The sequence below is a fragment of the Brienomyrus brachyistius genome, unplaced genomic scaffold (genome assembly GCF_023856365.1).
Source record: "Brienomyrus brachyistius isolate T26 unplaced genomic scaffold, BBRACH_0.4 scaffold35, whole genome shotgun sequence".
NCBI classification, from domain to species: domain Eukaryota; kingdom Metazoa; phylum Chordata; class Actinopteri; order Osteoglossiformes; family Mormyridae; genus Brienomyrus; species Brienomyrus brachyistius.
The window spans coordinates 73,460-185,881 of NW_026042310.1; the positions used below are offsets into that span (position 1 = coordinate 73,460).

The 112,422-nt window shown below is 50.0% G+C and overlaps 6 protein-coding genes across 9 annotated transcripts in view; 4 read left to right on the top strand and 2 right to left on the bottom strand.

Annotated features, from left to right (window-relative positions):
- Nucleotides 1-16,046: 16,046 nt before the first annotated feature.
- psmb6 (proteasome 20S subunit beta 6) lies at nt 16,047-19,834 on the top strand. Its single transcript, XM_048997786.1, has 6 exons — nt 16,047-16,200; nt 16,783-16,850; nt 17,499-17,630; nt 18,722-18,851; nt 18,941-19,085; nt 19,589-19,834. The coding sequence occupies exons 1-6, from the start codon at nt 16,072-16,074 to the stop codon at nt 19,714-19,716; spliced, it is 732 nt and encodes a 243-aa protein (XP_048853743.1). The 5' UTR covers nt 16,047-16,071; the 3' UTR covers nt 19,717-19,834.
- Nucleotides 19,835-20,618: 784 nt separating this feature from the next.
- On the bottom strand, nt 20,619-48,761 carry kif1c (kinesin family member 1C). Its single transcript, XM_048997785.1, is given in 24 exon segments — nt 20,619-25,033; nt 25,035-25,820; nt 26,348-26,878; nt 27,417-27,515; nt 27,723-27,795; nt 28,600-28,780; nt 29,303-29,386; nt 29,727-29,821; nt 29,910-29,989; nt 30,071-30,146; nt 30,237-30,316; nt 30,411-30,613; nt 30,706-30,857; nt 30,973-31,051; nt 31,738-31,816; nt 32,103-32,168; nt 32,481-32,558; nt 32,644-32,755; nt 33,004-33,182; nt 33,263-33,328; nt 33,474-33,653; nt 34,199-34,275; nt 38,646-38,785; nt 48,097-48,761. Coding segments are annotated over 23 exon segments (3,792 nt in total). The 5' UTR covers nt 38,761-38,785; nt 48,097-48,761; the 3' UTR covers nt 20,619-24,712.
- An 888-nt stretch (nt 48,762-49,649) lies between these two features.
- On the top strand, nt 49,650-56,304 carry LOC125721664 (uncharacterized). The gene is made up of 7 exons (XM_048997601.1): nt 49,650-49,779; nt 51,156-51,287; nt 51,919-52,020; nt 52,742-52,817; nt 53,696-53,913; nt 54,637-54,802; nt 55,013-56,304. The coding sequence occupies exons 2-7, from the start codon at nt 51,181-51,183 to the stop codon at nt 55,169-55,171; spliced, it is 828 nt and encodes a 275-aa protein (XP_048853558.1). The 5' UTR covers nt 49,650-49,779; nt 51,156-51,180; the 3' UTR covers nt 55,172-56,304.
- A 393-nt stretch (nt 56,305-56,697) lies between these two features.
- Nucleotides 56,698-80,902, top strand: LOC125721780 (calmodulin-binding transcription activator 2-like). 4 transcript variants are annotated; one of them, XM_048997844.1, is made up of 23 exons: nt 56,698-56,771; nt 60,648-60,765; nt 61,360-61,463; nt 62,744-62,811; nt 63,087-63,222; nt 63,351-63,422; nt 63,514-63,664; nt 64,225-64,371; nt 64,628-66,966; nt 67,790-67,916; nt 68,341-68,475; nt 69,459-69,601; nt 71,050-71,246; nt 71,967-72,045; nt 72,491-72,743; nt 72,879-73,249; nt 74,410-74,594; nt 74,700-74,949; nt 75,308-75,379; nt 76,651-76,671; nt 76,965-77,158; nt 77,621-77,695; nt 77,791-80,902. In XM_048997844.1, exons 2-23 carry the CDS (start codon nt 60,735-60,737, stop codon nt 77,852-77,854), a joined length of 5,214 nt encoding a protein of 1,737 aa, XP_048853801.1. In that variant the 5' UTR covers nt 56,698-56,771; nt 60,648-60,734; the 3' UTR covers nt 77,855-80,902. The 4 variants fall into 4 exon arrangements, with proteins under 4 accessions (XP_048853801.1, XP_048853803.1, XP_048853802.1 ...); XM_048997846.1 differs by having other exon boundaries at nt 76,965-77,101; XM_048997845.1 differs by lacking the exon at nt 76,651-76,671.
- Nucleotides 80,903-81,190: 288 nt separating this feature from the next.
- On the top strand, nt 81,191-84,200 carry tnfsf13 (TNF superfamily member 13). The gene is made up of 6 exons (XM_048997848.1): nt 81,191-81,626; nt 82,230-82,331; nt 82,615-82,662; nt 83,025-83,143; nt 83,355-83,493; nt 83,665-84,200. Exons 1-6 carry the CDS (start codon nt 81,212-81,214, stop codon nt 83,772-83,774), a joined length of 933 nt encoding a protein of 310 aa, XP_048853805.1. The 5' UTR covers nt 81,191-81,211; the 3' UTR covers nt 83,775-84,200.
- Nucleotides 84,201-101,495: 17,295 nt separating this feature from the next.
- Nucleotides 101,496-112,422, bottom strand: part of LOC125721665 (ephrin type-B receptor 4a-like) — a 37,045-nt gene continuing 26,118 nt past the window's right edge. Inside the window, 1 exon segment of the mRNA XM_048997602.1 lies at nt 101,496-101,951. Coding sequence (XP_048853559.1) covers nt 101,496-101,951 — 456 coding nt within the window.

Sequence of the window (112,422 nt, forward strand, 5' to 3'; positions counted from 1 at the left end):
CTGCCAGTTATACGCAGAGGTGTGTGTGTGGGGGGGGGGGCGGCTGAGCAAAATATGTGAGAGTTGGTGAGGGGGGTTTTGTTCAAATTTCTAGGGAATTTTGGATCCTGCGGAGCGGGAAATATCACATATGTAGCTGAATACAATCTCTTTTTGTTTCAAAGCCTCAGTTTTTTAGTATCTGTGCTTTCACTGAACGCATCTCCTGGGAGATTTTTATTTTTTTTTGGGGGGGGGGTGAGAAGGGGGGGATTTGACTGCGGCACACACGCAGAGCTGCCACAGCAAGCCCTGACATGCGCAATACTTGCACGGAGCGCTGGCACCAGAAACTCTACCCAGCGCGCGCACACACACGGCCCCCAGCGTCATGGTACGATCTGAAAGAATAGAGTGAGAAATAAGACAGAACCCCCCCCCCCCCCGCCCCCCCCAACCACCACCATCAGCCCCACAAAATTGGAATGTCACCTGAGACGGACAGGCAGGCATGGTGAGAACCTGCGGGAGGCATTACCATTACGGGGCATCAGTGCGCTCAGCTGATGACCGGCATATTCTTGGCATAAAGATCGCCTCCTAGCTGTCACTGTTGCCCATAATCGACACAGCCTGAGAATGTGAGCACAGTGTCAACCGCAAAGTAAAATTCCTCAGACCAATTAACCTCCAATAATCTAAGTGGGGACAGAGGGCACTGATGCTGTCCTTGGTTCGGGTGGCCTTGCCCGTTACCACAGCTACAGCCCTGGAGATGACTGGGCCTTGGCAGAGAGGGGCCAATAGGGGGCGCTGTTCTCCGATCCAGGGCATGTAGGAAACCTGCCAGCTTCGCTGTCTATCCCAGTCGATCATCATGGCCCATAATAATATACCCCCCCCCCCTCAGCTCCCCCCTCTCTGCGTCAGTGTGAGGCAGACATTAGGGAGACCGGACAGGATGGTGATGTGTACGGTGTCGACACCCCACAGAGCCTCTGCTTGTTCAGCTGTCCTGGGACCAGGTGGCGAACGACGTGGGGTGGGATGGGGTGAGAGACAGACAGGAACCGTATGTGTGTGTGGTCATGTATATATTACATTGTCGGGACCAGATGTCCTCACAATGTAACAAAAACCTGTTGTCTTGTGTTTTGTTTGGTTAAGGTTAGGGTTGGGTGAGGGTTAAGGGTGTCATAGTTAGCATTAGCATTTTTCCCACAGAAATGAATGGACAGTCCTCACAAAGACTTGATTGCAGTTCTGTGTATGTGTGAACAGAATGAAAGGGTGTTTTATTGATACTGTTATCTGCCTGACTCCTGTTACAGACATGGTCGCCTGGTATGTGTGTTTGAACGGGTGCCAACAGGTGGTGTAGTTCACTACCAGCTTCAGATCTCCAGAAGGTATAGTGTCTGGTGGACCCTTGAGAGCCCTCCCCCACGGATGGAGCGCTACATCCATGCAGCCCCTGTTTCCGGCCACCTTCCCCGGCCTCCCTCATACCTGAGCGCCGCCGTTCACAAGACGTTCTGACTGCCGCACGACCGGATGCTCCAAGCCGCTTATAATCTGCCGAAGTGAACACTAACGTTCTGTGCATTTAATCAGCATCCTGGTCGGTACCTTGAGTTAAAAACATGGTGGGATCAGGGTGACGGTTGTCCGGTTGAGCTCACGCACTCACCGCCGGCTCACACCGTGGTGTGACACCTCTGCTCCCCTGAGCTGACATCACAAAAACTGCTTTTCACTCCCCAGTGAAAACGTGTATATGTGAGCAATTAATAATGACACATGTCTGTAAAGACACTGGTGCTGTCCCTGTTTGGTAAATCTGTAAGAGCCCTACCTACAGAGAGGCACGCGAATGGGCGTTCGGCACGTGCCACACAACGCACGCGACAGGAGAATAAATATCTGCCCAGCAACACGAACACAGCCCGCAGGACGGAGCCTCCGGACGCTGTGTCCTTTACTACCCTCTGGTGGGGAACGGCTGTAACTGCAGGCCGATCACGGGCTCTGAGTGTGTGCGTGTGTGTGTGTGTGTGTGTGTGTGTGTGTGTGTGTGTGTGGGGGGGGGGGGGGGGGGGGGATGGCTCTTCGGCATAGAAAAACCCACAACTTCCTGACTGCACAAACGAGTGTAATGCAGCATCACAGAGACACGCTGGAGACTGTGTGGCTTTTGTACACTGCTGATCTTTCCTGTGTGGAGATTAGAAGGGCTTTTTTATATATATAGAATGTGCATTCTGACACACACACACATTCACACACATACCCGCACACACAGAATGTAAGTATTTACTAAAGGAGAAGAAAAGCATTGTGGGATGCCTCCAGAAAGATGCGGGCAGGCATCACCGCGGCCAGGCAGTACGTCTCCCCTGCACTGATTGATTCCGCCAGCCTCTCAGTCTCATTCCCTTTCTCTCTTGCTCTCCTTGTATTTAATCTGCTCCTTTCTGATTTAATCTGCCACTGCTCCCTCCAACAAGGCAGGCTGCCTCGCGCCATCGCCTCCCATCACCCCCCACTCTGCCATACTGGCTCCCCCCTGTCCATTCAGCCTCTGACAGCTGGCAGATGGATGCTCGTTAGCACATGTAGTCTCGGCCCTTGCTGTTGCGGCAGAGAGGTGGTGTGTAATGATCACTAAACTGAAAAATGGCCCCTGAACCCACACACATATCCATCTATCAGAACATCCCTTATACTCCCTGTAATTAATGATCCCAGATCGCACAGAACTAAAGCTTCAAATGATTAACTGGAAGCTTCTTATATTCACGCTCTTTTTTCAGTAGATACTCTTACCCAAGGAGGTTTTTATTTTGAGAAAGTGGGGCCAGTCAGTCCCTGGAGCAACTGGAGGTTAAGGTCTGTGCTTCAGGGACCGAAGGTGAAATTACTCCACCAAGACTGGGATTTGAACTGGCGACCTTCTGATTACACAGACAGCATACTAATCCTCTGAGCCGTACAATACTTGCTGTGCTTGTCTAATAACCATCCATTTTCTGAAGAATGGACCCATAGGTTAGTTCACAAACATGCACACCAACACACAGTGTGTGTATAAACATCGCACTGATGGGAATTTCTGTTACAGTGGTAAACGGAACCATTCCCCTCTTAACCCATTTTTTAACTGTACTCTTTTCTGCCAACATTGTTACACAAAGGACCCCCACCATCTGCATCCTTTGTTGTCTTACTGGAGCATTTGTGTTTAAATACCTCGTTTGAGGGTTACCATAGCAGCACCCTCTTGAAACTGGAGCCAACGACCTTCAGGGTTCTAAGTTTGAGTCGTGAGCCACTACAGCACCGACCTCCACAACCTCAACATGTGGAGCGCGATGCCAAGATAGCCGACCACCAGCCCTATCGCGATCCATCAGACCTTCCCCGCCCCCCCCATTACGGATTGACGTGTCACTCCCCCCCTCGCTGACCCACATCACCGTTATTTATCTGCTCCTTCTTTGATAAATGTCACCCCTCGCACTTCCCCGGCCGATCAGGTTTACGAGGACAGCAGATGTCCTACGTCTTGAGTGATTCTCTCCATTCCCTATTTGCCAGGATCTGGAGCAAATTAGCTCATTCTTCTCGCCAGTGGCAGCGGAGCATATTTGAATATGAATCTGATTTAGTCTCATCGCTGTCTCTGCAACACAAACAGAGTGGATGGTGTGAATGTGTGAGTCAAGCTTTACTTGGCTTTATCTATTTTCCCACCACCGCTAAATGTCCGCCATTTTCCCTCCTTTTTTTACAGGTTTTTTTTTTTTAGGTTAATCTGGGAGATTTCTGTCCTTGTGCAACAGCCAGCGTTGGCCAATCAGCAACCTGTTGCATGACCTTTGACCCTGTCCCCAGTATAATGTCGTTGCCATGGACCTTGTTTGGTTCTTGGGGAACCCCAGTGCAGTTATCCTGAGTGTGATCCAATGTATCAGTGTAATCCACCTGCCCCCTCTTGGGTGCATGAACTTTTCATATTGACACCCTGTCGAGAGGATTAGCGACCGCACCGCAACATTCAGGCATGATTCCGCCCACAGACTCCAATCTACTGACCGAAATATGCATCAAAGTAGGGACAATCATCAGCATCGTCTGGAAAGTTGACACACACTAAAACACTCCCTAAAACTCCTATGGTCAGTACATACAAGCAGACAGGACCCCGGAAACGTGACATTGTGCAGTTGTATGTATGAGGGAGGGGTTACAGGGACACTGGCCCCAGCTGAAAGCTGATTGGCCACCGCCCCTGTCACTCACCGAATAAAATCATATCATTGGCTAATGATAAGGTTGGCCCCTCTGTAAGCATAATGGTCCTTCTTATGGGACCATCCTTAGGGGCCATTTTGCTACACTTCAGCATAGGCAGGGACCAAGAAGTTTGCATCCCAAAGAGGCCAGTTTGTAAACTCAGATGTCTCCCGCCTGAGAGCTTTGACAGATACGGTTTTCATGAATAGTGACGTGCTATACTGTGTACCCCATTCCTCTGAGACGGGAAGAGCCCCACGATTTGCTGGGGCGGAGCCAAGACGGGACGTCATTAATATTCATGAGCACAGCTGATACTTCCAAAACAAGCTGCTGACAGAATCGCGAAGCATTGTGGGACGGGGTCTCGAGTTCGTCGCTCACCTGTAGGGCATGGCAGTGCGTTCGGCCGCGCAGTCGGCCAGCGAGAGGCAACATTCGCGCAGAAAGGCCTCCAGCCGACGTCGTTCCACGAGCCACAGCGCCCCCTCCAGGAGGGGAGGGGCCAGCACCGGCGACTTATCCCTCGAACCTGGGTTCTGGCAGCTCCGCCCAGTCCTGCCCATCCCTAGGGGAGGCTTGGGCTTCCTGCTGATGCCGTACAGATCCTCCACGGTGAACCTGCCCCCCCTTCCCCCGCCGCCTGCTGCTGCCGCCCGCCCAGCAAACATCACGAAGGACCTTTCTGAAGCCGGAGGGTCCCGATCTCCGGAACTCGGTCGACCTTCTAAGCCCCTCCCACGAAAAAAGGAGGAGGGCTCTGTAATCCGTAATCACCGAATGCTCCCCCAGCGCTTAATCCGCCAAATCACCGGGCCGGATCTGCGTGCTCAAATTTCACGAGAAATCGCCACATTCTGGATTTTCTCTAGAGATGCCACTGAACAGCCTGTTGTTGAGGCCCTCAGAACAAAAATCCATTGACAAGCAACGTTTAACATGCTTGTAATTTCTACTACACAGACATTTTCTATTCATTAAGCATCATCAATTTTTTGATTGACTCATTCAGATCATGAGTTCATGAGCGCCATCTTTAAGGAACTGACAATTTGTTACATGCGAGAATGTGAAAATATTTCCCAACGATACCTCTAATGACCTGAAAAATCAAACAGGGAGACATTTGAGTAAAAAGCTTGTTTTTAGTTTTTAGGTGGAATGTCGATCTTTCCCCAGGACACAAACCAATTAGCGCCAGTCAGGATTTCATCTAAATGGTGTTAGCTTGCTTTCCACTTTTAGACCCCTTTGCAGGGGCCGTGTCTGAGTTCTGGTTCGCTCTGGTTCGCTCTGGTTTGCTCTGGTTTACTCTGGTTCTCTCTGGTTTATTCCAGTTTTTTCTGGTTTGGGACTAGGGCGCTCAGGTGTGCCCTGTGACTGGACTCGGACAGGAGACCTCTGTGAAGCCCCCCCCCCGCCTTGCATCATCCCCACACCACATCCTTCTGTTTCACATCCTCTCCCTCTGTCTGTGTCCCGAAAGCTGCCCCCCCCCCATCCTCCCTGGTCCTGGTTCCAAGGGCCGGGTGCAGCGGACTCTGTGAGCTGTCCTGGTTCCTGCGACTCCCTCCCCCAAATTCTGCCCTGCAACCTCTGAGTGGAATCCATGCAGATTCATTTCAGGGAGAACAAAAAAAAGGCCCGTTGCAGTGGAGGAAGGGGGGCAGGATTCTGGACTGCGACACGGTACCCCCCCCCCCCTCCCAGCCCCTGCAGTGCAGCGGACAAACAGGCTTCCTTACAGCGGCGTGGAGGTTCACAGATGGGAGCTGAGACCCAGATTCAGCAGCAACTGAGAGAGGAAATGAAAGCCTTAAAGGTCACCTCAGAGTTCCAAGGGACTCTCTGCATCTCCAGACACGGTCGCGGTGGGGGCCAGGCCATGTGCGTAACGAGGGTGCGTGACAGGGGTGCGTGACGCTGCTGTGCCATATTCAGGCCTGTGCGCACCACACAGGTGCAAAGCCATTCCCCAAATCCCAGTCCAGTACTGGGTAATAACTGGATTCTCCCAGAATACACAGGGGTGGGCGGCAGGTGTGCTCAGAGCTCTTTTGTGTGTGTGTGTGTATGTGTGTGTGTGTGTGTGTGTGTGTGCAAATGCGTTGACACCTGTTATGAAACGTTTCATTTTGACTCCCACTGGAAATTGCTATTGGACAGCGGAGGAGGCAGTTTGCTTTATAGATGGTTAAAGAGCTCATCTCACGTTTGGCTGCGCAGACGCACAGACGGGGGCCAATCGCTGGGGTGCTCATCGCTCTTTCAAGAGACCTTCAGGTCCGCCTGCATCAGCAAATCTGAACACCAAACTGTAGCGAGACAAAGTATTAAGTGCAAATCGAGAGAAGCAACTTGTGAGAGCGGATTCTCTCATCCGGGACAGTGTGACTGTGCTCATCTTCGGTTTATAAAAGTCACTCTCCAGGTGCAGCACACGTAGCGACAGCTGGGCTAGCGCAGTGTGGGGTCTGCGTTTTCACCGCGGTCAGCCATTTTGGTTAAAAGTCTCTCTTTAGCAGCCAAGTGACTGTAGCTGCCCTCAGAGGTGCCTGCATATGCAGGAAACTCCTGAGGACAGTTACCACTCAGCAGGCTGTTAATGACTTAAATACCTACCCTGTCCCTGTGGCACACTGACTGACCTCGATTCGGGCAGCTTGATGGACGCCTATGCTGCCTCGGAAAGGTCCTCAGAGCCTCATGGCCTGAACAGCTGAGGCTGGGCAATCCTGCAGCTTTCACTTAAATTATATGTATGAATATCCATGTCTAATACATCTGATAAAAACACCAACACTTACGTTTTTTTTAAACCAGCACTAAGCCATTCTGTGTGATTGTATTAATATTTCATCATGACATTACATCATTTGAGTATCTGGTTTTTAAAATTGCTGGAAAGGCTTCTCGAATCTTTATTATATTAATCTACAGACCTCCTAACCCTAACCCTAATTTTTTTTCTCTTAAAGAGATACTTACGCTTGTTTGTGGCAGGTCTACCGCTGTTATTTTGGTTGGTGATTTATATTGAATATATGAATATATATGAATATTGGCTTAGTGCTGCTTTAGCCCCTCATTATCTGTCTGAGCTACCCCTGTGCATCAAGGTCATCCGATGCAGACTTACTCACTGTACCCAAGCAGAGGTTATCGACTATGGGTGGCAGAGCATTTAGTGTAACAGCTCGTAAACTTCGGAAAGCTCTTCCTCCTGGTCTCCGTAAGGAAAAATCTGTTATCCATTTTAAGCTTGTTAAAAACACGTCTGTTCAATGAATAGTATTTATCTTGTTTGTAACTTGCCTGCCTTGTTAAATGTGTTTTTCGTAAAGTGTCCTTGAGTGTATGAAAGGCACTATATAAATAAAACTTATTATTATTATTAATATTATTATTATTATTATTATTATTAATAATAATAATAATGAACACAGGGGTTAGTTGGTAGTTAGCTCATTACATCTATTACCAGCCCATTAGTTACAACATGACACTTAGTAATCCAATTATAATCCAGACAAGATTGCAGTTGAGTCTAATGCAAGAACATTCAGTAAGTGGAAGGATTTTATTTTCTAGGTTTCACTTATTCTTTAGGATGCCAACGATAGCGGAACATTATAAATGACCCGTGACATTACTAATGAACGAAGAGAAAGAAAAATCGATTTGCTTCTCAGCAGAACATTTCCTCCGACTGATCTAACCATGCACACATACGGGGGTCACAGGAAGTCTTGGAACCAAGGACATAACTTTGGGTTGACTATTGGGGAGGGGGATTAAGCTCTCCCCCCATTTAAGGGATATATGATCTGATTTTGGTTGTGAGGCTATAAGTCCCCTTACCATCCATCCATTATCCAACCTGTGTATCGTTCTGGGTCATGGGGGGGGGGGGGGGGGCAGGGGTCCAGAGCCTATCCTGGAAGATAGGGGCTTCCCTACTCACACATGCTATTGGCAATTTTAGCAACTCCAATTAGCCTCAGTATGTTTTTTGTATTGTGGGGGGGGAAACTGGAGTTTCCTGCTTACCTGGAAAATGGCGAAATTACTTTGCCAACCAGGGAATTTGAACCAACAACATGCACACACACATGTAACCCAGGTGGAGACTGGATCCTGGAACCTGGGTCCCAGGGGTGGGAGGCAACAGTGCTAACCACTGCACCACCCTGCTGCCTGCCCCCCCCACCCACTCTACGATTTATGCCCTTGCTTGGGACGCTCGCAAAATTCTGTAAAAATGTTGCAGATTTATTGGTTTCATAACAAAAGTCCACTGACAAGCAGCATTGAACAGCTCTGCACATCTTTTGCACTCATATTGCACAGAAAAATACCGCTTACCTATCACTTATGTATAGATTATGTACAACTGAATATTTCATATATTTTTTCATCTTATTATTTTTCCTTATTTTTTTCTCTATATTTTGTTATCATGCTCAGAGTGACCAGGGTTTCATTCCACTACATGTTGTATGTGTGCAACTGTGTATGTGACGAATTAACCCCTTGAATCTTAAATTTTATTGTCATAATATTTTTTGACTGACTCATTCAGTTCAGTTCTTGTCATTCTGCGATTAATTGCAACTGTAGTCACTGGCTCCTAAAGGGATACCAAACACAAATGTTTGGTGTTTTATGTTGTTGCAAAGCTGTTACTGATTAAAAAGCACCCAAAGGGACTGCTTGTCAACAAAATTTTTAGAAGTACTTGATATTAATGTGAAACTTCAAAAGCTCTGTTTGTTTCTAATGCGATATGTATGAACAAACAAAGTAATTATAAAAAAATGTACACCCAATTTATTTACGTCCTGCTAACCTACATCCTTAACATACAAACAAAAAAATATACAAACAAACAAACATACAAACAAACAAATATACAAACAAACAAATACACAAACAAACATACAAACAAACAAACATACAAACAAACAAACATACATACAAACAAACAAATATACAAACAAACAAACAAACTGGTAGCTGATGCAGTGGGTATGTTGCTTTCACAGGGATGCTGACAGGACCCGAAAGTTCGTTTGTGCTCCTCAAAGCCCTCATGGGGGAAGCTGATATATGGACATTTGTCAGAGCGTGACAGATGCCCCTGATCGATTCCGGACCGTAGCTTCCAAGTCGTGATGAATTTACGGTCTGCTGTCCCTTTAAGATTCCACAAGATTCAAATCAAACTGCGGTTTGTAGCAGTGAATCAGAATAGGCCTAAATAAAACTGGAGCAGAGGCCAAGAATCGGAGGGGTTTAAACGGATGAACCTTCATGATTCTGCCACTGGACTTTGCCAGCATTTAGTGAGAACCAGCTTTGTTTTGTGTCACTTTCTGTCACACCCACCCGATGGAGGGAGTGCTGTGACTCTGGATAACGCTGTGACTCGCCTGCCTTCTGCTGCTGCTGGCGCAGTGACTCAGACATTTACACACACATTTGTTCAGTGGACACTTATATCCAAATAAACAGACTGTCTGACCCTGTTTTGAGAAATTGATTGGGGGTTAAGGGTCTTGATCAAGGGCCTAATGGTGAAATTACTTTGCCAACCAAGGGATTTGAACCAACAACCTTCTAATCACAGGACGCCCATTTCCTTCTAACAGCTGAAGGAAGGAGCGATGACTCTTCCTTGGGATCAGTGACTATCTTACAACAGCAGTAAATCCTAGTAGTGAACCTGCTTCCGGCTCCCCATCCGGTTTTCCAGAAAGAGGGATTAGATCCTGGGGTATTTTTAGCCGATGTTTTGTTTGGGCCGATGAAAGCCAAGGGAGGGTCACAGGATGCAGCAGGAGCTTAGAGGCCTTGATCCAGGATTAAACTGCTTCCCAAACGCAGGCTTTTAATCGACTGCCGTGTCAGTCAGAGATGGAGCATAGCGATCTCGTGTACGACTCCAGCCAGGCGAGTCCATCCTGAGCCTTAATAACACCCAATAGGCTGATAGGACGGTAACGTCAGAGCTGAATGGACACCGAGGCCAAGGATACAGAGTCTGGGATGGTGAATTGCCAAAACACCACATCGAACGTCGTTTGAAATCACGATGCCAGCTATGACGACGCTATATGGCTTCAAGAAGTGCACACATCAGTGGGACTCTCTGCATACATCCAGCCATCCATCCATCCATACAGCCATCCATCCATCCATCCATCCAGCCATCCTTTCTCCAAACCGCTTATCCTACTGGGTCGCGGGGTCTCTGTATACATTTCCCGGGAAATTATATGTCATTTTCAGAATATTTCATTTGCCGCAGTTAAAAAGTCAGTTCGTTTGTTACTGGTTCAGTTAGCATGTCAGTTAGCATGTCAGTTAGTATGTAAGTTAATATGTCATTTAGCGTGTCAGTTAGTATGTAAGTTAATATGTCATTTAGTGTATCAGTTAGTATGTAAGTTAATATGTCATTTAGTGTATCAGTTAGTATGTAAGTTAATATGTCATTTAGTGTGTCAGTTAGTATATAAGTTAATATGTCACTTAGTGTGTCAGTTAACATGTCAGTTAGCATTTTAGCGTCAGTTAGTATGTCAGTTAGCATGTTAGTAAGCATGTAAGTTAGTATGGCACTTAGGGTGTCAGTTAGCATTTTAGTGTGTCAGTTAGTATATTAGTTAGAATGTCAGTTAGCGTGTCAGTTAGTGTGAATTTAGGAGCGCGACAACAATACAGAATTCTAATTCAGATTCTGATACATCCAGCAGCGACTCTGAATGAGTCTGTAGTTCTGCTGGTGTCTGTTCTGAAGTAACCAGCCACAGACAGCAGCCTAACCGGTGGGAAACAGGTCAAAGTGCTGGACCCAGGAACTTTCTTATTTCTAGAGCCCCACTGAGAAAGTTACATTGCAGCTCCTCTACTGCTCTGCTTTAATGACTCTTTGTGATCAAGAAGGGCCCCCCCAGGAAAAGCGCATTGTTTGATCAGCTCCAGGTCTGTAGGTGGCGATGTCCACCATCCTACCTCCGAAGGCCGCAAAAATGACCGGAGGAACGTGATAGAGACTGCGAACCCTCCGCTAACTCCCATCTTCGGGAATCCCTCGTCAGGAGCTGTTAATTAGCGCTGTCGTCTCCCGGAGCTTCCCATAATTAAGCCGGCAGATCCATGTCGTCAAGCCGCGGGATCCCAGCCGGGCGAGGGCAGAGTGATCTGCTGTGTGACATGGAATGTGACATAATAATCGGCTCACCCATCCCAGCTGTCCCATTAGTGCTGAATATCACACACTGGACAAGAACACAGGTGCAGTGCAGATTTCAGGTAATCAAGCCCCCGCACCTTAAAGAATGGGGGCGGGGTGATTCTATAACACCAGGGTTGCGGGTTCGAATCCTGCATCTGTTGTGTGTGTGGAGATTGCATGTCTATATGGGGTTCTCTTTACAATCCAAAAACACCCATAAATTGTGTCCCCTGCCTGATGCTCTGTGATAGAGGTGACAGGCTCACGGGGACCCTGTAGTGGGAAATAGACGAAAAAGGTGATGTAAGGTTTTTGGTGATAAATCATTGTTGAGACACCACAACAAAAGGTGTTCTCTGCATTTAACCCACATGTGACATAGCAGTGGGTAGCTATTATTTAGCACCCAAGGGACATTGTTGGGGGGCGGGTAGCTCGCGTAGGGTACCTCAGCAGCACCTTGCTGGTCAAGGATTCAAACCCGCAACCATTCAATTACAAGCACTGTGCTGATGATGGATGGATGGATGGATGGATGGAGGTTAGTTTTCAATCCTGAAGGAGAACGCACGTTGTGTAACATTGCCCATGCCCGTCTCTCTGTCCTATCAGACGGTCCCGGCTGATGGTCACATGACAGGGCCTCCTCTGGCACGACTCGTAGTTTTAAACCTCACTAACGCTTGCTAGCACTTTAGCACTGTGGTGTGACATCCTCCGTCTTTAAGGCAGAATGTGTCATCGCGACGTGGGAGGGCTCCGTGGCGGGCGGCCTGGCGCTCTCGGCACGCGTGCGGCGCTGCTGCCCACACTGGCGGCCATTCCTGCACGCTGGGGCTTCCGTACGCCTGCCTGGGGGGGGGGGGGGAGAGGGCAGGGCATCACACATGTTTCCAGTTCAGATTTAACCCTGCTGGGATTTACTGCTCAATGACCCCCTCAGCCGCTAATTATCCCCAGCAGAGGATCGCAGACCCCCAACCTCCCAGCACCATGATTTTGCATTTGGGGGAGGGGGGGGCCCTGTTGGCCACAAGCAGTCACTACACTTGGAGGAACCCGAACGAAGCAAATTCTTTTAGTGGAGAGCCAGAAACAGCAAACCCTTTCTTGTGGCCCCCACACCGCTAGGATCGGGCGGCTGACCCCTGTTGATGTTCCTCTGCCCACTGACAGCTGATGCCTGTTAGCGCTGTGAGAAGCCCCACCCACTCGCATGCCGGAGCTTCCTGTGGTGGCTGTGCACTGGTCACACCCAGACGCCTGTCCCCATCCACAGGGCCATTTCTGCATATTTCCACATCCGCATCTATGACAGTCTCTCCATCCGCCTCAGCCACTACACCCATAGTAGAGCTCCTCTCCCAGGTTTTCGCCATGTGCCCCAGCTGGTCGGCGGTTTGAGTCCCGGCCTTGGCAGAACGGCCACGTCAGTGGGCCCTTGAGAAGGGCCCTTAACCCCCAGCTGCATAGGTGCTGCTGTAGGGGGCTGCCCTTCACTGCCAAGCTTGCTCTCACCTACATGTGTGTGTCATGCAGATACGATGGGACAGGAGGAAAGAGAATTAGGTGCTTTGATCAATAAAGCATCATGATTATCTCCAGAGAACATTTTAGTCAAAATGACCTAATAGATTATCTAATTGTCTACTACATCATTAACATTTAATTGCTCAATAATTGTTACAAGTTAGCAGTAAAGGTTTGTATCCAAATCTCTATTTTTGCATTTTCATGTGGCCCCCAGAATATGGCCCAGTAGGGGGGTGGGAGTGCTTTGACATATTTGGAATGGCAGATAAAGACTATTCTGGAAAGCTGGAAAACACACAAGTTGGTCTTCCTATATAAATTGGGACCTTCCCCTCATTTCTATGGGAAAAACCCTAATCCCAATCACGACACCCTTAACCCCCCCACCCAGCCCTAACCTCAACCATACAGTAAGTAACCAAGCAAAAGACTTTTTTAAGTTTCTTGATTGCATTCATAGATCTTTGTGGGACCTGAAAAATGGTCCCCACAATGTCAAAATAACAGGTTTTCATTACATTGTGGGGAATATTTGGCCCCTACAATGTAATATAAATATAATACACACACACACACACACGCCACAAATTCACCAGCAGTCCACCTGATATCTGTTTATCTGGAACAACGATAAATCATTAAAAAAAAGCAACGACATGGCATGATTAAAAATAAATCTGGCACAAGAAGAGCCAGCTAAGGACCTCTTTCAGGAAAACGAGGTGGGGTCCTCAGTGCTGATGGCGAATGCACTGTGACTGCGGGGAATAATTAACATGCACCCTGTATGCTCGACGGGCATTGTCACACACAAGATGATAATACATTGGGAAGGATCATTGTTCTTCCACTGCTGTGATGCTGGAAAAGAACCAGATTTTCTTTTGGCTCAGGGAAACAGCACAGAACAGGTGCTAGAACATTCCACACTGCAGTGGCAACAAAATAGCGCGCTTTGTGCCAGTCGCTAGGCCAGCGGTCCAGTTTGCTGCTGCCCCGCCTCTCCTCCACATCCACGTCGCCGGTGACGCCCTCTTCCTGTGGGCTGGCTAACGTGTGATGAGGCAGTCGGCCAATCGAATTACTGCCAGGTTGTTTCTAGAACTTTCTATAAGCGGCGGGTCAATACAGCAGGTAGCAGAACGGCACGGAAGGCATCCGGCTGCCACGTAAAGCAATACAAGTTTCATTAACAAAGAAAGTTTTAATACGTTGAGCCAGGGCTTTAGAAATGACCCACTTAAGTTTGAGTGGCAGAGCACAGCAAGAGGGAAACTGCAGACTCACACGAATGCACACAGCGCGTAGAATGATGATGGCATTCATGTAAATGTCATCGTGTGACAAACATTTTTCCTGGATGAGTCCACAGGGGGAATGTGGCGTGCTGAAGTGCATAACTCTACTGAAAAGTCCTCGGATGTCTCAGACCGTTCCGGCAAGAAAATCAATTTTTACTGTCCCTCTACTCACCGGGCCCCCGGAGTGGTTATCGACCGGTGGCGGCTGGTGGGATTGCGGCCCAAATTACATTTATATGAACTGTTTGAGGGGGCGGCACGGTGGTGCGGTGGATAGTACTGTTGCCTCTCACCTCCGGCATGCTCCTTTGTGTGTGGAGTAGCCTGTTCCAAACGCATGCTGAGGTTCATTGGCGTTCTCATATTGCCCGTAGGTGTGAGTTTGTGAGTAAATGGTGTGTCTAAGGTCCTGTGATGGGTTGGTGCCCCATCCTGGGTTCTTCCCTGCCTGTAGCCTCGTGGATAGGGTTCAGATCCCTTACAACCCTGAATCGGATAAGTGGTTACAGAAAAGGGATGGATGCATGCATTGTTTGAAAACAGAGCCGGCTGGAGTCTCTATTGTCTTGCATGTACTTCTAAGGTTGTGGGTTTGATTCCCACCCCTTTTGCCTCTTCCTGTGTTTGTGTGAGTCTCCTCCAGTTCGTCTAGTTTCCCAACGCGGAGAGAAAACATGCCGTTTAGCTGAATCAGTGTCCTAAAGTTGCTTTGGTGTGTGTATATGCCCTGTGTTGGACTGGTATCCAGTCCAAAGCGTACCCTGACTCATGCCCTGCATTTTCTGGGACAGTCTCCAAACTCACTATGACTCTTCGCTGGATAAGCAGTTCTGAGAAAACAGATGAATGGAATGGTACTTTCCTACACTCATCTCATGCCCCAGCGAATGCCTAGAATACTTGCGGGTCAAACGCAGAATTAACCCAACATAATACCGTAGGCAAGACTACAGTCGCACCACTGTGACAGCAGCATGTGATGTTTTTATGAGATTTGAGAAGAAAAAAAAAATCAACACTGCGAGTAATAAACTGAGATATTGTTCTTACCGAGCTTGACGATTCTGTTATGTCCAAAAAATACCTTTTACGTTGGGTTTATACCCTTCTAGATAAGGCAGCAAATTACGGCCAAAGAAAAACACAGATTCACTAGAACTTAATATAACTAATATAAAATAACTTCAAAGAATCAAGATCGTGTAAGACATATGAACAGCGGTAACCGTTTCGGCTACAAGAACCGCCGACGTTTTATATAGTTATGCACCGTTAAATACAGCGGAATTCTCACACACGAGGGAGTTACCTACGGAGAGGCCGTTAAATGCGATTACTGTATTGGGATTGGAGCAACAGCAGAAATAATTGTGTTTGTTTAATTCGTAGAAATAAATCATCTCTGTGCCAGGGAACTGTAGTATTTTATTATTTATTATTATTACGTGCAATTTATTTGTTTATTGTTACTATTTATTGGCCAGAAGGGTAAACCTGTCGATTTACTATGCTCTCCATTTGGACCAGTTCACTCTGTACACAGTGTGCTATTAGTTATGCTAATAGTAATGAAGCTTCATTTGAAAATCCCCCTGTATCTCCAAGGGGCTCATCCTTACGCAAGTGCCAGCGTGTGGAATTTTCCTGTCCTTGTGCTCATTTGGCCTCCGTACCTCTAGGGGGCACCATCGAAAAAACATTGAGCCATATAGATACTTCGATATGAAAAAACTGACTCTACTAGCCCAGTCAGACAAGATGGCGGCGTCTATGACAGTTATGAGAGCTCAGCATCTTTCTTCTGTTAATGATTTGGTACCGGACTGGGTCCATCAGGAAGTCAGCACCGGGGTGAGATTATAACTCGTCAGTCCACCAGTGGTTTTTGTTTTAGTTTGGCGAGAAAGCGTTTTGTGGTTCGTGTTTTTCTGCGCTTTTCCTCACGGCCGCCGTTAAATGAGACAGCAGATATTCTAGCTTGAAAGCTAGTCTGCCGCGTAACACTTGCAATCAAATCTCATTCAGAAGCTTAAACTAACGTAGTGTACAATAGCTGTGTAATTCACCTACAAATTATTCGATTGCTAGTGTAAGGTTTTAATACTAGTATCTGTGATTGAATAACTCTATGGCTCTAGGAGAGAAATACTGCCCGGGACATTTAAAGTCTCTGCAAACGATGTTGATTAGTGGCGGGTTACATAGTATTAATAAATGTAGTATTATGATATCGCACTTTATTTTACGAGATGACTGACATTGAGATGCATTCTCTAAATCTGTGCAACTTGTTGTCGTAGTTGGCGAATATTCCATAATATAGTCGCTATATCAATGTAATTGTTTTACCAGATGCTGTCAATATCATAATTTATTTTCGAAGACTTGCCTTATGTCTAAATTGTACTGTTTAAATAACTTTGCTTTGCCTAGACCACAATCATGGCAGTCGAATTTGACGGAGGGGTGGTGATCGGCGCCGACTCCCGAACGACCACCGGGTAAGGGATCTGAATAACACGAACTTCCATGTCCATCAGGGGCTGAATCCCCGACAGCTCCTATGTTTGTAATTGCTATTTGCCTCACGTTTACGTGGCACTGGACAAATGCATCTGTTAAATATGTACATGTAACATCAATGACCTGTGCCGCTTTTACAGACGCTAATTCATTTTATTATTCTGGAAAATGATGTGTGCAAACGATGTACCATCCTGCCCAGATCACCCCGTCAATGCCAAACTTTACAAACACATTAAGGTGGTTACTCAGTGCGTTATTGCTATATGCTGATGCAAGTGCTTAAAATTCCCCAAATGAATTCAATATACTGCTTTAATGGAAATGTGTCCAAACACATCACGCAGTGTTTCGATTGGTCGAGCCTTTCAGAAGCTGATCATTTGTCTGAAGCACGTGCGATGGGCAGTATTGCAGTGCTCTGTAACGTTCCATCCGGGCTGTAGCCCAGCTTTGTGCCCCGTGCTGCGTGGCATGGTCTCCAGGTCTCCCCGTAACCCTGACCTGAAGGAGTTTGTTTCGTAACTTTGTATGTCATGTGATTTTTCCAGCCCAGATGTAATGTGTTTGAACGGGCAGCCCTCACGTGTGGGTTTACGGAGTGTTTTGTGCATCTGCCCCCCCAGAGCTTACATCGCTAACAGAGTGACGGACAAACTCACGCCCATCCATGAGCGCATTTACTGCTGCCGCTCCGGATCCGCCGCTGACACCCAGGCCATCGCCGATGCCGTCACCTACCAGCTGGGCTTCCACAGGTGTGCAACCACAAACCCCCCCCCCCCTCTTATATACACTGTAAAGAACTTCATCTCGATAGTTTGTAGTTTCATTCCATGTTCCTCAGGCTTAGTGCAGCGGGTTGCGGAACCTTACAACTTGCACAACGGACATAAATTAGGCAGATGTGGGAAATTAAATATAGATACTCCTCACTTATCGACCTACCTGTTTAATGACGGCTTGGACTTATGAGCAGCTCTCTGACCAGTCGGCATCCTATGATGTACAAAAACTTTGGGTTCTGTTCTGTTTGTTCTGCTCTATAATTTATTTGGGTCAGCGAAGGATGGGTATATATTCTTTGCCAAAATTGACCTTTATTTTGATATGCCATATCAGTTTGCACTAAACTTACAATCAACTTTTATTTTGATACGATGCATATGCTTTGTATTGTGAGATAGGGAGTCACCATTAGCGCGTGAACTCGCACGTGCGCAAGTTTTCCTGTATCTTGTACTTTTCTCACGTCTTCAAATAGCGACGGCTGTAATCTTTTTACTTGTTCTGTATCTCAGTTAATATGTACAAGTGACTTATTTTCTAGATGCCGTTTCGGCTCAGAAACGTGCAAAAAGACGTTAAGTGTTTCACTGGATGGCAGTGATGCTAATTTGCGATACAGGCTTATATATGTTGAACGTATTTTTTTATTTGTGATTCCGTTGATGGTTAACGTTAGCACTTGCTTGGTTTAGTAGTTTCACTAATTAATTTTCACCTGTGAAATATGTGGAAAACGCGTAGTAGGAACAGCGCACTGTTTAATACAGTGTACAGTACACTGCTGCATAAACATTTATAAATATACTGAAAATACCAGTACAGTATGTTTGAAATATTGGTAAGCGGCGGCTACTCACTTGTCAACCAATTCACTTAACGACCTAATTATCTACGACCTAATTATTAACGACCGAATAATCGGAACTAGGTCGTTAAGTGAGGAGTATTTGTAGATCCAGCTTTGGATTGGACTGCGGTAGCCGATTCTGATTGGTTAAAAAAATGCCTGGATCAGCCGTCATTCTGACCTTTGACCCCTCTCGGCCTTCCTCCCCACCAGTATTGAGCTGGATGAGCCCCCGTTGGTGCAGACGGCTGCCAACTTGTTCAAGGAGATGTGTTATAGGTACAGGGAGGAGCTGATGGCTGGGATCATCGTGGCCGGCTGGGACAAGCGGTGGGGCGGACAGGTGGGTGCCACTGATTTTCTTTTCGATCTGATTTAATCCCAATACGATATATCCGATATGAATGAGCAGTCTCTCTCTCCCTCCCCCAGGTATATACGGTGCCCATGGGGGGCATGCTGGTGAGGCAGCCAGTCTCGGTGGGCGGCTCTGGCAGCTCCTACATCTACGGCTTTGTGGACTCCAACTACAAGTCCAACATGAGTAAGGAGGAGTGCCTGAAGTTTGTGACACAGGGTAAGTGGCAGCCGGCACGTCACTCTAGAGCCTAGAACTAGAACGAAACTAGAGCCGCATTGCGTAGTTTGACAAATGGAGGCCTTTCTGTAGCGCGTGTACAAATGGATGCAGGGGTGTGGCCACCGGGCACTGAAAGATGATTGGCCCTCAGGCTGCTCCTTCCCCTGTCACTCAATGATTCAAAAACACATCATTGGGTAATGATGGTTGGCCCCTCCTTATGAAATATGGTTCCTCTTATGCCCCCTCCCAAACTTAGAAATCCTAGAATTGCCCCTAGTGGAACGACACCCTCCCGATGGTTTTTCATATACAAGAAGATATATCGCCAGCAGTAGCGATACCAGGGGATTAACCTGAAATTTTGTTGACTACTGCGTGTACCTTGGCCTTCGACCAGACTGCCTTGCGATCACATGTTCGCTCTGGCTCCGCCCCCTGCCTGCCAGACCACCTACCTTGTGCATGACTGTTCTGATATTCCCGCCTTCCTCTGACAGCCCTGACCCTGGCTATGGAGAGGGACGGCTCCAGCGGGGGAGTCGTACGCCTGGCCACCATCACCGAGACGGGCGTGGAGCGACAGGTCATTCTGGGGAACCAGCTGCCGAAGTTATTCAGCGGCTGACCTAGAGGTGGCGCCAGTGCCCGGCCACCTGCACCCGAGTCCTGTGTCGTTGTTTAAAAGCCTTTTTTTGCTTAGCGTTTCTTTGGCACGATCCGTCGAATAAAACACATTCACACTACTAATTTTGTTGAGTCTTTGTGAAGATGTTTGTGGTGGCAACCGTGGAATTAGACTGAGATTGTAGTCATTAGACGACCCCACCCAGCACTTAAACCTAAACACATTTTGTCTTTTCCCAATTATACAGCTGGCTAAGTGTTTTTTTTTTTCCCTCGCTTTCTTGAGTAAGGCGCATTCCCGTCCCGGCGGTGCTGCATGCTCTGGCTGAGGGCCGCCCGCTCACACATGTTCCCGTCTTCGCCTCTGGAGAAATGCCGGCGTCCCTAGTAATGAAATGTGCTTTTGATAGCTGTGTGAATGGCAGGACCAAAGTACGGCCATAACTTCGCTTAGTGGACAGCTGCATGAAAGTACCGAGTAATTACGCTCCTTTTTGCGTATGGAGCCCGTCACGGTCGAGTTGGGTAGCCTTGGTTACGGGGCTGTTTCATGCAATTCAGCTGTGTTTTAGTCAGTCACATTACTGGGGTATAACCCTAGACCTTTCAGTTCCATGGCGGATTAACTTTATGGTACTTCATAGAGTTTAAAGAAAAAGGGAAAACCGGATTAGCTCAGTTAAAATATGCCCAGGTCAGTTAAATGACAGTAGTGAGCCCCCTCCGTAATGGGCATGGAGAAGAGACCCCGATCCCTGTCAGGTCTGTAGATAACCGGCAATGACTGATCTTGAAGATGCTTCTCCATACCTAGTGTAACTGAACAGGGAGAGTACCAGGTGCAGACGCACAGCTGTAAGGGTAAACGTACGTTCTTGCACGAACAAGCAGGCGGTCCACACATTTTCCCAGGCCGTCCCGTTCACGTCTTCCTTTATTTATGCATTGTCACAAGCTCAAACGGCCGCAAGCTTTACAACAGCCCTGCCTCCTTTCAGACAACTGATAAAATCAATGGGAGGAAAAAAAAAAAACATTTAAATGAAGGATTCAAGTAACAAAAAGAAAATGAACATCAGCTCATGTGGCACTGAGACGGGGGGGTGGGGGGGGGGGGGACTTGCGGCTCGCCTCACACTCTCTCTCAGACGGATGTAAAATCCACTCGGAAGATAATTCATATTGCCGCCCGTTTTGCTTTGCGAAGGAGCCCTTAGATGGCAAGGACCCTTTTAGGGACAGGAGGCCTTAATTGCCAGGCCTCCCCGGCCCAGACACACTGAGCAGCATCAGCAGAGTATGTTAGCTCGTTAGCATAATTAAAAAGACGAGCGAGATCAAAGAATTACAGAAGAGTGGAGAACGAATGCAGTGAAACTATTTAAAAACGACTCCCATTAAAAGCCAGAGAAGCCTGTTTTGTATAATATCAGAAAGAAAACAACAGGAAAAAAGTAGAAATGTCAGAAACACACTAACAGATTGTCCTAATACAATTACAGCAACAAAAAAAAAAAATCAACAATGAAAACGGTAATATTTATTTAACGATTAATTTATAACATCTGTATAATGGGGAAGGGGATGGAGCAGCTGAATTTATTACGGCGAGTCTGTCTCCCCCCCCCATGTCCCTCTCATCGTCATCCTGCTTCCACACCTCCATCCTACCGTGCATGTACAGTACTCGTCAAGTCAGTGGGGGTGTTCCCATTTAGAAAAGGTCTGCTCGTCACTCGCCCTCAGGTGTGCGTTCATGATGCGCACATTCCTACGCTAATCCCGGGAAAAAAAAGCCCACTTCAGTCGATGCAAGAGTCTTAGCCAAGAAGACAGAGACAAACCATTTTTATGCCCTGGGGGGGTAATTCTCCTGCTGTCCGCAAACCCATTTTGATAGGTCTGAATCGTGGGACACTGGGGGGGAGGGGGGGGGGTTTCACATTGTCACAACACTTGTGTTTCAACAGTCTCACTCGAGCCTTTTCGCCTCTCCTTGCCTTATAGTTGTGTCAGGCACAAGTCCTGCAGTAAAGTCCTCCACGCAGAGGGGGGCGCACTACTATTTCCAGAAACCAGCACTTTTTAACAAAAACGGGTAACCTGAGGTGAAGTCAACCTTTGGCAGATAACGTTGACTACCCTAAAGATCACAAACCCCTTTAAAACCCCCTACTCTTGCCTAGCACTAGTATTTATACTAAACATTCACAGACCAGCAATAACTAACCCATATCTCATCCTCTGACCAATTACAACTGACCTTTAACACTGATAACTCTGAACAGCATATAGCCACTAATATATCATCAGCCCATGACATTTGGCACCATTTCCACTGGTTGATTATATTCCCTCAGTCACATTCTGCGTGCTCTTCTGCCTTAAATGACAGCATTATTCAAACCCACATTATCACCCTCTCCCTCTCTTTCCCCTGGCTAACTCCCCCCTCTCCCAGCCTGCCTTCGCGCCTCAGGCATGCAAAACACGGTATACAGCCGTAAAAAAAAAATTTTAAAAAAATCACCACTATATTTTTAAACAAATCTGCATTTGTTAATCCTGGTTTAATCCTGGTTCTGCTGGCAGAAGGTTACGCCGAGCAACGAGTTGCTTCCAGTTTCAACATTTGTAAGACGGCAGGACAAGAACAATGTGGAGACACTGGGAATGACCAGAAAGCAGGTCAGACAGAGGGGCGGAAATGACTTTCTGCCAGAGAAGACAACTTATACGAATCGTAGGACATCATGTGAGAGGAATGGGAAGCATTAAGTGCAGGTGTGACGTGCACTGTTAGGACAGTTCGTATCAGGCTCCTAGAAGCAGGACTGAAGACCCATAAAGCAAAGAAGAAGCCCTTCATCAGCGAGTAAAAGAGCCACCAGACTGCAGTTTGCAAAAATATATATATTATTCACAGACGCACACCAATAAATTGAGAAATGAGTGCTGTGGTCTCAATCCTTCTCTGCGGCTGTATATACGCAAGTGCAAATTGCGGTTTCAGTTCCGAATAGACTTTCGGTAAAGGGAATGACCCCGAACGGCACAGAGACCTACTGAGTGCGAGGAACCTCTATACCTGGCAGCCCACGCCATTGGCCCCGGGTGATGATGTCACCTCAAGGGGACAGTGTGGAGAGGTAGGGCGCGATTGCTTGCATTGCGCTGCACGTGCGAGTGCGTTGGGAACCTTGTGCGTCTTAGTGTCCCAGGATGCGTACATCACCGTTTCCCGAGGTCTCGTTTACAGAAGAGGTTCATCCCATCTCTGTTCTGCACCCCCCCCCCCCTCGTGTTTTATGCTAACCAGACCCAGACAATCCCCCAGGGCGCAGAGCACATCAATCAAAACCCCCATCTGGTATGATGATTTACAACCTAGTGTTTTTTCTTTTTGCCCCTATGGACAGATCAGTGAGATTACCCTATTCATGTCCTAATCGTTTGAGGGTTTTATCCCTAAACTCTCCAGACTGTCTGAAATATTTCTACAACTCTGATGTCTCCACCCAGAGGCACAAAAACCCAGCATTGTGCAAGGGGCAGCGTGACGGGATACAGCAGGTTCTCCTCCCGGGCACCAAGCCCCCCAGTCGTCTCCTACAGAACCAGCTCGCAAGTCAGACGCTTCGCCGGCTGCTCTCTCCCGCGGATGGAAGCGCACTCTGCACTCTGGCACCTGATTGGCCGCCACACACTGAAGGCCTGCACCCTGCTGCCGTCCGAGTGGCCAAGGGACCGGCTCCAGGGCAGTCAGAGAACATCTCAAATTAAAAAAAAAAACACCCTTCCAAGTAATATACATACTAAAAAGATTCAAACAAAAAGCTAAATGGCAGTGACTACTACTGCTTCGAGATAAAATTTCACCGTCCTTCCCCTCTCCTACATGCGAACCAGTCCCAGGGACACTAGCTTCAATGATTATATTGTTAATACGAGGATTATAAGGTGCGTCAAGGAGCTGAGGTCTTTACTTTTTTTTTTTTTTTTAACCTGACCCATCCAACTGCAACCTGAAGGGGGCAGCATTTAAAAAAAAAAAAAAAAAAAACACATTAAAAAAAAAAACACAATTAAAAAAAGGTTAACATTTTACACAGATGACATGCAGTTTGGTGGCGAAGGGCTGGTTACAAACCGGAGTCCTCTGACACCCCAAGACTGCTTTCTTTGGGTGCTTCAGTAGCTAACACTTCAGCAACGGTTTTAACACTCCCCCGAGTGTCCGCCTCGGATACTTGCGTCTATATAAAACACGTATACAGACCGACACGGAGAGAGCTCTCCAGACACACACACACGCACACACACACACAGAATCTGAGTGAGGCAGCAAAGTCGCATCACACAGCGACGCTTCTACCTCCCAGACACAGAAACCACAGCGTCCAATCAGTTACAGTGTGCAGAGGTCATGTGTCTGAGGTCGAAGTTCGCAGCCCACAGGCCGGCACGCTCCGGGTGCAAGCGTCTGGTGGTGTAAAGCCGGGAAGCGTAAGTACTGTTAATATTGAAGAGACACTGAGTGGGCCGTCAATGTCCCACCCCCGAGAGAGCCAGGGCCCCCCACCAGGACGCGACAGCGTCAAGTGGAACTACAGCCATAGAACTCATTTAAAAACCGCATTAAAGTCCCCGTTATTTACAAATGCATTCTGCCTTGTTGGTTTAACAGTGAATGGACACAATGCTGTGTGACACGTCGCCCCCTCATGGCCAATGCGAGTGCTGCCCAGGTAATTTAAGTGCTTGGTTTAGATGTGTGGTGAGATCGCTCAAACCTATCCCCCCCCCCCCCAAATTTATGACATCATGTAGAGAGAAAAGGGGAAGGGATAATAAGCAGTGTATATCAAAGGGGCAGACCTGCCTACAAATTTGGAGGGGCAGGATGGGGACTGATGATTGCTGTCCGGTGCAGGAGGTCATGACATTGGGGCAGGATGGGGAGTGATGGATGCTGGGTGGAGGTGTGGGTGGCACCCTCAGACTGGAGTCTCCCTGTTCTTCAGATCCGGGGCACTAAACTGCCTCCGCATCCGCGGGGGGGTGGTATAACCCGGGAAATTCTGGAGCTCGCCTTTGCCAGGGTGCTCTTGGGGGGTGTAATTCTTGGGTGGGGGTATGTCCCCATCGGGGAAGCGAGTGCCCCCCCTGTGAAGGTGGTGCTGCTGGTGGTTGTGGTACGGGTGGTGGTGATGGTTGTGCATGCCAGGCTTGCGTGGGTTCTGGAAGGATCCATCCTGGAGGAACGGGAGCGAGTCCTGCTCCTGTGGTCTGGGCCCGGGCCCGGGGGACTGGCGGCGGGTAGCGAGGGCGCCCCTGGTGGCCATGGCTGAAGTTGCCGTTGTAGTTGTGGCTGTTCGGAGAAGACGAGCTGTCCAAGGAGTTCCGGCGGTACTGCCGCGGCTGCTGCTGAGGAGGGAACGGTGGGTTGCCATGGTGGTTGTTGCCATAATTACGCTGCTGCCACGCCCGATGGGGGCTAGGTGTGCGGATACGGTGTTGGCCCCCGCCCCCCGGCATGGCATTGGGCAGAGGTATGGGTAGCTGGAAGGGGGGAGGGAGGAGGGGCATGACAGGGCCTCCAGGGGGGATGGAGACAGGCGGCGGGGGTGAAGGGGCGTGTGGGGCCTCCATTCCCCCAGCCTGGCCCTGCAGCTCCTCTCCGGCCTCCCCCTGACCATCCCCACCGCCCCCCAGGCCCAGCATGAATGCAGCAGCCGGGCCCCAGGAGTAGCGGTGCTGTGGGTTGCTCTTAAAGGGGAAGCGCAGCTTGCACTCCTGCGGCGGGATGAAGCGGCCCATTCCTGGCAGGAAGGGCCCCTGCCCCGCCACCCCCACCCCCACCACCACGGGCCCTGCCCCCCCGCCGCGCCGTAGCCGCTTGGTGATCTGCTGCTGCTGCAGGTTCTGCAGCCGGATCTGTTCCTGCCGCAGCCAGCGCATGCGGCCGCGCCGGAACGCAGGGTCCTCCTCCATCAGCTTGGTGATGCGCTCCTCCTTCGGGAGCTCTCCCATGGAGCAGTCATGCTCCTCCAGCTCTCCGAGCTCCTGCTGGGACTCCTCTTCCTCCTCAGCACTGCCATCATCCTGCCGCAGAATGGACCAATCACTTACTACCAGAAATCACACCTTTGCACTGTTAGACACCCGAACAGGTCAAAATGCATGCATTTAGTAATTTATTTAATGTAATTTAGGACTAAAGGTTGCACTGTCACACACTTCAAGAGAGAGATCTGCAGTTCAGTGAATTGGTGTCTCTAAATTGAGTGTGTGTGTGTGTGTGTGTGATGTGCCCTGCAATGGACTGGTATCCATATGAGAGTGTCTGCCAACCCTGTTCTCTCTGTGACCTGGGCTAGGCTCCAGGCCCGCCCCCACAACATATTATAGCAGCGTTTTTCAACCCAGTCCTCAAGGACCCTCAGTCAGTCCACATTTTTTTTCCCTCCCAACTCCCAGCACACCTGAACCGAATGATCGAGAACAAAGCGAACGATCGAGACTGAACTAAACACTGAATGCCTGATATAGGTGTGCTGGGACTAGGTGTGCACGTGGACTGTCTGAGGGATCCTGAGAGAATGTGCGTGTGCGCGAGTCCCTGCAATCACCTGAGTCCCGATGGCGGGGATGATGCTCTCCATCTTGACCATACGGTCCCTCAGGGCTCGGATCTCCTCGTCCTTCATGTTGTTCTGCAGCTTGACCTCCTGCAGGATGTCGGTCAGCTTGTCGATGTGTGCCTTCAGATCCCCCACGCCGGCCTTGCCGCCCTCGCCGTTACCCTCGCTCCCGCCATCCAGGCCTCCGCCCTGCTCGTCCCCGATGCCCACGGTCTCGCAGACGTCCCGCGCCACCAAGCGCCAGCTGTCGCGCTCGCCGGGGTCCCGCTTGCCGTACATGCGGCAGAGCTCCTTCATCTTCACGATGGCCAGCGCCTCGATCTCCTGCCGCGAGTGCCGAAAGTCGCCCAGCGCCACCTCGTAGCAGATCTCCTTCACGGCCTGCAGTTTCAGGTCGGCCATGGTGAGGCGCTGCGGGTCCTTGCTGATGCGCCGCCGCTGGGGGATCTGGTACACCCGGATGGGTTCCCGCTTCTTTCCACTGCTGGGGAGGCCACAGCGTTTCACTATCGTCTGCACCTGGGGGGAGGGGACAGGGGAACAGTCAGTACACCCATACCCAGAACATGGAACCCTGCTGTAGCCCCCTAGTACCCCCCCCCCAAGCAAAAGGTCCTGTATAGGCAGCTTAAACCTAAACCACTCTGCCAGCAACATACACACTTTAAATAGCCCTGGCTTGAAAATCAAGGGCATTTCTCGCTTAAGTCCTTCCTCATAGTTCATCTCTGTTATTGTTTGACCCCGGCCTCAGGGGCCATCCTGGGGCTGGCTGGGGACTCCTTACACCTCCCCTATTCCAAATCCAGGCCTCGTTTTCAGTTCTCCCAGACAGCTAGGTTAATAATTACTGATTCTGATTGGCCAGAGGCTTCACACCTGGTTCCCAGGTAAAGGAAGGCTGGAAGACCAGCAGATCATGGTTGGAGGTCATTGGCATTTATGTTTTTCTGCCCGCCCCGGCCCCCTGCTGCCCGCCCCGGCCCCCTGCTGCCCGCCCCGGCCCCCTGCTGCCCGCCCCGGCCCCCTGCTGGCCGCTCCGCCTCCTGCCACTTGCCTTGTTGGCCGGCAGTTTCTCCCTCAGGGAGGAGATGAGTCTCCAGCTCTCCTCGCAGGAGCGCTTGTCCGAGTCGTCCCCGCTGTCGGAGTCAGCATACTGTCCGGGGGGGGGAAGCCGAAGGAAGAAACGGGGGCTTTAATTTTGTTTCTCAAAGATCCAGAAATACCATCAACGGAAGAATGAAAAACTGATGTCATCAACTATATTCAGCATATAGTCCACTATCAACAGACAGGCTGTGTGTGTGTGTGTGTGTGTGTGTGTGTGTGTGTGTGTGTGTGTGTGTGTGTGTCCTCTTCTCACCAGTCTCTGCTGCTCCAGCAGCAGGTCCGCCTCTTCCTTCTCCCTCCGGTACTGACTCTCCAGGTCCTGCAGCCTGCAACACGGAGAGTCCCTGGTCAGTTTGGGGGTCTGTCGATCCACCACGGCCTTTTCTCTGCCATGGCTGCTTCTCTCACTTACACTCTTAAAGTGCACCGACAGCTCCCCCATTAGAGTACAACAGCAGCTCCTGCACCCTTCCCAAATCCATCACGGGGGGGGGGGGGGGGGGGCGTGACAGCTTTGGGGAAACCCCCACTTCCCTCTCTGCCTCAGAGGCTGGTATCTGATGTTATCCATTGATTTTCCCATTCATTCAACCATCCATCCATCCATCCATTTTTTCATACATTCATTTCCCCATTCATGCATGCATCCATCCCTCCTCATCCATCAATCTGTCATTTTTCATATATTAATTTCCCCATCCATTCATTCACTCACTCACTCATCCATCCATCCATCCATCCATCCATCCCTTCCTCCAATCACTCCTGCCTCACACCTAATCAGACACGAAGCTCATCACAGCCCAGAACCGAGCTTACGCAAAGAATTCCCTCCCGTTATAAATCAGCCATAATATTCCCGTTTCGAAGCCAAAGACTGCGCTTTCTGCAGCTTGGATTAACGTGCGCAGATGCAGGAAAGGGAACCCGGACGGCTGCATTTTCAGCTTCTGGGTTTCAGTCCAGAGGAGCAACACGCAAACTGGACCGGACAGTCAAAAAAAAAACCCCGAACTCCCTTTTCTCAGTTTGTGTGATTATTGCATTTTGCCTTTGTGGGGGAGTATTCACGCGTGTCCCCAGTCTCTTTCACACATCACACCTGAGGCGGAGGGCGGCACAACACCAACCTCTTCTCCATCTCAAACTTGATGTCGATGCCCTGCTTCTCCAGCAGCTCCCGCTGAGCGTAGTTCCAGTCCACTGGCTCCCCCTGCTGCTCAACGCAGGCGTTGCGCTCCCGCTCCAACCGCGCCTGGTCCGGGTGGTTGAAGCGGAACACATGGTTCTTTCCCATCACAATGCGGTTGCCTGAAGGAAAAGAAAAGAAGGTATGTTCAAGGGTTTTTTTTTTTATTCTGGATTAAGAAGCAAGCGGGTTAGGGCCCTGTGCCTGGCATCGGAAGGTTGCCAGCTCGAATCCCACGGCACACAGAAGTTCCAGGGGCGTTACACACTGGCTAACCCTGTGTTGTGACCCAAAGTTTGCTGGGGTAGCAAGATGGGGGAGGCAAAAAAAAGAGAATTTCCCCAAGGGGTTGACCAAAGAATCATTATTCTATTCTAAATTAATACAAGACTGTGTGAGCAGACAACAAAGCTGACCTTTTTATTGTAAAAAGTGGTCAGTCTGGCGGAGATATAGCCCTTACGAGGGCAGTAGATCCTCTAAACGTCCTCCTGAATGTGCGTTTGCTTTTCCTGTCATGTGACTTTTGAGATTATCCACCCGACTCCCACCCCCAAGAGCACCAGCACTCATTAGCGTGAAAAGGTGGTCACACTCCCAACCGTGCCGCCACTCTGGCCCCCCAGGGGGCGCCGTCGTCGCACCTTGTTTCAGCACCAGGGGCTCCGTGATCTGCTTCCCATTGACGTAGGTTTCCGCCCCGTCCAACGGTTCCAGGGTCACGTCCACTGAAACGATGGTGGGGAAGGGGGGGCAGAGGGTGGTTAGCGAAAGGCTGGCAGACAAAGCCAGACAATCATCGCATCCTGGGTGGAGTCCGAGGACAGGAACTTTGAAAGGATGAGGAGGGACAGGAAATAGGATGGTGGGGGTATGGCTGATGTCAGCATTTTTGAAAGCAAAACAATACCTGACAGATCCCCAGTGCGCTTTAACGGGAGAAACAGAGAGATGGCGCGTTACAGCGGAGTGTGTGGCACCCCTACTAAACACCCAGAATACTACAGCCCTGCCACACATATCTGGGTGGTACAGTTCTCGGCAGGTGGTGGGAGAGGAGGGGCTCACCTCCTCCGCTCTCATTAACGCGGCTGTAGAAGATGCAGTGCTGCTCTTGAATGAACTGTCCGCTCAGGCGGATGTCCACTTCCTTGCGGCCCACTCTGGAGGGGGATGGGGGGGGGGTCAAACCTGGCCAAGGACCATACAGACCACACAAAACTCAGCATGCACATGCACTCGCCCCCGGACCTTGTGATGCCGTCTTTGATGTAATACAGCAGGCATTCTGACATCAGCGGGTCCTCGTTCAGATTCACCAGGTGTGGAGTCTGTGGTAAACAGGGACACGTGGGGTAAGCTGGGGAACGGGGGGGGGGGGTTCTGACCCCGGCAACGTGCCAGTCACTCACCCCTTTGGGGGAGAAGACCCCCACAGTGCCGCCGTCCTCCCTGATGGACACGCCCATCTCCGCCAGCAGGGCCTCCCTAAGATGGGGTGAGGCGAGAGTGAGACCCCGGCAGGAGGGCAACGTGGGGGAAGTGAGGGCAGGATTGGGGGGGGAGGGGTGTGTTTACCTCTCCAGGCGGATGGACTCCGTCTTCCTCAGCTTCTCCTCCCAGGTCTCGTTCAGCTCGGCGATGATTTTTTCGGTTTCCTTTTAAAAAAAAAAAAGGAAAATAATGAAAATGAAGAAAAAAACGTTTCGGGTTCAAAGTGACCCGGGGCACCGAGGCGACGTCGCGTCGTACCGCCAGCCGCTCGACGGCCTCCTCCTTGCTGATGACCACCTGACTTCCCTGGAAGTCGTCGGAGGAGGTGGGAACCTCGCCGTCGGTGATGGGTTCGGACCCGGTGGCAGGGGGGGGCTGCGAGTGCGGCGCCTTGTTTGCGAGGGCGGGGGCCGCGCTGGCAAGTACTGCACTTGTGGCCTGGTTGTTGTTCATCTCGTAACCTGATTGGAAGGGGGGAGTGTTCACATGCCGCCGTGAATGTGTCTGTGTGTGTGTCTGTGTGTGTGTCTGTGTGTGGTGTGTTTACACGCACCAGCAGCGGTGAGGAGCTCGGAGCTCAGGCCCTGAGAGAACAGCAGCTGTCGCAGACGGCTGACTTCCTCCTTGAGCTCGCGGATGAGGCGCGCGTTGGGGTCCTCGTTGATGACGGCGTTGCATCGTATCTGTTTGGCCCGGTCTGCGTATCTATGGTGGGGGGGGGGGGGGGGGGGGGGGGGTGTAATAGGAGCTGGTAATATAGGGTTTACATATAAAACTTAAAATGAACACATCAGCATAAGAGATGGAGGGAGTGCTGTACCGGAGGGTACTGAGGGTCTCCTCGTAGTTGATGTCCGCTGGGCTGAGGGCAGCAATCATGGCAGTGCGAGAGTTACCACCTGACAGAGAGGAAGAGAGTCAGGCCTGGGGGAGAGAGCCTCAGAGGCGGAGGGGCGAGAGAGAGCCTCAGAGGCGGAGGGGCGAGAGAGAGCCTCAGAGGCGGAGGGGCGAGAGAGAGCCTCAGAGGCGGAGGGGCGAGAGAGAGCCTCAGAGGCGCGAGAGAGAGCCTCAGAGGCGCGAGAGAGAGCCTCAGAGGGGCGAGACTGAGCCTCAGAGGGGCGAGACTGAGCCTCAGAGGGGCGAGACTGAGCCTCAGAGGGGCGAGAGAGAGTCAGAGGCGCGAGAGAGAGTCAGAGGCGCGAGAGAGAGTCAGAGGCGCGAGAGAGAGTCAGAGGCGCGAGAGAGAGGCAGAGGCGCGAGAGAGAGGCAGAGGCGCGAGAGAGAGGCAGAGGCGCGAGAGAGAGGCAGAGGCGCGAGAGAGAGGCGGAGGCGGAGAGGCGAGAGAGAGTCAGAGGCGGAGAGGCGAGAGAGAGTCAGAGGCGGAGAGGCGAGAGAGAGTCAGAGGCGGAGAGGCGAGAGAGAGTCAGAGGCGGAGAGGCGAGAGAGAGTCAGAGGCGGAGAGGCGAGAGAGAGTCAGAGGCGGAGAGGCGAGAGAGAGTCAGAGGCGGAGAGGCGAGAGAGAGTCAGAGGCGGAGGTGCGAGAGAGAGTCAGAGGCAGAGAGGCGAGAGGGGATTTGTTTCCTACCAAGGTTTTCTTTGAGGAGCCAGGTTAGTACAGAGTCTCTGTACGGTATGAAATCTGATTTCTTTTTTTTGCTACTTTGCTGAAAAAGAAAAAAAAGAAAAAGGTCTTTAAGAGCGACCGCAAGAGGAAGAGCTAACATGTTATCACTGCTTGCACTGATAACCTGAGAACCGAATGTATTTCACTGCATTCAATGCAGCAGTCAAATCCAGGGTGTACAAAAGCATCTCGACTTTTCAGGACGGACGTTGCTGTGTGGCTCGTTACTCAGAAATTAAACCACTGCATCGGGCATCCTCCCAGACATCCAGGGACAACGGGCTGCCCAGATCGATCCATCCATCCACTACCCAGGCCACACTCACCATTTCAGCCAGGGCAGAGATAACCTTCCCCAGGGTTGTGAGGGACTTGTTAATGTTGGCTCCTTCCTGCAGGGGGAGTGTCAATAAATACCTTAAACACCATAATCTGACATCAGAATGTATGTAATGTGGGAAAAATATGTATTATCTAGGTTCATGCTAAATTTCACGCAACAAAACAACATTTTCTTCCAAGATCAAACCATCTTGATCTGTAGACCGACAAGCAAGATGAAGTCACCCCGTAGCTTCTGTGTTAACTTTTTTTATAGAGAAGAACCGGTCAATTAGCTGCCTTAATCTAATCAGAGCTTGGGTATTACGCCATGGCATGCATTGGTTTGAGATACCTATGGTGGACACAGAGCAGGATCTCACCTTTAATCTCATGCCTTTCGCTCCAGAAGAGTCGGCACGCTCACTTCCTGCCAGATCGACCAGGCTTATCTTACTGACCTGAGAGAAGCAAGGGAGAGAGGCTGTGAGCACAAGGGGTGTGACACCTCAAACACACACAGACACACACACACGAATGGACAACCTTCTCCGTGTCCAGGTTGGTCATCTGGTCGTGGCGTCTCTGGGTGAAGACGATGGTGAAGACGGCGTGTGAGCGGCTGCTCGTCTCATTCATGTTGGTAGCAGCCACTGTCCTGGAGGGGCGGGAGTGGCTCAGAGTCATTCTAGGGTGATCAAAGATGTCCCCCCCCCCCACTGCACAGCAGGCAATCATCTTGAGGAATTGTACCTGCCCTCATTAATTCTAGACACCGTATGTGGTCTTTGTGAACTTCACTGGCCACTCCCTTAACCCCTCCCACTTCCCCCACCAGGCCACACCCCATTCCCCTTCCCACATCCTCCTTGATTTAGTCCCGCCCCCCCCCCTTCCGTGTCACACCTGGCCTTGTTCCCGCTGTCCATGAGGTCGGCGATGTCGTCGAAGTTGGTGACGGCCAGCTTGGAGAGGTCCTCCACATAGGGGCCCATGATGGGGTGCTCCCTCACCCGCAGGTTGCCCTTACTCTTGGGGTTCAGCAGGTCCCGGACGCGCTCGCAGTAGATCTCCATGTAGGACACCTGCCGACACCGAGCCACCGTCACCAACTGTCACTTACACGCGGCTCGGTAAGTCGCGGCCATGTGACGGCGGGTCTGACCTCCACAGAGAAGGAGAGATCGGGGTTGGCGTTGTCCACGGTGCGCTTGAAGAGGTCCTCACAGAGCTGGAACATGACGAGGACAAAGGCACCGACCGTTTCAGAGGATGGGCTCACTGACAGCTAACATACACAGGCTGGACTTGACCCAGAGGAACACAGGTGTCCCCCCACCCCTCACGAGGAGCTTCACGTCAGTTCCGATCCCTACCTGTGGTATGATTCCCTGCTGGCCGGGCTCCTGCTTGCCCATCATGGTGTAGGACTTGCCGGCGCCCGTCTGGCCGTAGGCAAAGATGCAGACGTTGTAGCCCTCGAAGGCGTGCAGCAGCATCTCCTCGCCGATGTCCAGGTAAACCTGCCGCTGGGAGGCGAAGCCCGGCTCCTCGGCCTGTGGTGGGTGAGCGGCCCCCGTGTCTCAGAGCTGGAAGAGCCCCAGAGTGCCTCTGTATCCGCCCCGCTATCTGCTCACCTATACACTCATCCATCCATTCATCCAACCATTCATTATCCACCCATTCATCAAACCACACATCTCTCCTTTCATACACCACCACCCACCCATTCTGCCCATCCATCCACTCACCTGCCCATGCATCTCTCCGTTCATACCCCTACCCCTCCATCCACTAATCCATCTACTCCCTCAGCCACCCATCACAAGTTAAGTGGGACTTCCTTCATCGCAGTGGTGTATACATCCAGGTAAACATACAATGGCTAAACTCCAAGTCTCACAGAGACCCACTCGTCACCTCATGTGACGCGGTCTCCTAGCAACACCGGTCTGCGGCTTCCCTCATCTCGATTCATTTGAATCCACTAGAGAGTCAACGATGACGTTCATTTGCCTGAATCCTAAGCTGGACAAAATCGGCACCTGCCGGTGACAAACCCACCACCCCATCAGCCCCGCGGCACAGGCACGCAGCTCACCGAGGTGTGAGACCAGTAAGAGTAGTCAAAGGTGAAGGTCTTGGGCGTATCCTTGGGCTGCTTGGGGTTGGAGATGCCTGTAGCCAGAAAGAGGACAGCAGGTCTGTGGTCAGAAGTATTGCACGCTGGACGGATCATGCAAATGAGCACAGGAGCACCTGGGTACAATGTTCTCTCTCACATCAAAATGCCAACAGATCATGGGTCTTGGAAGCTGCAGCTCTTGAGCCCGGTCTATGAACTAAACAACCAGCCACATCCCTGAAGGAATATCGTATGGAATGATGGAAAGCACATCTACATTTATCTTTATACTTCTATCCAAAGCGACTTACAGTAGAGGCAAGGGTCATGATTTTGAGTGTGCCTCCTGGGATCTGAACCCATGACCCTCGTTTTGTTAGCACAATGCTCTCCTTGTTGAGTCACAAGAGCTGTAATCAATGGTTCTCAACATTTTTAAAACACACATGCCATTTTAATATTGGAACCCAAACCAACCAATGGCAGGAAAAGGAGCAGAACTCAAATGGCTTATTTATACTGATGAGAAAAAAAATGAAAAGATACATCCCAGAGAATCTGCAGATTCAAGGCTTATTTGGACAGCAAGGGAACACACATCTGCAAGAAACGTGGGGCTTAAACTGCTGCACCAGATCCCGGGGGGGCAGCTGCGATTAAGGCACTTAACCTGAGGCATGCCGGTGAAACACAGCTGCACAAAAATAGGCATTGAAAAGATAAATAAAATGAATAAATAATAAAAATGATACCTAGTCTTTCTCCTGTAGCTAAACAACTAGAGCACTGCGCTAAGAACACAAAAAGATCAAGGGTTCAAATCCCGGGGAGTGCTCGCAAATTATAACCCTCTCCTGTATGTCACCTCGCATAAAAACATCACATAAATGATTAAAAAGTGCTAGCTGAGGTGCTGAATGTTAACTGGTCCACATCTCAACGGTCAGAGCCCCGAGGCTGCGTTTCCCACAGCCAATGGAGATGCACCAGTAGGTAGGCACAGTTATGGATACCAGGGAGAAACTGTTGCGCGCAAGAGGCCTTGTTTTACATCACGGGAGGCCGTCTGGTTACAGTCCGACCCTTTCATCCATAAATAAATAGCATATAAACAGAAGCAGCCTCCCCTGGGTAGGAGCAGACTTTCTGGGTCACAAGCTCCTGGACGTGGCGGTCCTGAAGAACCTCAACAGTGAGTGCATGTCCATTCAGGTCCAAGAGAAGAATTCTAAATAAGGATTTGGCTGGAGTCTTTAGGAGAGGCCCTGGAAAGCGTTTCCAGCCAATAGAATGACTGGGTGTGGCGCAGCGAGGCATGCTGGGAGATTTAGCTGGAAGCTCAAGGAAGAAGGTAGGTGGGAGGGGGTTTACAGACGTACGCAGGACATGAGGCCACTGGAGGGGGTGGCACTCGCAGTGGCATGCTTCCCAGAATACACGTTTGCTATGTTGAAGCCTGTTTTCATGGAGACGGGACAGCAGAGAGTTCTGGGTTATTTTTAGGTTAGGGGGCACAACTGGCCCTCCTTCCTCTCACTCTGGGGCAGTGAAACAACACGGTCTAGCAGACAGACCCCTTCCCCACACACACACACACACACACACACACACACCCAGAAGTATGTGGGAAATGGATCGTCGACTCGGACCAGCCACAGAGGGCGCAGTTTGAGCCACACTGGTTCCTCACACATGCTCGCCAAACGGAGGGAAGGACGTGGGCCAGGGCGTCACACTCGCCCGCCTCCCTGCATTCCTCTCCGCGCCGCGCCCAGCGAGCCACCCCTCCCCCTGCACACTCCCCTCTCGGCCTACATCCCCGGCATGCCTGCACTTGCTGGAGAACTCGGCCTTCTGCGAAGCAAAACGTCCCGTCCCGTGAACGACACATCACAAAGGAATTCGGGGGTTCGCTTCTCGGACCCGTCCGTCGGGCAGCCGGGCCGCAGGTGTTACGGATTGTCTCCATGGCGGCATGTTTTCGCCCAGGCATTTTTTGTCAACATTTCCGATACTTGCTAAAATGAACTTCAGACGTGATGTAGCGTCTGAATCACTCATCCCTCCATCCTGGCCTTTCTCCAGATCACCCCGAGTCACCGTGAGACATCCAAGATCTCCCAGGGCACCATGCATGTAACAGACACATGCACCACCAGCCCCGCACACTCCTGCCTGCTAATCTGCATCATCGTTTTACACAAACGCTATCCCTGCTCTGTACGACAAAGCCAACTTCCCCTTCACTGTAAACATGACTGCAGCTATTGTTCTTACTGCTCTGCTTGAGACGCCCAAGAAAAAAAAGCACCCAACCCACAACGCCAGGGACCTGGAAACGCCAGACAGGAGCGACAGCCCCAGATGCACTGACCTCACCAGCAAACTACTGAATTACTACCAGGCTTTGACCGGATGCGATGCTCGCTTTTGTGACGTGTAGACTCCGAGTTAATGGGTCGAGCGGCTTTGTCCTTCGAGGTGTTTCATCATGTGTGCAGTGTTGGCCACTGGAATAGCCCAAGGTCACACGTTTGAGCTGCTTTTCTCGCAGAGGACACTGGCCTCTGTCTGGTCACAAGCGCTTTTGGTCCATGTTTTTGTTTCAAAAAGGGGTTTTAAGACACTTTCCCTCAAGACATTTTCTTGGGGCTTCCCTGGAACCCCTTCATGACCCAGGTATCAACAAGCCACTTCTTTGCACAGAGAAGTCTCAGATTGAAACAGATTTAAGTTTTTGGTAAGATCACAAAAAAAAAAAACTGCTGGGACACCAATATCCTGTCAAACGTGATTTGGGAAGATTTTTTATTTATTTTTTTATTAAAACAGACTTCAAAATACAGGCCTCGGGGGTGGGGTTCTCCTTTGAGCTTTTACGTCGTATTGTCTCGAACGTGAGAAAAGGCCACGTCTGAGACCATGGGGAGGGCTAAAGCCAAGGCCTTTTCTTTCTGAAGAAATGCCTGGATCAAATAGCAGGGCTTCCCCCTGCCCCCTGGACGCAGCAAATCAGTCACAAAGGGAGAAACTGAGAGGGGGGGGAGGTTTCAGAAGCAGAAGCCTGAGAACCGTGGTTTAGAAACAAACAGTCAACTGGATAAAGGCGTGTGTGTGGGAGCAGTGCCTACATCCTACCTACACCCTCCCCACGCCTGTAAGAGGCGGGGCGCCCCCATAAACGCTCTGTCCAGGTCCTGCAACTCGCGCCACCTTCAGTCACTAGGGCACTGGCTCCATGCCAAGTGGTCAGCTGGTACCCATGAGCTTGTGGGCACGCTTCAGCATATGGGGGAGGCAGGGGCTGTCAGGAGGACTGCAGCTGCCAGGGTCAGCCACAGTCTGTTCTGGGTGAATGTGCTCTGGGCCATAAGTCTGGGATGCCTAGGAGTGCTACCCCCACTTTGCCCGCCCCCTACATGACCCCTGGCTGAACTGTACTAAGCCAAATGGGTGGGTGGGTGGGTGGTGTGTCACTGACGCTCTTTAGGGAAAAACCAAGCCAAAAAAAAAGTACAACTTCGGCATTATTCGGACAGCAAGGCGTGAGCGGGCTGGGCGAGGCAGCCACCACATCTCGCCTTCAGCCACTCGCAAAGAGCACAGACAGCTGCCGCTCGAGTACCGAAATGCTTCTCCCGCAGCAAGGTTCTCGGATGTGCTCGGACGTTGACGCAAGCCTCGGACAGGAGCCAGCCTTTCGACATGGTGGTGAATCAGCCAATTAGGACACAACTCCCATGATGCACTGCGAGGTGCCTCACCCTGGGCCCTCACCCTCCCACGAACAGGTCAGAGTAAGGGTGCGTGCAGGATGACCTACACCAAGAGGGCCCCACCCTCCTAAAAACAGGTCAGAGTAAGGGTGCGTGCGGGAACCAGAAGACGGTAGGTTCTGTGGTAATAACACAACCTCCACGGTTGTGTAAATGGTTAAAAAGAAATCATACAAGAGCATTTGACAACTTTCTCCATGGAGGAAATAAAATTTGTCAAGGCATGGCATAAGATGAAAGACTAATATGGGCTGTCGCCAAACTACCAATCACAGGACTCATGAGAAATTCACTTATAATTAACAACATCCAACTGGCAATCAAAGGGCTTGTTACTTAAAGAAGACTGACCACTTCTAAATTGCCAGTGAGAACCCTTGTTATTTGCAGAAGCGCTCCACCAGTTCCAGACAGCCAATGGGAGAACTGGATTGCTTACAGAAGCTTTCTTGTCCTGGTTACAAACAGCAGGGTTCAGATATGGAAGGCTCAGGTTCAGAAAGTAGAAATCCAGACCAGGGTTCTCTTTCAACCAACCAGTTCAGTATAGAGTCTGGCTGGTTGAAATAAAAACCTGGTCTGGATTTGTATTTTCTGGACCAGAACTTTCCACCTCTGGCGAGGTTATAGAGACCTGCTTTACTTACAGGTTGAATTGTCCTGCATCTGGATGACACACTTGGCGCTGCGACTGGTCTCGCGGGAGTTGAAGGGCCGCACCCTCACCGCCACCTTCACAGATGAGGCCGCCATCTTCCTCATTAAGGGATGGGGGAGGGAGTCAGACCTGAGTGAGGAAAAGAAAACAGTAGACTTACCATCTCCATTATAAGAGTGGACGTGCCTACAGGGATTTCAGAAGCTCTGGGACGGTGTAAGTCACCACCAGACGCTCAGTCGAGCCTCTCTCCGGGATGTAACCGTTTTAAGGTCTGCTACATTTATTCATTCAACAGGACACGGTTCTGACCCAAATGGCTAATAGCAGGTGATGTAGTTCGACAGCTGGTGTCTGACGAGAGCCTCATCTCTGCCTGAACTTTACAGCGGCATTTCATGTATAGCCGGCCTTCATAGCTTTCAGTTCTATTACTGCAATGAAAGCAGGGAGAACTGCACTCTTAATGGCCGCAGTAACTGCCAGAACACTTTCTGAAAAGCCAGTGAGTGACGATTAGGTCCATCGACTCGGAGCAGGGGATCTGACTTTCAGTGGAAAGAGAACTTGGTGTTTTGTTGCTCCACCCCCTACATTTCCTACAGAATAAAGGGCACCTTGGAAACTGGAAGGCGACCCAAGTGACCTTTGACCTCAACTACACCAGCCCCACGAGTGATTGATTCACATTTCTGTCTGGCGGAATACCCACAATGCAAAGTGTCGCCACGCTCCCCCCCCCCCTCCTCCCCCACCAGCTTGTTCATCTCTGGCTACAGCAGAGCTTTGCCTTGCAAGACGACAACAGGAGGATTGTGTGTCTACAGGGCCACAATTCAGGGAGGAGGATTAAACGAGATATTAAAGCAAATTCCCCATTGCCATGGTAACACGGGAGGTACTCCAGGAGTTTGCTGCTCATGGCTGGCACCTTGCACCAATGCAGTTTGCCGTTGAAGCCAAACAGCTTTGCGGGTCACACTCTCCCAGGTAAAGCCAAACCGAGGAAGAAAGCCAGCTAACCCCAGCTTTAATGCAAAGATGCAGGGGTAAAGCGACCACTGACTCAAATAACTCACCAGTTGTTTGGAAGGTGCTAATTATTCTATTAGACAGCAGGACCTGTGAAACCCTAGGGACCCTTTGAAGCAGCATCATGGCATTTGTTACAAAGTCCTACGGAAGCAACAACAAAAGGATGGAGAACTGAGACTTTCCTTAAGAAAGTGACTGTGGTACCCAGAGGTCTCTGCCGACAGGACGTGTTTTGAGATGTAGCAGTGTTAACACTGCAGCATGAACTCCGCAAAACCCCATACACACACCAAACCGGTCTAATCGGGTTTGGTGAAATGGAAGAGCTCCGGTTTCAGGATACTGGAAGAACCCTGTCTCCAGCTGTGCCTTGGGGGCCCGATTCCATGGAGTGGTGAAGCTAACTTTCGTCAGGAACAAAGAAAGTTGCTGTTGGCTGGCAGTATTCTGTGTGAGCTCTTCCGTAATAGCTAGGGACCACTCCCCAACCCCGACACAGAGGGACAGAGGCTGTACGAACGAAGATGGGGCAAAATGATAATGGTCTGGAGTAACACATCTGCCCCATATGTAGCAAGTACTTTCCACACCAAACTGCTAATGGCAGGAGATTCCACAGAAGTCATCAGGGAAATGGTGCTTAGAGTACAGTCCAGACTCAGAGATTACAGACACGGACAATTTTAAGGGGACCCCTGCAAATCCCCATACCACAAGTGACATACAGGGATTAGGTTCATTTGGAACCCAAGCAGAATAAAAGGCAAGGTTTGCGATCCTCTACCGCGATTCAAAAGCAAGCGGCCCCTTTAAACCCGAGAGCACAGGTGCACCTGTGAGAAACAGGTACCTCCAACATGCGAGGCGTACAGGTGGAGAAGCTGGCAGGCAGCCAGCGCGGCGGAGACAGGGCACCACAGGATACATGGATAATCCCTGATGAACGAGAGCCAGACTGTGCAAGTATGCACACGAGTGGTCCCTGCTGATCAGACGCCGAGGGGTGCAGAGTCAGAGGAGTGCTCACACATGCCCCGATAGATGCCATTCATCAGTCAACACACACTAAACACAGAGTATTGCCACTTAGTCACCTCTAATCAGACAAGTCCAAGGCGGTCATTTCGCACACATCAAAAAGTAGAACGCGCAACTGCTGATGTGCACAGACACTAAACTGACACAGCACGACGAACACCAAACCACCAACAGATTCCTCGTACACTACCCTCAAAGGATCTCAGTCATTGCATTCCATGCCAGCACTGAGAACTGCAAGCAGTACAAGCCATCCAAATCGCGTGGCTCAGTGGGCTAATCCTCCGTGCCTGTGATTAGAAGGTTGCTGGTTTGAGCTCAGCCTTGGCACATCTGCGACTCCTTGAGCAAGACCCTTAAACTGGGCGCTGCTATGGGTGGCACCTACAGAGGGCAAGCTGGGGGGGGGGGCGTAAAGAGAATATCCCCATGGGGATCAATAAAGTATCAAGTACTGGGGAAATGGTACAAAGCAACACCATCGCACTCGCGGTTCAAGCAAGCCTGTGAAACCAAACCTAGATGGACAACTTTAGCATTTATCTAGGCAACATGAAAACACAGAGAAATCACTTGCATAAATGATAAATCCTTGGCCATTTGCACAAATACAGGCCAGCCAGTGTGCGGGTTAAGGGCCTTACTCAAGGCCCATAGACGTGTGCCTGTTTTACCGAAGCCAGGACTCGAACCCGCAATCTTCCAATTAAGGGCACAGGGACTGGGCCACTCACCGCATCTGGTCTTGGAAACAAAGGAAGCTGTTCGCTAAACCCTTTTTGCTGCGTGTCTCGGCTCAAGCTAAAGCAATGTGGTAAATGTCTAACATGGCCATTTAAGTGCATAGCACACACCCCAGTAATCATCCTCATGCAAAAAAAAAGAAAATAAATAAATAAAATCAGGCACAACCGGCTGTAAACCTGGAAAGCTGCTGGCCGTTTCACCCCAAGCCATCGCGAACTGCATTCCACCCAAAAGTGCAGCTGACGGAACACAAGTGCGCCAACCTGCCCCTTTTCCTTCGTACAGAGGTGTCTAAAAATTGCTCCCCATTTGTGCCGAACAACGCCAGCGTCCTGTTGTCGCAGGCCGCGGCACCTGAGCTTCGGCGCGATGTTCCTGCATAGCTGCGATTCCTCGGCAGTGACGTAATGACTCCTGGACGCCAGCCGAGACTCCTGCTTCCCCACCTCGGAGCCCCACTTCCCCGAAATGCCGCTTTTCCTCAGCCCATTCTGCGAATCACAAGAGGCATGTCCTGTTTGAAGCCGGAGATGGCACTGAACAAAGGAACACAGACCGGTCTGGTTCCCCTTCTGTAGCCCCTAGCCCTCATTTTTATTGGGTTGCTCAGTACCGATTACTGAGGCACCAGATACACTTTTAAGACAAAAGGGGGCCCAAAAAAATGCTAACAAACAATAAAGGCTCATAGTCACGTTAAAAGAACTACCAAAGAGAGAGAGATGATCCGAATAACAGCTATGACGACACGAGGCCGAAAACGGCAGGCAGACAACTCGATGGATATCCAGTGACCCTGGTTGCTCACGAGGGCACACGGAACCATAACCCGACAAAGTTGGGTGCCGAGAGATTCTGCGAACGAGCTGGACCCTCGGGAAGGTTGCTTGAGACAAATTGTCATCTAGACCTACACCTTGACAACGCAGCCAGATTAAGCACCAGCTCTTCTTTCCACCATGCGAGTGGTCGATTACTACATTTTCAATAAACTCCCCAGGGCATGGCAGGCTAGCTTACAATGGACTTCAGACTGCCCCCCCCCACCCCACCCCCACAGCCCACTAAAGTAAGGTGTCAGGCTGTGCAAGGCGATGGGCCTGCCGGAGAACAGTGACATCTGACACCAAAGGAACACCCAATGAGACTCACATAAAGGCAGATAAATGTATGGCAGATACCTGTATTGTGTGCAGCGGCGCTGGAAAGAGGCGAAAAATGATTTCAGGGACCTGAGTGACAAGGGCCTTAAAAAAAATTGGATTGGTCTGGGTTGAGGGTCCAACATGATACGTTTTCATAGAGTCCAAAAATCACTAATGGCGCTCCTGTGCGTGCGCGTGTGTAAGTAAAACGCAAGTCCCTAGCCATGTGTATATGTGCTACTGGAGACCAGGCCGGTTAGAACCAAATTACACCTTTACATGGGTTCAACAGGCCCCAGGCAAAAGTAATTTGCCAAGCCTTGTGAGATTCCTGTAACCAATGTGCCAAATTCCCCGGCATTAGCTGCATATAACCATCACCTCCCAACAGAGAGGATTGGGCCGTTTCCTACTTTATCGGCCATTTTTTTGAAGCAGTGCTTTCTCCCGCATAACAAATCGCGTATAGTAAAGCGAGTGTAGTGCATAAGGTCACTCTGTGTCACGCCCGTCTCACGCCAGGCAGACAGAGGGGTTCTGGAGCTGATGCGTCGGGCAAGGCTGAAGTCGACTTTGATGAGATGGGACGGCTGGCAGGCCATCACCCAGAGAGAGAGAGAGAGAGAGCAAGCACGCACGCTGGCATTTCGGCTGGAGCGGGAGGCATGAAGTCATGTGCGGTGCGTGTTCCATGTTGAACCGTAAACAAAGTGCCGAGAAGGGGGGCGAGAAGGGGGGGGTACGAAGGCTAAAGCAGCACAGCAGTCTTTTTACCCAGCTTCGCCTCTTCTGTTATGTGCGAAACCCCCTCCTTACCCCCCTCCACCAGCTGCCATTCCTCAGTGTGAAATGGAACGAGTACCATCAGATTAATCAATGCAGTAACTGATCAAAGTATGGACAGGAGGCAGGCTTGCTGAACGCTAGAGAAGACAGCTACGGTTTCCGTCATTTCGGCCCCAGCCATCGCATTGCGCTTTGTTTTTTAAAGATTAAGGCTCACGCAGAGATTTAAAGATTTCGGCCTCGAATGCGAGTATTAGCTTGGAATGCAGACGGTATGACTGTACCTCCCAGACACTGGTTAAACGTCCAACCCCTGGCATGTGGCCTAACGAAAGAGAACAAACATCACCTGATCATGTCTGTTTGGTCCACGTCGCCGTGATCCACCCCAGCCAAGTATGGCAGCTAAAATGGCTGTCCGGCACGAACCCTCCCCGACACCAGGAGGCGCTGCAGATCCACAAACACGGCAGGAAGGCGATATAAACCCCTCGTCACTCAGACCACTGACTCGGCAGAAGACGACCTGGTGTTAGCTGATGACATCACTGCTCCCCCTTAGGGCTAAGGGGGAGGCTTGATGGGAACAGGACAGGAATGGGGCACGAGCTTGTAATGTAAACCCCAGCTTGAATATAAACCCCCTCCCACAGACAGACCCACACACACCAACCCAAACTGTCATTTCCTCATGCAGGTCCTCCAGGTGTGGAGCACACGAAAGGTTTCAGAGGGTGTAATTTTCTCTCATCTCTGCCATCCGATCAGGGCTTGGCCAGCCCACAAACGCTCTGCACAGACGCTAATCACACGCTCGGCACACCTGACCATACTCCTGTTGACACCTTCTCTAAAGATCTCCCTCACTTTTCCCAGCATTCGCTGATGCTTCCTGCGTAATTGGCAATGGAGTAAATATTGAGAGATGCCGCGGGTTCACAACGCCATCCGCAGACCATTTCGGCAGAGAGGTCAGACATCCATAAGCGCAGACGAGACTGTGAGGCTCCCGGGGTCACTTAGCTGTCCACCGTCACAGCCGAGTTCTACCCATCGACCAAAGAATAAAACTATCATGCTGTCGGTGCACGACCTGTGAAAATGCTCAGGCTGAAATGGTAATGCTTACAGTATGACATCATCACGTCCTTCAGGTGAATACGCAACACGTGCAAATAACACCAGCGCCATGCGACTTACAGCCCATAACAGAAAATTCCTGACAAACTAAACGGAGCCCCAGTTAAGGTTTAGCGTGCAGAGGAAAAGGAGATTACCCATATGTTTGTGTGGAAGAACAGTAGCTGTTTGTTACAGTGACACGTGATGACCAAGTCATTCTTACTCTGGAAGACCAGATAAAACAAAGACAAGAGCCAACTCAGACCTTACAAATGCTTACTGAGAACCTGGTTTAACCCCCAGTTAACCAACAGTACAAGGTTCTAATGCGAAACAAGTTTGTAACCCCCTATGGGTGTCATAGCCAGACTTGCCCCATCCCTCAGCATAATGCAACTTCACAGACCTTTTCCCATGCGAGTTCAAAGAAGCCAAAGCAAAACGCCCGTGACTCAAGAACTGGCTCTCTTCGTCAGCCCTGAGCATCCATAAAACCGACTGAAAACTTAAAGGGAACGTTTTTGCCATCTCGGCTCCTGCCGGCATTAAAAGCAGAATATGAAATGCTACCACATTCCAGAAATACGCTGCAGCCCACAGGCGGAAGACTTCATTAAGTAGCAAATAAGACATTAGGAAGGCTGCCATGCGACGAAAGGAGGTGACCACAATCCCCAAAGCCAGAAAGCTATAGAGACAAAACAAATGATTTTACCGAGCTCTATGCTGTAACTCGTGTTGAAGCATTCCAGTGTGGCCATTTCAGAAACCAAGAACTTGGATGTTTAGCTCCAAAGAGCCCTGGAGTACATGAAGAGCCATCAAAAAGATCTAAAGATATTAGAAGTTAGTCAGTCCATCCAAAAAAAAAAAGAGAGGCCACGTTTTGTTTAGTATCATGATGCTGAAAAAGGATTATTCACAGAGTGCCAGAGTACTGGAGATGTCACCAAACTCGAGCTACATATTCAACAAGAAAGACCATCACATGATTCTCATTTCCAACAATCTCCACATGGCCTGTCTGCAGTTACCGAGAGACAAAAGGACACAACATAATTTTCTATTACTGTGGAATTTCCCTCCAGTCACAGATGAGGAGCTTAAATATTTAGCAATAACATCAGCACAGTGAGAGCTGATGCAGGAACCTATTAAACAAGAATGAAGGCCAAGAGTTACCACCAGGACCGCTGCACGGCCCCCCCTTCCTGTCAGAGGCCTTGCTTGCTTTGACTACATGCTGGGGGTCAGCTCACAAAGCAACTCTGGGGCGTTTTGACGGTGCACGTTTGCAAGGGTATGGGCTATATGCGCCAAGGAGGTCAATGCCAAAGCCAGGTTGCTTGGCTGCTGATAAGCAACCAGGAAGAAGAGATGGAGTTTGAGCAACACACACACACACACACACACGGCCCAGACACAGTCAATAAAAAAAAAATGCATACACGGAAATATTATGATTATTCTGCCGATGCATAAACTGAAAAAGGTGCCAAGACTACTGGAAGGTGTCATTTGGAAGCCATGGAATAATGTTCCATTAAATTTGTTTAGCAGACGCTTCTGTCCAGAGCACTGTACTATTGAAAAAGCAGGGTTAGCTATCCCTGGAGCAACTGGGGTTATGAGTCTTGCTCAAAGGCCCCAAAAGCGAAACTCTGCCAACCCTGGAATTTGAACCAGCGTCCTTTCGATCACAGGCACAATGTTTGAGGGGGGGGGGGGGGGGCACAATCTGTATCCATGGGAATCTGAAAAGGCCTCCTAATCACCCAGAATGCATCAGCCGGTCACTCTGCAGAAAGGAAACCATCAAATAAACAACCACATATGTAAAAACACCCCCTAAGAAAGCAGCCTACGGGGGGAGCTGAGGGCCTTTAGTTATATGGCGCTGGTTTCTAACCAGACTAGCCGTTTCGTGACACCTGACAGCAAGCCAAAGAGCCGCCACGCATCTGTCTCCGAGTTCACACATGTGCCGTCCGGAGGGACAACTCGCCACCGCAACGCCAACATGCCAAGCAGGCCAAGGGTCTTTCTTCAAAACAATAACCCCCCCGCCCGCCCGCCCCAAACACTGACTGCACAATTTCCAATTTCGCACAGCTGGTACAAGATTTCACAGATTTAATCTAGTCTCTGCATTACATTAACTGTGCAATACCTGCGATACCTGTGCAAAAAAGGGGAAAAAAAACTGCTTGTATCACCCCCCCCCCCAACCAAACACGTACACTTTCATCAGGCTGGGTGTTTCCAGCCTCACTGTACTCAGCTGCCAGGTCGTCGAGAGGCCACTCATTGTGTGGTAACTTTTTACCTTCACAAAAGATGCATCTCCCTATTCCTCCTCGCGCCCACCCCCCACCCCCAACCGAGACTGTCGGGAGACTTTGTGGAATGCTGTTTAATTTTCTGAATTATGCATTGTGACACCACCGAGGTTATTAAAACAAAACACTAACTACTATTATGTGTGCAGCACCCAGCCGGGTGTAAGTGTCAGTCTCTCTGACAAAAGACCAAACTGAGGAGAGTAAACAGGCTGCCAATTCATTCCTCAATAAATAAAACCATATTTTTACTGCACGATAGCAGCTCAGGTGTGGAAAAACTGGCCGACTTGTATTTAAGTCGGAAAAACTGATATCGTTCAACACACACCACCCCAGCCAAAGCCAATTTTGGGTTTCCCCTAATTTAACACACCTGATTCGATTTCTCTGCTATTTACATCCATTTCTTGAGTTGAATCTGGTGTGGTGGGGAAGGGAGAGAACTAAGCTATCCAGGACTTGAGTTGGAGACCCATGTAGTACCGCATCCTGCCAAAAAAGAGGGAACGCACCAGGCAGAATTCTGTTTACATGAGGGCAGTTTTAAGGTACTAGTTCTGTGCTCTTTTCTAAGTCGTCCATCTGTCAGTATCCTGGCGGCAGGGGCTGCTGTTGGCCTCCCGTCTGGACGTCCTGCGTCCCACGTACAATTGGAAAGTCATCACGCTGCATACCTACACCCTCGGCCTCTGCTAAAGATAGCACCAGCGCCCCCCTCCCCCTGCTGTTCAGCGTAATCCGCAAAACACAGAGAAATTCCACGGCCGTCCCTAAACTCTGTCCCGGAACTTTCCCCTTTTCTTTTTTGTGGTTTTTTTCCTGCAGCAAAATCATAACGGTGTCAGAAAAACAGAGGGATTTCATTAAAGGAAACGGGGCCCATAAAGGGAGGGGGTGTCACTTTCTCATCTGTGTCTCTTGACTGATGATCAATACAAGGGGGGGAGGCGAGGCCGGCCGGCCGGTCGGCTCTGCGGACCCTAATCATACCATCGCGAAACCGGCTGGGGTTGGGGGGGGGACCGGCGGCCAACCCGTCTGGATCACACCTCCCCCCACATCATAACAGCGGAAAGTTTTAAACTCTAAACCTGCTTAAAGAAACTCATGAGTCTTTACTCAATACTATAGAAAATTAAGTCTGCCTTATATGTAATTACATTACACAAAAAGTACACACAAATAAAAATCAGGTACTTAAATAAAATCAGCTAAAACCACTCACCGCTTTTTTGGACGAGTTTCCTTCCTCTCAGTGCGGTTTAACAGTCCGCATTGTTGCTCAGGGAATCACTCGCCGAAATGTCCTTATGTTATAATAAAAGTTTAACCCGCTGCTCCTCCGATCGAGCCCAACACCGGTCCGTCTCTTTTTTGGGCCGGAAAAAATGCCTGGGACCACAGCTATCTGTCTGGGGGGGTGGAAAAAAGTTTCATGGGGGCGCTGGCTGTGTCGTTTTTTTTATTTTTTTTAAATATAGGTAAAATAAGGAATTAGAAACTAAAACCTGATCTGGCAGAAAACTTTGAAACGGATACTTTTGTTAACGCGCACAATTTAAAACAACATCAGAGCCGGAACCGATGAAAAGTTGACCGACGGCCCAGAAAAGGATTCGGGCCGGGCGGAGGAGAACCCAAACTTCAATCCCCTTTCCGGACAGGCAGCGCAGGTGACCTTTACTCCTCCGCAAGACTGGGGGAAAAGTACGTTCCGGCAGACGACGGCGATGTCTCGCTGTTTCTTTTGTTTTTAAAAAGGGGAGAAAAAGTAAAAAAATAAAAATAAAAGAAGAGTTAGCAGCAGCGGCGGCCGCGGTCTCTGCGTGCGGCCCGTCGCTCTCCCTCGCGCCCCCCCTATACGGTCCCAGCGGCTCGAGCCGGTCGCCATCTCCCGCCTGACGTCACGGCAGCCGGCCCAGACGGGAGGATTTTAAAGGGCCAATGTCGCTTCCTTTGGGAAAAACTTCAGGGACAACTGGGGAGGGGGGATCGATCCTATTTCATTGCCCCCAGTCAAAACACACACAACACACAGAAAAAAATAGCATAATATCACAACTCTGATTCTGTAACGGTTTTTGCCAAATGATGGTGTAGAACAGGTCAGCGCAAGTCTTGTTCAGTACTGAATGTGTTAGAATTAAAGGTCTCACTTTGAAGCTGTTCAGGTGCAATTCTTGCCTGCTTTTCTGAGCAATCCCATGATATTTCTGTAGGAATTATATTGGATCACTGAGCTATGATTTTAACAATGCACTAAAACACTAAAATGAAACCGAGATCTACATCATAACCTGTTATAGGACTTCATGCTGTATATTTTGACAGAATGGTGAGGAGTCCTACAAGGCTATAACACCTATAATCATCTATGACTATACTGCGCTTGTTCTTTTTGTCCTGTAGGAGTATATTTACAGTGGGCATTGGGATATACCAGGCTCGGTGTGTTAGATGCATTACATTTATTTACAAAATTTAGAACGAAATGGAAGGTTCGACATCTGATCATATGTCTTACACCGTCACCCATGGCATACGTATGCGTGGAATCTTTATTATACTGTATGTACATGTACTATTCAAGGGACAAAGTAAATTTCGTTGTACATCTGTGCAATGACAGTTAAAGATATTCAGTTGTATTGTGATGTATTCTATGTGTGAATGGTACGTTAACTGCACGTCTTAGAGCAAATGCATGGCCAGGCAGAGCATGCAGAGGAAGCAGGGCGCTTCCTGATCCTGCCCTTAGCTCGCCTTTTCTCCGAGGCAGGGTAACAGTGCATATCCCAGAAATACAGGACTAATTACAGTAATCCTAACCCTAACCCCACCCAGACACAGACCAACCTCGATACCTGGACTGCGTTTTTACTTTCATGGACAAACATCACCGACTGCTGTCAGTTTCGTATTGGACTCCTTTTCAGAAAACAGCTCCTCGTATATTACGTGTGACAGACAGTCATTGATTTGAGATACTGTTACTTCGCATCGATTTTCTGGTTCGTTATGACAGGAAAACAAATCAGTGGGTTTTTTTTCTCGTTGTTTGACACCAAAATATCAAGACTACTGTAACGCCTTTGTTTTTGACAGGTAGTATTAACTTGTCATTGAGCTAAATTTAAGTTAAGTCCTTTTAATCACTCCGTTGAAATGAGTAACGCGTATACATCTAAAATAAATTCATTATTATATTCAGGTGTATTTAGCAGTAATGCGCTAAAATATTGTTGAATAAAAACTGGCCCGGGAACAATTATTTGTCAATCGTCGTAGCGATATTATAGCTTCACAGCTACTTTTTAAAATAATTTGTATGTATGAATTTGAACTGACGTTCGTGTAAATGTATAATGTACGCGTATCCTTTTCCCTGGTTCAATATATTGGTGTAATAGCTCGAAAAAAGTGGTTAACTTGGTTATACACAGTAAGTCATTGCTTTTGTAGCAAGCTAGCTAAAACTAGCCGCCTATGCAGAAAATAACAGTCACGGTGTCAATGTAGGAATCAGCCAGGGAAATCAATTAGATTGAAAAAATAATTAGATTGCAACTTACTTAATTAGCTTCTTTATTGGTTGTAAGTATAAATAATTTTAAAGTAAGCAGACCGTTTTCTGAATACTGACGGGCTAACCGCGACTACTAATCGGGCCTAGGCCACGGAAGACATATTGATGTCTCCATTCAACTCATTTATCTATCATTTATCTATCTATCATTTATCTCTCCATCTCTAAACTGCTTATCCTGACCAGAGGTGAATAGTTCAGATCTGGAAAGAGAAAATCCAGGCTAAGTTTTTGTTTCAACCAACTAGTTGAGCATGCCAGCTGAGTACTCTCTGACTGTGACTCTCCAAGCTCAACTGGTTGGTTTAAACAAAATCGCGGTCTGGATTTTTACTTTCTGGACCTGGACTCTCCACCTTTGATCCTGACCAGGGCCTGGAGCTCGTCTCAGGCAGCCCAGTACACAAAGTTGGGGTCCATCATAGGGCACATCACACACACATACGGTCACACACTTTTATAGACCCATTCCATCTACACCCTTACATCATGTGCCCTGCGTTTGAGAGCCACTGGAGCTGAAATCAAATTTTTTTTCCTGGTTTAATCATCTCCAGGACTGATAACAATAATTCTGTAATGAATTTCTGAAACACAGTTTACCAAGAATCCTGAGGGATTTATGTACGTACGTTAGTCAATTAGCTAATGTATTATTATTTTTCTCTACTCTGGGATCTTGTATCTTATCATTTCAGGACTGGCACGCACAAATAAAAGGCTATGAACCCAAGTCATTTGGCCAAACTGAGAATGTTACCTCTTATAACCCCAGGAGCACGGATGACCAACGATGATACCGACAGTGACCAGTTTCTTTCATTTGCAAAGTGAGTAACAAAATATATTTTATCTTAAGCTGCTGTTAGCAAAACATGCACACAGAGGCACTGTGACATATATACAATTGACTAGACTTGGGGGGGTTGGGAATTCCCTCAATCCAGTGGCAGGCATACAGATATAAAGAGAATAAGAAAAATATAGTTACAGTAAGGAAAAGGGTATAAAAAATATATTTAAAAAAAGAGTACAGAGTAGATCACAAATCATAGTAGACATTATGTTATGCATCCATATTAGACAGTGAAACATTATGAAAATTCAATCAAATACATTATGTACATATACCAGGAGTACAACTGAATTTGTGCAGAGTTCACTAAATGCAAGCAACGTATTGGAGATGATACCACAAAAAAATGTTTGAGATTACTGACTGTTGTTGGGCCTCGGATTTGAGATGTTAAACAGGTGAATTATATTAATATTCTGTATATCCTGAATGATTTCTTTAGAAATATTCAGCTTTATGAATTGGTATATAGTAGCTAAAATAGCAAAACTGTCGTATTATGACAGGCAAAAGGGCTAATGACGTTAGCAGCTAGTTGTCAGATGCAACCTTTCCGTAAAAAATTATGGTGATCTTTTTGCTGGGGTTCTTGGCTTTCCCTTCAGAAGGTCCCGTACAGTATGGCGGAGCTATGAGATGGAGACAGCCTTCACGCCGGCTCCATGCTGGAGGCGTTATGCCCCGGTCCATGATCTGTCGGACCTGAGGTTTTCCGTTCCTCTCAGCGACAGGATAATCTGAACTCACTGCCAGCACATCTTACAGCCAGAGACGAACTGGGAGACATGGGTGGCAGTTTGAGGCTGTGGTGACACTTGTGGAATGTTCTCGCACTTGGCGATCACCCTGTAGCACTCTAGTGATCGTAGTAACTAGCGTATAATTCCACCGTCACACCTAGGGGGGCTGAGTTGGACACGGGCTAAAATCACCACAGTGAAATATGAGCTTGCATAACAAACCATCGCAATCGCAGTGCGAGATTTCCTTAACGCCGACACTGACTTACAGTAACCCGACACAAACTTGCATGTTAATATGAGGCCTTTGGTGCTTTTGTTAAAAACAGCAGGATTTCTGAAGCTGAGTAATATGAATGAGAGCCCTTTTATAACCAATCCGGTGCTGTAATTGCAAAAAATGGCACGCTGAATTCTCAGAATGAATTATTCCAAAAGTCATAACAGTGGTCGTTACAAGAATGTCAGTAAAATTAAAAATCTATAAGTATTGTTGTGGGAATGTTATTTTCCTTTTCCCCCTCAGAGTTCCTTTGCTGTTGCCATTGGTTACTGAAGGCTGCTTTCGCTGTTGCTGGGATAGCAGAATCTAACTGACAAATACACTTTCCTTTTTACTGTTTGCATGTCTGTCATTGCACACATGCATTCACATGTACACATAACCTCTGCCCTCATCATTCCACAGCCAACGGCCTGGCGTACAGCACTTCCCTCATAATTTTCTCGTGACAGAGAACTACATGGATGCATCTGCAGGAATGGTAGGTACCGCGCTGGACGGTAGACCCACGGACCTTGACGTTATGCTAAACGCCACCGGCATTTAGGTAGCATGCGAGAATCCTCGTCTTAAAAGACGATTTTCAAGTTCTGACCGCGGGGAATGTCGTGTACTTTTCACATTGCTCATCACAGCATCTAAAGAGCAGTACTGGAAATAGGAGATTGACACTTTTATATTTTCAGTACTTATTCTTGCCTGAGGTCCTTATAAGTGCTGAGGCATTACAGAACAGACCAGGATGAACTCCTACTCAAAATTACTCAACTTGCGTTCTTCCTGCAATGATACTGCATATGAATGTCAGAGACTTCAAGATGAATCTAATAATAGCCGTGCAACGTTTAATTCTTTTGGTATTTCACACTTAATATACTTTGCATGATGCGTTTGTCATTTTTTTTCCTTCTTTTTTTCATTTTCCTTTTTGAAGTTGTACTCCGACACCCATACAAGACCAGTAGGATTAGGGAAACACAAGCTCCACACTCATTTAACGGAGAACGGATCAATGTAGTAATAACGGTTTCCGTGAAAGTTTAGCTTAATTGTCCAATGGAAGCCTTCACTTGAATTGCACACCTGCGTAGAGAGATCAGTTAAAAATCCATTAAGGTCCAGGAATAAAATATTCATTTCGATTTCTATTAGGGATTCTTGAACATCACAGGAGTCCTTTATATAACTTATAATCTCGTACGTTGTTTATGGTTTTTAGTTTTAGTCATAGTCGGCCACTCCAAATTGTCATTTTGTGTAGTTGGTGTCTTCATCTACTCCATAGAAGTAACATGAGAGCGCCCCCCCCCCCCCCCCCAATGGGCACGCAGTAACATCATGCCGTCTTTTGTCGTGAAGGCAGGGTGCGCTGTGTCCTCAAAGCCCCTCTCGGGACAGAGGCTGCCTCAGGCTCCGGAAAAACTGCCCACGCCCAGGGAGCTGATGGGCCAGCGGAGGAGGGGCGGGAGGCGGGAAGGGGTGGGGGGGTCGACGGCAGGCGACGTCGCACAGCACAAGGCCGAAGCAGTGCTGCAGCACATCAGGGACTTGAAGAAGCGGCAGAGCGCCATCGACAAGTAAGCTGGGGGAGGACGAGGGCGCCCCCTTTAGGAGGGGCAGAGTATGACAGGCCACAGGTACCTAAAAGGCAGCAGTGATGATGCGGCTACCAGGAAACACTGCCAAGGCACCATGGCACACAGGGCAGCAGAAAACGAATTTAGTCAATTGAATTATATTAAAAACATTAAGGTAGCACAGCGAATCTACCTGCTAACTAACTAGCTGGTGTCCATTTCAGAAGAAAAGCAGTGAAATGATCAAACTGATGTAAATATCTGTCACAGAATGTAAGCAGAGGTATTTCTTCTGTTTTTTTTTTTTAATCATTCTTTTGCGCCCCCTAATCGCCGATGTCGCCTGTAGGGCGGACCGGTCCTGCACGGCGCATTGATATTATGTTCAGCATTGATATTATGTTGCATCTCTCTGACTAAACATAAAAACACTAAAACGATTTTCATAGAGTATAATTAATCCTCTGAATGATATCAGATGTTAGATTCAGGTCAGCACATGTGCTGGGATGTGTCAGTGAGAACATTCACTTCATCACATGGGCAGTTAGGGAGAATCGTGTCATACATGGGTGGATGAGTTTTCACCCATAATTGTCCTGTCAGAAAAACAAACGGCACTGGAGATGAGTCGCCTCTTATATGTGGCACGGTGTGACCTTTTCTATCCCGCAGTTCGGCATGTTCGTAACCCGTCAGCCGAAACCAGTGCTTCTCCCGCAGGCTGAAGACGGAGAAGTGGTGGAGCTCAACAAGCTGCCAGGACAGCCAGGAGGACTCGTGGGGGGCGGTGGAGGGCTGTCCACTGTCACCGATGACCAAATCAGCACTGCAGGCTGGGGGCACAGCCCCACCCCATTCCGATTCCCATGGGTCATGTGACCAAGAGGTGGGCATTGACTCACCAAACACACGGCGTGACCCACTGATAGGACGCTCTGAAAGAGCACACATGTATATAGATTGGAACTTTTCTTTTGTGTTTCCGAATATTGTTAGTGTCATTTAATAAATGTATTATTATTGTTATTGACTGTGCTTTGAGGCTGTCCTGCTGCTCTCTAGGAACCCTTAGAGTCCCTCTGTGATACCCCTGCAGGTGACGTTTGGCACACAGTTAGAGAAGCAGGATCTTGCTCCAGGAGGAAACCCGATGATGTCGTTCGTCATGACAACTGCAGATAAACAGGACCACCACAGTCGGAATATCCCATTTTGGCGTCGGTTTGGAGGAACTTCGTACAACATAGAGCAATAACTCTAAAAAAACAGCTTTGTTCAAAAGCGAAGCTACCTGTCATGTATGCTTTCTGTGAAAAAAAAATTGTCTTAGATTTTGTCAGTTAGAGGGGAGGGACTGGTGCTATGGCAAAACTAATATCCGTAAAGCAATTCAGAGATAGAATTTAAATTTAACGCAATTGTAATGCTTTGGACCGTAGAAGCGATGTAAACACACGCTAGTCAATCTGAAGGCTAAACCTTTAGCCTAATTTGGGAGCAAGAAAACCGAACTGAGGAAGGCTGTTTATAAAGAGCATTTCCGTGTTACTCCTGTCACACCTATCTTACCATTATAAACAGCAATATATACCTACCTACCACTACAAAACTGACAATATTTAATTAAAGCCTCATTAAACATGTTCGGCGCGCTTAAGCTGCATGACCTTAATTAAAGCTACGGTTCTGATGGTGATACAAAAGCATTGCGGTTTTCAAGGGAAAACTGAGCATGCAGCATTGTTTTCGTACCGTCAGGATCTCGAATGAAAGAAGATATTGGTTCGCGTTCATCTCCTTTTACGGAAGTTTCGAATTAAAAAAAAAAGGTTTGATAGAGTATTTCCTTGTATTTCCTCTGACACGCCTGACACCTCCTGGCAGGACGAGGCAACACATTAAAAGTAATTATTTATCGTCGGGAATGGCTCCGCTGCTGCGGTTTGGTTTGGTAACACCTGGAAGTCTCAGCTGTCAGACACACATTAACGTTTATTCCACCTGTGACATAGAGTTCATTTATTGATTAAGGTCCTGGCCCTTTCTTAATGCCGCAGTGTCAAAGTTGTGTTGCTTTTTGCGATAAAATGACGCGAAGTCTGTTCGCTTTTTTCTGCTGTAAAAAGGATTCACTTGTTGTATAACACCCAGTTTCGCATTACATTAACATATTCAGATTAAGCTATTTGGTTTTTATTGGTTTGTTCTAATTGTATAACCTGTTACTCCATGTTTCTTTAATTTTAACCAGTTCGGGTGTATTTCACGGGAAATTGAGTTCAACTTAGCTAAAGATAAGCTATATTGCATTTGTCCAGCAGCGGAAACGGGTACTGGAAAAAAAGCGTTTAAATCTTTTAATAATGAATAAAGAGGTTTCCGGATAAAGGCCTGAGACTTTTCTTGTGCGTTTATATTTGTATTCAGCCTGCGTTAATGACTCATGAACTCCATGAACATAGCATGTATGCATCCAGACAAATATATTAAAGTTATTTTTTTTTTTGTAATCATATAGGCCTGTCCGTCTGTTAGGAAAGTCTGAACAAAGTGCAATTTGCGAACATGTGAATGGATATTCCAAGATGAAAGCTTTTATTTCAATCTTCTGTCAAAAATTAAATGCATTATTATTATCATTATTATTATTGCTGTTGTTTTTAATAATAATAATAATAATAATAATAATAAATGTCGGAAGGGTTAGAAATATATGTCTATTGACATGCAGTCACCCCAGCCTAGAGCAGTAAGGAGTCCGTTTCACCGCGCGCTCTCTCTCTCTCTCGCTGTCACTTTGCGCGATGACGTCAGTCTCAGAAAGAAGATGGCGGCGCTTAAGAAGAGGGCGGAAGGTGAGGGCAGATTCGCTGGCTTTTTCTTACTGTCTTGCGATGTTTCATATTTCGAAAAAAAAAATTATTAACCGGCCGCTACGTCCATCCTCTCCGACAGACCCGCTCGCTCTTTGCCGCTTCTTGACAGACCCCCGTCGCCGTTCTTGTGCTGCGCTGGGGGGGGGGGACGGTACACATTTGACTGGTTTGCGCTGTCGGCTTCACCAGCGTTAGCCAGCCGAGCACTAAGTCCGTATGACTGAAATCTGCACGCCAGTGAGCCCGGGCTGCGCACCGGCTGCCAGTGGATGGTGTGTTCGCATACCCCTGACTGCACACCTAGCCGCGCCCGCGGCTCTCTCTGCACGTCCGACCTGTTCCCTGCGCACACTAAGCCGCGATGGGCTGCCGCCTGTCCGTGTCTAGCTTTGCTAAAATGGTCTCTCCCGGTTCGCTGCAAATGGGTAGATGGACCCCAGCTCTCGGTCGGCTGTGGGCTTTGGGGGGGCGTGCACTTGGGCCGACATCCCGGGCGTAATTTAAGGCTAGCAGTGGGGGTACGTTGGTTTAACACGCTCAGCTGTCTAGCTGGTTGCATATTCACTTTTCACGCCCCCCCTCCCCGCCCCCATGATGGCAAATCTCATGGCAACAGCTGGATGTTTACGTGCAAAACACTAGCAAGTTCCGCTCCGAGGCGCAAGCAGTGCCCACCCGGCTTAGGTGAAGCTGACGGGGGGGCGCGATCGCGCAACACCGGGGGTGGGGGCAGGGTGTCGCGCGCCGCAGGACCCGTACAGTCGCCCATGAGCTGCGGTGCGGTTTCGCCACCGGACCACCGTTTCCTCTTTGCCATGCAACAATGAAAGAGGTGCAGAAGTGTACAGTAGAGGCATCCCCTCCACCTCCAACATGCGTGTGTGCTCCGTGGCCCGGACGGACGGTTTCATTAGTCCGGAGTGCCTCCGTGTGCCTTGTCGGTGTCATCGTCTCTCCCGCTGAATTGAGCTAATTCGCCGGGGCCTCCGGATACCGTTTCAGCCCTGTCACACGAACCGCGCCGAACCTTCTGTACCCCTTGGCCACCATCGATTATTCATTGAAACACATCGGGAGAAGTCCGTATCGAAAGTATATGCCAAGGCGCATCCCCCCCCCCCATCCCTACAAGCTGTAAGTCATTCAGGAGAGAGGTGATTCTGTGGCTGTTGCGTTACCAATGAGATCATGCCTGCGGATGCAATGGGGGATGAATCACAGAAATACAGGCTGAAGTAGATCACAGGGATCCACCTGCGTTTGGCCAGTGGACACGACGCTGGTGACCGTCAGTGGCATTTGGCATTTGGGTGAAAGGTCTCGTGATGATCTCTGTCCCCTGTGTTCCGATGACCGTACTTCGTTATTAAATGTTGTATGGGTTTTACGGTCGGGTTCCTGTCGGAAGGGTTTACCGTGAAAGGCTTAACGTGAGACTGGGGTTAGGTGTCCGGGAGTGATTAGAGAATACAGAAGTGGAAGTCAAAGCTACGATCGCTTGTCAAAGTGCAACTGTGATAAGAAGATGTAGGCTGGTGGGCAAAGGTCTGTTAATGAGTCACTCTGCACCGGCAGGTTATCGGGTCCAGTCCCTGGTGGGTATGACCAGATCAAGGACTGTTTATAATCAGGTTATGTAATAACAGATTGACACATTTGAGTGCGTGTTGGGGTGCCTTGTGTCTGCTTGTATGTGAGCGTGTGTCAGCACTGCCACTTATTAAGTTATTCCCTCCAGATCCCTTCATTCTCCACATGTACTTGCATCTGCATTTCCTCTCCGGGAAGCGGAGATTTCAACACGCAGCCATTTGTTCTTAAGCCGGAACGGAGCGCACCTCGCGCCCGGCACACCGCTCACCACTTGTACTTTCCGAGACCTGTCTCTCCTGTACCGTTGTGTAAACACCGGGGAAAAACAGAGACTTATTATGGAAAAAAAGCAAGAGTCCATCTGGGCTGCATGAGTGCCGTGGGTTGAGTGATGTGTGTGCCGGCGGTGCGTAAATTGGGCCTCGAACCCGTCCCATCCCGGGCAAAGCAAACAAAACATACATGGCTGAGATGATGTTTCCCGCTGCCCTGTTCAATTGGGCAGTTCAGCGTTGCCCCCGGTGTGGGTTCTGTACCCACAGCGTGTCCAGTTACACTCCAGTAACCTTATTCCTAGAGAACCGGGCCTCCTGCTCACATCCCACACATCCCTCGGGGCCTCAGGGCCCCTAGCGTCTCTCGAGGGCTCGACTCATGATTGATTTAACGCACTAATGACAGTCAAATTACGCCTGCTCCACTTTTTTAAAGATGGTAGTCGTGGCGGACGCTCTCTCCCGGCGCTGAGGTAATTACACTTTGGATTAGGGATGTGTCTCGTATCCGGGACTCCCGCGATGGCCTCCGTGTCACCGTTCGGCATAAACCGAATTAAGGATCGTTTTTGATACGCACGGAAAACATTGAAGCCCGGAATGTATAATTAAGTGTAATTACACACTGATTTTCCATTAGTTAGTTATTAAAAGACATGGGATGTGTAAGCGGCTGTTTTCCATCTTACGAGACGTGCCGAGTGTCCCAGTCGGAATGTCGCGTTCCCATTATTTATCTATGAATAGGAGTGTGTTGATTCTGGAGAATCATTCTGGGTCTTCTCACCCATGCCGACATCCATCTTGATTCCTCCTGCGCTGTCGCTTGGTGAGCTGGTGTGATTCTTGGCGAGTTTGGGTCGCCTTAACAGGCCGCCAGTCGAACCCTTAATGGTTTAATCATTATTTTTGGCCAGCCAGGTCCCACACCAGTATCTGTATGGAGGGTTAACCAAAATGACCGCAGAATGTTCCGCCATCGTTCCGCGCCGCTCGGAACCCTAGCGCCATTTATACGTTGCAGTCTCACGGTTACGTCTCTCCCTGCTGGTCGCCGATCCGCTGTGGAGCCCCCCATCCCTGCATTGTTATTCTGCGTGGGTATAAGCAACCCCCCCCCCACACCACCCCGAGCTGGTGGTATCTAGGCAACAGGAAGAGGAGAAGAGGAGGAGGAGATTCACTTGGAAGAGGAGCGAGGAGGGATATCGGCACTAGGGGGATGTGAGAGTCATCCGAACAAGAAGTGGGTCCTCGCAAACAAGCAAGCAAATAAGGAAATATAGACGTTTTGAACATGGGGGGAGTTCGTCTTGCCCCCCCCGTCCAGGTGAAGCCCAAGGGTGATTCCTAGATGGTATAGGAGGGTCCATAATTCATACAGGAGGGGTCAGCCTTATCATTAGCTAATGATACGCATGGAATCGATGAATGACAGGAGGGCGGCATTCCAGGGACCAATCAGCTTTTAGCGGGGGGCCAGTGCCCCTTTGAAGCCCCGTCGGAAGTAGCCCTGGCTGCTGGTTTGGATGTCTCCATGCCTGGGGGGGGGGTGGTCCTTACAAAGTTCAGTGTATTTCAAAGACCCCCTTTCTCGAGATTCACAAGCAGACCCGTCTGTCCGAATGGGGTCGTTTGTGCAGGGAATGTACTCTCACACGGGGTCCCGGCCGCCCCGGTCTGCTCTGCAAATAGCTACGGGTTATGTAAGGTGCGGGCTCGCGGTCGGTACCGATCCACGTGGTCCGCACGACCTCTCGAGCCTCCCACGAGAACCATATACATCTCTGTTTACAGCGTGGGCGATTTGGGGGGGGGGGATTCTGCCACAGACATTTCTGTTTTGTAACAGACGTGCTTCTCTCTTCTAAGAGCTCAGAACCTTCACACGAGACCTTAAGCACGTATAATGTACATTCGGGTGTGTGTGACCTGTTTGGCATGATTCACACGCGCCCTCTTATCCCTCCTTCTTTCTTTATGGCAGTGACAGCGGCTGGGTGCCGGTGGCGCCAGAGCGCGTGAGTGCCCCCTGCTGGTTGGAGGAGCCCTTTGTCGCTGGGGTCGCTTCACCATGAACAACAAGGAGAGCACTACTGAGTCTGGTGAGGCTGGGAGAGGGTGCTGGTTTTCGGTGGGGGTCAGGCGTGTTTTCACTTTCGAGCGCCGGGCTCCTGGTGAAGTTGGGAGTCGAGCGAACGCCTCCGCACTGAGTGAGAGGGGGAGAGAGCTCACAGCTCCACACCGCCACCGTCAGTCCCTCTCTTTCCATCTCTCCTTCTATCTTTCTCTCTCTCTCTTCCTGTCTTGTCATCTCTCTCCTCCTATCCTTTGCTCCTGTCCCCGCTCTGTAACTTTGTTACTCTATTGTCTCCCTCATCTGCTCTCTTCTCCCCTCTTTCTGTATTCTTCTCTTACTACCTTCCTTTCCTACTTTACTGCCTGCTCTCCACCCACCTCTCTCTCTTTCTCTCTCCTCCTGTTCTCTCTTTCTCTCCCCCTCCTATCCTCTCTCACTCTCTCCTTCTGTTCTTTCTCTCTCCTCCTATTCTCTCTCTTTCTCTCACCCTCTCATCCTCTCCCTCACTCTATCCTTCTACCCTCTCTTTTTCTCATCCTATCCTCTTTCTCCTGTCCTTCCCTCCCTCCACCCATCCTGTCATCTCTCACCCCCCCCCCCCCCCCCCCCGTTCCCACAGATAATAGCAAGCAGATGAAGGTGTTTCTGCCCAACAAGTTGCTGGAGTGTTTGCCTCGCACCTCCACCCTGCCCAAGGAGAGACTACGCTGGAACACCAATGAGGTCAGCAGGCTGGGGGGGGGCGGGCGGGCATTGCTGGACTCGGCGTGATGTGAGGTCACTGTCGGTGGGGAGCATAGATGTCCCCCGGTCGGATAGAGTTTGAGACAGCGGATTGGAACCTGGGAGAGGCAGAGCGCCCCCAACATGTCATCGCCTGACATTGCAGGGCTTGAGTCGCATAGCAGATTACACTGTATTGGTGGATATCAGATTAAAGTGTATTTGTGGATAGATCAACAGATCGTTTTATTAGGTAGATGTCGTTGTAATTCATTTTAATTAACCATCAAGACTAATTATGCAGCTGGTATCCCGTCCAGTGTGTAACCCAGTGCCCTGTGCTGCTTGCGATAAGCCCCAGATCTCACTGTAATCCTGCCCGAATAGCTGCTTAGGAGATGAATACCTGGGGTCTTACATCTGATGGGTAGATGTTATAAATTCCATGCATCTCTTTTGTTGGTGCGCTACCGCAGTTTCAATAAAGAATGCAAGAATGCGACTGGCGCGGCGAGTCGTCACACATGCGCCTTTGCCGGCGCCTCGGAACCCCCCCCCCCCCCCCCCCCCCGGAGCGGCAGTGCAGCTGTGAGGTCTCGCTTTGCTGCGAATTCCTGCCGCGCGATGAGACGGCCAGAACAGAGCAAAGAAACAAGCGAGCTGATGGATAAAACATGCAGCGTGTCTGCGAGCATCCTCAGCTGTCATGCCGATCGCATTAAATGCGTCGTGATTGCGACATTTCACTCTTTTTTTTTTTTTTTTAAACCTGGTATTTTAATGCGACCTCTTCAGGTGTGTTTTACATGTTGACCAGGTGCTGATAGGATCAGGGGAACGGCACAGGAAAATGGTTCTGAAATTTAGTATTTTGATGCCGTTTAATTTGTTGATCACATGATTTTACTTGTTTATTTTTTTTTCTCTTCATATTTCGTCGGTAACATTGAGTGTCTGAGTCACGGTGATCTTCACTGCTGTTGGTCCCGAAACAGCAGAAATATTCATGTGATTATTGGTGTTTAAAATCGCACTGTGACACGATACGGCTGGTGGTGCTCCTCAGATAATCAGCAAGTGCTGCGTTTGTGCTTAATTGCGTTCTACTGTCAGGACTGGTTGGCTGCATTTGAGCTTGTGTTTGATGGGACGTCCGGGGGTCGTGGTTTTAGATGTGATTCACATCTTGGGGGGGTGCAAAGAGGTGGGAGGAGCTTAGTGTAAAGGGGCGGGACACAAGTGGGTGAAGGACCTGGCATTGAACCTGTGTACCGTTGCAGGAGATCGCGTCCTACTTGATCTCGTTCGACAGACATGAAGAGTGGCTCTCCTGCACCCTGAAGACCAGGTATGCCCCCCCCCACACCTTGGGGACAGGATTACACACCACCAGGCAGCTAACATTTGTCTGTGATTGATTTTAACCAGTAACCCCCCCCCCCCGAATGGGGCTAATGTTTAAGAAAATAATCAATTAAATTAGATTTTTTTCCCCCCTCCTAATTCACTTATTAAATAGATCTCTGAAAACGATATTATTGTAATTTAAAAATGACAGAGAAATGCTGTTAACGTCACACTCATCAGCTCTGATATCTGCTGTCCCACCCTGCCCCCCCCCAGGCCCCTCAATGGATCCATCATACTCTACAACAGGAAGAAAGTGAAGTACCGGAAAGATGGCTACTGTTGGAAAAAGAGGAAAGATGGGAAGACGACAAGAGAGGATCACATGAAGCTAAAAGTGCAGGGCATGGAGGTGCGCGCCCCCTACATGTGTGGATGAGAAATGACAGCTTGTCTGTCTGGTGTATGATTACTGAACCCTGGAAAAAGACAGAATATCGCTCTTATAAAGTGTAACTTTACTCTCCGTTGTCCCTGCAGTGTCTGTATGGCTGCTATGTCCATTCCTCCATCGTCCCAACATTCCATAGGAGGTGCTACTGGCTGCTGCAGGTACGGGTGTCTGTCGCTCTGCTTTGGTTTGGGCGCGCTCTGTTTTGATCAGTGTAGAGTAATGCTGAGAGGGCACCCGGCCTCCCCGCAGAACCCGGACATCGTACTGGTGCACTACCTAAACGTGCCGTCCCTGGAGGACTGCGGGAAGGTGAGCCGGCCGCTCCTGTGCGCCGTGGCCGAGCGCCGCGACAGCCTGCGCTGGAGCCGCGAAGAGCTGCTGTCCCAGCTCAAGCCCATGTGTGAGTGCCGGCCAGCCCCGGGCCTGTCCCTGCGTGTCACTCTGTGTCACTGTCCCTGTGTGTCACTGTCACTGTGTGTCACTGTCCCTGTGTGTCACTCTGTGTCACTGTCCCTGTGTGTCACTGTGTGTCACTGTGTGTCACTGTCCCTGTGTGTCACTGTGTGTCACTGTGTGTCACTGTCACTGCGTGCCACTCTGTGTCACTGTCCCTGTGTGTCACTCTGTGTCACTGTCACTGTGTGTCACTGTCCCTGTGTGTCACTGCCCCCGTGTGTCACTGTGTGTCACTGCCCCTGTGTGTCACTGTGTGTCACTGTCACTGTGTGTCACTGTCCCTGTGTGTCACTGTGTGTCACTGTCACTCTCTGTCATTGTGTCACTGTCACTCTGTGTCACTGTCCCTGTGTGTATGTCTGTCTCACTCTGTGTGTGTGTGTGTGTTTTTAGCTGTCTTTGTGAGTGTGTTTGAGTGTGTGTGTGTGTGTGTGCGCATGCGTGTGTATGCACACACTCCTCAGTGCCTCGCTATGCGTTCTGAGCCCCCTCATCCCGGCCCAGTCCACAGCATCAAGTGGTCCTGCGGGAACGGCAGCAGCAATGGCTCCTCGGATCTCTCCATCGAGCAGCTGGTGCAACACATCATGGAGTCGCAGCAGACCAAGCCACAGCCCCGCACGCACGCCTGCCTCTGCAGCACGGCCCTGGGTACGCGGGCGGGTCGGGGGGGGCACCCTTATGGGTATGATGATGAGTCAGACGCATGGGGCCTTATTGCACTCATTCATGCATTTATTCATTTGTTCATTTATTTTTGAGGTGCTCCTTTATTAGATGAAGGATGGTATTTTAAACTTGCATGAATCCAGAGCAGAGTGACGTATCCATGCTCATCCCCACCCCCCCCTCCCCGCGCCCCGCCCCGTTCTGCCACCCAGCCCTCATTCTCCCGTTTCTCTTACAGCCTCCCCAGGGGCCAACATTCCCCACCGGTGCAATAGCACCAAGCACCGGATCATCTCCCCCAAACTGCCCCCCCACCACGCCGATGTGCAGGGCCTGGCCTCCGGCAGCGAGGGAGGAGGCTGCCGCGAGGCGGAGGGGAGCGAGGCGCCGGCGGGGGTGGGAGGCGCAGCGGGTGGGGCCGTGCCGGGAAAGGCCCAGACGCCGGTGACAGCGGTGCGGAGGTTGGGCGTGCGGAGCCCGGCGGCCCCCCAGGACGGCGCAGGGGCCTCCCCCTGTTCTGGCGCCGACTCCTCCTCCTCCTCCTCTTCATCCTCCTCTTTATCCTCCTCCAGTCCCCCGAAGCCGCACCAGGCCTCCTCTCTCACCCTTGGCAGCAACGGCGCTGCCTGCAATGGTTTCTATAGCAACCAGCAGAGCCTGGCAACCGTCACCTTGCCCCAGAATGCTGTCATCGTCATGACAACCGCCATCAGCCGAGCCAAGGACGGCGAGGACGCCAAAGGGGAGCGGGCGACCCCGGCGTCGCCCTGCCTGTCGGTGGCGCAGTCTAGCTGCCTGGTGCTGTCCCCCGTCCCCCCGAATCCCGACACGCCCCCACCCCCCTCTGCCTCCGCACCTCACACCCCCGTCTCGGCCGCAGCGGCCGCCAGTTCCTGCCCCACCTCCGGGGGGCCCCCCACACCCCGTACCGCCTGCCCCACCCCAGGCGTGGCCACTCTCAGCCTCACCTTGCTGTCCAGCCCTGTCATTGGTGGCCTCCTCCTGACGGACCGCCTCCTTCCCGGGGCCGACCCCCCTGCTTCCCTGTCCCTCCTCTCCCCACACCCTCCTTCTCCATCCCCGTCTCCCCTCCCGGTGACATCTGGGCTCTCCCCGTCTCTCTCTGCCCACTCCCCCCACACCCTGCCTCCGTCGTCCCCTCCCTCGGGCCTGCCCTCCTCTGACACCCCCGTGGCTTTCGATCCGGACTCTTTCCTGAACAGCCCCAAGCAGGGTCAGACCTACGGAGGCCCCTCCCACCCGCGATCGCACCCCAGTCCCTCCCCCACCCTGTCCCCGTCCTCGCAGGCCCCCTCGCTCGCCCTCTCCCTCTCACCTGCCTCCCCGCCCTCATCCTCCCCACCTTCCTCACTCTCCTCCTTCTCCTCGGAGGCAGAGCGTGGGAGAGACATGGACCGGGAGTCCGCCCCCCTCATCCCCACCTCACCACACCTCTCCTTCCCCCTCTCCCCCTCCCAGCCCCCCTCCCCCATGCCCCCCCTCTGCCTGGAGTCCTCCTTAAACCTGGACACCCTAAATACGCTGGAGCCAGTGGACCCGGCCAGGGGGGGCAGCGTGCAGCTGGCGAGGGCTGGAGATGAGGATGGGGGGCGATGCCTGGAGGGACAGCCAATTCTGGGCCAAATGCTGTCCCTGAATCCATCAGAGGTGGCCCGAGATCCGGATCTTTCCGAGACAGACCTCAGCGGGCCTAAACGGACTCGGGAGCAGTGGCCAGACGATCAGCTCCTGCCAGGTCTGAAGGAGGAGGATCAGGAGCAGCGGCAGCTATACCTCCTACAGTACAAGCCGCAGGAGGTGCTGAAAAGGGAGGTCCGGCAGGAGGAGTCTGCGCAGGCGGATGGGCCGCAGCGGCCGACCAATCAGGGCCTGAAGAGGGAGGACCCTGGGCCCCAGCCACCTGTGCTCCCCAAGAAGCAAATACTGCCGACAGGGGATGGGCGGGGTCTCGGGAGCTTGGTGGTGAGCTTCAGGAGCAGCTGCCCGGGGGCGGTCAGGCCCTGGGTTCAGATGAAGGAGGAGTCGGCCTTCTCCTCATCCTCCTCTTTGTCCACCTCCTCCTCATCTTCTTCCCGCTTGAGCGGTTACGAGGCCGAGGAGACTCCCATGGACACCAACCACAGCGGGGACGATGTGGAAAGCGAGCAGGAGGCGGCAGTCCGGCAGTCCCACTCCGTGCCCCAAGGAGGCGACGGCGGGCCGCTGGAGGCCGGGGCGGCGGCCGGAGATGCCTTCGTCATCTCTTTCGACAGCCCCTTCCCGGACCTCATCTCTGAGCTCATGGCCGAGGACGGCCGGCCGGCCCAGAGCGGTCGAGCCGCTTCCCCCTCACCCCAGACCCAGCCCCTGTCCTTCTGCTTTTCCTCCCCGGCTCAGGCCGTCTCTCTGCCCACGGCCACCGGGGGGCGCTATGTGGTGGAGTCGCAGGCCTTGCCTGCACCATCCTCGCTGCCTTTTCCCTCGTTGTCCCCCTCGGCACCGGCTGGCGACCCTGACACTGACCTCCATGCCCTGGCCACCATCACAGACTTCTCCCCAGAGTGGTCCTACCCGGAGGTGAGGGATGGGCGGGGCTTATGCCTGAATGCATAAATTAAAAGCGCATGCAAGAATTACGATACATAGTGTACATAAAGACAATGCGCATGTATATTTAGACAAGGGTAAAACGGTGTTATGTACAGTACCAGTCAAAAGTCTGGACACACCTGCTTTTAATGCATTTGTCTCTGTTTTCAAGTGAAGTGGGTCTTTATTGTCATACGATTTATATACAATCCGCAGCACACAATGGCTTGAAGTAACGTTTGCACTCTTCAAATTAGCCCCTTCTGCTCTGATGGCCGCACTGCAGACTCTCGGCATTCATTCACCCAGCTTCCAGATGTAGCCAGCTGGGATGCTTCTCCAACAGGCCTGGAGGACTCTTCACAAGTTCAGATCAATTCGGTTTATTTCTGTATAGCGCCTTTCACCCTTTCGCCCCGAGGCATTTTACATGGTATGTTGTGATACATTCCTGTATCATTTATACAGAATAATAAAAAAATTGCATGTTGACATTATAGAAAATATTATAGAAATAGTTCTGGACACAAGTCGGCTGTCTTGTCGATCCAACTCATCCCAAACCAGCTCTATAGGGTTCAGGTCGGGGGGGCCTGATCATCTGTCACAGCACTGCGTCTCTGTCCTTGTTCACAAGATAATAACGTGCTTACATATCCTCCAGGTGTACTTAGGGACGGTATCTTGTTGAAAAGCAAATGATTTTCAGTGTGTGTGTCCAGGTTTTTGATTGGTACTGATCAAATCGTCTGATAGGAGAATCAGCTTTTATAGCATGGCAGTTGAAATGCTTTTCCGTTCTTTGCCACAGGGTGGCGTGAAGGTGCTGATCACGGGGCCCTGGACAGAGGCGATGCACCGCTATACCTGCATGTTCGACCACAGCACCGTGCCAGCCTCCCTCATCCAGCCGGGGGTGCTGCGTTGCTACTGTCCTGGTGAGGCTGTACTCGAAACTCCCACCAGATGCAGACAAAGTGTGTTGCTTTCATTAGGGAGCAGTGTTGCGTAGCTATATGTCAGACGCAATACATCCCGCTCACACTAGGTGGCAGTGCTGCACCGAAATTGCACCCCCGTGTGTCATAATAGCACTTCGATTGTGGCATCAGCGTTCCATGTTAAGATGCAGCGAGGGCGGACAGTTCCTGCTCTTTAGGTTATGAGAACACGCTGGTTTCCCTCCAAAATGCATCGCTCAGTATTTCTGCAGTCCTTATTAGGGCCTTGCCCTGTCTTACCTGGTGTGAAACTGCTGGAATTTCTGTCCCACATTTTAGCAGCAGCTCGGTCATCCCGTAACGGCAGCGGTTATTGCGGATATTTCCGGGGTTCTAAATGACCTTCGCTGTTTCCTCACAGCCCATGGAGCCGGCCTGGTGTCCCTGCAGGTTCTGGAGGACACGGTCAGGGTGTCATCCTCCGTGCTGTTTGAGTACCGCCCACGCAGCGCCTCCTCCCTGCCTTCCTCCCAGCTCGACTGGCTCTCCCTGGACGGTGAGTTCGCACCTCCTCATCCTCCTCTTGCCCCCTTGCTCTCCTGCTCCGCACATGCACGCCCGGATTTTGGGGCCTCGTTTGTGGGAGGTGGGAGTGTGAGCTCTTGGCAGGAACGGGTCAGAGCGAGGAGGTGTGGCGGATCGGAGGTGTAGGGGGAGGCCGATCCGGGAATTCGAGGAGGGCAGGAGGAGGTGTCGCGAATGCCGCCAACCTCCCAGCGACAACAAACCTAGTCACAAGGTTTCCTGCCTGCTCGCTTTTCTCTGGGAAGAGCTTTAAATGGGAATATCACCCTGAGACTGACACAGTGCCTCCGCTGGCTCAGCATGCGAGGAAATTAATTACCAGGGCAGAGCTGGGCCGAGGCGTTACAGTGAATGTGTGTGTGTGTGTCTGTTTGCCTGTATGTATGTGTGTTTCCAGATTTCCCCACAATGTGGATAAAAACCTGTGTAGATCATGTTGGGACCATTTTTCAAACTCAGTTTTATAAAAATTGGTGACTGCAATCAGAAAACTAAAAATGCCAGAAGTTGTTGCAGTTTGTTTGGTTACTTCTGGTTAAGGTTAGGGCTGGATGGGGGTTACGGTCGTCATTGCCGGGATTAAGGTTCTGCCCATAGAAATGAACGGACAGTCTCCACAAAGACATGAATAAAAGTGTGTGTGTGTGTGTGTGTGTGAGCGGGGGTAGTGATGGCAGATTGTCTGGAGAAGGACACCAGTCACTGTCCCCAGATGGAGGCCGCTGGCCAGTCAGGGGTGTGTAGTGTCCTCAGCGCAGGGGGGAGAGTAACAGTCATCAGGCCCATTTATAGCGAGCGGCTCGTTCAGCCTGGGTGGGGGCAGTCGGGTCCCGTGGATCACAGGTAGATATGGACCACGCCGCCCGCCTTTTGTACCAGTGGCAGGTTACAGCTGTTCCTTTTGGGTATCTGCCCCCCCCCGCCTCTCCCCCAATCCCCCCTGTCCCGCCACAGACAGCCAGTTCCGCATGTTCATCCTGGAGAGGCTAGAGCAGATGGAGAGGCGCATGGCGGAGATGGCGGCTGGCAGCGACCAGCGGCAGCAGGCGAGTCAGCGGCCCACCACGGACACGGAGGAGAAGGCACCTGCCCCCCAGGTAACCCCCCCCACAAGGCCACCAGCTTAATCCAGACCCTCATGATACACGTACAGGAGAGCTTAAGAGGATCAAGGTGGAGTTTCCAGTTCTGGGTTCCAGAACCAGCAGTGCCAGATGAGGGAGACGAATCAGCCCATAACATCCCCCCGGGGGGGGGCCCTGTGCCTGAGGAAAAGGGAAGTTTATTACAGGCCTGGGTGCCTGGTGTCAAACAGGAAGTTGCTTGTTTTGAAATAGCGAAGTCTCTATTATAAGTGAAACTAAACACATCAGATCAGAGGTGTGATGAATCAAGCTGCGTCTTCCTTTTATTTAGAGTGCATATACCTCTGAGAGGGCGGGGTTTATCTCTAGGATCGTGCTATTGGATGAAAGTAGGTCGCCCCTGATTGGTTGAGCCGATGTTGAAACTGATAGGAACGGACATGGGTAAATAGGGAGGCCGATTCATCTAAACTTCTATTCGAAATGACAAAAAGTAGTAGAGCAGGTAGGGGGAGCTCACTTCGCAGTCGAACCCGTGACCCTGGGGGGGGGCGCGAGCCCGCAGCACAGGCCGTTGAGCTGACCCCAAAGGCACGCTGACAACACGATGAGGCTAAACTTCGGTGGGGCTGAAGAGGTGACATCAGTATGAAAATCAGGTGTTCAATTTCCCGGCTGGCCCCCAAGGGGGCCAAATTCACGGGAAATGACAGCGCGGTGCATTAACTGACGCCATGCGCTGGTTCCCGGGAAGCATACCAAAAAAACGTCCAAAGCTCGCCTGGCTCAGGGCCCAGTACTTTCTGGAAATTCATCCATTCTGGCACATTAATGAGATTATCTAGTTAAATATGTGGATAGGCGGCGGAGCTGTTAGCCAGCCAGTAGCACTGCTGTGCTGTTCGCTACAGCTTTGGCCCGCGACAGCTAGCTGCGATATGCACTGTTTTCTGCCACCTGGCAGACTTCCCTGCATTTTTTTCAGCTGTGGGTGGTTGTATCTCATGAATTCACTTTTTTTTTTTTGCATGGCTTGTACCGTATTTCCATGTATATGACAGCACGGTGAATCACTGTAGCGCTGACGCAATTGTAAGCGAAGACCTGTAAGGTTACGGGTTCGAAATGAGCTCAGTCTGGGGGGAGTTTGCGCTTAGTTTTGGGGTTTACGGCAGTCTAAGAACATGCAGTTCGGAGAAACGCCGCAGAAATCGCAGCGCAAATTTCCCTTTGGGTGTATGTGTGTGTGTGACATAAAGTGTATGTGCACTGCAAGTGATGGCTGTCCCATCCAGGGTGACTTCTAACCTGTGCCCAGTGCATTCTGGGATAGGTTTCAGACTCACACTACCTTGCACTCGTTAAGTATTTAATAGAAATGAATAGATGCATATTTGAATGATGTTGCAAAGCTCGTGGAGTCTAATCTTATGTCTGTCTGGGACCCCCCCCCCCCCCAGTCTGGCCCCTGGTTCGAGCAGAGGATAGTGGCTGTGTGCGAGAGCATGATGGCCAGAGGATGCTGGACCGGCGGGCGCGGCGATGGTGATGGCGGTGACAGGCTGCTGCACTCCGCCTGTTACCGAGGGATGACCCTCTTGCACCTGGCAGCCGCCCAGGGCTACGTGCAGCTCATCCACACGCTAATGCGCTGGAGGTGCGTAAGCCGCGGCATGGCGACGCGCCGCTGCTCGTCCCGGCTGACGCCCCGCCTGCACTGCGAAGCCCGCCACTTCATCACTGGAAGTGCAGCAGCTGTGCGACAGCCGCTCTCAGTCAAAGAACGTTGCGTTTAAATTATCTCGAAGTTGGTGTAAAACTATTTCACATTCCTGTGAAAGTGAATCAGCGTAACCATTTCAAAACCTCTCTTGAAGTCAGCCCAGTATTTGCAGCAGCCGTCCAATAAACCAGTGTATTTTTTTTTTTAAACTGGACCGCTACCCCAATACCTCGTTGAGTTATTTAACTAATTAAATTAATTAATGGAGCCGGTGGGGAAATTGAGTCAATGCTTGTAATGGTTGGGGTGCCCCTGAGGAGAGGTTTTGGGAAATGAAACGGTGTTCATCTGGCCGTGTAAGGTGATCTCGGTAACGTTTTCGGAGGACGGGAGAAATTCGTGCTGGTTTTCATTGCGTGACTGTTAATTTGCATGCATTGTGGAGTAGATTTTCTGAGCAAATATATACTTGCTACCCAGATAAACAGCTTTAAATAGCTTGTTTGACTGCCTAAGACCGCTGTACACATCGAGAGATTAAAGACACTACCACTAGTGAGAAGCCGAGCTTATGTCACTTCTGCCTTTTGTTAATGCATTTAATCAACCTGCTTTTACTTTTTCTGCTCCCTGCCGACCTCCCCCACCCTCCAGGAACGTGAACTCAGACAGTCTGGACCTGGAGCAGGAGGTGGACCCCCTGAACGTGGATCACTTCTCCTGCACGCCTCTGGTAGGTCTGGACCCCAGCTGGACCCCTAGGGCTCTGCTAATGTGGTCCTCCTGTATTCAGGCCCTGAAAGTGGCAGTGGGGGAGGGGTTTAAAATCCAGCTGGGTTCAGTGCCCCTGACTGTCAGGTCCCTGGGAGGACTGAGCCTGGGTGGGCATGAGGAGTCAACTGCAGAGGATGAGGTGCTGTCCAGTCAGCTTGGAGTCGGGCTCCCAGCCCAACTAGCTAGCAAACATGACTCAGAGTCCATAAAAGTAAGAGCAATAAAAAAACAGAAATTAAAAAAGAAATGCAGTTTATTTCTCGGTATAACTTCCCTGTCACGCAAAGCCAGCTGGACGGGCTTCCTCTTTTTCAACCCCTCATGTAGGATGTGTAAGCAGGATGTTAGCACAAAGGCCTCCATAGCCACCTAAGCTGAGAGCTAGCTGACGTCGTCTTTTGCAGATGTGGGCGTGCGCCCTCGGCCACCAGGGGGCAGCAGTGCTACTGTATCACTGGAACAGTCTGGCTGTGGACATCCCGGACTCCCTGGGGCGGTTGCCCCTGGCCGTGGCTCGCTCCCGGGGCCACACCCGGCTGGCCGACTGCCTGGAAGAGCTCATCGCCCAGTGGGGGGCCGCAGGTGAAGGGGCTGACCTGGGCCAGACCACGCCACTGCCGCCCCCACCCTCACCGCTCTCCAGCAGCCCTGACACAGGTCATTGTTCTCTCTTTTCCTGCAGACCATAATATTCCATTTATATTTAGATTTACATTATTCATCTCCATGGTAACCATAAATTACAAGTCATCTGAAGGTTCTTCTCCTCTCTCTGTGGCTTCTCCCACCCAGGTCTGAGCTCCTGCAGCAGTCTCGCTTCCCCTGGCGACCCTCCATCGCGATCTCCTAGCTCCGCTTACTCCAGTGGCTCCGCCCCCCCCAGCTCACCCCTCCACAGTCCCGCTGACGCCATGGACACCACAGGACCCTCACCCTCTGGGTCTTCACCACCGTCTTCACCGCCTGGTACCTCACCTCACCTCCGGCTGCCCCTGCCTCCCTGGGAGCCCACCCAGGAGCCATCCTTCCTCATGGAGTATGAGTCAGCCGGCAGCCCCCCTGGAACGCCTCATTCCAAGCATACCGACTTTGAGGCCGAGCTGCTTGGTTTAGGCGAGGATGCTGAGAATGAGGACTACCTGCCAGCTGTGGAAGACCTTCAGGTGACACCTGTGCTTCCAAATACCTGCACACAGGCTTTATAAACACTTGCCTGTACTGCCCAAAGACTTGCACACGGGTTTTATAAACACTTGCCTATACTGCCCAAAGACCTGCACACAGGCTTTATAAACACTTGCCTGTACTGCCCAAAGACCTGCACACAGGCTTTATAAAGACTTGCCTGCACTGCCCAAAGACCTGCACACAGGCTTTATAAACACTTGCCTGTATTGCCAAAAGACCTGCACACAGGCTTTATAAACACTTGCCTGTACTTCCAAAAGACCTGCAAACACGCTTTATAAATACTTGCCTGTACTACCCAAAGACCTCCACACAATCTTTATAAACACTTGCCTGTACTGCCCAAAGACCTGCACACAGGCTTTATAAACACTTGCCTGTACTGCCCAAAGACCTGGACACAGGCTTTATAAACACTTGTCTGTACTGCCAAAAGACCTACACACAGGCTTTATAAAGGCTTTCCTGTATTGCCAAAAGACCTGCACACAGGCTTTATAAACACTTGCCTTGTACTGCCCAAAGACCTGCACACAGGTTTTATAAACACTTGCCTGTACTGCCAAAAGACCTACACACAGGCTTTATAAAGGCTTTCCTGTATTGCCAAAAGACCTGCACACAGGCTTTATAAACACTTGCCTGTACTTCCAAAAGACCTGCACACAGGCTTTATAAACACTTGCCTGTACTGCCAAAAGACCTACACACATGCTTTATAAAGGCTTTCCTGTATTGCCAAAAGACCTGCACACAGGCTTTATAAACACTTGCCTGTACTTCCAAAAGACCTGCAAACACGCTTTATAAATACTTGCCTGTACTACCCAAAGACCTCCACACAATCTTTATAAACACTTGCCTGTACTGCCCAAAGACCTGCACACAGGCTTTATAAACACTTGCCTGTACTGCCCAAAGACCTGCACACAGGCTTTATAAACACTTGCCTGTACTGCCCAAAGACCTGCACACAGGCTTTATAAACACTTGCCTGTACTGCCCAAAGACCTGCACACAAGCTTTGTAAACACATACCTGCGCTGTCCAAACAAACGTACACAGGCTGCATAGACAAACAAAGCTGTCCCAAAATTAACTCCTCTGGTTCTCCTCCACTGGTCTCCTTGTCCAGGTGGACATGGTGACTCTTGCAGAACAGATCATTGAGGCCACGCCAGACCACATAAAGCAGGATGAGCTTCCCCGGGAGTCACCACTCCGGGAGAGGCAGGATAATGCCACCATCCCCGACACCATGCCTTGGCTGGCCACCTACCTGGACACGGCAGACACTCTGCCGACACCATCGGCACCTAGGTTCTGCTTCCCTGTCACTCATGCTTAGCATCTTCTAGGCAGTGATTCTGCTGTGGACGCTCACCATCTGCTGTCCTCTGTTCTTCCTGTTCCGGGCGGGAGCAGGTGTGTCCGATCCTCGCCGCTCCCGCTCTCTTCCAGGTCTCCCCGCTCCCCACAGCCCCCGTCTCCCCTTGGTGCCCTGGCACTCCAGCGGCTGCGTCCACCCAACAGCGCCGCCTGGGCCGAGTTCCTGGGTGCCTCGGCCAACAGGCGCATGGAGCACGACTTCGCCCTGCTGACTCTGAGTGACAGCGAACAGCGGGAGCTCTACGAGGCCGCCCGCGTCATCCAGAACGCCTTCCGCAGATACAAGGTGTGTGCCCATTACCCAGCATGCCTTGCGGTTAAAGCTGCGAGCCGCTGATCTTCAGATACCCCCTGGGTTTCTCGTCACACGCTGCTGATTACCCAGCATACCCTGGGGCTAAAGATAAATGCTGCTGATTTCCAGGCGTCCTTTGGGTTCTGTGTCATGTGCTGCAGATTACCCAGCATACCCTGGGGCTAAAGCTAAATGTTGCTGATTTTCAGGTGTCCCCTGGGTGTCGTGTCGCCTGCTGCTGATTACCCAGCATGCCGTGTGTTATGCCCTGTCCACGAACCTCTCCCATGCCGCCCCCTCCCCCCCCTCCCAAGGCAGCTCTCTCACCACTCTTTGGCCTCTCTCTCAGGGTCGCAGGCTGAAGGAGCAGCAGGACATGGCGGCCGCCATCATCCAGAGGTGCTACAGGAAGTATAAGCAGGTACTGCTCTTCGTCAGTAGGGGGCGCCAGCGAGCCATACCAAGCCGCGCCTCCATCCTGCGGTGGCACTTTTCCAGACATCCACACACCTGCTGGGGACTCATTCCATGGCGCCACGAAGAAAGGGCTTGTAATTGTGTATGGTTGAAATCTAAGGAGATTTCAGCAGTTAGTTCCTCCGGGCACCTAACTTGAATTGCTATGTTAATCATATTAAGTCTGTGCACACATACAAGCCCTGCCAGTTGCTCTGAATGAAAGTGTCAGATACGTAATTTAATACAGCAAGGTGGCCCTAACCCTGCTCATACCTCAGGGACATTGTCCCTGTTTGCTTCATTAGATCCGATTTTCCTGTGTAAGCCGCACTAAGGCCTCAGTTCCTGGACGTGGCCTCAGTGGGTTCCTGGGCCCTCACAGCCAGCCCTGTTGCGCTACAGACTGTGCTTTCGCTTAGAGTTCAGCTCCTGTCCCAGTCGCACGTCGCTACTCTGCGGCTCAGATCTCCAGACCTGTTTTGGGGACTAAATTTGTTTATTGTTGTTTCTGTGTTTTTGATTTGCTGGCCGACGTCCGAAATTGTGACTGTCGCTTCGCTTGGACGTCGATCAGAGCTAGCTTTCTGCACACGCGTGTGTGTGTGTGTGTGTGTGTGTCTCTGTCTATGTGTTTGCACAGATCACATTTGGAGACCCCAAAGTGCGGTAAAACCTGAACCTTCCTTACTTTTGGGGACAAAATATGTGCAATAGAATCCATAATATAATCAAAATAGTAAAAATGCCGAAAGTCTCGTATTTTGTTTGGTTACTTATGGCTAAGGTTAGGGCTGGTTGGGGGTTAAGGGTGTCGTGATTGGGATTTAGGGCTATTCCCCTAGAAATGAGGGGAAGGTCCCCATTTAGATGGGTACGCCAACATGTGCGTGTCTCTTTGTCTGTGTGTGTGTGTCAGTGTGTTCTGTGCTCTTTCTGGTCGGCACATAAAGAGGTTCCCGTCTTGTCTGACGTGATTGTTAAACCAAAGGCACCGATGAGTGGATGTTCCTTTATCTTGTCTTTTGCTGGTCAGCAGCCTCAGTGGCGTAACAGCTCTTCTCTCTTTGTGTAAACAACCAGGCAGTTCACTTTGAACCTCCGTCCGGTTAAACAGACCCCCCTTTGTTTCTGTGCGTGACTAACTCAGACTAACGCTTCCTGTATCTCTCCCCCTCTCTCTCTCCCTCCCTCTCTCTCTCTCTCCCCTTCTCCGCTTTTCATTAATCTTGCTAGCTTACATGGATAGCCCTCAAGGTAATGACTCCAGTGGATTTTTTTTTTTTTTGTCTCTAAACCCCCCACCCGCAGAAATGTGTAAATTTGCAGAAAGTCTCAGTTGTGTTGTACAGAGTAGGAGATCAGCATGCCGGGAGATGTACACGGGATCTCCTGCCTCGACGCTAAAAAGAACATAAAACTGTGTCATGTGTGGATATTTCTGTCTACCCCCCCCCCCTTATGAGTGTGTGCATGTAATTTTGTGGTACTCTCTGTGAGGTCTATGAGTACTCTAACAAACACAACCACCGCCCACTGCTTCCCTCCAGTACGCCCTCTACAAGAAGATGACGCAGGCGGCCATCTTGATTCAGAGCAAATTCCGCAGCTACTACGAGCAGAAGAAGTTCCAGCAGTCGCGGCGGGCGGCCGTGCTCATCCAGCAGTACTACCGCAGCTACAAGGGGTACGAGCGGCTCAAGCAGGCCCACCGGGGGGCCGGCCCACTGAACGCCAAGATCAGGTACCTCGGTGACCCCGCTTCCTCAGCATACAGCTCGCAGCCCCACATGGGAGCTGTCGCCCCCTAGGGGCAGATTAATGCATAGGCCATCCAAGGCTGTAGCCCAGAGCCCTACCTTCAGAAAATTGGCTACAAAACAAACCCGAGTCTCCATGCCGATGTCAGCCTAGGGAACCTGGATAGGTCAATCCGACCACGATCACCCAGCACCCCAGGGTGTCTGAACCTAAACCATTTCCAGAAAATTTCAGTTATTTTATGGGGAACCTTTTCTGGAAAATGACCCATCGCAACCATTTTCACAATGGGGTCCATTAACGGAAAAGTGTGTATAATCGGGTGTGCTGTCTGCACCTGAGGTCAGACTAGCGTGACACCCCCGTCTCCCCTCGCTGTGCATGAGAGGTACGCCCCCCCACCACCATCAAACCAGAGACAGACCTTTGATTCTTACAACCACAGGGGGTCTTTCCTGACAAAGAAGCAGGACCAGGCCGCCCGCAAGATCATGAGGTTTCTCCGCCGCTGCCGGCACAGGTAACCCCTCCCTTCCCCATTCCAGCCATCCTAGCTACCCCCCCCCAACATTTCTGGTAATTTGTCACCCCCCCCCCCAAAAAAAATACATGCAGGATCAAGGAGCTGAAGCAGAACAGAGAGCTGGAGAGGCTGCAGAAGCGAGGCCTGGCCTCCTGATGGCGCTGTTTCACACCTCTGCGGTCGCTCCTCGTGTATTTTCATACGGACGTTTTGCTTCTTGGGCAAACACTCCCACGCAGGAGTCGCACAAATTCCCTCCCGTGACACTTATGCTCCCTCCTTCCCGTACGACCCCCCCCCCCCCCCCCCATCCCCGCCCACATGATTCGCCGGGACGGCCGCCACCATCCCGTCCCTCTCGCTTCCCTCTTTCTCTTCCCCTTTGTCATCCTCTGCCCTTTCATCTCTTGAGAAAGAGAAAGGAGGAGGAGGCCAAACGGGGGGGAGGATGGGCGGGGGGGGGGGGGGGCGCATCTGCCTTATTTTCTTTTAATCTTTCTGCCCCGAACAGAAGGAGTTTACGCGACTGGGTCATTTCTCCACTTCAGGCGATTATTCTTTTTAAATGTTTTATCTTTCCTTTCGCACAGCAAGAAAAATGCTTTTTTTTCAGAATGTATTGTACTGTTGTGGTATTCTTACAGACTATATATACAAAAATATATTACATTGTTAATGTCTAACATTCTTATTTATTGGATATATACCTTTTTTGAGGCATGTTTTTATATTACTGTACCTTCAGATGGGGAAAAAATAACTTTATGAAATGGCTGAAGAATCGACTCTCTTAACTTGAACCTGTGACGCACCGACAGATATTACAAGTCATAAAGTCTTAATCCAGAGAGGTTTTCAATGTTTACTCTGCTTTTTTTGTGCACCCCCCCAAAAGTTACAAACTAGCGCGTTCGTTTTTTAGACTTGGACCAATGCCAGACTTAGCAGAAGACTGTACCATTTGAGGCTGGGGGGGCAGGTTGATGGGAGCTGAAATGAACGGATGAGGTCCCGAGGGTCTGCCAGTGACGTCAGTATGCGGGACAGCAGAGCCATTACCGTCACGCCAGTTGTATTTTTACTTTTTTTTATTTCGATTTCCGAAGCGTAATCGACTGTCATGTGTGAAGGCCAAACGTGGAGATCCGAGGGACACTCATACAGGCGTCATGAGACGTGATCTTTGTGTGGCTAAGTGCTGGATTTGTGCATCAGCTGCCGCTGGTCTGATTGGTCCAAAAAAGCGTCGGTTCCTCGCTCACCCGCTCGTTTTGGTTTGGACCTGCTTTTCGCTCTGCAGTCGTTTCTAACAGATGACTGCACGATAGCGACACAGGCTACCTGTACTTATTCCTCAATGTGCTATTTTTTATTTATTATTATTTTTTAATTCATTAAGTGCTCGGTTATGGAAGTTGCAGGCGAACGTGCAACCTTGGCTCAGTATGAGAAGGACATGAGATTGCACATGCAGCGCTGTTTTGGTATGTGTGTGTGTGTGTGTGCGTGTTTGCGTGTCTGCGTGGTTACCCGTGCATGTGCCTGTTTCCGACGACTTGTAGGTTGACTCTTCCGTCAGGTTGCAGTTTGTGTTCAGGTATTGGTGATGGATATGGATAGTGGGGGGGGGGGTCAGGCTGGCAAACGTGACAATCCACATAGGCCTGGTTTTGGGAAGAAGGGGAGATCAGCGTGAACGGATGAACGGAATCCGATAATCTCTGCTCTGAACCCCGGAGAGACGATTCGGTTGAATTTCCAAGGCAGGGTTAAAAGGGGAATGTAGATCGTCAAGTTTGTGCACCTGAGAAAATTACAGTAACGTGCCTTTATGCTACGGGAAGAAGCAATGTCAAGTCAGATCTAGAACAGGAAAGGGTTTGGATTCCCCTAAACACGAAGCCTACAAATATACGCAGATGTGGCCGGTGGTCTTACCTACGTTTATAGAATATATTCAGCGATTGGTTCTGACTGGGGATGTCGCATATCAGTTTGTAATTGTGTTGACCAGGAAGGGTCTCCTTTCTCCATCCCAGTCCGCCCAGTAGTCCACTATAGGAGAACTGGTGAGGTAATCTTGAGCAGCAGATATGTTAATGACAGACACTAACACAATGTCCTTAATTTCATTGTTTGTTTTTATTATTTTTTAACCGCTAGCTTATTTCACGGAGCTAGTTATAAGTTGTATTGCTGAAAAAGTTTCAGGTAAAAACAAAGAACTTGTATATGTGATGTATGTACAAAATGATATTTTACTCATTTTAAATGTGCAGTGCCTTAAATTCTTATTTTGGTAGCTGCAGAATCTTACTCGGTAGAAATGTCAAACATATGTGAGCGTATGATGCAATGTTTTTACGTGTCAAACCAGAACACCGCGTGCAGGACAGTTCGTATACAGTATATTCCTGTTTTAAAGGGAATTCGGATCCAGCATCGTAAAGACTTACGCGTGTTTTGTGCCGGTCCTTCAGACGCTGTGGGAAAGCTGATAGCTGACGGTGAGTCGAGTAATTGCGATGATTTTCCTCCAGGGGAATCCATTTAATGCACATTCGGTTTGCGTCAGGGTTCCAGTGTGGTCTTGAACTAGTTTAAAAGTTTACGCTGCGAGAGTTCGCTGGGCACTGCACTTTTAAAAGAAGCCAATAAAATCAACGGAACAAATATTTCTCAAAAACAATGACTTTTTTTAACACTAACAATCAGTCTAGGACTTAGCTCGAGGAGGACTGAATTTAATAATTATGCATTAGTCTGTAAATAATGTAAAATACGAGACAGTTGAGAATATATTTAAAAAAAAAAACAACGAGCTTTCTGGATTAATGTGGAGAAAATATTATTCCGCATTTTAAATATACTGGTGTCTATGATGAAATTGCATGTTCATATCCAATTTTATTTTGAAGTCTATTTTTTCTGTACCCCCCCCCCCTGTTTTTAAAGACCGTGTGATCAGTGGCTACGGCTTTGTTATTTAAATTGCTCTGCATGAGTTTCAATCTTTTGCGTCACTTACAAAATATTACGTATGTCACGTGTCCACGTCATTCACTACTGGTGTTTAAACGCTTATTTATATATAAAGTCATTTAAGATTTTTTTTTCCTCCTGTGCTGTAAATGTTTTTATTTTCCTTGATTTTCGGATCTGTTAATATTTCTTAAGAATGAAAATAAACTGAATATTGAAACACCCCATGAGTCGCGATTTGTAATTTGTTAATTATTGGTTGCTTGTTATATAGATATTTTCCCCCAGGACTGTCTAGACATTCCTGCTTTAATGCTCAAGGAAACCGAGTTTAAACGTCAGTTAATGTAGTTCATGAATATTGCAAATTAGGCGGTTGCAGCGTGCTGTCCTCACTACAAATACAAATGCTGAGATTTGATTTCTACTGGTGCTTCATATATACCCTGAATGTATTAATTCTGGGCAGTTTTCCGCCGGCCTTTCCGCACAGCTGACATTTAAGCGTAGCCAGCTGGTTCCAGTCACTGAATGACAGTAGTTTCTCTCCAAAAGAAACGCTTCATAGGCAAAACGTTTCAGCCACCCCCCGCTTCCCTATGCGATCTTACAAAAAAAATTGCGACAGTTAAATGTAGGGCCATTCGTTTAAGGGGCGACGGATGGCAAAATAAAAGTCCCAGGATCGCCGTTTCTGTTTGTGCTCTCCCGTATCCCGTTATGTCCGGTCCGAGGAAAGGGGCCATGGCGCCCCCTGATTCGCCACGTTTACCGGGCACCTTTACGCCATGGGCCGCCTGGGTGGTCGCCACCTGCACCTGCCTGGGTCTGCTTCTCTTACAATACGCCCACATCCGGGAGCTTCGGCTGGAGCTGTGGGAGCTGCAGCACCGCGTAGGGGCTCTGTGTGGCGAGGATGCGGGCGCGCCGCCGCACTGCGCTCTAGGTGAGTGCCCGGGCTCGGCGGCGCCGTGCGCCCGCAGCATGCCGCCGCGCCTCCCCGCCGTTTCGCTTCCGATCTCTATTATTGAAAATAACATTTCCCTTTGAATAACAATACTTACCTCTTTTAGAAATTAGCCGATGCTGCAGTTCACGCGCTACTCGCCATATCTATAATGCGCGCAGATTTTTCAACAAAATGCCCAGACAGCGTATTTTATAGGGATAAACCACGTTTTACAATAGATGGAAAATACCACGTGTACAGTGCATGTAAGCCTATGCAGGTAATGCATTATATCGGTAATGTCAAGAATAGGCCTACGTTTCCTTTATTCGCCTCTGTTTTGAAAAATACAAATAGTATCGACAAATGGGGATATTAAGATTAGTTACATGCCTATACAATATTACAATGAACATTATACGGCATATGACAGGATCGATTCGTTACTGTGTATCTATTTTGTATATCAGATTTTTTTTAAGTCTTAATGTGAGATATTGTTACTCCTTCCCAATTCATCAAAGTTGCAAGTCATTTATAAGTTGTGAGGTGAGTCTATTGGACGAATCCTGATTTGCCTCTTAAATGCCCGCGGGACAGACCCGAGCAAATGCCAGGGCCCAGTGCTTGGCCAGGATGCCGGCCGGACTAAGAGAGACCTTACTTCTAAAACACCACACAAGCAGCGGCAGGTGGGACAAAGTAAGTGACCCCCTTCCACGCACCTGCTGTTTCGCTGCTATGACATAAACCATTGTTACCAAAATGTGTCGGGAATGCACATACGAACGCATTACGATTACACTCATATCCAGCTGCGGCCGGGATCATTATTAATGGCATTAGAGTGAAGCTTCAAGACTGATATGTCAGTGGTAAATCTTCACTGCTAAACCAGACACGATAACATTGTTTTTTTTTGTAACTGATGAAGTCCTCGTCCTGAGAAAATCACTAGTTTGTCGACATTGCGTTTTGTTTTAAGGGCGGCGTGCTTTTCTGCACCTTCACCCTGTCTCGACCCATTCCTATGGTAAGTCTGAATCCAAATATTCTCTTTAGGTTTTATTTTCCTCGCTACAGCTCATTTAAACCTCTCCTTCTTGGAATGCCTGACAATGCTGTCCTATTTTAGACTTCCCGTTAAATGCACGTTTCCTCCCTCCCTCCCCAGTGTCCTATCGGATTTCTCTCCTAACGTAATTTCTTCTGTATTTTTTCCCTTGTATGGTGCTGCTTCACCCAGGCCACTCGTATTCGTTTCTTAAGATTTAAGAAATGGTGGCTATTTGGAGCTGAGACTAGCCGAACCGCACGTGGGTGTTAGTGATTGACGTGGCCGCCACTCGTCCGTGCCCATCTCGCTGTCCTCTTCTCTTACCTTTTCTCTATCAGACGAAGATGACAAGACGCTGGTGAAATGGATTGTGGGACAGAGTCAAGGTGAGGGACTGCAGGTATCTGGGGAAACCGTTACCGTGACGAGAGGAGGGCTTTACTTCATCTACAGTCAGGTAGATAAACAGAAAAAGTTGACGGATTAAAATAAAATGCATAATTCATTTCTGGAGTTTCGTTTTGAATTATGATTGTTCTCTTACGGGAGGGAAAAAAAACAAGCAACAAAACAAACAAAAAAAAGTACAAGAAATGTAAATATCTCGCGCGTCCTCGTTGAGGATTATTTGTTGTTGTACGAAGGTGAAAATGTTACTCGGATGGTAGGTCTTGTATGAGGACCCCACGTTCGTTATGGGCCACGTGATCAAGAAGTACCTGGAAAACAAGGAGAGCAGCTTGATGAAGTGCGTTAAGTGGATGCCCCGGAACCACAGCGAAGCGCTCAATACCTGCTACACTGCTGGTCAGTCCCAGCCAAGCTGCCCACCTTATATACAAGCATGCTTTATTACCACTCAATTGTGATTGGTGGCCACATTATTTATTTATTATTTTTGATTGGGTCATTATTGATGGAGCACTCTGAACCCGCCCACCATTTCACCCACTCTCCTATTTACCCTCTCCACTACAGGTGGCCACAATCTAGAGTCGGGCTCAGTCCTGGAGCTCTCAGTTCCCCGAAAGAATGCAGGTATTGGCCTTCTTCCCCACGCCACCTTCCTGGGCATCTACAAGATCTGATCTGTGCGTGAAGCATAAGTGGCCTGTGGGGGGCGCCACTTGGACCCCCCCCCCCACTTAGACCTATGGGACAAAGCCATAAGCTAAACCAAAAAAAATAAATAACCAAAGAGCCAGCAGAAATTCTTTTTTTTTTTTGTCACATGAAGACAAAGTTGTTTTCTGATGTGAAAAATGTTTGATGCGTGCAGATGACAGTGTTTTTTTTCTGGCTGCACACGTTCGGCACAAACCTCTTCTCTCTTTAAGAAACCGAGCAAGTTAGGCTCAAATTCAACACACCTGCTGAAACTGCCAAATGTACCACTGATGCCTGGTGCGGTGGGATTTTTGGGGGGAAATGAGGGACCTTCATATGAGAGAATTTATTTGGTGATGTTTTTCACACCCTTAGTGAATGCATATTAAAATCATTATTCATGCTGAGCGCCGTCATACTTACTAAGTGCTATAAAACCCATCAAAATTCATCCGCGCGGCACCCATTTATACATTTTTATTACTTTAGGTCTGTCCTTTATTTATGAAACAATATCCATAATAAAGTTTCCTCTCATCGTGCGAAAAAACGTAACTTTCTCTTTTTATGTTATTTTACACACTGAGATGTGGATTTTTTCTGGTTCCCAACAGATAGCTGGCTGAGTCTGATTTAAATATATGTGGAAGATGTGGATCGCGGTGCATCAGTCATTACTGACAAAAAGGAGAACTTTGAAAGTTAAAATGCCACCGACAAGCAAAATGCGCCCTCTAGTGTGGGGAAGAAGCAGATTTTTATATCCGAGTTTTATCACGTGGCCTCTGGTAGTGCTTAGCTGCGGGTAAAATTCTTTCGATTGCTTTGACCTTGCTTTTAGTGTAGAGATGGGTGTTAAATGAAAATTGCCTCAAACCCATTGTGAACAACTAATTTACGCGAACTTGGTGTCACTAAAAATATATGAGCTCCGCTTTTCATCATTTTCAACCCGCCGCCCGAAAAATCCTGATTAATTCCTGTTACGGAAGTTGGTCTATCTGACTTTCAGAAGCACTCCTGTATGGCGATATTTACATTTTAAAACAGCGTTTTTATGTATTCCGCTTTCCATTACCCGTTTTCCCTCGAAACCCCGGTCCCATGAAATGTTTGCTCTGCTTCCTGTGGAGATATCCAATAAACACTCAGAGGAACTATAATTAAATGAAATAAGAGTTATTTATTGTCAGTTCATACAAAGTTATTTGGGCAGGACGTTATCGGGCCAAATCAAGTAAGTGAATAAAGAACAAACGCAATACTTCATAGGGACCTATGCGATAGTTACGCCCATACACTAATTACGATTGCGAAACGTTTTATTCATCTGAAAGTTAATTTTATTTCTATGCCATTAAAAACATCCTTATCTGCTAAAATGTGAACAATTTAATCCTGGTTATTAGCTGTGTCTATTTAAAGGCCCGCCAACGCAATTTTCTACATTACCCTCTGGTTAATCCAACGGGACAAACATTTACAAATGATGGTGCATTTATTTTTGTAAAAAATGGACAGCGTTTGTTTAAATTACCGTTTATTTATTTATTTGCCTTAACAACTGGTAGAGAAAATCAGAACCAAACACTGCCCAGAAGCATGGATGATGGAAATGACGAGGACGAAGCCTAAATGTTTCCCGGGGATGATCCAGCATGATAATAAACCTTTCCAGCTTTAAGTTTTTCGGGCTCCATTATCTACATGTTATTACTCACTTTGTAGGCTACTAGGTGAAATGTAATTGCAAACTTCACGGCAGAATGAAAGAATTTAACTGGAAGTGATTAAAAGCAAGAGGCATTTAAGAACTGCCAAATAGTAAATATAAGAAGTCATATTTTTAAAATATAGACGTACGGTAAATTGAAGCGCCAGATTAATTTCTTTTTAAATTAACTTATTTGTCATTGCGGGTCATAAATCAGATGTGTGACAGATCATTGTTCTCATAAGTAAAGCAAGAGGACAACAGGCGCGAGCCCCGGGCCTTCAAATGGAGTTCCTCTCTCACTCCACCCACCTTCGTCGCTTTCTTGTGGGAAAGCGACTTTCCTTTCCCAGTGTCCTGCTAATGATGGCCATATCTTGCAGTTCCCAGTTTCTTGAGCATCACGAGTGTTATTCCGCAGCGTTGGTATCATCGCAGTAACTAACACGTGTGCCGCAATCATACAAACGAGATGCTAAAATAAATCACAAAGTTTTCCTTCACACTAAGCAGTCCTATCACCATCATCTTTAACGCTTTCTGCCTGTAAGGGGTCCGGAATATAATGTACTTTGTACATCTCCTAAATAATTACACCCGTGGCTTCTGGGATCTCATGGGATTTCCAAGCTGGCGCATGCTGACTCCGTTCAGCAGCAGTGATTTCCGTTACACTGTATGCTGCGTTGAATTCAATATATTTTTGGTCACGCTTCTTGATTTCCGTGTGATGTTCGCTTTTCTGGACGTCCGTCTCCCTACGTGCTGCCGCCGCGGTTTTTGAGATCTGGGGGGGGGGGGGTCGCACGAATAGCCTCTTCCGTCAGTTATACGTAACCTTTATTGTGAGGTGGGTCGCGGCTGTTTGTAGGGCGCCGAGATAAGGATCGCGATGCCGAGGGACATGCCGGGTGGGGTTTCCACGGTGGTCCTCGCTCTCCTTTGTCCTGCGTGGGGGAAGGGATGGGGGGGGGGGGGGAAGTAGGCCATAGGCCATCCTGCTTCGCTTCAACTCATTATTTTGGAGAGCAGGACAGGCGTGGGGTGGGAGAGGGCAGGCAAGAGCAGATATCGAAGGAGATCGAGCGAGGGAGAACTCTGCTTACAGCCTGTAACAGATGTTCTCGTTCAGAGTGTTGCACACTGTCAGACGTGTCCGTGAAAATGACATTGGAAGGTATTCAGGTCGACTGGTAACAAATATGAGTAATTGGAGCCTCTGTAGTGATCGGATAAAAACGCAAAGATATATCGGCGGAGGGGCTACGTCTCGGTTCTGCGCTGAGGGGCCTTTACGCCTCCGTTTTTCCGTCTTAGAAGACGTTATTATGGGCTGAGACGCACAAGCCAGGTGGAGCTCGGAGAGACCTAAACGAGAGAGGCAGGGGAGATGGCGGGGGAGTGGGGGGGGGGTGGTGATGGGACCGGATCTGAGCGGCAGAATCTAGCTGTGAGTGACATTTACATCCGTCCACACCGAGATGTGTAGCTGTTGCAGATTTACATTTGGTAAATGTCACGCGTTTTTACCGAAATAACTAAAGCCGAGTACCCCGCAACAGGGCACCCCCCTCCCCCTCCCGCGCCAAATAAAAAAGCTCTTGAACTGCTAGGCTGCTCGCACCTTTCAATCTTGAGTGCTAAGTGGAAATAGAAATGAAGAGGAGTGAGATTGTGTGTTTGGGGGGGGGTGTCCATGCATTGTCTTAGGGGTGCCCAGGCAGCACCTGTGACGCAATGCAACAGTCGTGGACAGGAACACACGGATACAGCGCAGCTCCAGGTCCTGACCCCTGCCCGCTTTCCCACCAGAGCTGACGCTGTTGCCAGGGTCGTTCATGACCGATGACTCAGCAGAACGGCAGACAAATTGGGGGGGTCCGTGCACTAAGCACATTCATCATTCTTAACAGTCAAACAGCTCTGTGTCCACACAGAGACATTCAGCCACAACCGCGTTCATACAAAAGCCACTGCCGGAGTAAGCTTTTTCTTTGTGATTTAGAAAAAGATTTTTCCACCGCGTGACACGGGTGAACTATCGAAGTTAATCTTGGGGAACAAGTAACGCAAGCGCAGATAAAGCGGCACTAAAAGTAAATACAAATCAATCCATCATAATGTAACTGCGAGTTACTGGGCCTTGTCCATGAAAAGCTCAATGCAGTAAGAAGGATAAACCATTACGCAAGCACCCTGTCCGAAACGTTTTTTTTTTTTTTTTTTACCTGGGTGTGAAAATAAGACGACAAGAGTTATATGTTTATGTAAGGCTTAATATTTTCGACTCTGTTGAAATAGTAAATGTGACTGAACAGACCTATTACAGATAATTAATGCACAGATCGGCACCACCGCGTGATGTTTTGACTGCGGCTGTCTGAACGTTTGTGAGCCGCAAAATTATCGGACTAATTACAGCCTATCACGCGCTTAATATGCATTATGTGGCGCTCGTAGGAATGAAGCAATTCCACTGTTTGAACACTAGAGTGTGCTGCAGATTCAGGTCTGCATTACCGGGCGAATCCATTCTCAGCCTATCCATTCTCTATCACTGACTTGACCGAAAAATATTATTTTTTCCATCTGGAAAAAAGGCTATATACCTTGTGCTCAAGGGCAAGGAAAGGTGAACCAGTGGTTTTGGGTACTAATCCAGCTCATTCTGCACCACACTGCTTGCTGCCCATGGATGCATTTTATTTATGGTTCAGTGCTCGTGGTAGGAGTGTGGAGAGGTCACACGACGCCCCCCCCGTGCCCTGTGGAGACTGCGAGGGCTGCCGTTGAAATGAAGTGGTCGCCACTCGTGCTTCTGAAGAACCCAAATCAGTTTGATTTTCTATGCTGTCTCTTTGACAGATGACGAACTGCCTCTGTTCCCTAAGCAATAACGAGGAGATAAACTAGGTTTCCAATCCCATTGTGGTAGCCACCACTGGGCGCCATTAGTACCTGTTTGGTTTAACCGAATGAGAACGAGTGGTAACTGGGCCAATCCAGGCGTAGCGGAGAGTGGTTGGAGTCTGACCCAGAATTGGTTTGAAGCATTTCCCTCGTTACGTCGCATCATTACCTTAACTGGAGTAATCACTGTGTTCTGGACGGATTATACAGTTACTCGCTCGTTATTTTAATGGATTATGTCCGTCGTTTCTGAATGATTGAATGACCGTCCGTGAGCCACAGGTGGTCCGTAATACTCGCGCAAAAAAACGGGCGATCGCGGGTTCCCTCCGAGCGCGGCGGGTCCGCGGATGACGCAGTCCCCGAGGGGCGCGTGCCGTGGCTCGCCTTTGATCTTTATTGACACCAGTGCTACATTTATTATGCTTACGTATTTTTCCTTGGAGGGGTGCGTTAATGTGCACCTCCACCCCCAAAAAAGAAAAGAAAACAAGGGAATTTTTCTTTTTGACTTTCTGTCGGCTTAGACCAGTCCCGAGAGGTGGGTCTCTGAGTGCGTTATGCGCGTGTGGGTGGGATACATGGCGTTTCTGCACGTGTGGCCTTTTTCCAGGCCAGCACGGTTCATGCTTAGAGCACATTAAAGAAAAAATACGTTGATTTGCTGTTGACAAGAACAGGCATCTCCGGTAACGGACAATAGTAGTAATTACTGTCCGTGGTAATACAATGCGAAGCCGTGCCTCTGAAATTTTGCTCCCTATTTCCTATGACTGCCCCCCCCCCCCCCCATTCCTTCATTCCTTCTCTGTTTTCATTCACTCCTGCCCCCACTTGTTCCTTCTCCCTTGGGTAATTTTCAGGGTCTAGTACAGCCAGCCGTACATAATAACCCCCCCCATCCCCCTCCCCACATTCTCCCTCCCACCGCCAATTACAGTCAATTAAAGGCACTCGGTGGTGAGGTGTAGAGAGGCACAAAGAGGCAGTGGAATTTGTACATTGTGTGTGTGTGTGTGTGTGTATTTTTGAGGGGGGGCGCAGGAGACGGGGTGTTGAATGAAGGCTATGGAAAGTGCGGGTGAGAGGCAAGGTGTGCCTCATGAAAAGATGGAGACCGAGAGGGTACAAAGGAGGGAGATGTAAAAAGACGACAAGAGTCTTTAAAGGGGAGGCAATGATGAAAGGATGAAAGAGAGGTATGCGAACCCCCACTCCCGCCTCGTTTCTGACCAGCCTCTTATTCCATCTCCCCACCGCCTTCGCAAGTGTCCCTTCCCTCGGTCACGTGACTCCGCTGGCTAATTGGTCCGGTGAATTAGTGACTCCTGTGAACTTAAGAAGGTCCGCATCGATCGGATGAGGTAGGATCTGCGCGTCATGCATATGCAGTCAATATCGTAATGAAAAATCCCAGCTGCTATAACGACCGTGGGAAGGCCGCGGCAGATGTGGAGGATTTGTGAACCGCACCCCCCCCCCCCCCCTCCACCTCACGGCAAATTCCCGGGTAGAGCTGTCATGTTTGGTAGGGAATATTTTTCTTCTGAAATTAGCACGCCAGATCAACTAGTATGACGGTTCATTAAACCTAGAGGTATCGACCAAGTCCCTTTTTATAATCACCAGTATATTGGCGATGTCGTTTCTTGTAAGGGGTGATTCTTGTGACCATTATCTCCGTCGCCATAATGATATTGAAATTACTGGGAGGACGGCATAGCAATCAATGTGTGGAAATCCCGACAGCAGAGCTGTCATCTGCTTATATTAGTCGCGGTCCTCCAATATTACTGGCTTTTATCCTGATAACCGCATACAGATGTTCCCCATCAGCATGACATACAGCGAGAGAGATGTCTTCCTCCCACTGTGAAACTCTACGACATTAAAGTGTTTCAGTCGGGGAGTACGGGTGCCGCTATCCGCTTTCTTCATACGAACATAGATCTTTACAGATAGACATGAGGAGGAGAACCTCTCTCGTATCAACAAACTCGATGTTCGAATTTGCATGAAGCAAAAAGCCCCTGTACGCGATAAACCTAGAACAGCGTCTCTGTTACTGAAGATTAAAGTCTGTCAACGTTATCTCCATTTCATTCCCACAGAGAAAACAAATTAGCTTTCAACATGACGTGTATCTCATTTTCTCTACGTTGTACCCTTTTGTTAAATGATTAATTAAAGCAAATGCACGTTCGCCGCATACAGAACAGCGTAAGAACCCAAGTCACCCTCACATCACACTTACGAAGTGTTGTTTGGGAAAACTCATCGCACCCCAGTATATTTGCAGTTCGTATTCGGTGTCCAAAAGCTGCAGTTACCAAAATCTTTTCCTCCTATTTAAAAAGCAGAATCCTGCTAATATATATTTATAGTGAAAATAGGCCCGCGCTTTATTGTAAGACCAGCACGATCATCGCATTTGGTTCCTGAATAGCTCGCTGTTATTTTGACATTACGATAATATCAAATGCAATCCCCCCCAAAACCAGTATATATAAAATCGTTGTTATTTGCATCTTTTTCACCATCGTCTTAAATCACCCCCGTAGCTTGTGTAGAGGTTTTCCGTCCGGTCTAATTTTAATGCATAATAACGTAGAGGAAAATACCAAACACGCTTCTCTGACCTCTAAGAATAATTGCGCAACGATACCTCCCCCGGTTTCTGCCAGCTTTGATAAATCTCATTAGATCTTTCCCATGAAGTCATTTGCATTAATCCCGTCCTATATATCTTCGCGTTCGCATTTATTTAACCAATTTATAACATCCAGCATTACGCATTAAATTAAATTCTGTTTAATTTGACGCGGCGCTCGGCGAAACACGGTGCTGCAAGAGGTTTTACAAGTTTCAGATATTTCAGATGTGATTGAATTAGTTGAGTCACTTTGATCGCCATCGCTCTCATTAAATCACGCACCATTTCAGGAAATGTGCCCGGCTAGATGCGGCCCACGTCGGCCGGAGAGGCGCGCCGGTGACCGCTAGTCAAGCGCCGACGAACTCATGTTAATGTTAATTTTCTATTCCGTTTTTCCTGCAATATTAAATAAACGGCCTTTCCTGGAGCCAAGGAATCGTTTAACCTTTCCGACCGTGTTTTTTTTCGGTGTATTTGCTATCCTGAATACATTCCACCATGATGTTTAATTGCAATAGACTTGGAGGAACGTGCTTCAGCTAATAACCTTAGATGGATTTATTAAATATTATAAAATGCTGCTAGATGGGACTCATTTTAAGCAATTTTTGTACGAAAATTTATGGGTATGTCTGAAAAATGATGAAATCGATTCGTTTTGGTGTATTAAAGTGACTCTGGTATAATTTCCAACACAAATTTGATAAATTATATATGCTAATTGCATAAAGTGACCATATCTACAGTTTAGAATCGGGGGAGAGGGTCTGTAGTTTAGTTTAAGGGGGGACATCAGCATTTGAAGGTACAGCATGAAGTGACCCTAGAGTAATTTTGAGTCTCTTATAATGAACTGTGCTCCTCCTCATTAAGGGTTAACATGTCAAACGGCCTTTCTTGTATTTTTAATACTGAAGTGCTGAGATGTTTGAATTATGAGGAATATTAAAAACCACCTAAAGTTTGAAAGCATTAAGTTGGCTATTTTGCCCATAGGCGGGGCTCTGATCCACAAATAACGGCCTTGAGTTTAGTGGGTTCTCCGCGGAAGGTCGTTAGATCTAATGGCGCTCTGGCATGGTTATTGTTTTGCTTGCTCTGCCACCGGCTGCTTGCGCCTGTGTGTGTTTCGGGCAGGTTTGTGTGCTGAAGGTTTTTCTTATGGCTATATTTAACTCGAGGTCAGTCTCCCTGGTTTCTCCGGTGGGGATTCCGGTAGACAGCGCGAACGCCACCGGATGGGTATTTAGCGGTGCGCGAGTGTGTGTCAGTGCTGTGAGAGCAGCAGGTCCGCACCCTCTGAACAAGCACTTAAATCTGGTTTCCATCATGACTCTGCTCACTCCCCCCCCCTCCCATTCCACATCACATTCTCATTGTTCTGTGGAACAAGATCTTGCACAGGGTATCCTGTCAGTAAACTCTTGTCCTCTGTCCAACACACACAGCTCTTTATTCTCTCTCTCTCCATATATATATAATTCTTTCCATTTTCTATCCCAGTGATAATGTCTTCCAGATGTTGCAGAGGGAGTCGGTGTTTTTGCATGTATGTTTACCGTGCTCCTGCATCTAGCATTGACCCGCAGTATAGATCCCTCAGGTGGGTACTATGCAGTACGGAGCAGGTCTGTGGACTCAAGAGGGTCGTTCTGTCGTACCTTTAGTGAAATCGGGCCATTAAATGCACAGCTGTGCAAATGCTGTAACATGCATTGAACGCAGGTGGCTTGGTGTCTTAGTGCTGATTGGAAGAGTCGGGCTTTAAAATCCGGAGTGGGTGGGGCTGTTGTGCTCTGCCAATAACAAACAGGCTTAAGCTTCACCTAGTTTTTTGTTTGCTCGCCTCTCAGCTAAGCTGAATGGTGACTGACTGTACAGTAAATCCTGCTCACCGGGTGCGGGGGGGGGGGGGGGAGGGGTCTTGATGCCTCATCGCTGGTTCTGAGCATCTGAATATCATAAGAACATGGAACTGGATAAAGTTGATGTGCTCCTCAGGGACTGTTCCTGAGCAGAGGGTTCTGTGAACTGGTCAGGTCAGTCAGCCTGCTGGATGGCGGGGTGGGGGGGGGGGGGGGGGGCTGTGATGATCTATAGCCCCCTTTGGCAGCATGGGGGGGGCGAGACAAAGCAGAATGAAAGATGAGTGCTTCTTCCTCCCACTTGGACTGCACACGTTGTTGTTGGATCGGGGCTGTACCCACATCATGCCTCACCGTGAACCCCGACCCGGCCAGGCTCGATAAGCCCCGCCCCACGACAGCTTCGGGCCGAGCTTAGGCGGGCAGACTCATTATAGCAGGGGTCGGCCGTAACGGCCAGGCTCTGCCCAGAACAGCGAGGGTCGTATTTTATTCACAACCTCTCGCGTTTGCTGACTCGCAAACTCGTAACCTTCTCCCGCTTATTTCGCTGGAAATTTCCCCGATTCGGTCAGCTTTCAGCTCCTCACTTAAAGGCACAGGAGTGGTCGCCTGGCTGGACCTGACGGCCAGCTGCTAATGTCTTGTGCGTTTACCTGCTACACCTCCTGCAGGTCATATATGTTGAGAGAGAAGGAGAGCAACAGATGTGGACAAAACATGACAGTCTATAAGGCCCCGGGGGGGGGCGCACATGGATTCGCTTTCTGGAACTTTAATGGCAACAGGAAGTGAGGAACAGGAAGTTACAGGCTCATTAACAAGCGCTTCAGAGTCTTCCTCCTTTTGTGGCCGTAAAGAGCGTGTCGCTGTTAGCTTCCCTTGTAACGAGTTTCCGAAAGTGTATGTATTTGTTTGTGCATGTGTGTAATTATTTGCAATAAAACAGTCCAGACAGTGTTAGTGTAACAGACGTGGAGTTTGAGCCGTTAGCCCGATACTTGGCAGCCATTTCTCACGTCCACGCTAACCCTTTGTAGAGGAACTCACGGGGCCTGGTAGCGTTTCGGTTTCTTAGCTCTCTCTCGTTCTCCGCGTCCCTCCCTCCCTCCTAAACACACGGACGCACTACAACTCTGCGCCTATCAGCGATGTGGGGGACCGGCCGTACTGGCCAGAAGACGGCTCCCTCTGGAGGACGGCGCTGGAACTCGCTCGCCCATCCCTCGCGCCCATGTGCCTCCCAGGGTCTCTCTCTCTTGTGTTCCTGATGAATACCCGTACCGTCAGCAGATGTCGGCTTGCCGTAGGTTGTGACAAACCCCCGCGCGCCTCTTTCATTCGCTCATTCGCTTTGTTCAATTTTTCTAAACGCGCCCCCATGCTTTCCAGCGAAATTGGGTCAAAATGTGTATTTTGTCAGTGTGACCCCCTCCCCCCCCCCCCAAACACAGGGCAGGTCCCTCAGGATGTTCCCCGGCCGTGTTGACAGTTCGTTTTACACACCCCAGGCCATCCAGTTTGGGCAGGGAAGGCAGTGCCAGTCACGGGGGGGGCTCCTGCCCTTTGTTCAGCTGCCAGCTCGTAAGCGCCTACTCCCCCCCCCCCACCACCAATAATGACGTCACCCGTGTCATCGTAGTCGAGCCTTTCTGTCATTCCCTCGTCTCTCCTTTGCGTTAATCCCGATTTTTTTGGGGGATTATCGGTCGAAGACATACCCATAATGATCCCACAGTGCCTCTCAGTAATTCCTGCTGTTTTCCTGGCCTTTCTTCTCCTCCGATGCACCTCCTGCATACCCACCGTGCTGCGAATACAGCCCGTCAAACCGAGGGTTAACAATCACTTTTAAAGTTTCATGGCTGACACTCGTGAACGCGCCCAGTCTGTCGGAGCTGCGATATGCCGCAGAGAGCTGGGAAATTATATTCCTGACAAAACGGCACTTTAACTGAAGGGAGGGAGTTTAGACTCTAGGGGGGAGTTGGGGGGGGGGGCTTCTTTGGTGTTTAATGTTGGTCGTTCTGGATTAGAGAGGCTTTTGTGATTCGCCCTTAAAATGTGAGTAAATGAACGAAAAACAGAATTTATTTTTTCGGCCCGAGATATAAATTGACTCGTCAGTGGAAATTGTTGGCGAAATTAGTTTTTTTTTCTCCCACCCCCATCGCCTTTGCCTGGCTTTTGTGTTGTAAATTGTTGCCTGGTTGTTTGCTGTAACTGGTCGAACGTTAAACAAAAGTAATCCGGCTGTTGTTTTTTTCCAGAAGGTTTCGCTGGTAAGCAGGAGCGCGTGATTTTTGTTTTGCTCGTGATTTGAGTGCTTAATTGGATGCTTGTGCTTGCAGCTTTGATTTATTGTTTTTGCAAATCTTACCAAAGTTTGCAGAAGGTGAAGAGATTAACTGCCTCAGTTTTCGTTTTGGCCCGAAACGCTGCCATGGTCCTTTGTAACCCCTTCATTAGTTTGTTACTTCACTTGACTGATGTTGGGTATGATGGACAAAACGTAGATCGCAGCTGTTTTAATTCGTTTTACTTGTGTGGCTCTGATTGATTTCGATTGGCTAGATTAGTTCTGATTGGCTAGTTTAAGTGTGAGACTCTGGTTCTGAATGGCCAGTTTGTTTCGTTTTGGCCAGTTTATGCGTGTGGTCCTGATTGGCCAGCGGCTTTTGCCTATGGGTACCGGTGCTGAAACCAGAATTACAAGGCTTCGTGCTGTCGGATAATAAGACGAGGTCATGGTTAACGGGAGAGAGGGCGGGATGGCGAGAAGCGTGGTCGGAGTAATTAAGGTGGAGTGAGGGCGGGCGGCTCCCGTCGTCCTCAGCGCCGTCCGGACGGCGAGTGGGAGATGGATTACTTTCCTCGCTGACCCCAGATCAGGTTGTGCTGCACTTGATTTACCGGATGAGTGGCTGATCGTTAGAAATAAAAGCACCCCCCCTGTTCCTCATGTTCAGGATGTTGTCTTACACGTGGGGCCTTTTCCTTCTGGTTGTTTTTAAAGCCCTCCTCACACCAGCTGGGCCTTGGCAACTCCTGTCCCTCCCAAAGACGACCCCCCCACCCCCCAGCACATTCTCCCACCTTCCTTTGCTCTATTGCGGCTTCCCGCACTGCTGCCGTAACGGGCCGAACTGGCGCTACGTACCCGGACATATGCTCACGCGGGAGCACATCCGGAAGTGCGCACCCGCCCCCCCACTCCCAGGGGTGGCCTGACGCACTTCTCACGTGTGTACTTACTGAGCCGACCCGACGCTAAATAGCTCCCAGAGAGACCTAATGAGCGCAGATGAGGGGCAGGCGGCAGCGGCGAGCGTGTTGGGGAATTGTTCTGATGCAGATCCATTCATAATTAATCAGCTCAGATTGGACGGCCTCCGCTTAATAGGGGAACGCTAATTAAATATTAACCAGCCTGACACACATACGTAGGACTCGCCGGTTCTGATCCGAAGTTCCAGTCTTGGCGTCCGGCTGTGGCGATGAACCCGGTGTGAGTGTCTGTGCCTGTCTTCCCGTCTTGTCCGGTATCATCCGGGAAACAGGTTCACATCCAGCGCCCGTCCTCGGAAACTGGGCCGGATTGGGCTTTACGTAATGCCGCAGTGCGGGGGGGGGGGGACGCGGTGTTTGGCTAATTAAATGAGTCGGTATGTTAATGTCTTTCATATTGTAACTGTGAAGATGGTGAGAATGTGTGTCAGGTAGAGGGGGAGGGAAACTAGGGGGGGGGGGGGGGGTGTAGACAGATGGAGGGAACAGAATACACAAAATCCCCCTGGTGTAACTGAAATTGCTGAAATATTTGCCGAGGCTTCATGTCAGACCCGGGAGCTGTGAAGAGTGGTACCAGACATAATTACCCCCCCACCCCGCTGCCCCCCTACCTCTCTGACCCCACATTCTCTTTCCCAAACTGTTGCCCCCTCTGAGCTCCCCCACCCCCGTAGAGGAGGCAAATGAGTGCAGATCGATGATCTGTGCGTGCCCCCCCCCCTTCCTCCGGCGTCGTCCATATGGACCCAGGTGCCGCGACTCGGGCCGGTCCAGCTGCCGGACAGATGTTGCCGCATGGCTGGTGGAGGGGGGGGGAAGGCAGACTAAACGAGGCCCGCATGAGCTCCTCGGCCTTCCAGAGACCCCCCCCCCAGGGAGAGTGCATCCTGTTTGGCCCCCGGAATCCGGCTCAGAATGCAGTGCCAGTGCAGCCGGATCGAGCCCCCTAAACCGTCTCCTCACAGAAGGCTGCCGAACCCCTCCCTAACCGGAGGGTAACAGCCAGAAGCCGCCATCTTGTGTTAGATACTTTGGGGAACGTTTCGGCCGCCACCTTCTAGAGGGATCGGACTCTCGCGGTCCTTCACATCGCCCCCTGCAGCATGGGGATGCGGTTTTCTCTCAACGTGGTCGCAGGAACACACTGAAACGTTTAGCTAGATGTTTACATTGCCCCCTCGATTTGGTTAGAGATTTTTGGAGGTCTGGGGGGACGGCGGGGAGAGGTTATACCGCATGCCAGCGTGACCACAAAAAGTGTTTTCTTGTGTTTGTGCCTTCGTGTCAGCGTGGGTCATGGTGAGCACGACTGGCCGCATTCACTTTTTCAATCATCCTCCCCCGTTCCTGTCCGTGCCCCCCCCCCCCATATTGCCTCTCCACCAAGATCTGAGTTTATTTGGGAATCGTCTGATTTTTTCCCCATCTTGCCATCATGTAATATTCAGCATGCGCCGCATGCTCCCATGCCGCCTGCGCCCATGCCGCATGCTCCCATGCCACATGCTCCCATGCCGCATGCTCCCATGTCGCCTGCTCCCATGCCGCCTGCTCCCATGCCGCCTGCGCCCATGCCGCCTGCGCCCATGCCGTCTGCTCCCATGCCGCCTGCTCCCATGCCGCCTGCTTCCATGCCGCATGCTCCCATGTCGCCTGCTCCCATGCCGCCTGCTCCCATGCCGCCTGCGCCCATGCCGCCTGCGCCCATGCCGCCTGCTCCCATGCCGCCTGCTCCCATGCCGCCTGCTCCCATGCCGCCTGCGCCCATGCCGCCTGCTCCCATGCCGCCTGCTCCCATGCATACATCCGCTGGCGTCACACCGACCGGCAGCCAGGGCGCTCTGCACTGTAACGAGTCCATTTTTATAACCGCATAATTATCAGCATGCTAATCAGATCTATCGGCTTCTGCGCCATCTGAATTTCAGCTTTGGAGTTTCTAATCTTAGCCTGAGATCCTAGCTCCCGCCTACATTTGGGCCGAGATCGGGACGGCCCGCGGTCGGTCTCCGGGAGCCAGCGCCGCCTCCTGGCCGCCGCCCGGTCTGGCACGGACGCCGCCCGCCAAACACCTTTTCGCATCGCATTGTGATTCGCCATGTTTGTTTGAAGCTGGGAGCTAGACGGAGTGGGGTGTCCCTGCTGATGAGAAGTCATGTTGACACGATAGAGAAGGGAGAGTGTCCGGCAAGGGGGGGGGGTGCTGGCATTTGTATCATAGACACGTGTGAGAGCAGGACCTTGCCTGTATATCTGAGCTTAATCATTCTGTAGTTGGAAATGTGGATTCAGGCCAAAAGTTTGCTGGTTCGAGATCAAAAAGAAAAGATGTGTGTCTGTGTGTGTGTGTGTGTATGTGCTTGCGTGTTCAGTTTGGTACGACTGGGAGCTGTGTACATTTTATTTAGGTCAGATTCATCAGCTGAGGGGGGAAACAATACAACACACCTTGTAAACGGAGCAGATTTTTTGGAATTTCATTCCTCTCTTCATTGATTTTGCCTCCATTTGATTAATTGGGAAGTTCCGCCGGTCTTGGATTGGTTCGGAAGCCTGGCGGTTTCTTGTGTTGAAGCGCGTCCATTTTGCTAAGCAAAACAATATCCTGGATGAGACAAACATGGAGCCCCGTGACGCCCGTTTTTAGATGATTACACTTTTGCTGTTCATTACTTTTGTGATGCTCCCCCCAGGTATCTGCTCCCCCCAATCCTCACTACATGTCACCCTCTCTTGTGTTTCTCGTGATTTAAGCATTCTGGCCTGTAAACACATGATTGGCTGCATTTCTGCCTTTGCTCAGGGGTCCAAAAGCAACCTCCCCCCCGGTGGTCCTTTTTTGGTACAGGCCTTGTGGACAGGTAGGTGTATATGTAAGCAGAGAGGCCTCAGGCCTGTCCTGTCTGCCGGACTGCGCCATTATAAGTATCAGGCCGGGGGGGGGGGGGGATTTCAGCAAGCTCCTGTCATAGCACTGCGGTCTCAGTGTTTGAATGCAAAATCCACGTCGACCATCAAGTTTAAAAAAACTCACATCACTCACTCCAGCTTCAGACGGAGGGTCTGTTCGGATCTGAATTTGACGTGGCCAAGAAGCAGGAAGACTTGTTATATTCACGCTATGTATTATGAGTTTGGAATTATGCGGGACTCTCGGCCAAATGGTGACAGAACAGGGGAAGCGGGGGGTGGATGGGGGGGGGGGGGGGGTGACGGACGCATATCCAGTTACAGCATAAAACTGCAATCCTGGCACCAAACATACAGCATGAAACATTAATGCAGACAGCGGGGGTAGGGGGGTAATAATTCTCTTGAGTTACGAGGTGCGTTTTTGCTTCAAGAGGCGGCTTAGAATCTTAGAATCCATCCCCCCCCCCCCTACCTTCCCCGAAGGTTTGAGCCTATCCAGTTTGCCGCGTCTGCCCCATTCCCGATTAAATGGAAGCCGACTTTTCCGCGACCGGCGGTATTGGTGACAAATGGTTAAATCATGGGAGATAGCTGAGCGCGATGGAAAGCGTCCATTTCCGAAAGACGGGGGTCTCGCGGATTAGGTCAGATCCCGTAAATGAGGCTTGAAGTCCCACATCAGGACGGAGAAAATGAACGTATTCATTCTTAGATGGCCGATATTTTCATTAACTTTTTTTTTTTTGCATTGGACTTCTGACTGAAAAAATGTTTGTTCCCAGCAAGGGAGGCTGTAATTTTTCACCACAGAGGATGTAGTTTAGTCTGATCGCCTCAGGAAATGTGTCGTGATACAAATGGACAGAGACACCAGTGTTAGTTATGTAAATTGATTAGGCTGACAGCACTTTGGTGAGCAAATGAACAGGAGGGTATAGAAGGGGACCTTAACTTGATAACTGGTAATTAGTCGCTTCTGCCACTGAATAAACAAGTTTTTTTAATGATATAAAAGTGTGTTAGAGAGAGAGCTGGCGTGCCCGATAGATGGACCAGGGCCTTAATGGGAATGCAGCGGTTTGGCTGTCGCCCAGGAACGGCCCAAGTCCTTTTGTCAAAAAAAGTGGTGGAACTGGAAGACACATGCGCGAGGGAATCTGAGACCGTCTCAAAACAAATCGTAGATCTGAGCTTCGCCGGAAATGTTTGCATGTCGCTAGATCGCTTTCTCTTAATAATGGTGCGAAAGTTCGGGCGTAACTGTCAAGAGGGGCTGGGATTCAGATGTGGGTCCTTCTCTGCACCCGCCCCTCACCCCCCCACCCAAAAAACGTAGACACAGGTTTCACTGTTTTTGTGAAAAACTGAGATTATTGGAACATCGCCACAGAATTAAGCCATCATCATTATTACTGACGTCGGTTTCATCTTTTTGCAAGACAGAAATGCAAATCGGGGGGGGGGGCTGTCTTGTGTACATAAATCTGTCGTTACTTCAGCTTTTTTTTTCCCCACTGGAAAAAGGAGAACTTTCCAACTTCTCGATCTGTTTTTCACCTGCTCCTGAGCTTCGGTGGTCTGTGCGGTTGTGGATAGTTAATTGTGTAATAATGAGAGTCATTGTGAAAGTGCCACCCCCCCCCCCCTGGCCCTCCAGAAATACAGCAGTGTGTGTATGTGCACCGGTCTGTTCATTCAGGGAATCACAACAGGAGGCCGTACGGCAAGTAAAGACGACTAATGCAAATTCTCCTGAAGATTTATGGTGTGTGACCCATTCAGGATGGGGCTCAGAGGCAAGGCCTATTTGAGGAGGGAGGGGGGGGTTAGGGACATTGCCTAGGGTGGAGGGGGGGGCAGCACAGACAAAACAATGGCGCGCTTGGGAGCTCCAGCAATCTGGCACTGCAAGTGCCCCCAGGAGGGATTGTGGGTAATTGTGTGGATGATGTGTCAGTCGCCGGGGGAAAACGGACTCTGGCAGTAATCAGGCAAAAAGAGAAGTTCTCCGGTTCCCTGGATCGGGAAAAGGAGCCCGACACGCAGCTCCTGTCAGCATGGCGCCGGGCAGAACAGCCGGGTGCGGATCGTGGCGGGAATGGGGAAGGAGCGGGGGAGAACACGGGGGACGAAGGCAAACAGGGGAACACTTTCGTGGGGAGGGTGTCTCGCTCCTTTGTTCTTTAGAAGGGAAAGAGATGGAGACAATGGAAGAGTGAAAGGGAGGGAGGGCCAATCGCTGGCATTTCTGTCAGGTGTCTGCATCCTGCGTGTCTGAGGATGGTCTCGTCGGCGATGGTCGCAGATGTGTGTAGTGTGAGATTCGGAAGGGGGGCGTGGGGGGTTTCGAGTCTCACGGAAAGGAGGCTTTAAGAAGGACGTACTGGGCCCGGTGCGGGTGGGGTAGGGGCTCCCATATGTAGATAATGCACCACGCCGGGCCCGGTGCCACGTCCGACATCCCCCAGAGCGGCAGGCCCAAGTCAAGCGCAGCAGGACGCTGAGATGATGGCGTGGCCTTCAGTGCCTCAGTACGGCCGGGAGAGCACCTCCGAGCGCCGGGGGCGGTGTTTGCGTTGGCGAAGGGCGTTGGCCAGGCGGGCGATGCCAGGCGGGCGGGGGAGGGGGGGTTGGGCGAGTCAGTGGATTGGCAGCCCCTGGGCGGCGTGCCAGCGGCTCCCAGCGACAGAGCGGCGGTGGCAGCTGCGTGGCCAGCTGGGCGGCGTCTCCTGCCATCTCCACTCTCCTTTGTGTCACAAGCCCCTCCTCCCCGCAGCTCCTGCCACTCCAGCGAGGGGTCGGGGGGCCGCTTGGAGACACAGCTGAACCGTGTGGTGTGGGGGTGTTAAAGCCGATCCTGTTACCAGAGTGCCGGTGGAGATATATCTGCTATGGGTTACACATGTGAAAGGGAGCAACGTAATTTATCATGGGGGGGTGGGGGTAGGGGGTGGGCATGAAGAAGAGGGAAAGAGGGACCAAAGGGCAGGTCTGGAATGTGAAAGAGGAGGGATGGGCATGATAAGGAGGAGTCCGGTTATGAAGGGGGTCATTCTGAGAGTGCATCTGCTGCCATGGGGGTGGAGGGGGAGCTCGGATGCACAAAGAGACTAGAGGGGGGGCTCTGCCGATGGTCGCCGGGGCAGTGGTCCTATTAGGAGGTCAGGCCCCTTCGCTGTTTGCTGTCCTCGTCTGCAGGACCCCTACGACCCGGATTCCATTCCAGTTCAGGGTGGGTTATGGAGCTGTGGAATGCAGTAACGAGCTGTCACCTTCCCACAATCCTCCGCTTTCACGTGTGGGAGTACAGTCAGATTTTTGCCCATTTCGCGCCTCAAAACAATAGTTATATGGTTCTTATTTTAACAGTTGGCCCAATCTCTTTACCGTGTTAGAAAATTTATACACTATGTGTGTGAAAAAGGTGCTATTTTTGCCTATTTGGGTAATTCTTACAACAAGGATGTGTCTGATAGTTTGTGTTCCATTAGTGTCAGTCGTTGTCGCTTTTGTTGCCGAATTGTGAATCTCAAGTGGCTTTTTTTTTTGTTCCCTCTGAAGTCTACGGGCTCCTGTGAAGTAGGACCGACGAACCAAAATGTTCTATAAAGAGCCGGTAGCCAGAACGCAGTAGGACGGAATCATGTTCTCATCCCAGGAAAACTGCGGCGATCCTGTAATCTGGCGCGGAGAAGGCGGCGGATGCGAGCGGGAAGTAAACTCCGACATGAAAACGAGTGGGACGGGGGGGGCGAGGGGGGTCTCGCTCAGCACACGGTGTGGTTTTAAGGCGTCGGAGCGTCCTGGACTCCGGCGAACCGAAATCCAGCTGGGAGGCATCGCTCGTTATCCGCCTTCCCGCTACGTCTGCTCATAATTCCGCGGAAAGTCGGCGCGATTTAAGGGCTGTTCTAAAAATAGAGGATAAAGTCTATAAACCTGTCCTGGGCTGAAGCGAGACGTGTGCGGTCCTGTCAGCCTCCGTAACTAATTCGCACACACTCCCCCAGTTAACGTAAGCGTCCCAACACCAAGTGTAAATATTCTCAAATTTGTCAGCCTCCCTGGTTCTTAAGATGACTTGCCCAGCTCACAATTCCTTGGTTGGACACATTAAAGGTCTCCTTCCACTTCCTGTCCTCCTCCTGGGATATAAACCTGAAACCTTTTGGGGCCACGAACGCTCTCCGCTAACTAGCGTGGTATCTGCTAACTCGTAGGTGTATTTTGCGGTACGATAAATCTTAATCTTGACCTTCCTAATAGTTGCTGATAAGTATCGATTGAGCGGTAAATGCATTACGTCCGAAATGGCCCGAGATAATTGCGCGCGTTTGTCTTGTATGGGCTGTCGTACGGGATAAGGCCTGGGGTGTTTCAGCGGCTGCGGTGTCGGCTGAAATTTCCCAGCGCGTTTGTCTTTTCGTCGTGTGCCGGTTTTTGTTTTCCAGAGGTACTATTTCTCAGTGTCTGTGGTGTTTTTTTGCCTCTGCCGGGTCTCACAGCTCAAGGTTTTCCAGGAGGGTTAGGGATGCGCGATGATTTCCACAAAAGCCGAATTTCACGAAGCAGGATTTCTCATTTGGCGGGGTTAACTTAAGATAGACGATTGTCCGTAATTGTCCAATAGGAATGCTCTATATCTAAACTCTCATTGGACGATCCAGTTAACCCAGCTGACTGAGAAATCCTGCTTTGTGGAACGTCCACCCAGGTCTGTACATTCACTCTGAACAACACTGTGGAGGCTTCCTGGTGAAAAAGGTGATATTAAAGACATGCACCCTCGGTCAATGGGTGTCATTGGGGATCACTTTGTTCTTTCTACCTCCCCCCCCCCCTTAAAAACTCACTTTCGGCCTCTCTCTCTTCCCTCCCCAGGCTGTTTCAAAAATGACATCAATAGCTTGCGAGCAGAGTGAGAAGCTTGTAGCTAGATGGCCGGTTAAGGAACTTGTTTATTTCATATTCAGTGTCGTGACTGTGTGTGGTCAACTGGGGGGGTTTGAGTGGTGGTGAACACCGTCTTTGGGTGGGTCATTTCAGGCCTGGGAGTTGGGGTGGGGGGACTTCCCATCAGTGCACATATGCGCCATTACCCTGGGGGGGGGCAGAATCAACAGCTGTAGAGTCAAAGGTCAATGGGTAAGTGGACTCGGGATCGATAAGATGATGAATTGGGTGAACGTACAAGCCAGCTTAGTTGCAAGTGTTTAAAATTATATAATTATTAGAAATTGTCCTTGCTGGGGAGTTTTTTCATGGACAGACGTAGGTACAGGTGGACAGGTGTTGTCGCCGCGGCAACGGGCCGAATGCTGACCTTCAGCTGCCGCTTTTCAGCGCATCGCGGCCGTTATGTATGTTGTATAAGGACAACAACTTTTGCGAGGTGCGATTGATATCTTATATCTTAATCTTAATAAATGTTTGTAAATATTCAAAGACGCACGTTGGCTGTAAATCTCTCCGACGCGCACAAACACGCTCGCACGCTGTCCCGTGGGGGTGGCGGTTATTGGAATGATCACTTCAATTACATGAATGAAAACAAGGTTATTACAGTTAATTACGGCCGTCATTATGCTGGAGTGGTCTTAGAGGTCTTCTGGGGGGGGGAGCTAAGGGGGAGGGGCATCGGGAAATAAGATAAGTAGGACTGGCGGTAGCGTTTTTGCTGGATGAGGCCTAGGGGTGGAGTGCAGAGGGAAGCAGAAGGTGGCCTCTCAGAAATGGAGCTCTGGATGGGGGCAGCTGATTGGCCGGGGGTGGGCCGAGGGTTCCGGACAGCTGACATCGGGGTCGGCCATTTGGAACACATGTACAAAATCACGGCCTAGGGGTGAAACGGACCCTTCGTCTACAAGCAGAGAACCTGCTTTTTTATGGGAGGTGGTGTGTGTAAGGACTCTACTGCCTTTACTGCCATTTCTCAGGCAACCATACACCTGTCAGCATGGGGGACCGTCGCAGATTCCCAGGCCAAATGTCGCACCCTGCCTGGACGACCGAATCGTCACCTGTCCCATCCTCCGCCGCCTCTCACGATATTCTCATGAGCGGCTATCCCACAGGGAGAGACCCCCCCCCCCACCCTGAGCCATCAGCGAGCAACAGGGGACGGGCAGCAAGTGGCCATTACGGTGGTTTGTTTGCTATATCTGCAGAGGACTCGGGCACCGTGCCCTTGCATACCTTCTCACGCTTACAAAGAAAGACGTTCATCTTCCACTTAGCCACGAGTCGGACGTTTTCAGTTCTGGTTGAGGGTTTCACCCAGGGCACACATTCCAGAAAGGATGGGAGGGGCGATAAACATTTCTACATAGTCTCGGCTTCCTTTGAGGTTCGCTGCAAACAAATCAAAAATCGACAATATAAAGCGCACGGATGAGGGAGCCTGGGCCTCGTTCGGAAAAAGACGATTAGAGATGCCTCGCTCCGTCGGACGCAAGGATCAGCAGCGGAGGATCGGAAAAACTCAGCGGTAGAGACGGGAATTCTTAAACTGCCGCTGAACGGAGAGCAAGGGGTCCTGGGGCTGGAGGAACAGTGCGGGAAGGCAGGCTGATTCCGTAGAGCGCGGATTAATCCTGAGAAGGAAGTAATTGGGTCAACCGCACGCTTTTGTGAAAGAGAAACCTGCATATCGTGACTGTCTCTCCCGGGGGCCCCGAGATGAGGAGCGAGGGGCCCTGGGCCCCTGACATAAACAGAATGTCAAGCTGCAAATCCTGCCATGGGAGGAGGCAGATAAAGGGAATGTCGCTCCTCCGGGGCCCCGGCAGCTGCTGAGAGGCGCCGACTGACGGCTCACGTTTCCAAACATGTGGCTCTTCGTGCCGCAACGGAACAGAAACGTGACCAGAAAAGCGAGGATTCTGGTCCCAGCTCTGCCTTCCGATAAGACAATTAAACCCAGATTCCGCATAAACATTCAGAAACATCGAAGGGGGAAAAAGCTACTAAATCGCTAGTGTGCTGGATGGTGGTCGGTGGACATTTATATATTCAGCCAGACAGTCCCCAGAGCAGTGTGGGTTAAGGGTCTTGCTCAAGGACCCAATGGTGACTTCACTCTACCAGCCATGGGATTTGAACCAATGACCTTCCGATCACGAGCACAGAGTCATAACCTATATAGCAAACACATGGCCCCAAGGAACTGAATCGTCTGTGCAGTATTAAACAGATAAGAACTTATATACAATCAGTGATAAGATATTGTGGTTTTTCGGTCTTTGTCATAGATAATTGGCTCATTTGACACGTTCCCATTTCTTTGTGACAGTTTATATGGGATAATTGGAGGAGAATTGCTCATTAGTTACCTACACAACGCCAGAGGCTCTGTGACATTCCTAAGGGCCGATAGAACGATTCCATAGCGACTGATGTGCTCGTTATTGTGGACGATGAGGGCTCCTCCCCGCCAGCTGCCACTAGGGGTCTCTCCTCAGCCTGTGTGTACATCCTGGGGGTGTGAGAGTGGGGGGGATTTGGGGCCTTTGCCTTGTGGCTGTCTGCCTCCCGCTTCAAGGTGATGACTGACACTCCGGACTGCAGCCTTAAATCCCACATGGGCTTTAGTGGAGCCGGCAGAGCATACGTCCGAATCAGACCAAACACCGAAACTCAGAAAGGATTAAAACACACACACACACATGCAGAGACACACCCCAGCTGGCAGGCATGCAAAGGTTGCCACTCAAAGCTGTACAATTGGCCCTTTGAAAGTAGGTGTGCATGGCGGTTAACACGCCACGCCTATTCTGTAAACGGCAGTGCGTTTAGCGGCACGAGGAATACCAACATTTAGTTACTGGAAACGAGGCCAAGGTTCCGGAATACTGGGGGAGCGTCCTGACTCTTACCGAGCGACAGAGTTCCTCTTATTTCTGAAAATCCGGGAAAATGTAGCTACTGTTGGACTGTCGAAGGTGAATTTATTCATTCAGGAAATGGGAAGAGTGCTTGAATCCTCCGCACTGCACCTCCCCCCCCCCCCCCTGTTCCGAGACGCGGCGTGATTCCGGCGTACACCTGGGACTGCTCTCCGGCGATTCCCCGCCGGTGCCAGATCCCACGGCCCTCAGAGCGGCCGGCTGCCAGGACTGAAGTGCGGAGCAGGCGGTCGGCGCGCGCTCGGGCCAAACGGAGAGCTGGAGGCCAGACTCACGGCATGCCAATCTGGTGCCGAGGAGGCCGGCGGCAAAACTGGCAGCGGGAAGAGAAAGCCATGGACTGTGTGCATGTGCGTGTGTGTGTGTGTGTGTGTGATCCATCAGTCCAGGTGCAAAGGGTTAACGGTTTAAGCCGCAGAAAGGAAAAGGTCAAATATTTGACCTTGGTATGATGTGAAGGAGGGGACGTGTCAGTAATTGGGCATGGTGAAGTGGTGGGGGTGGGGTACAACTGCTAATGCGGGCAGGAAATGCGTGAAAAGCCCAACACCAATAGCACGGCTGTCAAGGGAAAAAAAAGGGAGGGGGACAAGAAAAAGAGAGAGATCTTTTTGTTACTGGAGTTGGAACCGGATTTGGAGAAGAATTCCACGGCTTGCCTGTGTCGTGCCTCCCTGCCGTCTACTGTTGGGGTAAGGGGGGGTTTTTGGATGAGGAAACTGAACAGAGATGCCCCCCCCCCCCCCCCCGCGGCTAGTTAGCACAGCTCCGGTCAGGTGAACTGGAGGGTCTGTCCAGGGCTGGAGGGCTGTCACAGCCGGTTAGGGACAAACCAGGGCGGGGGGAAGAGATCGATGGCACCTGCCAACTCGAACCCTTCTCTCCAGTGGGGGTGCCGGGGAAGTGCAAACTGGGTTCCGTGGCCCGGGAGGAGGTGGAGGAAAAGTTCAAGGTGACGTGGGACAAAGATGCTGAAACCGCTAAAACGGATGACTGATCAGACAAACGACTGACCGAACAAACTAGTGACCAAACGAACGTGTTAGTGCACACGCAAGCTGCTAGAGTCTCATACATGGGTCACGCTCATCCCTACAGACAGGGACCAAAATTAGCTGTTTTAAAATTACTGATTACTGGGGGATAACTACATTTGTGCAGGAAGAGGGGGGGGGGGATGTGCTAAATACTGTTTTAAGTGGGGTGGGTGGAGGTAGGAAAGGAAGTGCTGCTTTGCGGACGTAAGGGTCTCCTGTCAGGGGTGCGGGCAGCTCACAGCACGAAAGAGAGGAAGTGAGCTCTCACCTCGACTGCAGAGTCAGTAAAACAGAACATGCGGTGTGGATATGGGGGAGGGGGGCGGCGGGGGGGGGCATGCTGGCCTGACTCAGAGCCGTCATTCCCACCGAAATAAGATGTTTAAATCGGAAGGAATATATATGGAGAGGATCCAGGTTCCTAGGGCGAGGCAAGTAATCTTCACAGCCAGATTCCCCCGGGGGGGAGGGGGGGGGCACATACCCACACAGCTTAGACACACTATCACATGCAGACTGTTCAGATGTGGAGAATAAAGGCAGACGGGCTGTAAATCAGACTCGCTTCAGACGTGTTTGGTACCAGAACTGGGGACATCTGGGCTTATCTGAAGCGTGACCTCTTAGAGATTTTACCCTCATAAACTACCCCCCACCCCTAAAAGTCCCTGAACCCCAAATATCAGCCTTCATGTGTGTGGTCAGGACAACCCCCCCGAAACGTCACAGAATGGCAACTGAAACTGATTTTGATAACGCTGGGATTTTTTTTTTTTTTTAGCACTTGGAGTGATTGACGGCGTTATGACAGGGCAGGCGGGCGGCCGCATAGAAATCATATGCAAGGCAGAGCAGCCGCGTAGAAATCACAGGCAAGGCAGAGCAGCGACCCCTCCCAGGTTCAGAGTGCCGTCAAGGCAAACGGCGTCCATCTGGCAGCTTTATACCGCGCTGAAATATGAGGTTCTCCAGGAACAGAGAGCGCTTTACTGGCCGGAAGAGTCTGCCCCCCACACCTCCCCCCCTTACACTGAGCACCAGTAAAAGCCTGAGCGAGCGATAATGTGTACCTGGGAGGGGCAAGGAGGCCCCTTCAGGGCTGGGGGCCCAGGTGGGATGGGCTGCCATACACACACACACACACACACACACACACGTATGCAGCAGGCTGGGGTGTGGTAATCAGAACCAAATGTCGTGGGTTTTGGATTTCTTCATCTGGAAGCTGTACAAAATTGTTTTACACACACACACACACACACACACACACACACACACACACACACATATACATACACACATACGCAATCTGACGAGCCAGCCATGCAGAGATCCCTCTGTTTCGGTGATCACCAAGGGCTGTGGTTCTGCATCTAGGATGTTCTGGGGGGGGGGTGGAGTGGATGGATCATGCCAGCCACTCGCTGACCGAACCTGCACTGATTGTAATCAAAGCCGAGCCAGTGGGGATGGATTTGGGGGAGGGGAGGGGGGTTAGAATTGATATACAGCCTTAATTAGGGGCCCGGCCAGGACCACAGTCCGGCTGGTGAGGGCAGCTTTGGGTCGGTTTGCCCAAGATTGGGTGGTTTGCAATTCGGAACGCAAGCAGATCTTTAAGCACGTTTACAAAGCTTGGGGTTCAACTCCTCCCCTCCAATAAATCCATGAAAGGTCCAGGAATCTTGTTCTAAAAAACAGATTTTTTTTTTTTGGTCAGAAACACTAATCAGCTGCAAGGACGATTGTGTCCCCCTAGAGTGCTCCCCGGCATCTCCTCGCGCCATCGTTCTCCCTGCTGATGTGCAGCCGTGATGTGCAGCCGTGATGTGCAGCCGGAGATGGCACGCCGCATGACAGGCTCTGTAGCCGCCTGACTCACTCCCGCTTATACCGACAACTGGACACCGAGTGGCTTTAGGAAAATCAGCTGCTTCGCCACACAGCCGCTTCTTAAAAATATTAGTTTTAAAACGCTACTCTGCTAAGATTTGGGCAAAAAGCATCATGGCCTGATCAGCTGGATGCTGTGGTGGAAGTGGGGCGGCACATTTGACGATCGTCTGCCTACAGACCTTTGTCAGGAAGGTCAACAAGCCTGGGCTTTGAATGAAAGAGTTCATGGGGTACAAAGGACTCACGGAGTAGGGAGTCAATAGCTCCTGAGCTGGGATTAGGAATTAGATTCAGCCCAGCTTAAATGATCAGATACAAATTTGCATTTTATTTATTGAGTAGACACTTTTTATTCAAAGCGACGTGCATTTTTTATTCAAGGGCCCAACGGTGAAATCACCCTGCCAACCCTGGGACTCGAGCCAACAACCTACTGATCACAGGCACACCTACTAAGCCACGCAGTAAGCTACGAACGCTTCAGTCTTAAACACTGTTCTAATCTGTCAGTAAACCACAGATTTTCAATGTTGGCTGATATTTATGTCAACAAGAATAATGAACATGGCTGTGATTATAAGAGCATCACTGTGGACAACAGTACCAAAGGGACTGAAGGCTTGACCAGTAGGTTGTTGGGTCATACCCCAGAGGCATACATCTAGAGAGAGGTACTCGACCTGACCTGCTTCCACAGCTTGTGCTGCTGTGTAAAAGTAGGTCTGAAAGTAAGTTACTTCTGGTTTGTATTTTTGGAGGGACGGGGTTAGGTTCTGGGTTAAAGGGTCAGCCGACTAGCCCAGAGACTAGTCCAACCCCCCCTCCCATCCCCCCAAACATCCTAGATGCAGAACCCACGAAGATTTCTGGTTTATTTCCATTTTTTCCAAGCACATCCAGAGGTCACAGTATTTACATGCAACCAAAATGCCGACAGCTTACCTAAGCAAAACTTTACCCATTTCTCCTGTTTATGTCATATCTCTATTTCCATAAGCGAAATGTCTGCTTCCCTTCCCTGAAAAAGTGCCACAAATCCCTCTCGCCGGCTCTTAAAAACACTCGCTGGGAACACTTGGCTCTATCCGTGATCCACACGCTTGCAAACGCATTACTCGGAACGGTGTCTCACCGCCATAAATCCGAGGGAATACATTGATGGGAATTATCGAATTTTAGTGGGTATCTTTTTTCAAGTTTCTGGCTTAAATATAAAATGAAAGTGAGCTCACAGACGAGGGGAACTGAACTTCAGCCTGCTCTAGCCCATAAGTGAGCCCCCCTCCCCTCCAGACTCCATTATTTCACCTAGAGCAGCCCACACCTGTTTCGCGATACGGCCGAAATGTAAATGTTGTAACAGCTGTTTCCGATCTGCTCCTGGCTAGTCTTCCAGTCGCGTTTCAGCGAAAAATGATAACTCACAGGAGAGGTATAAAAAGATCTCCTAAACCAAGATAAAACAGAGAAAGGAATCCATGGAGCCGGATTGCATAATTTTAATTTTACCTCCGAGGGAGGGACTGGGGTGCGGCAAACGGGAACTTAAACCTGGGAGGAGCCAGAGGCTGAGCCCCCCCCCTCGTGTAAAGATGCCCCCTACAGCCAAGAATGCCGAGGCGAGCAGAGATAAGGGCAGCGGTGATAGAGGGAAGATGGATGGATACCGGCACAGCACGAAGAAAGAAAAAATTTTTTTCAAAAAATCAGCCCATAAACTAGTGGAAAGGAAGACGGCACTAAAAGAGGACTAATGTTTTAACGAGTGGCAGGCTTAGGGCAAGACGGAGAGATGAAGTGGAAGATAGAAGTGGGGGATGAGACCAGACGGACAGGAGGAGGGTGCAGCCTGGGTCAGCGAGGGTGGAGGAAGGGAAATTAAGCGAGGGCCACCTGAAGACGGAGATCGCAGCGTCGATTGCATTCCTTAGAATGCACACACCTCCACTATCACCCACAGCTATTCGCTGCTGCATCCTTATCTCCCTAAACCTTCTACAACCTCACTCGGCCATACTCAGGAATGTAACATGGCGGGGGGAGGGGTTGACTGAAGTCTCCTGTTAGGGGTGTTTGGTAGAAAGAACAAGATTTCAAGTGTCAAGCAGGTATCCTTCTGCAGGTGCAACCCTGTTCTACTGGAATCTCCAGTCCTGCTCATTCCGGAATCTTCCATCCGTTTTCTTACATTTTACTTTTCCCTCTGTCAACCAGCTCAGCTTCTTCGGTTTTAAACGCTCCTTCACAGCTTCCCATCATCGAGTTATTTGAGGATTTTAAAGATACTATCCACACATCCATCCATCCTTTCCAGACCGGGCAGCGCCGCGAGCTTGGAGCTGTCCCAGAAGCACAGCTCCCAAGGCGGGGGGGGGTGGGGGGGGGCACCTTGGATGGGATGCCAGTCCATCACAGGTCATGATACACAGACAGACGCAAAAAT

Excerpts from the sequence above, each read along its gene's own strand:
- psmb6 (XM_048997786.1), top strand. The coding sequence starts at position 16,072 with ATGAAAAAACTGACTCTACTAGCCCAGTCAGACAAGATGGCGGCGTCT. Across the intron at positions 16,851-17,498 it reads GACTCCCGAACGACCACCGG|AGCTTACATCGCTAACAGAG; the intron begins GTAAGGGATCTG and ends CTGCCCCCCCAG. Across the intron at positions 17,631-18,721 it reads TACCAGCTGGGCTTCCACAG|TATTGAGCTGGATGAGCCCC; the intron begins GTGTGCAACCAC and ends CCTCCCCACCAG.
- LOC125721664 (XM_048997601.1), top strand. The coding sequence starts at position 51,181 with ATGAACCCAAGTCATTTGGCCAAACTGAGAATGTTACCTCTTATAACC. Across the intron at positions 52,818-53,695 it reads TGGATGCATCTGCAGGAATG|GCAGGGTGCGCTGTGTCCTC; the intron begins GTAGGTACCGCG and ends TTTGTCGTGAAG. Across the intron at positions 53,914-54,636 it reads CGGCAGAGCGCCATCGACAA|GCTGAAGACGGAGAAGTGGT; the intron begins GTAAGCTGGGGG and ends CTTCTCCCGCAG.
- LOC125721780 (XM_048997844.1), top strand. The coding sequence starts at position 60,735 with ATGAACAACAAGGAGAGCACTACTGAGTCTG. Across the intron at positions 62,812-63,086 it reads TCCTGCACCCTGAAGACCAG|GCCCCTCAATGGATCCATCA; the intron begins GTATGCCCCCCC and ends GCCCCCCCCCAG. Across the intron at positions 67,917-68,340 it reads GCTGCGTTGCTACTGTCCTG|CCCATGGAGCCGGCCTGGTG; the intron begins GTGAGGCTGTAC and ends GTTTCCTCACAG.
- tnfsf13 (XM_048997848.1), top strand. The coding sequence starts at position 81,212 with ATGACAGTAGTTTCTCTCCAAAAGAAACGCTTCATAGGCAAAACGTTT. Across the intron at positions 83,144-83,354 it reads TTTACTTCATCTACAGTCAG|GTCTTGTATGAGGACCCCAC; the intron begins GTAGATAAACAG and ends CTCGGATGGTAG. Across the intron at positions 83,494-83,664 it reads CAATACCTGCTACACTGCTG|GTGGCCACAATCTAGAGTCG; the intron begins GTCAGTCCCAGC and ends TCTCCACTACAG.